The following is a 144,179-nucleotide window of genomic DNA, read 5'->3' on the forward strand; positions in this document are numbered from 1 at the left end:
CTGGGGATCGCCTCTCTTCCGACTTTTATTTAGTGTGGACCTCACAGAATAAATCTTAAAAGAGCAGGGCGGGGAACGGGGAGAATTGCCCATCTGGTTGCAGGATGAGCAAACTAGAGCTTTATCCACCCATTGTCCCAACAGCAGAGAACAGACGAAGGGGCTTTCAAAAGGAAATCTACAGCCACATACTCCAGAGAGCTTGCTGCATGAGTCTGCTCAGCAAAAGCAGCCGTCAGTCCAAATCCTACATAGGCTTAGTTGGGAGCAAAGCTCACCAAATTCAGCATTCGTGAGCCTGAGTCCATTTATCCAGATGCACCCAGGGGAATTTAATTTAATTATCTCCAGTGCAAGGCAGCTTGATCCGAACTCAGTCTGGGTTCACAACAACCTGCCATGGAAGTAAGTGAGCTAGTAAGAAGACATGGGCAGAAATACACTTTCCTTTGCCAATGGAAGTCCAGGCTCCAAAATATCCCCCTTATTTCCAGGCAGGATGCAGCAGTTTCGGCAGGTGTGGCTCACCGCTACGGTGCTGCTTGGAGATAGGAAAAGCTGCAACTGCCAAAATTCTCTCTTTCTACGTGCCTATTTTCTTTAAAAAGCACATGAGCCTTGACCTCTATTGGGTTGGGTCCCAAGAATCTGTAGAAAATGAATCACTCTCAGTTTTTGCCTTGAAAGGTAAGCCAACTCATTCCTTGTACTCTCTTGCTGATAGCTGATGCCAGATGAGCAACCTCAGCAACAGCAGCACCCCCCCCCGACACCCCCCCCCGAAAAAGGAGGACCTGCATCTGTTATCTGGGTGTAAGATGAAGCTTCTCTGTTCCCTAGTGACCATCCTAAACAGTCACTAGGCACATTTATTTCTCAAAAATCTTGTATGTGTGGGTAGCTGTCGTAGAACAAGGGAGGCTGGGGTTGCAATCCTACACACCCAAATGACCTAGGAGTAAGTCCTGTTGAGCTCAAGGCGGCTTGCTTCCGAGAAGACTAGTGAGGATTGCAAAGCCAGGCAGATTTCCCTCTTCTGCTTAGTTTGCACACCTGTATAATGTGGCTCCGTTTCCCCTTGCATCTACTATTCCCCCTCCCTCAATTTTCTCTGTCCTTTCGTTGATGTCCGATTTCGCCGGCGTCAGCCGTAAAAAAAAAAGGGGGGGGGGAGCGGCGAGTGAAGTGTGCCCGCTCCAACACTGCAGTAACAAGAAAGACCAACCAAAGCACACTAACGTGGAAACCGATCCACCCGCCCCGTCCCAACTCCACCCCGCGTTTACTGTTCCAGGACCTTAACGATATAGCAAAGAATTTTTGCACAAGGTGGCAAACTGAGCAGGAAGCGAGAAGGCGAGATGCCAGCCTGGAACAAACACACGCACAGCTCCCTCCCCCCCCCCCCGGCGCTGCGTGGCTTGCCTTGCAGCAAACGGCTCCGCCGCCAAAGGGCTCGTCGAAGTTCGCAAGGGCGGGTCTCCGCCTGGCCGCGTCGGAAGGAAACGGGAGTTCCGACGGGGCTCTGCGCAGCCAAGCAAAGAGGTTGCAATGCGAGCTTGCGCGGCGGCCAGGGGAGATCTTTGCAAACTCGAGTGTGTCTGTGCGCGTAACAGGAATTAAACCGCGAGGCTGCAAAAGCTATAGCCGGGGATCCAAATCCCACTTGCTCTCGTTTTAAAATAAAGAATCGGGACCCACAGTGCAACCTCAGCTCTCCCAGCCCCGCTTTTTGCTCGACAGCCGCCGTGCAAAGAATCGGGTGCAGGTTCCCACCTACCCGCCCAGCTTTCCCGCTCCAAATGCACCAGCCACTGGGAGCCCCCCCCCCCCGAGCCTTTGCAACGGTTGCTCCGCGCACTGCTACTGCTGCTGCAACCGGCGATTGCTCTTGGCGGCTCCCGGCGCGCCACCTGCACGCGGGCTGGCGCTGCAAGAGGAGCCGCCTCAACCGGCCACCGCCTCCTCCACGCCACGCCTGCACCTACATCCTCGACAGCAGCAGCAGCAATTGTTGCAGGCTGCCAATCGCTCCGTTGTCCATGCACCCCCGCGGGTGCAACGCGTTGCAACAGCCTCTATCCACCGTTCCCTCCCTTCCCCACTCCCGGGTTGCCCTGGATGCTAGCGGGGCGGAGGAATTTGCATGCTACGAGGTAAAAAATTAAATAAAAAATCATGCATGGGCTACTCCATCCGGACTCACGTCTCGGAAGCGGTTCCAGTGCTTGATCTTGCCGCTGTACTGGGAGATGGAAGACAGCCATTGCTCGTCCTCCATGAAATTGCCGGGATTGTCGCCTTCTTTGGCCGCCTTGCCGTCCCCTTCCGCCAAGGCGAGGGCCAGCAGCAGCGGCAGCAGCGGCACCAGACAACAGCCTGGGGCTCTCATCTTGCCTGAGAGGCGGTGGCTCCCTCGCTGGCCGCAAAGCGATTATAAAGTCTTCTTCTTTCTCTTCCTCCTCCTCTGATCTCTCTCCCGGCTCGGAGGGAGAGAAGGGCGGCTGGATCCCCGCTGAAATGTGACCTGATTAGGAGATGCACTACTTCTGCGAAGCCCGGCGCTGCCTGGGAGCCACCGGGAGGATTACGGAGTCTGCGCCAAAAGAGGCAGGCTTAAGTCACTGGAGCATCAGCATCACATTTGACATCATCATACCTGTTAAAAGAAGCCCACCCCCGACGGAAGGGGGTTGGAGGGGACCGGGAAAGGGCCGGGGGGGGGGTAAGGACTCGGAATGCACCGGTCTCTTCGACTTCTGCCTAATTTGCAAATGGCAACTCAGTGTTGCTATTGACTAATACAGTAATGACAGTGCATAGCCCAAGAAAGACCTTGGGAGTGGGGTCCTAGATTATTTTTTTATGAGCAGGAACCCTACATCTTTTTAGTTCAGTAGCTGTGGACAATTTGGACGTAGCCAGGATTTATGTTGACCAGGGTGGGCACCCGTCCTCATCATCCTCTGTCTGGCTCTGTCATGGGGAATGAAATGTCTCCACAACCGTTGTTTTAAATTGCTTTCTTTTAACACCAAGTGCTCAGAAAAATATTTCCACAATTTCTACTTTTAGTTAAGCATATTTATTTATTTACTTGATTGGGGGGGCACTGCCCTCCCCCCCCCAAGCTACGCCCATGTCCCAGAAGATAAGAAATATACATGAAAGAGGAGCTTATTGTGATCGAAGGCATCCAAGCATTCAGGGTTATACAGAACTCAGAGCAGGTTGGGCAGACAGCAGTTTCTTTTAAAGCTACAGGACAGGTAAGAACATCAGAAGATGCTGGTGGATCAGGCCAATGGCCCCTCTAGGCCAGCATCCTATTCTCACAGCGGCCCACCAGAACCCAAGCACAAGAACACTCTTCCCTCCTGTGGCCTCCAGCAACTGGTATTCCAAAACACCATACTGCTTCCAGCTGTGGAGACAGAGCTTTGCATCACAGCTAGCAGCCATCGATTGCTCTCTCCTTCGTGAATTTGTCCAATCTTCTTTGAAAGCCATCTAGGTTGTTGGTTACCACTACTTCCTGCAGAACTGAGTTCCATAGATTAACTATGTGCTGCATTAGGAAGCACTTTCCTTTATCTGCCCTGCATCTTCCATCATTCAGCTTCACTGAATGCCCACCACCAGGGCTAGCACTGAGAGAGGGAGGGTGCTTTCTTCCTGCCATGAATAGTTTTATAAACTTGCGTCCTGTTGTCTCTTACTTGCCTAAAAAGTTCCCAGTGCTGCAGCCTTTCTTCATAGGGGCGTCTCTCCATCCCTTAAGGGGTTGTGTCACACAAGATGTATGGGCCTGCCGTAGGCTTGGCACTCAACAGGGAGCTGTAGCGAGCCCAAGTGTACCCAAAGGATACACACAGTGATGCCCTTAGGTAATATTAGCTTCTGGACTTCATGGTCATATGGGACCATTGTGTAATAATATGTGTATTATTTCCACTTCCTGCAATATGTACTAAGCCAACCCCACTGTGTTTGGGGGCGCTGCCAAGATGGCATCACTCGATATAGCTGTTTGTTCTATTCACACTTTACATCTTAATTTTACTCCCCAAGAAAGGCCCCCTGCAGCTAGAGTGGCTTTACAGGAAAGGCTTTTAACCCCTCAGGCCACATCAGATAATGTTTCTCCCACACCCATGTTTCCCCCCACTTCCTAGCTATATGATACCGCAGGAACTCTCTGGGGGGTTACAGCTGTTTGTAACGACTTTGCCAAATGTGATAACTAAACATTTCAAGCCCAACTGCTTCTACTCAAACCCCTGCTCCCCAACTGAAAACTGCTGGATTCCGTACAATCTGGTGTCTCGAGGGATCCTAACCTATTTTCACCCAAGCACCAATGCGGCAACAGCAAGATCATACAAAGGACCAGGCCTATACCAAACACAAACACCTTATCAGAATATCTGGATACATTTTAAAAGTGGGGAAGGGGCACCCATTTGGTAGGTGCAATTATTAATAATTGTGAGGCCATTGTTCTCCACAGGAGAGAGTTATGCATGTCCTGGACTTTCCTTCTGAAATAATAAGTGGGAACTGAAAGTGCTTAACTGTGGCAGGATCATGTCCACAACGCTGACTCCCCTCACTCCCAAAATGCATACTGTACTCAGATTATTCAGTGCAGCTACTCTTGCTGACCTGAATAGTTGTAGAACCTGTCAATTGAAACAACAGCGATAAAAACTAACCTCTACCTCACCAGATGTCCACCCTCCCTGTTCTATGCTGCTACTATACTGGGCAATTAAGTGCACTGCCTAGCACATCACCTACGGGTTCAACCACCTAGCAGAATTTGATGTTGCAAGTCTCCAGTGAGACTTCCTTACTTTTGCAGCAATGAAGCCAATCAGTCCTGGTTCTTCCTGTGCAGGGATTTTACAGTCTTGCCAGACTCATGCTACAACCCTGTGCACACCTATCTGGAAATAAACACCATTGAACATGCATAGAAGTAAGGGGGGGGGAGCCAACACTTTGATCTTCTAATGTTGTGCATGCTTAAGACAGTATCTTTCCAGCTCTTCAACCCAAACTCACCCCCTCAAGAACCTCCAAGCCCATAGTCAAGGATTCATCCACTCTAAATTGGGAAAGCAGACAAAGAGCTATGGTTTCTCTTCTCAGAAAATCCTCCAAGAACAGGATACAAATGAGCTCTCTCGTACCTTTTCCTGGCCAATCATTTTTGATAGAAAGCTTCGAGGAATCCCAGTAGGGCATTTAATCATTGGACTATGCAGGGATGTTGAAACCCGTTTCAAGAGTTGACACATATGCTTTTCACTGTCTTGACCTGCTGATAACCAACTGCTAGAAACTATAAGCCACAGTGGGCCACCCTATCTATCTATCTATCTATCTATCATCTATGTATCATCAGTGAACATTGCACATGAAGAGTACAGATGGGTATATTGAACAGACATTAAACAAAAACTAAAGAGTGAGTTTTTAACATCACGTGAGTTGACCAAAGAAGAAGAAGCCAGGACATAGTAATACGATATGTGATTATTTCCATGGATCAGATGAAGAGTCATTCCAAAATGTGATAGGGGAAGCTGAAATTTAGAAATCCCGTTATTGAAATATGGAAATAATCAGAGACCATTAAAAAGTTATTGTTTGGCTGTCTCCTAGCCAGGGTGGGGGTGGGGGGAGTATTCCTATGAGGCCCAGGCAACGTGACAAATAGCATGGGATGTTGTTGTGTCCATATTGTCCCTGTTACTCAGATAATTTAAAAAATAAAGAAAAAAATCCCAGCCCAATACTGTAAATATATAGCAGGACAAAGTTTCCAAATGTCTATTATTATTATTATTATTATTTTGATGGAATTTATATACCGCCCTATACCTGGAGGTCTCAGCTATTTCCTTCCTGCCTGTCACTAGTATAAGATATTTAAGAAGAAACTGTCATTGCAGGTTAGAGGGGAGCTTTCAAAATAACAGAGAAAATGATGGTTCTAGTTGCACCAATTGTGCTAAGTCAGAGATAGTGTTAAATGCTCATTCCCCAAAGATATCTACATTATAGCTAATCTATCACACATGAGTAAAAGATCCTTATTTCTTGAACCCAGTTTCTTGAACCCTTTTCAGTATCATATGCTAAATGTAAAGTAGCTTTTAAGTGGACCAGTCTTATTCCCCACCCCACAGTCTCCATCCCTATTTTATTTATATATATATATATAGAGAGAGAGAGAGAGTGTTAAATGGAAAGCACTCTGTCCTAAGAGTCCCTATCTGGAGTAGTGCCGCCCAGACAGAGGTTTAGCACCTCACTGAGTACTAGACCCATGCAATTAGTAAATGAAGTGCAGAATTAGTACCTTGGCGGATTCAACCTTGGTTGCCTGATTTATGAATAAGCCACATGTGGCTATAAGTTTGCAGACAATGCCTTTGCGGCACTACGTTCATTACAGAAATGCATCAGCCATCTGTTCTGCTGGCAAGAGAGGCACGATTAAGTATCATGTGACACATTGCTAGCCGTGCAACTTAACATGGTTTAAGATGCTGCTATTTACACAGAGAGTGGACTGCTGAGGGTCTTAAATGGAGCCAAAGCTTGTTGGCTCCAAAGTCATAATCTATAAACCGGGCACCACTCTCTGACGCGGTTTTGCAAATATGCAGGATTATGAACTAGAAAAGAACGGTTTTCTGTCGAAGCCAACAAATGCAGTGATGTGATCTGAACTATTTCACAACATCCGTTCATTATTGCCATAGCTTGCAGTTGTTTGCATACAAAACTTCAATTATGCAGGGGAGGAGGCAAAAAATGTCTCTGGGTGTGTGTGTGTGTGTGTGTGTGTGTGTGAGAGAGAGAGAGAGAGAGAGAGAGAGAGAGAGAGAGAGAAACAGACAGACAGACAGACAGACAGACAGACAGACAGACAGGAGGGTGCTTTCTGGGGGAAATAGAGCTAAAACCCTATGCAGACTAACTTGGAAGGAAGACCCATATACCGGTAACTCACCCAAAATAAGGAATCATACATAAGATCAGGCTACACATATAAAGGGCCAGGGTGCCTTAAAACATACAAAAGATTCAGCACCATATAGTGACCATGAGTGTTAGACTGAAGAACTAAGTTCAAATCGCCATTTAGCCAAGAAGCTCACTGGGTGACCTTGGGCCAATCACTCTCGCTCAACCTAGCCTACCTCACAGGGTTGTTGTAAAGGTAGAATGGCATGGGAGGTGTGTGTGTGCTACCTTGAGCTCTTTGGAGGAAAGGCAGAATATAAACGTAATAAAGAAATCCAGGTTTCTTGCAATCCTAGGTATTTGTGCCACGATTACAGTCAGAAAGCATTTTGTTGATGAATGCAAAAAGGCACTCCTAAAATCCTGAGAGCTGCCTTTGTATTAGGAAACTCAGCCACCGCTGGTCACATGTTTTTTCCACTTGCCAGTCATATTTGTTCTGTGAGGCATACAGAGGCTTGATCTACTAAAAGCCACACATAATCTGATCAAACACAGCCCATCCTAAACTGCTCCATCTATCTTATTTATTGTCTGCATGCAGATGGCACATCATGTAACCTTCTTTTAAGCAACGTGTATTACAGACAGGAACTCAGATGGCAACAGGATTCAGAAGGGTCCAGGTCTATGCAGCAAGGGTTTCTACCCCCCTCCCAACCCTGTCTCCAGTAACAAATCATAGGAAGAGCCATCTAGACACAGTTCATGCACATAGCTTTTGTGTGTGTTTTGAGATTTAGCAAAAGCAAAGATAAAATAAAACCAGAAAATTCAAGCAGTAGTTATCTCCAGCTCAGACACCATTGTTGGCAAAGCTTCCTTCTATTCCAGATAGGGAGAAAGAGATAGAAAAAGTACGCAGCAGGCATTTTTCACGAGCTGGTCCTGAATGTTTGGGGCCTGAGATGCAAAAAATATGCAATCTTGGGCACACACAGTATCATTTTCAAGTCAGGGATGCAATTTCAAAGTGGCTATCAAGATGAAAGGCTTTACGGTAAGAATAACCCTGTAATTTCCAGCTAGAATCACAAGGGATGGATAAAGCAGGGCAACATGAGCAGCAGAATCAATTCAGCTGTATTGCTCTGCAAAAGATGGTGCTTTGTCAAAGCGCAGTGCCAAGCTGTCTGTCAGGGGGGGAAGAAGTCAAAATGCTGTGCTCAGAAATTTCAGCCGGAGCCAGTTGCAAGCAGAGACAGAGGTGTGCTTAGATTGCCTGCATCTAACACACTTGTCAGATGTCAAGTGGCTGTGCGACTACAACCTGATGAGCCCAGTTCTTAATGTTTCTAAAGTGTTGACCCTGTCAGCTGGGCTTGTCTTTTGTGCAGGGCACAAATCAATTGCTACAGTCAGCTAATGCTACAGTGCTCAACACAATGACTCAGAAATAAGGACTGCTTAGAACACAATGCAGTGATTTTGAAACTGCCTTGGGCAGCAGATCCAGTGGTTACAGAGCAATGTTGTGATCTGCTTGCTCCTTGTAGATTTTTGTGCAGTGTCTCACAAAACCCTGTGGCTGCCAGAAAGGTTTGTTAATTAAGGCTCGTATACTTCTGTACCCTGATACATCTGTACGGTGTGCTCCGACTAAAATATATATTAATGTAGCATCTTCAATGTATACTTTGCATAAGAGGACATGCCCCTGCCCAACTGGAGACAGGAGAGATGACAGAGGAAACAGAGGCAAATGGAGGTGCATGTTCCATGTCGCTGTCTTGATCCTGTTATTCAGGGCTTTTGATGGTATACCTTGTGAGGTCACCTTGCTTAGACATCTTTGACACAGGGTTCTCTTCTCTCTCCACCCCTTTGGGATGTCTTGCACCCCTTGTCAGCACCTGTTTGAGGTGTGCTAATGTCCAGAACCTCACATTTTTAGATAATTTTAATTTTAAAAGGCCCTTAAAGTGTCCATTGTGCACCAGCTCCATTAAGCTCAAATAAGACTGGACTTTGTGCTTGTGTTTCTTTCAGTGCTGTTACATGTTACAACAGTCAAGACAGATCCTCATTTTTGCACCTCACAATTTTTAAAGGATGCTTACGTCTGTAAACATATGACGGACAATTTCCCAGCTACCACAATTGGCCAAAGTTCCCAGGGGTATATTCATTCCTTGCTTTGAAATATGTGAATGTCCTTCAAATATTTAACAAAAGCATAGTCAATCCAGTAGAAATGCAAGGATTTGTTTTCGTTGCAAAATGTAAGCCACTTCTCTCTCACTGCAATAATATGCATCTTAAAAAGCAGAGACATCACCTTGCCGACAAAGGTCTATATAGTTAAAGCTATGGTTTTCCCAGTAGTGATGTATGGAAGTGAGAGCTGGACCATAAAGAAGGCTGATCGCCGAAGAATTGATGCTTTTGAATTATGGTGCTGGAGGAGACTCTTGAGAGTCCCATGGACTGCAAGAAGATCAAACCTATCCATTCTTAAGGAAATCAGCCCTGAGTGCTCACTGGAAGGACAGATCCTGAAGCTGAGGCTCCAATACCTTGGCCACCTCATAAGAGAAGACTCTCTGGAAAAGACCCTGATGTTGGGAAAGATGGAGGGCACAAGGAGAAGGGGACGGCAGAGGACAAGATGGTTGGATAGTGCTCTTGAAGCTACCAGCATGAGTCTGACCAAACTGTGGGAGGCAGTGGAAGACAGGAGTGCCTGGCGTGCTCTGGTCCATGGGGTCACGAAGAGTCGGACATGACTAAACGACTAAACAACAATGTGTAAGTTTGCATACTGTACTAACCAGCAGATTTTTGGGGGGCGCTGGGGGGGGGGACATTTCCCAAATCTTAAGACTTAAGACAGCATCAAGAAACACAAGCTTCTGTAGTCACTGAACACTGACAATGCTCTGCCACCAGCTCGTGTGATCACAATTTGCCTTCACCAACAGCATAGACCAGGTTTGCTCAACTTGGTGCCCCAGATGTATTGGACTGCCACATTGCTGCACCAATTATCTCCAGCTAACACAGCTGGAAGGAAGGCTGGAATAGATTGAATGTCCATTTATTTGAGGTGGGTTAGAGTTATGGCTATTTGGATAGACTTCCCAGTCGTCTTCAGAAAGAGGTATCCAGCGATGCTGGTACGTAGTCATTATCTTTGTGATGTGCTGAGTCCAAACGTTTGTATTAGAACACCTACCTGCAATGTAAGAATTTTGATAGGACTTGTGATGAGGCACCTGAGGTATCGCCAGTGCTAAGCATTTATAAGCTGTGTGTATTGTATTAGCTAACTGCCAAGGTTCTGCTGAGGACAGCTTTCAAAACAGATGTATCTAAAATAACTCGCTATAAAACAAAAATATATTTATTAATCAGCTTGCCCTTAAACATGTCCATATGAGGTATTGGACTACTACTCAGCTTCACAGAAATTAATTCCAGATCTGCTTCTCTCTGCTGTGAATTTTATGTACCAACTTAATCCAGCGTTGCTGAATTAATTATACTTCATACATTATAAAGGAACAAACTTATTAAATATATATATATTCAAAAAAGAAAAAGAAAGTACATACAATTAAAAGAAACCCTTTCCAATCTCATTTAAAATAAATTGTGTTCTCCGAGTTTAGACCTTGACCTACTAAGTAATTAACTATATTATAGTGGGTTTGCACCGAAATTCAGTGCTATACTACTTAATCTGTAGCACTGAAAAAGATTTGTCAAGCTTCAGGTTGGCCCATTTGGTATAGTTGGTAGTACCCAGAAAGAACTACTCTCATGAACAATGAGAATGGCAGAATCTGGCCCTGCATAATCAAACCCAGCCATATTAATGTCAACCTCAATAACCAACAAGCAGCTAGGGGAAAAATCAATGCTAGACGATAAAGGACAAAACTGGTCAGGAAAGAAAAATTATTGGAAAAGCTTCTACGAGGGAACTGCAGACAAAGAAGAATAAAAATAGTCCTCGTCTCCTTTTCGGGCTCTAATATGCAGCATGAAGTGCATTGCTAAGTGCATAAACAGCTTCTTGGTTACTGCTGTTAAAAATAAAAATATGTCAAGAAGCTTTCTGATGTACTTCTTTTCTTTCTGCTGCAGAAGAGATGCCTGGCTTTTGTGAGCAAGTGGAACAACAAAAAAAAACCACCTGCCTCTGCCTTTGCTCTGGGTAAAGGAAGAACCAAAGGGGCCTGTATTTGGGCAAGCAGAGTACCTCTCAAAAGGTGCTGAAAATTGCTGTGTGGAGGAGAAGAGCACTCAGGATCAGACCTCCAATGAACTATCTGTGCTCTTCGAGTTGACTGGCAAAGTCAAGCCTTAAGAGCCTCAGAAGAGACTCTTGATAGCTGAAGAACGAAAGTGATGACATCAGCCAGCTAAGGAGTGAATAGGGAACGCAGAGGTTGCATATTTTAAGAGTAATCATTAAAATGGTTTGTAGTTATTCATATGCCACAAAGAGAGTTTCACTCTGCCTGCCTTTGGGAGAAAGGCCATAATGCATGCAAAAGATCCTGTAAGTCTGCTTTACCTGTGAAAGGTCCCAGCTCCAGGCAGGGCTGGAAGAGAGTCCTGTCTGAAATCATGGAAAGCCACCGCCAGCCGGTGTCGATGGACCAATGGTAGGACTCTAGGGCAGCTTCCTATGTTGCTATATACCGAAGATCCACTGGCAGTGAGAGAAGATAATACTTAGATAGACTGACATAGTATAAGGCAGGCTACTGTGTTCCCATATGCCACTGGGTTTTTTTGTTTTTTTTTAAAGCCACGGCAGGACATCCTGAGATGCTAATGCAAGGAAACAGGTGTTGGTTGAGTTGGTAAACAACAAAGCCCAGCCCACCCTCAGAAAACAATTGTGCTGCTAGTATAACTGGATGTGGACAGTGAGGATGATCCCCCAAGTGACAAACAGGAAAATGTATGCCATAGCTCCTGCATTCTAAAAACTGGCAGGTGTACATTTATTCTCTTTAGCAGAATTTCTAGAAAACTGTTTTGTAACATTCAAGGGACAGGGATATGGATGCGAATTGGACATTTCTTGCCAGTACTAAAATAAGCAGCATGATTCAGTCCCATATCAAATACTGTCAACCAAATAAACAATAGAATTGTAGAGTTGGAAGGGACCACGAGGGGCATCTATCTAGTCCAACCCGCTTCAATGCAGGCATCCTTTGCCCAGTGTATGGCTATCAGTCATTAAGAAAGACTGGGTTAGATCTTCCAGAATTTACTCCAAGCATTCAGTAATATGGGGAATAATATTTCAGATGTTACCAGAATTCTTGTATTTGCTTTTGCCTTACCTTCCATCTACCGTTTCACTTCTCACTGTTTCTCCTTATATACTCTTGTTCCCTTCTTTTTCTTATGAGATGAAATAATTCTAGAACTCATATACAATAGCTTGTAGATGTTTTTTAAGATACAGGTCACAACACTGTGAGCCATAGTAAATGCTCAGAGCTGCACACAAGCGAACACATCATGCCTACTGCCTTTGGGGCTACACAAGGAAATAGGCAAGCATTATCACACTGCTGGGTGTGATTTTTCACTACCATGTAAGCAGAATCATCCAGGGTGTTGTCCACGTGGCAAAACCTGGCCCCTCGTACGGAAAAATGTTGCTTTGCATGGATTGTGCTCCATGGACAGTGCTCCATGGACAGTGACCATTTCAGAGATGAAAAGAGTTACTTGCAGCCCACCTGGACATGCAGTAAGAAGCCCTTCTAGGCAACTGAAGATGGGAGCTTTTGTAAACTGAAAGCATCGATTCTTAGGGCAATCCATGAGTAATAACTAGCATTAGATATGTGTTCAAAGGTAAGCTAGTAAAAAAAATATGGATTGGTAACCTTGATTAATTTATTTGCAACTAACTGAAAGCCTGTTACACACAGAAAGTATCATTTCATCTGTAACCAGCACCTATTCTTCAATAAAAGAACCAACAAACTAAAATATCTTATTTGAACAAGCAATTGTTTTCACTGTGTTCAGACCAAGGTGAATTTGCAAATTTAGAAGGAGGACAGAATGACGCTGGCCCATCAACAGGATCCATTTAAATCTTCTTCTTCTTCTTCTTCTTCTTCTTCTTCTTCTTCTTCTTCTTCTTCTTCTTCTTCGTGCAGTTCTGATGTCATTCTGTTGGGGCATTGGTCTCTACTTCAGGAGAAATTTAACTGCCCAGATGTCGCATAGTAACCAGAGCTATCTGAGGAGAATCTCTGAGAGAGGTAGACTGAATTCAGCTGCACTTCTCCGAAGCAGAAGTTCTCAAAGAGCTGAAAGAAACGAGATGGAAATAATGAAAGATCCCTAAAAGCGTGTGCTCATATTTCTTATGAGTGAAACTACAAACAATATTTTTGAAACACTTTGATTTTGTAGGACAGTAAGAAGCCAGATATAATAGCATCACAGATATATCACAGATATATCTGGCCTCTGGCCCAACCGTTGGCCATCTCTGTTCCTGACATTTCACAATCCTTGTTTACACTTGCCTCAGTAAAACACAAAGGGAAACATAAAAGTGGAATCAGCCCTTCAGACAAACTTTTGCTTGCTTCCCTGGGCTCCCCACAGATTGGAATGTGAGTGCTGCTCCTTCATCAGCCAAAATGAGCTCAGTGACCAAGTTCCCAGTAGATTTCATAAAAGATGTTACTGCCTCTCTTTGTTGGTATGTAGTGGTATCACAGAAGATATGGATTGTGGCTCAAGGAAGAGTTAAAATTATAGTTTAACCCTGAGTCTTCATTCTTCTGTTAGGCCTGAATATAATATAGGCGACGACCATTTTAGGTGCATCTGACTGACATGTGATCGCCGGTGCCACAGGTCCTTTTGGACCTGGAAGAATGGCAGAACAGGGGTGGGCTGGGGTGTAATGGAGCGGGGTGGGGGGTGGGGTAGGGGGACCAGGAACAACAGCCCCACACAAAATGGTCATCGCCAGTAGTTCATGAACTAGGTTAAACGAGGCTTTCTTTGGTGAGAGCTAGTTTGTAACGTCCATGATAAATAAACCGAGTCCATTTAATTAATGCAGGTTATCAAACTGCATACTGAAAGGAGACACCCTCGGGTGCTTTTGTTCAAGATAAGAAGAGTGAACCGGAACAAAAGGCTCTTTGACCCAATTCCTTCAATGAAGTCTTTCAAGGGCACTTAAACCACACACACACCACGCCTGAAACCTAGTTCAGGAGAAAGCTGCTCCAGTGATTAACACTGTACAGGAGACAGATGAAACGATTACATCAGAATATATTACAAAGGGAAGCCAGTAATATTGCTTTGAAGAAACATCACATTCAAGTGCTTTTCTCCATTCCATTAAGAAGCAGGAAATTGCTCTGCCTTTAAAATGCCTTTGGAAAACCTTTCAACAAATACACTAATTTCAAACTCGGTTTAATGCTGCTGTGCCAAGGGTCAACAAGGGCTGAGTAGCTTAGCTTCCCCATCATGGAGGCCTTAAAAACCCACACTCCATCTGACTTCTTCTGCATTTTATATCTGTCCCTACAGACCTCAGCTCAACATGGGCACATACAACTCTTCTGGCCATTAAAGACTCCCAGTGGCTTTGAAAAAATCTACAGCTTCATTAAGCCCTGCTCATCCAGAGCTGACAATGCATTGATTCTTCTGTGTGAAACCAATAAAATTCAAAAATTTACTTGGCAGGCATAATATAATATATTTCACTTCTTTCCAGAAATGTACTGAACTCTCCCTGGTACGGTTTATCTTAAACCACTTCTTCACTGATGTTGGCCATTTATTTTATGTTCCATGACCCTCTTATGTAAATCAGGATTTGCCCAAGTGGGTGGGGCATCTGACACCGTAAGAGTTTGCTAGGGGAGCCTGAGGGAGAGACATATACTGTACTGCTCAAAGATGAAGACACTTCAAGGCAAGCTGCAGCTGACTGGGCTGTACTGTCAATCTCACTGCAAATATATGGATGGGGAAGAGCAGAAGCAAAGACAGGGACTTAAAATGATCTGGTTGGCTGGGCAGAATACATTACGGGATCTAATAGGGTGGTAGGCAAAAGGAATTTCAAAATCTTGAGTCTCTAAGTATGGAGCCTTGGAAACAAACAAAAGGTTCTTAAACTATAAATCTAGCTTTTATTTTCAGATCCTTCTTCCACCCAAGAGCTTCAGAGAACAAAGTAGCAAAGGAGAATTGCAATAAACCTCACTGTCCCTACTTTGGCCCCTCCTTGACTATTTTTCTGGTTGCCTGGATGCAGGACAGAGTGGAGTGTCAGTGTAGAAAGTCACCTACTGTGTAAAGAGTAGAATTTACATTTGTTGCTCCACCCCTTTTTGGTTCTGGCCCCGCCCACCATTGGCATGTGGCCCCTTGAAGCATGCCAAGAAGGGAATGTGGCACTCACTGTCCTCCGCACTTGGTTTGGAAGCTGGTCCTGAAAACCTGACTTACTAAAAGATTGCCCCAACAACTGCTGGAAGTGCAGTTACATTTTGAAAAGGACATGAAACTACACAGGAGGAGGCCAAAAATTACTTTGAAATAATCAAGATTCTAGGAAAATCAATATTTGGATAATAAGACATATCCTTTTATTGCTTCTTGTTAAGCCTAGCGAGAATACAGTTTATCGAAAACTTTTAAAAATAAGTTTTGATTTCATATTTAAAGCACAGGGTAAAAAAAGGAGAATTGAAAAGCCCTATGCAATTATAAACATGAATCCATAATGAGGCTCCAAAATCTTATGTTCCTGCAATCAAGATATACATTTCTCATATATTAGAACTAATAATGGTGTGTGTAGGGGGTTGTTTTTAAATTAAAATCCAGTTTGACTAAGCACAGTATTTAGAGAATATTTTTTGAAGACTGCAGCAATTTTGACAGGGCATAGGCTTTGAGCTTCGTGGCCAGAAGTGGGATTTTAAGACTACACCTGTTTTTTATTTTCCATATATTTTAAATAAGTAGCTCTCACAGGTCCTCATAATCCTACCTTTTTGCTTACTCAGCAAACGGGATGCTCCCTGCACTGCCTACACAACAGGAAATTGTTACTGTCATATTGTTTGTGAGCCTGAAGATGTTTTTAAAGCGAGGAATATTGAAGTATTTATTTGCAGTGGCGGGGGCGGAATGTTGAAGTTTTAACTTCTAAGGGGATTATTTGCCTCAAGACAAGCTAGCACAGGAAGCAAAATGCATTTACAGGATATTGCAAATATCTGTTTGAGATAACTAAAGCAAGCTCTCTCTTACCATATAGGCAGTTCTTATTTGAAAATAAGCTCATGCACACACACACACACACACACACACAAACACTTTTCAGGGGGGTACTCAAGAATACGCAGTACCGGCACCTCTTTTTGTTGTTGTTAAAAAGTGTAGCACTTACTGTAACAATTTATGGTGTGTACCAGCACCTATTTTTCTAGAAAAAAAGCACTATATACCGGTATATGTATACACACACACAAACACACTTTGTGTACACAGACACAAACACAGATATAGTAACTAAGTGCAAGAGCATTCTCCCCTCCTGCGGTTTACAGCAACTGGTATTCAGAAGCATATTGCCTTTGACAATGGAGACAGGAAATAGCCAATAGTAACCACTGAAAGTCCCATCGTCCATGAATTTGTCGAACCCTCTTTCAAAGTCATCCAAGTTGGTAGCCATCACTGCCTCATGTGGGACTGAATTCCATAGTTTCACTAAGCATCGCTGGGTGTCTGCAAGTTTTAATGTTATGATCCACTTTCTCCATGCCATGCTATGATTTTACAAATTTCTATAAAGTCACCTTTTGTCTAAACTAAAAAGCCCCACAGCAGCCCTATCGCTCAAGAAAGGGTAAGGGGAAACATGAAGCAGCTTAGTCATGCTGGCAACATGACCCAGAAGCTGTCTGCAGACAAATGCTGGCTCCCTCAGCTTATAGAGCAAGATGAGCGCCACAACCTCAGAGTCGTTCACGAATGGACCTAACGGTCAGGGGTACCTTTACACTTATTTAAAATACCTTTTACACTTATTTAAAAAGGATACACTTATTTAAAATAGCCACCTGTTCCCAGAGTGGGGTGTGACCTCAACATGTAAAAAAAAGAAGACAGAAAATAGCACTTTCCCACAGTGAACTTTACTAGAACAATTGATTTTTCTGGAAAGGTACCAGCCGTACATTAATCATGAGCATAGCGCAAGATTTGAAGAACAGCACCAGCCTTTTCTCTTCCCGCTTTCACATCAAGCCTCCTACTTTTATTACCTCACTTTATTCCCTCAGGCCTCAGGTGACTGAAGCTGCTGGATACCAAGAGTAGGCAGATGAGGGCAATAGCGTAGTTCAAAGGGCATAAGCTCCCTCTCAAAGCACAGCTAGGAAAGAGGCTCTTGGGAGCACAGATGGTAGCAAAAGGTCTCTGATATTGCAATGTTAATTTCTTGCTTTGAAAAAGGGGTCCCGTGACCCTTCCTCCTGAGCTTAGGTTTAATAGAGCTGCCTTCTACTTCACATCTGATGAAGTTGACTCTGGGCCACGGAAACCTATGACATAATCAGTTACAGTGGTACCTTGGGTTAAGTACTTAATTCGTTCCGGAGGTCTGTTCTTAACCTGAAACTGTTCTTAACCTGAAGCACCACTTTAGCTAATGGGGCATCCCATTGCCGCTGCACCGCCAGAGCACGATGTCTGTTCTCATCCTCAAGCAAAGTTCTTAACCTGAGGTACTATTTCTGGGTTAGTGGAGTCTGTAACCTGAAGCGTATATAACCTGAAGCGTATGTAACCCGAGGTACCACAGTAGTTTTCAAAAGGTGCCACACCTGTCCTGATTTTGCTTACATTATTTCAGATTAAGGGGAGTTAACAGCAAGTAACAAAACGTTAGCAAGTTGGATGATCTTTTGTTTGCCCTCCTTTGTTTTCTCAAGCCACTCAAACTTTACTTAGGATTGTAGGTCTTTTGAAGACAGAGATGAAACTGCTGTAGGCCACCCTGAACCCATGGTCTTGAGTGGGTTAAACATAGGATTAATAAAATTATAATTTTCAAAAACATTTTAACTATAGTTTTAAGAATACTTTAAAGTGAGGCTTCCATAAATGTGCACAATATATTTTGCTTTGGGCAGAATGAGTGGAACACCCCCTTTCTTGTCTGCTCGGTTCCTGCAGTTTCCTTTCGGCTACCTTCCCCCAAAATGTGATGCACCACTTCTGTTTTCAAACCTGGGAATAGCTACAATCAATCACAGGGCTAATATACACCAGGCTACCAGCAGAGCAGCACTGCAGCTCCATTTATGATTTTTCTGGAAAGGTACCAGACATGCCAGCACAAACTACTGCTTTTAAATCACCTGTCATGAACACAGCAAGCATGAGAAACATTAATAGATTTGGCTGAAAAGGTGCTGGGCAGCAGGACGACAAATATAACCAGAAGAGAGGAAGGGGAAGCAGAGGTATTTAAAACTTCCTCCACGTAATCTCTCTGCTCTGCGCTTTGGGCAGCCTGGCCTGGATTTCACTGTTACTGTCACAGGTATTGATCAGTTCCAAAAGCTTTGCTCTTGCCTAAAGTGGCAAGGCCAAAAGGACCATTTGGAATTAATTAAAAAAAAGAAAAGAAAAAGAAAACCTAGCAGTTCTGCAGAGAATTTCAATACTTCAATACCATGGGAACAACTCACTGCAATGCTCTGCAGTTAAAAATCTACCAACAAAGAGAAGCAGTATCAGAGGATAAGATGCACACATTCACCCGGAAATGAATACACACATGCAGTCAGTCTGTAGGGAATCCATTCACTGAAAAGTATCAACCATATAAAGCACTGGCTAAGGATAAGGAGATTAATGGTGCAAAACTGTCCTTTGTGAAGCCGCACAAGAAGGCTGGCAAGAGAAATAACATGTCCTTAGCCGCCCGTATAGTTTATTCACAAAACCAGATACTCCCAGCCACGGTTGTGGGAGGCTAAGGACTCAGCCTGAAGGTAAGAATGTTTTAAGCATCAGAAGATGGAGGGGGGCCTTTCTCAACCTTGGGTCCCCAGATATTGTTGAACTACAACTCCCATCATCCCTCGCTAGCAAGGCCAGAGATCAGGGATGATGGGAGTTGTAGTCCAACAACATCTGGGGACCCAAGGTTAAGAAACACTGTGTTAAGGAATCAGATGCCTTGTTGGTGATACAAAGCAGCTACGCTGTGTGGTATCACCCCCAAATCTAAATATACCCCTAAGGGTGATAGTTCTTAGACTTGGATACAAGATCAGATAGGATATACAGTAAGAGCAACCAGGGACATAGTCAGACTTCTTGTGCTGGTGGAGCAGAGAGAGACAACACACCCATACCCACCCCTCAGTTTCCTCCTCAGGCAAGCTAAGCTGCCTAAACTGGTCCCATCATGACCCGCCCACAGAAAAGGACCTAAAAATATGATTACCTCAGCTTAACTCCAAGGATGGATGTTTCTAAGGGCACTCCATCAACAGAAAATGTTTGTGGTGACTGCCCTTTCCTTTATCGCATCTGCAGCACCCAGTTTTCCCAAGAGGAGATAAAAAAATCCCCACCAAAAGATTCCATTGGGATTGTTTTCATGTCCACTCTTTTCTGAAGGCAAAATTCACACTTATTTCGAAGCAGCGAGGTTCACTACATCATTTTTAGCAGGGAAAGTGGTCGCCTACCATCTCACTCTCCCACAAATGAAAAGCACCAAAGTGTACACTTAAAATAAGGGGGCAAATTCACCATACACATATTAATTAGCTCTCAGCCACACTGATGAAGAAGTGGGAGGACTTGACTTCAGCTACATTCAAATAGGTACAGACTGGTAGAGAGTTTGGGATTACACTCAAGATTACATTATTTGACTACAGTCTTAAAGAGCAATACATGCTCTGCATCTATCATGCAGATAATATTAGAAAGTAACTTTGCTCAGTTCTTGACTTACATATCTTAACTCTCCCTAGTTTTCTACCTAGAGACTTTGAAATTTTCAGTGACTACAACTTAATAGTTCCAGTTACAGATAGGTAGCCGTGTTGGTCTGCCATAGTCAAAACAAAACAAATTCCTTCCAGTAGCACCTTAAAGACCAACTAAGTCAGTTCTTGGTATGAGCTTTCGTGTGCATGCACACTTCTTCAGATACACTTCTTCAGATTCTGTGTATCTGAAGAAGTGTGCATGCACACGAAAGCTCATACCAAGAACTGACTTAGTTGGTCTTTAAGGTGCTACTGGAAGGAATTTGTTTTGTTACAACTTAATATACACTTTAAAACAGGCATTCCAGAGCCCTTGGCTTCACAAACTTTTATCTACTCAAGTGCTTAGTCTATATTGCAAAATACAGGAGAGTACCAAGCCCTCAGCCAGCTTCTCTTGAAATTATCCATGAAAAATTTAATAATCCTACCCTAAACAAGTATAAATTAACCTAAATTGAAAATATATTGGTCCCGTGGCTTAGAAGAACTAGCTAGTTAAACCCATGCTCTTTATAGCCTGTCTTTGTGGAAAATATTACTTAAAGTGCAAATTATTATAATCTTTCAGACTTTGACTAAATCAGAACCTTAATACCAGCACAAGCTAGAGGGAAATAAGCTGTAAGTAGCTCAGCCATCAAGCATACAATAATTTATCAAAGAAGACAATGTTTGTTGTATTGGCCTGCAGCTCTTGTTCAGTCTTTTTTGGCAGAAATGAGTATCTACTACAAGGTCTCTGACAAGGAGAAGATTGGTTTAAAACCAAAGAGGGGTCTGCAAGTATAAATAAAGAACCTCTACTGCAGTCCTCTGGGAACCACATGGATTTAGAAACACATGCTATCCTGAGATGGCAGATATGGATACTGTGGGAGAGAGAAAGGGGGAGGAGGAATGCTTGTAGGGATAAGAAATAAATCAAAGTGATTGATAGGACAAAGGAGACTGATTGATACAAATGGGGTGAATTTCACAGTTCATGAATATGTGGAATGGATCTCAGTTGGCTAGCAGGCAGATGGGAACTATGGACGCAGTATGCTTTGGCCATCTGTCCCACACAACTCTCGTTAATGAACCTCCATTGCGACATGGAATGAATCTGATATTTTAGTTCCTAGAAGGCATGAAGCTGGAAGGAATCTAAAAATCACCTAAATCCAGCCTCTACACATCATCATGCTTTCTCTTTCTCTCTCACACACTGATTTACACAGGTGATCCAGATTGCAATGCCTCACCAAACAGGAAACAGGAAGGAATAAGAACATGCAGTCAATGAACATGCAGTAAAACAATGAGTTAAGAGCCTGTCCATCCCCTCCCCGGCACATCAGTACAGTGGTACCTTGGGTTACAAACACTTCAGGTTACAAACTCTGCTAACCCGGAAGTAGTACCTCGGGTTGCGAACTTTGCCTCAGGATGAGAACGGAAATCGTGTGCCAGCAGCGTGGCAGCAGCCGGGGGGCCCCATTAGCGAAAGAGCACCTCAGGTCAAGAACCGTTTCGGGTTAAGAACAGACCTCCGGAAAGAATTAAGTCCGTAACCCGAGGTACCACTGTATTATAAAAATACTAATGATAAAAAGGGTTCTGGCCAGAAAATGTCTAAAAGTGCATGTTGTTATAGTTCTGAAATGATCAGATATGAATCTAATCAATAGCATTCCATACACACATCAGAAAAGAGCCTAACCATTCCCACATTACATAGATGAAAAATAACATGAAAAATGTATTTCAGTCTCTATTACGTAACAAGAACCACAAACTTACAGCACTTCAGTGATTTATGTTCCAAGATCGTTCAACTGTTTCTAACAAAAGGGCCTCTTTGCTACATTTCCAAAGCAAAGCCTACTTCAGGTCACGGGCGTCAATAAAATCAATAAAAATACTTAACTAATTGAGGTTCTGCCCTCCCCCAACATAAAGCCTGACCCCCCCCCCAAATGAATCTTGGCTACGCCCATGCTTCAGGAGGCAAGTTGTTGTTCAGATGAGTAGCAGTGAACAGGCATTCAGTGGAATTCATAGATACAGTGGTGCCCCGCAAGACGAACGCCTCGCAAGACGGAAAACCCGCTAGACGAAAGGGTTTTCCGTTTTGGAGGCGCTTCGCAAGACGAATTTCCCTATGGGCTTGCTTCGCAAGACGACAGCCCATAGGGAAATCTCCGGGACAGTGGGGAAGCGCAGCTCGTCTTCCCCGCTGTCCTCGGACCTCCTCCGAAGCCTGGCGGCGGGGCAGGGACACCTCCTCCCGCCGCCGGGCTTCGGAAGGATGCCCCGATGCCGGGCGGCGAGGCGGGAACGCCTCCCCCCGCCGCCCGGCATCAGAACGATGTCCCGAAGCCGAGCGTCGGGGCGGGAAAGTCTCCCCCCGCCGCCCGGCATCGGAACGATGTCCCGAAGCCGAGCGGCGGGGCGGGAAAGCCTCCCCCCGCCGCCCGGCTTCGGGGCGGGAAAGCCTCCCCCCGCCGCCCGGCTTCGGGGCATCGTCCCGATGCCGGGCGGCGGGGCAGGAACGCCTCCCCCCGCCGCCCGGCTTCGGGGCATCGTCCCGATGCTGGGCGGCGGGGCGAGAAAGCCTCCCCCCGCCGCCTGGCATCGGAACGATGTCCCGAAGCCGGGCGGCGGGGCCGCGAAGCCTGGGCGCGCTGGCAACTCTCCGCAAGGAGCGCTCCCGCTGCTTGCGGAGAGGTCCGCGAAGCCTGTCCTGGACCTCTTCTGAAGGCAGGCAGGGGGCAAAAGTCTTTGTCCCCCCTGCTTGCCTTCCCAGGGGCTTTTAAATCGCCCGGACAGCGGAGAAGTCCTCCGCTGTCCCGGGCGATTTTAAAATGCCGCCCGCCAGAAGAGGTCGGGGGAAGGCGGTTTCCATAGGAACGCATTAATTGATTTTCAATGCATTCCTATGGAAAACCGTGCATCGCAAGACGAAAAACTCGCAAGACGAAGAGACTTGCGGAACGAATTAATTTCGTCTTGCGAGGCACCACTGTATGTTTCTTGAGTCAGATCTTTTACTGGATCAGGAGACAGAAGTTTGCATACAACTAACCATCACAACGAAGGAACAAATATGGAGGGTTAATTAGTTGATTCAGATCTTTTCATTCCACATTTGAAATATGTTTTCAATAACATTTTGGTCACGTACAAAAAGCATATATCCAACTGTGTGCGACTCCAGACTCTGCAAGCCTAGTAATTACCTTGCACCATTTAATGGCACCTAGAAGCTTTCCAGCACTACAACCATTAAAAGAGCAGGTAGGCTGGTGCTGTTCCAGAGCAAAAGACCCTACCTTCTGCTCCAGAGTGAAATGAATGCTACCTTCTGTCAAAATGAGCCTGCTGCTCCTTTCTAATGGCTTTTTAAAGGCATGCTAGCCAGATGAAGAACAAAAACTTCTGTTATGGCACAGGTGCTTTGTGATTAAGATGTGCTGCAGAGTTTCACAAAAAGCACCGGGGGGGGGGGGGGATGAAAAGAAGAAAATGACAGCCTGGCATTCTTTCCTTACTCCCCATAGCAGGGCTTCCAAAACAACCCACAGGTTATCAAGGCCTTCCACCTTGAAAATACAGCTTGACAGATTTCTGGAACAGTCTCCCTAGAATAGCAAAGGGAGCAAATAATGTCATCAAGTCCCAAAGGAATAATTTGTAAGAGTATTTTATTCTTTTTCTTTAAAATCTGGTGTACTACTCAGAATCTGTTGCATTCAGCTTTTCTCTCCCCCCACCCCTCAATCTTGTATGTTTTTTTCTGGGTCCAATTGCATCTCCAGTCACTACAAAACTTTGGAAGACAGCACATGCCAAAATTCTCCCTTATAGGAAACAAAAGGCACAGAAGCCTTCTCAGGGCCAGGCTGGGAAATCCTAGCTTTTTCCTGCACTTCTGGAGCAAGATAGATTGTCACACTGAGAATGCTGACTGGGATGATGCTGTGGTAAGAATGCCTTTTATTTGAATAGCTTGTGCTTCATCCTCAAGAGGCTACCAGTTTTTTTCTCCTGATCCAACAGGCTAGCTATCCAGCGACCTTTTTTCCCTCCTACTGCAGCATTTGGCTTGGCTCAGACAGATTGTTCCACTAAATAATAAGACAGTGGTTCTTCCATAAGTGAGTGTGCATGAAAAGTGTTCCATGAACATTGGAGGAGACTATTGATCCGGATAAGGTTTTACGAAGGACTTTGCCTTCAAGAATGAAGTGGTCTATCCAGTCCACTTCCCTTCCCATTCTTTTTTTAAAAAATGTATTCTGCATTGTATTAATATTTTAAAGAGCTATGATCTGGAGATGTAGGATTATAAAGGATTAATGGGGTCTCCTTAGTATTCCATAAAAACACCTTCAAAGCTCCCCAAATGTTGTGTCTTATTCTGCAAAACTAACATGTCAAGCAATTTATAGAAACCTCTGTTTTATCAGCAAGCACAATATTCTTTTTGTTCAGTTCTCATTTTGATTAACTGTTTCCACAAGAACTTTAATATAATGAAGCTTATTAAAAAGTCTCATGCTAGGGTTAAAAAAACCCCAAGATTTGAGAACAAAATTAGATAGTGTTTGAATTATGAAGGCAATTCATAGAATCATAGAATTGTAGAGTTGGAAGGGACCCCAAGGGTCATCTAGTCCAACCCTCTGCAATGCAGGAGTTTCAACTAAAGCATCCATGATAGATGGCCATCCAACCGCTGCTTAAAAACCTCCGATGAAGGAGAGTCCCTCACCTCCCAAGGGAGACCGTTGTTCTTCCCTTCATCCGAGCATCACAGAGTGGTTTACAATATAAAAACACAAAAATACATACCTCAGTAACAAATAAAAACAATATCTCCCTAAAACAGTTTAAAAGGCCATAGATTGTTTAATTAGCCAAAGGCCTGTTATACTTAAATGATAATGCAACAGAGTCACTCTTGGTACAAGACCTAATTACAATACCTGGAAATACCCACATTTGCTGCATTTTATGCTCCATTATTTTCAATACCCACTGCTAACAAACTACTAGCCCACCCACAGGACCGCACTCAAATTAGTAACAGATCATACTCTTGAGTAACTAGCTGCACACAGAGACAAGCACATACAGAGTTCCCTCTCCTTTAATCGGTGTTACAAGAGAGTTAAGCAAGCAGTAATGGCACCTGCTGAAAAATAATGAATTAAAGATACATCTGCACAGAGCAATCCGGCACATTTTAGTGATGCTCCATTAACTTTAATGCACTTTGAATGAAGCCATGTAGGCCTCTGAGAGTCTAATGTGTTAATGAGGTATTGATGGCTTTAGAAGTAGTTAGGCTGCAAAATGGGCCTTATTGGTTGCTTCCCAAGTAGCCTCGCAGCTAAACAAAGACTACTTGAAACAGAAGCAAGCATTCCGCTATGTCTCTCCATATTGCAAAACTTGGGCACGTTACAATATTCCATTCACACCTTCAGCAGACCCTGTTGTCTTGGTACCAGTGCTACTTCCATGAAGCAGTATCTTGCTGTTATGTGACCTCTTTCTACTACCTTAAGCGGATCTATCACATTCTTTGGCAACCAATTTGTGTGCCCCATCTCTCAGTTTGTGTTTTGCTGAGGGAAGGCTTGAACACTGAGATGTTCACAAGAGTGTAAGGAATCTAGACATTCATCTTCAGATCAAAAGCTATTTCCTCCTTAGGGCGATACCAAAGATTCATATATGTTAATATGCCACAAGTAGGTCCCCCAAGAGTCTGTTCTCAGGCAAAAACATCTGAATTACTCTTACAATAAACCTAAAGATTGAGACTGGAACATCTCTTTCTATACATATGCTTGCCTCTGGGCATTTTCTCCATGCTTTTTGGAAAGGTTACTCAAGGTCAGTAGCAGAGAATAATCAAGTAAGTTAGTACTTACAGATGACAACAATACCCGACTCCCAGTATATTGTGAAGTGCAAACTGGAGTGCTTTGTTTTAAGGGAGAGAATAGATTTAGCGGGCAGTCATGGGATAAGAGGATAGGTCCTCTTATGGATCAGGCACTGGTTAAAGAACAGGAAGCAGGAGCTGTAATAAATGGATAGCTCTCCCAATGGAAGGATGTACTTTTAAGGGGATACAGAATTTCCAAAATCAATCACATACTTTCTCCCATAAAGTTTCTGTCTCGTAAGATACATAATGCATTGGGTCAGTGTGGTCTACTGGCCACTGTAAATCAAGTGTAGGACTTTCAACTCACCTACTAGAAAAGAGGCAGAGCTAATTGCTGCTATACTGATCGAAGAGAACCTAAGATTGAAAGGAATGCCCATTGAAAGGAGTATGAGGGAAAGGGAAAGATACAAAAATATCACAAATTCCCTATACTGTATTACATTTCTCATTCACTTCTTCCTAGAATTGTTTCTCCAGTGGATTGCCTTTCTTTCTTTTTCTTTTTTGTTGTATTCGAGTTACTCCAACAAAATAAATTTTCTTCCCAGTCTCTCTTCTGAATGTTCTCATATTCTCTCTTAGATCACTAGCTTAAGGATTGCCCATATTCAGAGGATGTAAAAAAGCTTTTCCCCCTCAAATATTAGATTTCTATTAATGTATTTATACACTCATCCAGCCCCTTTAATCTTCCTTTCTCCAGACAATGCAAAAGTTGATTTTGAATCTCTCTTTAGCCCTGCGGTCTCCCTACCACAGCATCATTCTAATTGTGTGTTCTTGAATTTTCTCTAGTATATCAGAATCCTTTAATAATGCAGGGATCAGAAATAGATGCAATGTTCTGCAGTGTGCAAAGTGGCATTATGTGTTTCCAATTCTCCTTTCAATTTTTCTACCTAGCCACTCCAATATTAAAACACCACTCTTCACCAAATATTCTATCCAAAAATGCTACAAAACATATATTTGTTTTCTTTCATCAACTTCTTAGCTTTATCTTCTGGTGTTTACGAAGCATGCCAGTAGTGTGTTATAGTCATCTTGCTTTTATTAATTTACTTGTGAAATGCCTGTCATTATGAAGGGTAGAAGGAGAGCACATATATTACAGGGACTCACAAGTGTGAGTATAATATAATTTATTTGGAAACTTTATAAACAACTTGACTAAAAAAGTATCTCCAACTGGTGTACATTTAGCATGCAACATTGTCAGTGGAGACTGGATCTCCTAATTTCAGAAGAAAGAAGCAAGGCTTCAGAACAGTGTACCCAAGTACAGTACTTTTACCTATAAGACCAGACAGCAGCTACTCGTTTTAAAATAAAAAGATGCATGTGGGAACACTGCTGGGATGAGAGCTGAACCCACTCCTGCACCAAGTGACCCAAGTAGTTGCAATACAAGACATGTTCCACTCCCATCCCTACTGACACACCATCTTTCAATTCATTTATTTGTCACAGGAAGCAACTGACTCATAGCCAATGAGCTGCACCAGGATACACTCATGAGCCCCATGTCCAGAGCACAGGTAGATTTTCCTAGTCCCCTGCAATCCAGTCCCAGTTTGCATCTTAGCTTACTTTACCCAATAGGACTCTATGGAAGCCTTTAAGAACTAAGTCCATTCCTATATGCATATCCCCACCCTTGGCTTTATAGACTAGTCTCTCATTTTGTGTGACAAAACAAGAGAATCCAGGAGCTAGCTTTTATAAGAATATGATTGTGGGTTCATCCAAGTCATGCAGATTGCAACCAGACCCCCTCAATATGGCCTGTACAAACTCAACAATGCCTTAGCACTTCTTTCTCGTATTGTAATTAAATAAAATAACCAAACTGATTTTCAGTGTTCAGCACTAGTGGAGATGGGGCTGTAGCCTGGGAGGGTCATTATTAAGAAAGTTAAGCTCTGTCAGTTTCTCAATAATGGCTGTTGTGGAATGCCATAAAACCCTTCTCTATCAGGATGTAATTAACTCTGCTCAGCATTATGTAGGCAGCTGTTACTCTAGGCTATTTTTTAAAAAAAATCCAGGCAGTTCCCCCTCTATTTCACTTTAAATATATGACATTACAAAGTTAAGGGTCATACTAAAAATCTGTGTCCTGCATCTAAGTTATATCTATTTACCGACATGAGGATTACAAGCGTACTCACAGATCATACCTCATTATCACTTTATTATCTTTTGCTAAATCTCCCTTACTTTTCCTAAACACAGAGAGATGCAAAGACACCAAATGATCTTCGCTTCATTACAGGAGCAGAGTACCTCAAGGCCCGGGCATTCTAATGGATTGGAAGTGAAGTAAGTGTGAGGTTTACGCCATAGGATGAAAGGGAAACCTTAGTGGGCCAGTGCAGTGCAAAGAATTGTTAAGGAAATGTGTGATAAGACCTTGCTTGCTGTGTCATGCATTCAACTGGCAAGAGAACCTTCAGCATGAGTTTACCAGTTGTAAGGAACTCTGTTTCCTTGATGATTGGACAAACCTACTACTCTGTCCTTTTTACTCAGGCCTTCTCCAGCATTGCTTTTCAGTTGATATGATCTACGATGAAGGCTTTTTTTATTATGGAAAAGGGGCTTATAGCTCAGTGGCACAGCATCTGCTTTGCATGCAGAAGGTCCCACCTCATTCTCTGGCAGGTAGGGCTGGGAACGTCTGAAACCCTGAAACCCTGTCAGTATAGACAATACAGTGGTACCTCGTTTTTCAAACGTCTCGGAAGTCGAACGTTTTTGTTTTCGAACACCAAAAACCCAGAAGTATCTGCTTCGGTTTTCGAATGCTTTTCGGAAGTCGAACATTCCACGCGGCTTCCGTATTGAGTTTTCCGTAAGTAAATGCTTCAGTTTTTGAACGTTTCAGAAGTCAAACGGTCTTCCGGAATGGATTATGTTGGAAAACCGAGGTACCACTGTACTGTGTTAGATGGATCAATGATCTAACTCAATATAAGGTACATTCCTACATTCCAACTATACTTTATAGTTTTGTTTTATGATGGATTTTTATACACTCTTGTTCACCACTTAGAGGTTTTATGTTAAGATCTTTATACATCCTTAAAATAAACAAGAGTTAAGTGTATGCAGGAATCTTATGAAGGGATAGATTATTGCCGAGCACTGTCAGTTAAAGCCTCTGGAAATCTGCAAACCTGGGGATATACACTGCAATAGCCCCCATATTTTGTCAGTCTACAACTCCCACCAGCTTTAGCCTGCACAGAGAATTGTGAGAGATTATGGAAATTGGGAGTCCAACATCCGTAATATGTTGACTACTCCTGCTTTAAACAAAAGGGGACTCTATGTCACTGGGATCCCATTATACTGGACTTTGCATATGAAGGAAGAGATGACATCTTCTTTCATAACATACAGTCAATAATGGCTTAGACTCATTAGAGCAGAGTTTCCCAAACTGGGGTCTCCAGTTGTTTTTGGACTACAACTCCCACCATTCCTAGCTAGCAGCATGAGGGATGATGGGAATTGTAGTTCAAAAGCAGCTGGAGACCCAAGTTTGGGAAACCCTTCCTTAAAGCCTTCCTCTCACATGTTTCTTCATGATTTCTAAGATCAGCTAGGAGTGCCCTCTTCAGGATCACACTCCTGGGTTGTTCTGGTGACAACGGCACATAGAAAAGAACTATCAGCAGCTGTCCAAACATAGAATCCACAAGCCTGCCCCAAATTTTCCAAAATTTAAACATTGTTGGAAGCAAGAAAACATTTCTGTTTACGTTGGCATTTGGTAGCAGTTATAAGCAGGCAAAAAGTTATTTTATGTTCCTATCCATTTGAAAACATGCGACACCTGCTGAGCCCTTTCTATCAGATTACTTTCTACTATATATTTATTACAGTCAGTATGGTGTTGTCTACAGGAAGGTACCAGCTGACTTTAATCTCAAAATTCTCCCAGCCTCATGTATTCTGGCTTCTTACAGACTTATTACCTCTTGAGCCCCTACTGTTGCATCCTAATGCCTAACTTCTGGCTTCTTCAGTAGTAGGAGGAGTAATTATTCTCAATGCATTTATATTCTGCCTTCCTGCCTTAATATGAGGCACTCAAGGTAACTCACAGCGTGGTAAATACACACATACACCACAAATCACTTTTAAAAAACTCACCTAAAAGGGGGGGGGGGGCGGATAGTAGAAAATACAAATCAAATACATGCAAAAGAGAAGCCAATAAGGAGAAACAAACTGCTGGAACAAAATAATAAATAAATCTGCCAGGAAGAGTAATCCAAAGCCTAGACACAATAGGGGAGAATGCTCTATTGAACATTCCCACCAGCCCACTCTCAGATATCAGTGGGATACACAAACAGGCTTCTCCAAATGACCTCACAGAACAGGCAGGCTCATAAGGTAGGAGGAGCCAGCGCATTTGATATACTGATCCTAAGGTGTTTACGAATTTAAAGGTAATGGCCAGTACTCAAGTCCCAAACAAACCAGAATGAATACTGTAAATAGAGTAAGGGGGAGAGTTGACTAAATCCAAGAGGAGGAGGTGGGAGGTTTGGCTACTCAAGGTTTCCAAATGCCCCCACCCCACGTTTCTCATTCAAACCTCCACAGGGGGTGGCATGGGGGGCTACACTGGAAGGCATGAATCCACCTGCCTATCAGCTTCTCCAGCACCCACCCCCCAGAAACTTCTCCCTTCAAAACTCAGTTCATTTTGATGTCCCAGCACAGCTTCAAAAAAATCACTTTGGCCCACTAGGGGTAAGGGAGATAAAGATTGAGCCTGATCTAATGGGGAGGAGTTTGGCAAGCTGTAAGGGGGGAGGTGGCTTTGGCAAGGAAGGGGATAGGGTGGTTTTGGCGGGGTGGGGGTAAATGAGGTTGGTGAGTTAAGCCAGCAGGGGTGGATGCCCCTAGTACAGGGTTCCCCAAAATTGGGTCTCCAGCTGTTGTTGGACTACAACTCACATCATTCCTAGCTAGTGGGACCAATGGTCAGGGATGATAGGAACTGTAGTCCAAAAACAGTTTGAGAAACCCTGCCCTAGTACATTGACAAGAGCAAAATGACTGATCAAAGTGTGGCAGTAATCCTAAACATACTTGGCATAACACACTTAAAGCTGCAATCCAACTCCCCAATCTGTCTCAGCCTCTCCTCAGAATTCTGCTAGCATCACTCCTCCAGCCTGGAGCTTCTTGTTCTGCCCACTGAAAGTGTAGGTTGGAAGTATCGCTAGCAGGAACTCGCAGAAAGCCCCTAAATGGGGAATGCTGGGGGGAGAGGTTGCACTGGCCCTAGATTCACTGAATCCCAAACTAACCCCACTGCAGTCACTTGATGGTATCGGGCCTGATCCAGGAACAGTCACCACATCAGTTCCACATCAGCATGGAACAGGGTTTTATCTGCCCCAGGCAATGTTGAGTAGCAAGGCTGTGGATGTAGCAGTGGCCACCCCATCCATTCATGCCCCTCGGCTGCCCAGCCAGTGTCATGTTTGCTCTGTGATTCAGTGGGTTTAATTCTGAGTAAATATGCACAGGACTGTGCTGTAACAGATCTTCTGTTTGTCTAACAGGGCTGTTGCTGGAAAACGTCTGGATGCACAGAAGTCTAAGGTTTGTTTTTAATATGCATATTGCTTAGTAAGGTAAAGGTAAAGGTAAAGGTAAAGGTAAAGGTAAAGGTAAAGGTAAAGGTAAAGGTAAAGGTAAAGGTACCCCTGCCCGTACGGGCCAGTCGTGTCCGACTCTAGGGTTGCGCGCTCATCTCGCTCAAGAGGCCGTGAGCCATCACCGTCCGAAGACACTTCCGGGTCACGTGGCCATCGTGACGAAGCTGCAGCTGGCGAGCCAGCACCAGCGCAGCACACGGAAACGCCGTTTACCTTCCAGCTATAAAGCGGTCCCTATTTATCTACTTGCACTTAGGGGTGCTTTCGAACTGCTAGGTGGGCAGGAGCTGGGACCGAATGATGGGAGCTTACCCCGCCGCGGGGATTTGAACCGCCAACCTTACGATCAGCAAATCCTAGGCACTGAGGTTTTACCCACAGCGCCACCCGCGTCCCTGCATATTGCTTATTGTGAAGCATTAAATAATTGTTGGAAGATACTGGCAGATGTGCTGATGTGAATGAAATTAATTCAAGGTGAGTTAATAGATCTCAAAGATCTACACTGGCATGTAATGACTGCAAAATAAAAAAAAATCTACATTTATAACAGAAAAGGTTATTGGAAAGGCTATCTGCAGTGGCATATTTTGGAAGAAAATGCCACTGGAGGTGTATCGGTGGCTGAAACGGTGCCAGTCCAGTATCACAGCAGAACAAAAATGAAAAAGAGTTTTAAAAAATAGGCCTGTGCCTAAGTTGCTGCAGGAAGTTCATCAGCTTGTGCCTGAGCTGTGCACTTTCTTTTGGCTGTTCCCACTTGAAGTTTGCAAATATACTTTAATTACTACTTCCAAATGAGATTTCTTTATACTACTGCTCGACCTCTTTTGGTTATGCTCTATAAAAGGGGGCTTGTTCTTACCTGGCATGCTCTCATTTTCAGTTATCAAACCAATTTGAAAGTTATCCGACTGGGAGAATTAACCCCAATCACTGAGCTGGTTGCATAAGCATCCACAAAGCAAATAACAAGTCAACAATACGTAATTTGGACTGGAAGTAAAAAAAAATGAAAGACTACGATTTAAGGAGTAAGGGAGAATGGGTGAGTTTGTAAAGCACATTGCATTTAGATGGCAGGATGCAGCTGGTATGCTGTGACAGTCGCTGCAGCTGCATTCGTAACCAATCTGACATTTGGGCTTCTGTCTCTAAACCTAAGGAAACTACTTTGCAAGGAGAATTAGCAGAAGAATGTAACTAATATAAAATGGCAGGGGTAAGAGTGCCTATCAGAGCAAAATTCAAAAGAATGCATCACTGATCAATGGTCGGGCTGTCAGGGCTCTACTGCCAGTTATGAGTCATGCTTAATTAGTGCCAGTGGGTGTTCCTCTGGGCAGTTGGCAACGAGGAGGGAAATGCCAAATGAGTGGCGAAAGAATGTGGGGGTGTTGGAGAAAGATGGTGTTTCTTAAAAGAAGGCGTGCTTGGGGGAAATTAGCAGCATTCTTTCATGCATCAAACAGCCAATGGTTCTGTTGGCTGGAACAGTAAAAAAAAATAAAAAAAATTAACCCCACAATTAATGCTTCTAAAAAACAACTGGTCTGCAAATGACACAATCTTTAACTTGTTGCCAAGCAGGAAGATGGGACAGGTGGGAGATGAATGAACTACTTGAATGTATGCTTCTTTTAAAAATCTAAGTATTTGGGAAATGTTCAAGGAATGAAGGACTCAAAAGTAGCTTAAGGTAGACCTAATGACAGCTTATATTCTTTTCTGCTGTGTTGCAATTAAGTATTTATTATTGTATGTCTTTGTCTGTCTTTCTCTCTCTCTCTCTCTCTCTCTCTCACACACACACACACACACACACACTCACACACACACACACACACACACACAAACACACACAAACACACACAATAACTATGCTTGGATAATACTACCTGGGTTTGACATGCCAAGATATGAACAACTCTTTTGGCTGCATAGACAGCAAAGTATTGCCACCTTTCTCATTACATGCTTGAATGAAATGCAGGCATTTCTAACTAAACAGAGTTTCCCATTTTGTTCCCACTGGTAAACTATGGCTACCTGCTTTGGACTACAGTTTCAATATCTGTATATGTGTGCCCCACCCCATTCTGCCCCCATTCCACCTTCTTCTGGGTCCAAAAGGACCCATGCATCGGCAATCACATATCTAATAGCTATATTAGGATCTCACTTAGTTCAGTCAATGTGCCTCCACATGTCAGTGTCATTTATACATTTTGCACATGTAAGACATGCCAACAGCATTTCAGACTGAATTCCTTTCCTTTTAGTACATACATTCTTTTTAAGTACATACATACATAGTACATACAATAGTCCATCCTCTCTCCCGCCAATTAGGATATCATAGATACAATATACAGCTGCAAGTTTGCAATTTATTTTTAATTTCACCTGGGATGTCATTTAACATAAGCTAAACAAGCCTACTTCACACTGACCTTCAATATATTTCGTCCATCAAATGACTCCCTTTCCTTGAAAAATTTGCCTGCAGATCTATTACTTTGCTCTTCAGCTGCAAAATAAATATATCAAATTACAGCTCATCCTAAAATGGTTTTTTCACACATGGAATACAACTCTGCACTCACCTTTTATACAAGAAAGAAAACCTGCAAATTATTTCCCAAAGTATCATGTCAAAATTCCTACAGTCATCAATATTGTTGCAAGGATTATGCAGGGCTGACAGCTCAGTGTAATAGAATCATCCAAGGGGAAACTAGAGTGTAATACTCAGTGCTCTGTCAAAGCACATTTCAGCAATAAAGCATTCTCTCATCTCTTGAATTACCAAGTCCAGCATCAAATATCTGATCACTCTGCATAGTATATATTTAAAACCAATGAGGAAAAGTAAGCACTTGGGCAATGCATCCTTGTTCACAAGGTGTCTCTAATCTCTCAATGCCAGTATCTTGAGAACAAACTCAAGAAGATGAATTACCCCTTAGCTAGGGTTCTGTTACTCTGCAATCTACATATTCTCCTCACAAGCCACCAATATGATTTCTGAGATGTTCATGTTTCATTAAAAACCCCTCAAAATTCTAGCCCTTATGATAGCAAGGAACAAGCTGTTGCATTGCACTGAGCTAAGCCAATGTGTAGCTAGCCTTAGCATATCATAAGAACTGGAAACAGTGGTTCTCTCCTCACTAACCACAAGCTACAATCAATAAAAAACTTCAATGCTATCTCACTAAGCCATAGTTTGGCTTACTATGTTGTGCAAACCAGCTATCTGAAAATACGACTTTTGGAAGTTGTCTATTTGTTAAAAATAAACATGAGCAGTAGTTTGTAATTCAGGCTTGTAAGCAGCAAGCTACCTGTTCACCTGTGAGAACTGCTTCCAGGAAAGATAGTAAAAACCGTGGTGGACTAAGAATTTTTATAATTTTTAATTTGCAGCTCAGGCACAAGATTTGAGATTGTGTGGACTCTTTGATAGAAAGTCTGAATTTTCAGATGCAGACATCACACAAACACATCTATTAAGTGTCCTATTTGTTCCATCAGCTAAAATCAAAGACAAAATCTTGATATACAGTTAGTTGGATGAACTTAGCATGGTAGTTCTTATGGCCTTAAAATATGCAATGCACAGAGTGACTTAAGGAAATGTCCTTGTCATAGTTTGCTGTAAGCAGTATGTTAGAATTAGTGCAAGGCATGTTCAGGGTTCAGTTCAATTATTCAGTTACTATTCTATTTACTGATATAGTCATTCTCACTAAAACAAAACAAAACAAAACAAAACAAAACAATACAGGAGCCTGGAAGTACCTAGCATTAACCAAATCCATTTTTTAGATACAGGAAATACGAATGAAGACAGTAACAGTCTTGTCTAAAAAGCAATACAATACCCTAACTTTCATCAGACATAAGGAGAAGAAAGAGCCAATTTCTGCCAGATATAAACAGTGTGTTTAATGTTTTAACAAAAGATTTCTTCTCTGCTCTGTACTGTGTAACCTTAATGAAGGAACCCTACTCCTTTTGAGAGTCATGAACCAATTATCTTATGCCTAAAGGTCACAAAACAATAACAAATGAGCAACACCAAACACAGGAATCATATAACAATTTCAGAGATCAAAGTGGTAGCTATATAACCTTAACAAATGCTCACCACTAGGATCTTTCCGGAAGATTGTGTTCATGACTGTAGCATGGAGTTTCACCCGATCCCACTCTTTCATCATTAGTCCAGAGGTCACAAACCGATCTGTCAGTCTATCTGCTATGAGTTGGAGCCTATGGAAAGGGAAAGGAAGTAAGGAAAGCCACAATTTTTTCATTACTGTAATGGGATACATAATTGTATGTTCATAACCCTGCGAGGAAAAATACATAAAATTGTTGTTACTAAAACAACAGATGTTGCATTTACAGCCTGTCATTGCTTCAAGGTAGGGAGATATTAGTGGTGAAAGTTGGAATTGGCAGGTCTGGAATACAGAAAAAAATGTTTCAGTCACATTTGTCACTGGGTTTAGAATACAAGGCAAGCCTAGATAAGGGATCAATCATGGGATGAGATGACAAAACTATGTTCTTAAGACCAAAAATATACTGACCCCACCTGAAGATGGCTTGATATCATGCTAAAAACAATTTATCTTGTTGCATGTACAACTTTGTAGTGTGGAAATCAGAAACTTGGCCAAGGATGCTTGTCTGAGATAAAGAAATCACCTCTGAATCACAAGCACTTCTTCAAGTCATGCTGGTACCTGTCACTAATCGTCTCTAGTGACAGAGGTGATAAAACAATGTAGCTGGGAACTGACGATACCTTGCTTAACCCTAGCAATACTACACCTTCCCCTACCCTACAATGCAGACATTTCTAGGACAATGTAGTGCACAGGCAGGTCATCATACAGGATTGTTTTATTTGGGTGTGCACATCACATTCATTTTGGAATTAACCTGCAGCACACAGCCACAGGGTGGAGCTTTATTTGGGCATGTTTGTTTTCTGAACATTGCCAGAATAACCCGAAACATTTACAGTCAAGTGTTAAGATGTATTTAGAGACAAGTCAGATGGATCGTTTTTTGTTTATTCACTGCCAAGCATAATTGAACCCATTTGGTTTAATCTGCTGCGGTACAACTCAGATGCATGGTTTATCTGGGAATGCTTTCCAAGGCTGGTGCTTATGAATGAATTATTCTGCCTTACGCAATTTAAAGCACAGTGATGGAATTCAGACAGAAGTAAAACATGAGGTCACCATATACAGCAGCTTTCCTCACCATTTCAGCTCCGGCTTGAGATCATGGTTCTCCACAGGAAAAGTGGAAGGACAGAAAGTGATAGAAAAGAGGCAAAGCAATGCTCTCAGCTTAGAGCGCCTTCCCAAAAATGAGCAGTTGACCAAAGCAGCTAGAACTGTATAGAGTTGCCGTGAGATTTTAGCTGTCTCTGATGACATCGATCATAATGAACTATATTGCTTCTATAAGTGGATATATATATATATACACATACATACATACACACACACATATATATGGCAGGGGGACTGGAGCAGATATATAACCAATGCCTGAGCCAAAAATCCACCTATATCTGTAAGCAATAAAGTTGTGTCCATTTCTAATCCAGATCATTGTCTGCTTGAGTTTATTAAATACATCTTACATTTAGCCACTGCCCATGGGGGCGGTGGCACTATGACTGGACCCGCAATAAACAAACAAACAAACAAACTTCGTGGCGAGTTCCCCCACTTTTTTTCCAAAAAGAAAAGCACTGGTTCTACATCATCTTAAAGGCATCAGTTTAATTCCAGTTTACAACTGAATGTTTCTGAAAGGTCAAATACGGGAATCAGGAAGTTCAATAAGTGTACAGGAACTTGTCCCTGTTAGAACATACAAGTAATCTCCCCACACAAAAGTGTGATGATTCATATTTGTGCTAACTGCAAGCTAAATGTGTGCACTAGGGGATGAACACATTTCTAAAGCCCCGTAGCTCTTCAATATGTTTTCTTCCTTGCAAGGACTGAGCAAGATTCATAGCACCATGGACAGAGAACATTCATTAAAACCAAACATTCCTGCTCATTAAAATGGGAAATCATCACACAAATGGGAAGTCTTATACAATCTTGTCACTAAGTCCATTAGCAACATAATTTGCCAGATAGCTCATCCCTTTCCAGCTATAAGTTGCCACCTTGGCCCTTTAGGTCTTACTCAGAGATGGAACAGTAATAAGGTTATTCCCTCTCCCTCTCTGGTCACCATTTGCTTGACAATCCTTGATGAGCTAACGCTACAGCCTGCTAGCTTTGAGCTGTCCCTTTGAAGCAGTTACTGGCCAATTTCTAGTCTTACTGATTGAATCTTATGTTTTGCCCCTCATCATTTTATTTCTGGTGATACATCAGTGACTTTTAAAATTAGCGATGACAAATGAAAGAAGTATCATCACAGATGATACTAAAACAAATTAACAAAATAGCTCAAGTGAAAATGGTGCTTTATTATGTTATAAAATTAATCAAAGAAATGAGACAAATTAAAATGAATTACAAAGTCTTTGCTACTTGCGAACCATCAGAGCATAACCTTATTTCACTGTCTCCCCCCACCCCACCCCACACAGTCTAAACACAGTCTCCAGCATCACCAAGGCAAAGGAGGGAAATGGGAACTCTTATGCTTTGGGAAATCAACTATTCAGAAGCAAACAAAAATCAGAAAGGATATTTGCTTCTCACATTGCCATATAAAGGATGGATCAAGAACTTATTTTATAATCCTAAGTGTTGAAAGAGTCAGTCACTTTTCTTAAGGTATCAGAGTAACTAATACTGTATGTTACTATTAGTTATTAAACTCATGGAATCTACTGAGTATATCTATTAAATCCAAGTGCCTTAGCTTTTATATCATCCCAAGTATGTATGTCCTGGTAGCACAGAATCCAGTTAATGGGTAGTGAGAAAGCTATGAAGCAATGGACACTTGGTCTTTGAAACTGTAAAATCCCAAAGTAATTAGGATCTGTCTCTACCACTGATCCTACAGATCAGATTCCTTGCAAGGCAGAAAGCTAAAGCAAATAAAAACATGGTAGTCCTTATTTTAACAAAAGCTGAGGATTAATTTGAAATGATACATTTAAATCTTGTTTATTTAATTTTGCTGTAACTATTTACTCTGATGCTTCTTTTCAGGAAACCACAGATACATTTCAAAGGGAAGAAAGAAAGAAATTGAAACATTCAATATACATTTGAAAAGAAAACAAAAGGAATGGCCTGGTCTATATTTAAACTGGTTTCTTAGGGAAGGTAGTGACAACACTGAATACAAAATAAATGAACATTCATACTTTGCAAGTAGGCAAAGTAAAGAGCATTACAAAATTGTGATAACAATGTGACTTAGCAGTCAGTTGAAAAGACAGGGGCCACATTCTCGCAGGTTAGCCATCTAGACAAGTCTGAACGGGTCCAAGCAAAGTTTTCAGCTTCCATGCTCCCCCTTCCTCTCTCTGCCTTCCATGGGGCCAGGACTTCAGCAGCATTTAGTTTCATTTTTAAAGAATTCTGGCTCAGCACCACCATGTGCATCAGAGATCCTGGTTTTAAATCAGAATCTGTGGTTCAAACCTAACACTTTAAAAGTGAAACAAAACTCTGCTGAAGTCGTCTTGCTCCTGACTGCATGGAAAGAGAAGATGGGAGGGGGGAGTGCACAAGCCTGATGCACTGTTTGGGCCCTTTCAGGTTCACCCACATATGTGTGAATGCAGCCACTAGCTAGCAGTGGTAAGAATTTCAACCACATATGTACCGTATTTTTCGCCCTATAGGACGCACTTTTTCTCCTCCAAAAATGAAGGGGAAATGTGTGTGTGTCCTATGGGGTGAATGCAGGCTTCAGGAAGCTATCCGCAAGCCTTGCAAGCCTGGCGGGAGGTCCCGCGGGCTCGCAGGGCTTGCGGGCAGCAGCCTGCAGCCCACAAGCTCGGGGGATAGCAGGGAGGCATAGCACCGCCACCCCGCTATTCCCCGACCTGATCTGGAGGCTGGCGGGGGGGGGAGGGAGAAGCAAGCTTGCTTCTCCCCATCGCCAGCCCCACAAGCTCGGGGGATAGCGGGGAGGCGGGGCGCCGCCACCCCACTATTCCCAGACCTGGTCTGGAGGCTGGCGGGGGGGGGGGGGGAGAAGCAAGCTCCACAAGCTCAGGGCAAGCCGCTGCCCCACAGAGGCTGTCCCTGAAGGCAGAAGAGGGAGACGGAGCGCTCCGTCTCCCTCTTCTAGCTTGGGGATAGCTGCACAAACCTGGGGGGGGGGATTAAAAAATTTTCCTTGATTTCCCCCCCAAAAAACTAGGTGCGTCCTATGGGCCGGTGCATCCTATAGGGCGAAAAATACGGTAAATTAGAACTAACGAGAGTGGAAACAGTTTCTAGTTTTCAGGAGTATCAACATTAAGCAGAAACTGCACAGGTGGATACTCCATAATTATCTCTCTCAGTAATACTACTTGTTATCAGCCCAAGGGCAAACTCATTACAGACCCTTCTTTACCTACAAAGAGGTTGCAATAACCTTTATCTCCTGGATATCTTGCGGTATATTTTCTGGCAGAAACAATCAAACTCAGAGGTTGAGAGCCTTCTCAAGAGTCATTATATTACTTTTGCAAATTCATATATAATCACTTTGTGGAATGAAAATGATTTTTTTAAATTAAAAAAGCAGGGGGAAACTTACTTGTTAGAGCCATCCTTCATATGAACTTTTGCATAGAGAACATCCATCATGGCTGGATCATCATTCATGTACTCTACACCTGCTACTTCTACAGTTAGTGGTTTGCCTCCAGCAATTGAGCTGTTTGAAAGAGGGGGAAAACACCAAACACAGTTCATATTTAAGATTTGGCAAATGCATAATTCACTTGGTCAGCTGCACTAGGCTACACCAATTCACCAACACAGTTTCTCCCCCACTTTTTAATGGAGGTTTATGGATTACTTCAATTAAATTTATATATTTTAGTGCGGCTGTTATTTCAGTAGTTTGATGCATATTTAATTTTTTATTTTCATTATTTTCTTTTAAGCCTTTGTATGCTGCTTGAGAATACTTTTTTGAACAGAAAATCATACAAAATAAAATGATCATCGGCAGAATTCACAACTATATCCTGTCCCCAGCAAATTCCCCAGAATACCTACCCTTTCGTCCCTAGAAGACAGAATGGATTGTTCATCACTATTGACTTTTGCCCTTGTTTCTGCTGTTTCTAGAATCATATAAACCTAACTTAGTTCAATTAATTTCAGTGCATCTGCTCTGAGCACGTTAGCCAACTATAACCCAATGGATTCAGCTCACAACAATCTTACACTATAGAACATTGAATCATACAGAGCAATGCCTCCAGGCCTCCTAAGCCCCAACAGATTTATGTCTCATTGTGAAACTTATAATGAAGACATTCAGATTATTTTGCCACATAGAGTGTCACAGGCTGTATTAATGGTCCCATCAAATGGAATGTTGTATGATCATATGAGGGTCAGTTCATATGAGGTCATCACAGGGATTCACTGAGATAGAGGAAAATTAAATCCTGTCATTATTAATGTAGATTGCAAGCTTTACATGCAGCAACTTCTAGATACTATACAGCACAGTGCTAGTAATATTTAACTGTTAAAGAGTACAAACAACTGTAGCATCTTTTCCATACATAATAAACTGCCAAATACTGTCAAATATTAAAGCAAAGGATGAGAATTTTATCTATTTCTGTGGATAGTATCAGAATCCATGCAGCTAGCTGCTCCCTGAATAACGCAGACAAAGGCCTTTTCTCTGACAATTTAAACAAACAATCTAGAAAAGCATGTTGCTCATTGTGCTGCCAAGTCCTCATCACACACTAATGTCAACTTGGTGACACACACACAAGCGTCCTGCGATGCAAAACTGGGTCCAGAAGTCCTCAACTTTGAGCTGGCCTCAATAAACCAGGTCAATTTTGTGACTGCCACCAATCCTCCTGCTATGGATAAAATCTTTGTCGTTGCACTTGGAGGCACTGAGCAGTGAGAAATTTTGCTGCATTAGAGTGACTCTGAAGCTCAGCAAAGCAGGGCCAAGCCCTCTCCATCAGCCCCCTTTTCCTTAGGAGAGAGTGGTGGGAGGCTCAAGCCTGCAGTCACAAAAGGAATGTAAAGTAAGAGATGGGCAGGGGCTCATCTCTGACCTTGCTTTGGGCTTCAGGGGCACAGTAAGGCTTCTTGCCACTTCTGAGCACCTCACTGATTTCAAGTGCCTCTGAAGCCCAAAGCAAGGTCAGAGACAAGCCCCTGGCCATAACTCACTTTGCATTTGCCACCAATGTGCTTACCTGCTAAAAAAATATGCTCATCATTTGCAAGCTCATCTGCGGGTCTCACCCTGCAAGCTAGGAATCATTCTGCTAAAAAGTCCTTGCAAAAAGATTGGAAGTGAAAAAAATATTGGGGGGGGGGAGATTCATAGTTTCACAGCTTGCTAATTCTACAGCTCAAAGACTATGGTTTTGTGTAGTAGATTATGACAACTCCTACACCGTAGAATCACTGATCTACTGTATTAGAGCTTATTTTTAAAATACAGTTCAATACTCTCTACCTTCGACTTGTTTCGGAAATTAATCTCAGGGATATACGACCATTGAGTGGGGGGAGCTATTTGCCAAAGGCTCTGCTAGTGAAAAAGTGCCAAGGCAATCACATTTTTCATGCACTTCCAGGAGGGGAGAATCAATCTTTGTTCATGTACAAATAAAACCAGCTACTGTAAGAGAGAGAGAAACGCTAGGTTATAATAAGATTGCAAGCAAAGAGATGCTTCTAAATGGTTTATATCAAGAACAAAGTGCAATTAGGTCCTTGTATTGTGTAGGCTTTTCATTTACTCCTAATAATGGTTTGCTGAACTGCTGCAAGCTGGGATACCCCACACCCCTCTAAGTTACCCTGGCCCTAGAACCAGTACTTCTTTTTGAGTGCTGCAGCTGGATTATGGCATCCCAAGTGCTTTCAATTTACTCACTCAACAAAGTCTTCTTTACACCTCTGTAGGAGTTCTTGGGCCTTCTGGATTTCCTGCTCATTCAGGAGTACCAGTGTCCCAATAGTCAGATGGAGCTTGGCAGGGTTCTGGAACAGGCTACTACTGACACCATAGTCCTGTAGAAACATTGAGAAATTCATTGAGTGACATCAGAAATTCATGTTTCTCTTTACTTTTGCATATCTAGGAATCTGTGTCGCTTTTAAGGTATAGAGCAGATCTCTATTACTGTGGAGCTGTGGAGCTCCAATAGCTGTGGAGCAGCTATTGGTTCTTTATTCCAATCTCACAGATTTGTAACCAGGTACCTGTAGCATCTCAGGGAGACTTATTCAACTGCTATCTCCATCTTGTAGCTGAGTCTTCAAGGTAACCTCATAGCTAAACATCCAGCCCAATTTTACTTTATTTCTTTTTCCTTCTCTCCCAATCCCCTATTTTGTGTAACATCTTGCCTAATTGAAGAATTCTCGAAAACTCAATAACTTTTTGTAATGTTTTGCTTGCTTCCGAGAAAGGTATTAACGAACTCCAGATTTTTGAAGTAGAACGTCTGATGATCAGAATTCAAAATGGGTGACATGCAAAATTAAAGTCATATAATAACATGGCAATAGCAACAAATAGGAAATATTGTTTTTTTTTTAAAAAGCAAACTAAAAAATGCCCAGATAAATGTATTCAAATTACATTACATAATTTCCTACATTTTGCTGGCTGCTGCATTTTAAAATCAGTTAGCTCTTATCTTCATAGCTGCTTTAGAAAAGGTAATTTCCCTACAGGTAATTGTCTTGTCTCCATTCAACCACATTGTTAATTTTTACATTTCAGAAACCCAAGTGATGCTGCACAGCAGGGGGCCAGCTAATGACTCCCTTTCTTATATGCAAGTCTTATTTGAAGGAGCAAAGTGGCAGATCATTTGCTACTCCCCAGCCACATATACAGTGATGCAGGCTGTAGAATCAACACACCCTTACTCTCATCTTGTTTGACGCCTGCCTATGCGCTGCACACATGGGAGCTGCTAGCAATATGTATCACACTGGAATAGCTATATGCCGTGGCTAGGCGTGGCACCAGCAAGGCTGGGGCGCATGTGTGTCAGATGACAGTGCATGGCAGGAGACACCGGGTGATGCAGGAAGCGTTGGAGTAGCAGGGGGCTCTGCCACACAAGGACCCTGGAATTATGATGACTAAATGTATTACCAACCCTTCATCAGCAGGTCCCACAACAGTAACAACAATTTAAAATTTGGTATTAAAAATGTTAAAAAGAAATAATAGTCACAGAATAGGGTGGAAACACACATTTCAGGTGCCAAAGGCCGGGGTGAATTGGTGTGTCATCAGCATTCACTGAAAGCTGTATAGTGAAGTCACCAGATGTATCTCTGTGAAGAGGGAATTCCATACCTTAGGGGTTGCCACGGAGAGAATGCCCTTTCCCCAGGCCACTACCCCCTGAATTTCTGAGGGTGGCAGAACTACCAGAGAGGGTCTGTAGAGAAGGAGGCAGTCTTTCAGCTATTTGGGGCCTAAGTCGTTTAGGGCTTTAAACACTATCTACACAGGGAAATTAATTTTCAACAGTGAATGAACTGTACCAACTGGAAGAAATATACCAACTGGAAGAAAGACCAAGAACATTGATTTAGGGCCCTACATCCTCCAAGAGTCAGGGATCACTATAGTATATCTATTCAGTGTAAAAATAGATCCAAGTATGAGGAATGCAGAGGTCTTGATCCCTGAATAGTAGATGTTTGACAAAGGCTTTTTCTTGTTTCTAAGCTTTTAGAAAGACTGCTCCAATTTGAGTTTTGTCAGCCACCTTTATACACAGAAACTTTTAAATCATTCGCTGAAATCTTCCAGAAACAGAAAGTTCCACAGCAGTCTATGCCAACCTGGTGTCCCCAAGATGTTTTGGACTATAATTCCCATCAACCTCAGACAGCAAGGCGATGATGGACAGGCCTGAAGGGAGTTACAGTCCAAAACATCTGAACAGAACCAGGTTGGCAAAGACTGCTTTAAACAAACCATTGTATTGTTCCATATCTTATGACTCCAGTTATGATCCTGCAGACTCCAAGATTCACTGAATATGGGCAATAATCTGCAGACAGAGCTAGGAATCCGTTATCAATGCTGCCCATGTTATTGGGAAAGCGTTACTACCGTCACTGCTACCTTCCAGGCCCTCACAGACAAAGGAGGCCAAATTGATAATATTCAATTCAATTCAGTTAATGTCAATTCCACCTTTCAACGGGAATGCTCAAAGCAGCTGAGAACAAAAGCTCTCTCTCTCTCCCATTCTTTCCATTCTGCCAACTGGTACAAAAACAAAGCTGAAAAAGGTCCTCATTCTCTTCTGCATGAAAGCTTATTTAGGATATACTGCAAAGACAAAGTGGTTGTTCTTATGAGCTTTCTCTTCAAATATGGGACAAGCCCCAGAAGCCATTTAGTCCATAATGAACACAGGGAGCCGCAGAAGCTGGGGAGGCAGCAGGGGGCAGGTTTGTTATGTTCCAACTGTTGACAGCAGTTCATTTTAATTTCTGTAATGCTCACAGATATGATGTGCACAAAATATATTAACACAATAAATAAGCAGCTTTTAGGAAAAGAGGCATATTCAATCTAATCCCTTGGGGGAGGGGAAAGGAGATTTCATGTTATAATTACCAGCAACCTAATCAGCTGAATTTCTTCTCTACAGGTTTCCAGGAATCAGTGGTATCTTACATGCTCTGACAGCTTCCTATTCTGATGCTGCACATCACTAGGAAACACCTGAACTAGCTTCGCAGGAGGAAGCCCCATTAATAGCAGAGAAGATCCACAACTCCTTCCTATAAATTATCTGCAAATATCAAACCAACTGCTTCTCATCTTTTACTACATTTTCAGAGCCCTAGTGATTGTGGTCTAAATTGGGCATAGGCAAACTCGGCCCTCCAGATGTTTTGGGACTACAACTCCCATCAACCCTGACCACTGGTCCTGTTAGCTAGGGATGATGGGAGTTGTAGTCCCAAAGCATCTAGAGGACTGAGTTTGGGGATGCCTGGTATAAACAGAACAATCCTAAGTAGGTTTACCCAGAAGTAAGACCTACTGAGTTCAATGGATCTTACTTTTTACCTGAAGGCGCAAGCTTAATTCTTAGCAAGGGAACAGCAGGCTGAACGGAGAAGGAGAGCTGCCACCACATCTGAAGCTCTGCTGTTCACACTGGCCATGGAGGAAAGGGAAGGAGTATTTCACCTAATTTATGCTGTGCCAGCTTCATGTGACAACAGCAGAGAGACCTGGATCAAGTCCCTCCCTAGCTGCAGGACCAGTTCAGGGTCCAGCAAATTCATGGCTGGTCCAACTTCTCTCCACTGCCATTCCACCCCATATTGAGCCCTTAAAGTGACTATTACCAACGGGAACACCACTAGCCATAGCATGTCAACAACTCACATTGTTGATGGTCAGAGACAAACAGAAGGGAAATCCTCCCCATACCCTAAATGCATCCCAGCAGTGGAGGTTGGGGGTTAGGATTGTTCTGCAAATGTGTTTTAATCTTAACAATTTAGCCCCATGATGCTTCTGAGTGGACTTTTCCCAAGAAAAGCCTGCAGCAAAGTTGCAACAGGCTGCTCTAGCTTGCTGAGCCCTTGCTGTTTTGCTTAGATGCTTGCCTGCTTTAAGACAAAGAGCCTTTAAATTACTTGTTCAAACTCCCAGTTCATAATTTACTATTTAGTAATCAATGCAGTGCCATTGAATTGCATTGATTTTTCCTTTACATCTGCACCCAGCAATATCTTCAAACAACCCCTGTTGTACTTGAGCATCCTAACAGCAGCAGAAACAACAATATTAATAAAAAAGCAAGTCAGAAGCATATCTAGAACAACTCTTAAGTAAAGCAAAGCTAGAGAAGAAAGTTCGCTCACAAAAATCTGGACTAAACCAGACTTACAAGCTGTATACAGTGGTACCTCGGGTTAAGTACTTAATTCGTTCCGGAGGTCTGTTCTTAACCTGAAACTGTTCTTAACCTGAAGCACCACTTTAGCTAATGGGGTCTCCCGCTGCCACCGTGCCGTCAGAGCCCGATTTCTGTTCTTATCCTGAAGCACTATTTCTGGGTTAGCGGAGTGTGTAACCTGAAGCATATGTAACCTGAAGCGTATGTAACCGAGGTACCACTGTATCTAAATTCTATTTTCTTTCACCATTTAACTTGACACAAACTAATTTGGAGCCTCCACATTAGAATAATGGAAAGCTACCATTAACACTAGATTACTTCTCAGATACTTGTCACCATTTTTTTCTAAGCTTTCTTAGATGTAAGTTTCTAGCAGTAAATGCATCAGTTATATTGTGATAAAGCAACAAAGGGATATAAAGTGATTGGAATGGTTCAGAGCCACATGTGTACAATGACTTTCTATTACTATCTATGGGATTGTGCCTTGTGTGTGCATAAACCCAATGAAATCTTTGATGGCCACCAAACAGTTAAAGCAGTCCTCTTGTATTCCATAAAATACAATAATGTTGGTACCATACTATCACTGTTATTATTAATGCCTCAGAGAAGGCGAACATTCAATTCAGCTGGACACATTGGTGCAAACTCAGCTTGCTTCATGTAACAGAAGGACAAAGTAATTAGATATTATTATCTATGCAAATAGTGGTTAGATTTCATTTAAAAAGCAATTGTCTGTAATAGGTCTGCACATATGGTAGAAACAGAACACAATGTATCCATAAGTACAATCAAATTACTAAAATATGAAGTAACCAGTAGTCCAGTGCATTCTGCCTCTTCTCAATGTGTGTACTTAGGGTCACAGTTTTTATATTGTTGTAGGATGAGTTGTACGCTGGGGCTCACTCTTAAAATGCTAAATTGAATTTAGAACTCCACTAGAAGCTAAAAAGATGCTCTAGCTTTTACAGCCCTTATAATTCGGCTTAGATACTTGCCTGCTCTGAAAAAGAAACCTCTTAACTATAATAATAATAATAATAATAATAATAATAATAATAATAATAATATATTTATACCCTGCTCATCTGGCTGGGTTTCCCCAGCCACTCTGGGCAGCTCCCAACAGAATATTATTGATAATAATAAAGTGATAAAACAGCAAACATTAAAAACTTCCCTAACAGGGCTGCCTTCAGATGTCTTCTTAAAGTCAGATACAGTGGTACCTCGGGATGCGAGCAGAGCGTAAGATGCGACAGCGCATCTGTGTGTCGCGTTTCGCCGCTTCCGCGCATGCGTGTGATGTCATTTTGACCATCTGTGCATGTGTGAGCGGCGAAACCCGGAAGTAACGCGCTCTGTTACTTCCGGGTCACCGTGGAGCACAACCCGAAAGCGCTCAACCTGAAGCGTATTTATCCCAAGATATGACTGTAGTTGTTTATTTCCTGCCCGCCCACAAGCCATTTCCAATTCAATTTTAAGTTCAATTATTTATTTTTGATGTGGGATAACTACTCATGTTTGCCAAGGAATAATTTGCCCAGAATCATGAGAAATGTCCCAGAATCAAAGTCAGCCTAAAAGTTCATCAGAACTATGGAGCTAAGTAAATGCACTGAGAAGAGACAGCGTGTGCTGACGGGTTGCATCCAACAATGGCAGAAAGCATTTTTGCTCATGCAAGTCTGGGTAGCCAATTCTTGTCGAGCCACTTAAGTCTCACATTTTCCCTCCCCAAAGCTGTTGAGGAACTCCCTGGAGAGGCTGGTAAGGGCAGTATATTCAAAACTGAACCTACTTTCCAACATCTAAGAAACTTTTTTTTTTTAATGGAAGCACATTCCATTTAAACCAATATCATTTGTTTCACATTTATGTTTAGGAGTCGCGCATCAGACTCTTAAAATATTGAGTTTCAGATATCCACTACTGCTGCCTTCCTAGCACTGCCCTCTGCTGGACACAAAGTAATAGCAAGCCTTTATAACCCTATAAATAACCATAATTGTTCCATATAGTGGGAAATACTAAAGGTTGGAAGGCTTAGAAACAGATGAAGGAAATTAAAATTTGAAAGAAAGAGAAAATTGAGAATAAGGCTCCTGAGGCTTTCCCCGACAATGTTTTCTTCATAGTCCATAGCTTCATAGACCATAGCTCATGGTCAGGGATGGTGATAGTTGTAGTCCAACCAAATCTGGAGAACCACCAATTCCTCACTCATGATTTAAAAGAACTCAGGAGACCATAGTAACTTTATCATCATAGTAGCTTATATAATCTATGGCATGGAAGGTACCACTGCTGATTTTGGGATTCCCCTTCCACTCTCAGCCCTCCATTCCACACCCTCCTCCACTGAGCAAGGCCCATAAGCCCTTAAAAGAGGTTTAGGGAGAGATGCCAGGAAGACCACCTTTTCCATCCAACAAGCGACCAAGAACTTCCACCCAGCCAGCCAGTTGGAAGTACCATTTTTACAACCTGTTAAAAATCTATAACAGGACCTACTTTCACTTATGGCAGTCTCATGCAATTTAGTAACTGTCAGATGCCATCTACCAGAAACTGTACTTAGTACAGTGATACCTCGGGTTACAAACGCTTCGGGTTACAAAGGCTTCAGGTTACAGACTCCGCTAACCCAGAGTTAGTACCTCGGGTTAAGAACTTTACCTCAGGATGAGAACAGAAATTGTGCGGCAGCAGCGGGAGGCCCCATTAGCTAAAGTGGTACCTCAGGTTAAGAACAGTTTCAGGTTAAGAACGGACCTCCAGAACAAATTAAGTTCTTAACCAGAGGTACCACTGTATTTCAAACCTAACCCCATGTGCACAGTAAGCTCATCTATTGTATATAAAGGAAACCCTGTCTCAGTAAACGCATTTTAAAAGGTGATTTCTCCAAAGGGAGCAAGAAGATTGGAAACATCTGATTGCTAATTTAAAATAACCACAGTTTGTTGTTATGGCCCAAAATTACTAACTGCTGTGAGTTTAAACTATGGTTTATTAATTGCAGCAAGACACTTTCAAACCAGTTTGTGATGATGGCTCATTTCATCGAACCACAGTTTAAACTAATTTATGTTCCCATTTCAGATAAAATGAAAGACTCTTATTACTTTAAACCAGTAAGTAGATACCACTAAGCTCTTCCTCACAACTGCACCAACGAAAGAGGTGTGGAGTAGGTGGGTGAGCCCAACATTCACTTCTGACCATTCACATAAAAAGGTAAAGATAAAGATAAAGGTTCCCCTGACCATCAGGTCCAGTCGTGACCGACTCTGGGGTTGCGCGCTCATCTCGCTCAAGAGGCCGGGAGCCGGCGCTTGTCCGCAGACAGCTTCTGGGTCATGTGCCCAGCGTGACTAAGCCGCTCCTGGCGAACCAGTGCAGCACACGGGAAACGCCGTTTACCTTCCCGCCAGAGAGCGGTCCCTATTTATCTACTTGCACTGTGAGGTGCTTTCGAACCGCTAGGTTGACAGGAGCTTGGACCGAACAACGGGAGCTCACCCCGTCGCGGGGCTTCGAACCGCTGACCTTCCGATCAGCAAGTCCTAGGCACTGTGGTTTAACCCACAGAGCCACCCGCGTCCCTTGACCATTCACATAATGCTAAATAAACCATGGGGCAGTGTTACATAGAATCTATGGAATCTATGGCTTGATTAGATAAATAATCCTTCTGCCTATTTATTTATTTTTATTTTATTTGCCCTGGTCTGGGCTCCATTTGCTTAGATTCTGGGAACCAATATTTAATATCTGCATTTTAGGTTTGTACTTGGATCTACAGCTATTTCCAGATTTATCCCCCCCCCCCCGGAAATATTTTCTTGGTAATGCGTTTTTATCCATTTCGAAATTTACAGCAATACATTAAAAAATGGCATTACAAAAACTTCAGGCATAAATCCTGTCTCTATCCAATGCATACTGTCAATGTATCAGGAGAGTACTAAGTATAGAACTTCTGAAAATGGTGGCCAAGATTATTTCCAGTTCTTCTATCACCATCAAACCCCAGATCTTAGCTTCCTCATATATACTTCAACAGATGACATTTTCTTTTACTTTTAACAAAAGAAAGGATAACGTGTGAAGATATCAAGGCATTTTTAACACTCTTAAAGGTGAGTACTTGATAGAACACTTAAACAGGCAAGCAATTCCACCACTCCCCTTCAGAAGCAGACTTTGGGTTCTCAGATTTCAGCAGTGCCTTGTGTGACACTAAAATTTGGTGCCCCCTGCCTCTGGCTTCTACAGCATTGTTGGGGCGCTCCCTGCATTGTGGTGCCCAGTGCAACTACATGGGTCACACTACCATAAACTGTCTCTGCTCCTCTTTACCTGTTACCCTTGCCTAAAAGCAGAAAGGGGAGGATGGAGATCTTGGCTGCAGATAACGGAGGCAGAATGTGAGTTGTAATATGAGACGAGGGAGATTTCACTGAGGAACTGAGAGTGTCTTATTTAGAAGGCACTCCCTACTGAATACACACCCCATACTTAATTGTAGGTACCTCTTTCTGAAAATTCAACCTCCAAATAATTAAAGCTGTGACCTAATTTGATGACACCCATCAAATAACCATTTGTGATATGTATCCCCAAATCTGATTATATGGCATATGCAGTATCTGTATGATTTTTGTAATGAAGGCCAACAACCTCCGTGTTTCTGCTCCATAATTTCAGCAACAGTTTATTTCAGTTGATCCTGACAAGCGGCGGAGGCACATCATGAAAAGCTACAAATGATTGTGTTTTTTTGTATATTTAGTATATCTGCTAATTGGGTGATTTAGTACAAAACACTGATCATTCTCTTTCCTGAACACCACCGGCTCTTTTGAAATTATGTTGTTTAAATTGGCCCAATCTTGCAACTTACTGGTAAAGAAACTGGTGGAGTCTTGAGCTGTTGTCTGTCTAACAGGCTGATTGGACAGCAATTGTTCCAATCAGATTTACTGCCTTCTTTGAGACCAGAACTTCAATATTCATTCCCCAACCATTAAGCAGTCTTTTCATAGAAGTTTACATATGATAATTTGTTATGGTATGTCCACCTGGTGGTCATTATTCAGAAACATTTCAGAAGGCAATAATCAATTGTTGCAATACAATCAATGGAATAGTCATGGCTTTGTTTGTTCTAATTTGGAAATTTAATTTGAGGATATAATACAAGTACAGTGGTACCTCGGGTTAAGAAGTTAATTTGTTCTGGAGGTCCATTCTTAACCTGAAACTGTTCTTAACTTGAGATAACAGTTTAGCTAATGGGGCCTCCTGCTGCCGCCACCGTGCAATTTCTGTTCTCATCCTGAAGCAAAGTTCTTAACCCAAGGTACTATTTCTGGGTTTGCGGAGTCTGTAACCTGAAGCGTCTGTAACCTGAGGTACCACTGTACTGTACTTGATTTACTCAATAATTAAAGACTTGATCAAATTGCGCTTTCCATCTTTCTGACTTTATTTGGGCATATATCATTACATTCACTGCTTTTGATTTATATGCTACTAGAATTATATGCTCCTTTGTTCACAGCAACTTCCGTTAGTTTTTAGTTGTCTTAAACATGCTTCGTCCTTCCTGCTTTAACAGTTTGAGGACCCTAATGGAAATCAGCCTGCAACTTAACCTAAATATGTGAAACCAACACAATCACACATTGCCTCCTTGCTCACCCCTATTTCTCCTGCCCATGTCTTCCACTGAACTTTATATTGTAAGCTCGTCAGAGAAGGAACCTGCCTCATCTGTTCTGTAAAGTGTTAGGCACTCTGATTGTGCTATATAAAAATACTGACACTAACGAAGGGACAAACCCACAAGCTGCAAGTAGCAGAAGCTACTTGAGAAATAAAATCAGTAAGGGCAGGGTCCTTTTTTGCTGTGATGCTTTGATGAGAAAACTTAGTCCCCTGAGACATCTGCCAGGGCAAATTAAACTTGTACACTTGTATTCAAACTTTTATTCTTTCAGAAGGCAAGCTATATATTTTCTGTTCAAGCAGGCATCTTGATTTCAACTTATTTGTGTTAGATTTATTTTCCATGTTATCTGGCATGATATTTTTATGAATTTTGATTATAATTGCTGTTATTCTGATGTTGTTAAGGCAACCATAGCTTTCCTCTGAGAAAGAAATCTGTGGTTTGTATAAAAATAACTTATAATAAATATAAATGTTCCTTGACCTTCAGTACAAGTTGTCTGCTCAGTGTAAAAGCTTAGATGGACAATGCTTATTAATTTTCACATTTTAATACACCCTTAATTTTCTAATGAAGCAAAAAAGAGGAAGAGTTATCTGCAGCATATACAGACGCATGAGACTACAGCAATATAAATGATGGATGTTCGGTTGCCATGGTAACTATTATCGTGAGAGGGAAAGATTCCGTACCATTGCTCAACAACCAGCAGAAATGTTAATCTCAACACCTGATATTATTCCATTTTTTAAATGACATGGCTGTTAATCAGCCTCATTTGAATAGAGACATCATTAACTGACTGCTCTATTTTGAAGCTGAAAAAAGCAGCAAGAACAAACACATACAGCTTCCATAACTAGCACCATATTCAGGTTCTAAGCATCCTAAAAGCTCACCCGCTGCTTTGCACAGCTGTATATACTTTCATATCGTGCTACAAAGCATAGGTTTGCAAATATTGCTTTCTGGCACATCCCACTGTGAGATAAAGTGACATAAGGGTGGGATAACTGACCATGAAATGAATGAGAGACATATGCGAAAGCAGTATGTTTTTTTCCTACTAACTAGCAGCTGTGTATTTTATACAACAGAGTTTAGAGAAAAGTGTGGAAAAAATAATGTACCTCACAGACTCCAGTCTCTCTTGCAGTGACTTAATTCTAGGTTTTAAAAATGTGAAGACTATGAATTTTGACAAAGGGGATTATGTTGTCAGATTTCAAGGAATCCAATTAAACCCTCATAAAATACTGGAGTCACACATTCTGATGCACTATCAAATTATTTTCTCAGAATAGAGTATCAGTAGTTTGAAGCTGTTTTTTATCTGGCTGCACACAGAATTTCACCAGAAAGGTGCCAATACTATTCAACATGAAATGAAAATAGTGTGCCATAAATATATTGTGAGACTTACTGATCTCCAGATATATAGATAAATAATAGATAATAGATAATAGATAATAAAAGGACTGGTTTGTCTGTAACTTTTAGGGATTTTCTTAAAATTTAGTTATATATAGAGTATAAGTCTGTTTTTCCAGGAATACCAACATTTGAGGAACACTACACAGTTTCTGAAAGTGACTCCGTGTAAACTGGACGCACTTCTGACCCCTTCTGCACAGACAGGCCACAGAACTTAGCTTAGAGGTCCTGGAAGTAGCAAGGCGCCAGTGCTGGGGAAATACTTGCTTTAGTAAGGGAAACATCTTGCAGGGCAGCAACTGAAGAAGGAGCAAAAAGGGTTTTCTGGTGTGTGTGTTTCTTTGTGGCTGATTAGCTGCTCTCCCTGTGCAAAGGTCAGAGGGGGCAGGGTTTCTGTTGAGGCAGGTGATTACCTGTGGGAGGAGCTTATCAGAGCTTGCAGGGCAGCGGCGCGCACCTAGTGGCATGCGCAGTTTGATCCATCTTTTAGATTTAGGGGAGCTAGTCTCAAACGTTTGTTGGGGGAGACCTAGGTTTTTTTGGGGGGGAGTTATCTGTCCTGTCTTCACGCTTTTTATGATGGAGGACCGCTGTAGCCACCCTCAACGAAACGTTCTCAAGATGGAGGGTGAGGGAACAGCTGCAGTCGCCTGCGGTTCCGGCGCAATGTTTGCCATCTTGCCAAAGGTTGCAGGCAGCTTTACCTGCAGCAATTGCATGTTGATTGCCCTCTTAGAAGACAAAGTCCAGCAACTGGAGGAACGTGTAGCTACGCTCCACAGAATTAAGAGAGCTGGAGCTCTTCTTGGAAGCAACAGAGCACACTGTCTCCACCAAGGAGGAGACAGGGGACTCCCCTGAGAAGGAGGCTAGTTCACCAACACAGGAGCCAGATATATGGAGAAACGTGACTCAAAGAAGTAGGAGGCCCAGGGTTCGCTCTGATTGTTTAGAAATACACAATCGCTTTGAGGTCCTCTCCCCTAGCATGGAAGACGAAGAGCAGACTCCATTTGAGGATCTCTCCCTCATTACAGTCGATCAGGTATATGAAGACGAGCAGCAAAGTCAGTCCTCAGGGAATGTGCAGGCAACCTTGGAACGGACAGCTCACGGAGTAACCCCAACCAAACCTAAGAGGAGGCGTGTAGTGGTGATAGGGGATTCCCTACTGAGGGGAACAGAAGCAGTGATCTGTGGGTCTGACAAGATGTCTCGGGAAGTGTGCTGTCTCCCCGGGGCTAAGATCCAAGATGTAACTGAACGACTGCAAGGAATCATAAAACCCACTGACAAATACCCCTTCCTCTTGGTTCGTGTGGGAACCAATGACACTGCAAGCAATAGCCTCCAGAAGATCAAAAGAGACTACGAGGCTCTGGGCAGGAAATTGAAGCAATTAAATGCACAAATTGTCATCTCATCTGTCCTCCCAGTTGAACGACGTGGCCCAGGGGGAGAGGGAAAAATAGTGGAAGTGAACAGCTGGCTTTGCAAATGGTGTAAACAGGAACGGTTTGGATTCTTAGATCACGGACTGCAGTTTCTTGAAGATGGACTTCTGGCAAGCGATGGGCTGCACCTCACAACGGTTGGAAGGAATGTTTTTGCCAAAAATCTCAGAAACCTCATCAGGAGGGCTTTAAACTGACTAACGTGGGGGAGGGAGACAGTGCTCCTGAAGGTAGGAGTCTATCAATTGATGAAGATGATCATCCAAATGTCATAGACCAAATGGAGCAAACAGCACGCAGACCTAGTGGTGGGAGGAAAAAAATCTTTAAATAAGAGACACGGGGGAATGATTAATGGACTTCAATGTCTGTACACTAATGCGCAAAGCATGGAAAATAAACAAGATGAGCTTGAGCTCTTGGTACAGCAAACTAAATATGACATAATAGGCATCACTGAAACCTGGTGGGATAAGTCCCACAATTGGAATGTAATAATGGAGGGATACAATCTATTTCAGAGAAACAGACCAGACAAGAAAGGAGGAGGAGTGGCGTTATATGTCAGGGATGTGTATACCTGTGAAGAGATCCAAGATTTAGAACCTCAAAGCCAAAGTGAGAGCATTTGGGTCAAAATTAAGGGAGAGAAGAATAACAGGGACCTCATTGTGGGAGTTTACTATAGATCCCCAAGCCAAACGGAGGACATAGATGATGCCTTCCTGGAACAGATGGCCAAACATGCAAAAGGAAGGGAGATAGTAGTAATGGGGGACTTCAATTACCCGGATATTTGTTGGATGTCAAACTCAGCCAAGAGCATAAGGTCAAACAGATTCCTCACTGGCCTTGCAGACAACTTCATTGTCCAGAAAGTGGGAGAAGCAACAAGAGGAACAGCCATTTTAGATCTGGTCCTAACCAATGTTGATGACCTGGTTAGTGGGGTAGAAGTGGAAGGATCATTAGGCGCGAGTGATCATGCTCTTCTGAAGTTTACTATACAGCGGAAAGGAGCAGCCAAGCATACTAGGACTCAATTTCTTGACTTTAAGAAAGCCGACTTCATAAAACTTAGGGAAGTGCTGGGTGAGATCCCATGGACAGTAATACTAAAAGGAAAGGGAGTTCATGATGGCTGGGAGTTTGTTAAGAGGGAGATAGTAAAAGCACAACTTCAGGCAATACCAATGAGACGGAAACATGGAGGTGCCTAAAGAAGCCAGGGTGGCTATCTAAAGAACTTTTAACTGAGTTAAGATGAAAAAAGGATGTGTACAAAAAATGGAAAAGGGGGGAAACCACCAAAGAGGAATTCAAACAAATAGCCAGCACGTGTAGACACAATGTCAGAATAACTAAAGCACAGAATGAACTCAGGCTTGCTAGAGAGGTTAAAAGCAACAAAAAAGGCTTTTATGGGTATGCTCGTAGCAAAAGGAGGAACAAAGAAACAGTGGGGTCACTCAGAGGAGAAGACGGTGAAATGCAAACAGGGGACACAGAAAGGGCTGAACTCCTCAATGCCTTCTTTGCCTCAGTCTTCTCCGATAAAGAAAACAATGCCCGACCTGAAGAATTTGGAGCAAATGTTCAGCAGAGGAAACACAGCCCAGAATAACTAAGGAGATAGTACAAGAATACTTGGCTAGTTTAGATGTATTCAAGTCTCCAGGGCCAGATGAACTGCATCCAAGAGTATTAAAAGAACTGGCAGATGTGATCTCAGAACCACTGGCAGTCATCTTTGAGAATTCCTGGAGAACAGGCGAAGTCCCGGCAGACTGGAGGAGGGCAAATGTTGTCCCTATTTTCAAAAAGGGGAAAAGAGAGGACCCAAATAATTACTGCTCAGTCAGTCTGACATCAATACCAGGGAAGATTCTGGAGCAGATCATTAAGCAAACAGTCTGTGAGCACCTAGAAAGGAATGCTGTGATCACCAATAGTCAGCATGGATTTCTGAAAAATATGTCATGTCAGACGAACCTGATCTCGTTTTTTGACAGAATTACAAGCCTGGTAGATGAAGGGGTAGATGCAGTGGATGTAGCCTACCTTGATTTCAGCAAGGCATTTGACAAGGTGCCCCATGATATTCTTGTAAAGAAGCTGGTAAAATGCGGTCTTGACTATGCTACCACTCAGTGGATTTGTAACTGGCTGACTGACCGAACCCAAAGGGTGCTCATCAATGGTTCCTCTTCATCCTGGAGAAGAGTGACTAGTGGGGTGCCACAGGGTTCTGTCTTGGGCCCGGTCTTATTCAACATCTTTATCAACAACTTGGATGATGGACTCAAGGGCATCCTGATCAAATTTGCAGGTGACACCAAACTGGGAGGGGTGGCTAACACCCCAGAGGACAGGATCACACTTCAAAACGACCTTGACAGATTAGAGAACTGGGCCAAAACAAACAAGATGAATTTTAACAGGGAGAAATGTAAAGTATTGCACTTGGGCAAAAAAAATGAGAGGCACAAATACAAGATGGGTGACACCTGGCTTGAGAGCAGTACATGTGAAAAAGATCTAGGAGTCTTGGTTGACCACAAACTTGACATGAGCCAACAGTGTGACGCAGCAGCTAAAAAAGCCAATGCAATTCTGGGCTGCATCAATAGGAGTATAGCATCTAGATCAAGGGAAGTAATAGTGCCACTGTATTCTGCTCTGGTCAGACCTCACCTGGAGTACTGTGTCCAGTTCTGGGCACCACAGTTCAAGAAGGACACTGACAAACTGGAACGTGTCCAGAGGAGGGCAACCAAAATGGTCAAAGGCCTGGAAACGATGCCTTATGAGGAACGGCTAAGGGAGCTGGGCATGTTTAGCCTGGAGAAGAGGAGGTTAAGGGGTGATATGAAAGCCATGTTCAAATATATAAAAGGATGTCACATAGAGGAGGGAGAAAGGTTGTTTTCTGCTGCTCCAGAGAAGCGGACACGGAGCAATGGTTCCAAACTACAAGAAAGAAGATTCCACCTAAACATTAGGAAGAACTTCCTGACAGTAAGAGCTGTTCGACAGTGGAATTAGCTGCCAAGGAGTGTGGTGGAGTCTCCTTCTTTGGAGGTCTTTAAGCAGAAGCTTGACAACCATATGTCAGGAGTGCTCTGATGGTGTTTCCTGCTTGGCAGGGGGTTGGACTCGATGGCCCTTGTGGTCTCTTCCAACTCTATGATTCTATGATCTTTCACTTCTTCATCACTAAAGGATGTGGGCAGCTTCAATGGGGAAATCCTGGATTTTATCTTTATAATGTGTGAATTCCAGGGACAAAATACAAATTGTATTTCTATGATCTCTCATGGCTTATCATCATACTTATTATCCCACCATATTGCTAACGTTGAGTATATCATCTCAGGTAATAGTGTTGTTACATATTTTTAATGTGTCTCCCGATCTAGACAAGCTCATGTAGCATTTTGCAACATTCTCTACTTATTTTTTAAATTCAGATTATTTATGAGTATTATCATGGCAACTTACGTTTGAGCACTTCTCCAACACCTCCTCTTTGAACTGTAGAAACTTTTCCTGGATTGCAAGTTGGTTGAGTGCAAATGACAGAAAGTGTGTGAAGGGTTGCTTCTTGCGGAAGCTCTCCACAAGAACATCAATTCGCGTTCGAGCTGAAATAATACCATTCCGGTGTTGTCCTGTGATCACTGGAAACAAGCAAAACAGAAGACAGGATTTATGACAGCTTGCTACATGTGCTCACAAAAGTTTAGAATTAATAACAAGATTTTCCACTGTACCAGAAAGCCACTTCCTAACAAGGTGAGAGCTATCTCAGATGAATACACAGGTCAGTGTTACTATCAAACTAGTGTTTTTAAAGTGTGAGATGAAGCTCCCTGGTTTTAATATATTAATATTTATGTATTACTAGAATCTAACCATTAAAATGTTTCTGTCCTTTAGTTCATACAATTTTTATTTCTCCTGATACAGGTTTGTATTTATTTATGTATACCTATTGATATTGCCAGGACTTTCTCTCTTATCAAAGTAGACTATTTTTGAGTCTCTTTGTTATAATAACTGATTCTACTTCCTCTGGAAACATTTGAGGTTTTCAGTTCACATTATGGGTGCACTGCAGAGTTTTGTCACTCGTTTTAGCCAAAGAGATTTTCGTGTGTGTTACTGTTATTACTGTGCAATGATTTGTGTAAAAGCAGTCCATACACTTTATGAATAAAGTGTATTGTGTGAAAAATAAATATCTAATGTTACATGCAGAAAGTATACCGGTAATTAAGGGGAGGGAAATAAATAAATGGATAGCAAGCATTCAATCATGTCTGGTTCTTAAAAAAAATGTCATGCTAACCATGGTACCTGACTCTGCACAATTATGCAAAGCATAAATATGAAGAGAAAAATGTAGTTCCCTCTTTTTGAATAGCAGGATGCAACCAACAATGATAGCCTTAACATGAGATCCATAAGATTACTTTTTGGCAATACCATAAGTGGAATTAAAGAATTTGACCCTCTTCAGTCTGTTTAAAATGTGTTCACACTGTGCTTCTACATTCCTTATTTTCAGCCAAAATGACAATAGGTGGGCCAACTGCAGTGAAGATTCAGTTACTAAAAGTCTTCAAATCAACACCAAAACAGTAATACAAACAAACCCAATACAAACATGCTCAAAACCCGTTTTTGTGCATCCTTTTCTGGGTGTGCATGAAAGAGCTTGGAATGCGGAAAGAAAGCAATTGTCTGGAGGTGTAGCAAAGGAGAAGGCAAGTACAGAAAGACTATTCCCAGAAGCCTCAGGAGAGAGATAAACAGACAGATAATATATGGAGGAGGCAGCAAATGCCAGGAAGGCAGTAAGTCAAACAAGGACTAGAATAAAAGAGTAAAGAGCCCATAGTTCTAAAAGGTGGCTTAATTTTTCCTATGCCCAGAAAAGGTGTAGGAGATAGTGAGGGGATAAGCAGCTATTTGGACACAAAAAAGAATACATGAGTGGCCTCAACCAAGTCTTAAAGAGACAAAATCACCTGGGGGAGAGCAAAAATGAGTTGCGATAGGCAATAATTGGTGTAATACAGTAGGCATTTATTAGGGAATTTCACAGCATGGAAGGACATGCTCACTACTAGATACTTTCAGTGGCTTGGACCTAGCCTTTCCTATGTGCAGGAGGGTCTTTAATTAGGCAGGGGTTTCTGATGGCAGAAGAGAGGGAGGCAATTTTTGTCTATATCCACTTCAACTCCCGTGCTACTTCCTACACTCTTCTAGTGGATTCGTCAACACCACAGAACAGATTTTCAAGGGTTGTAGGTAGAATCAGCCAAAATCACCTCCTTCCTCTTCCATCAGGGCAGAATCCACTGAGCATGGACCTGCCCACGGGATCTCGGGATCCAAGCCAAGATCCCATGGACATCTCGGGATTGTAATAATTGCCACCCTTCAGTCATAGTCACACAAATTACTTTGACATTCTGCACTGAAGACATCATATTACCTTTTCTATACTGAATTCAGTATTATAGAGGCAGCTAATTTCATTCTTCATGACAGTTTTTACATTTATTTTCCAAGTAGTACCAGGATGCCTTTATCATCTCTAAGTTTCACACCATGTCAGACCTGTGCATAAAAATTAAAGGCCTTTAAATTTTTCCAAAACCCAGAGCTCACCAATTTCTCCTTCAACTCCAGGCTTAGGAATAATGATAGAGGTTCGGGTTTCTGTTTCTATTTTCTTCTTTGTTTCTCCTTTTTTGCCTATTATATATCTATATAAGCATACAGTGGGAAAACAGAAAAGGGAATCAGTGATATTTTTTAAAAAAAGAAATGATTAAGTAGTTCCAAACTTTAACAGCTTAAACATCCTACCCATTTTGGAATCCTAAATGCTAATACAAGCACCAGTTTCCTGGTGATCGAGGCATAGGACAATCCCCACAATGTGAGGCTATGGCAACTAATTTATCCCAAATTTCCCATTAGTAGTTGTCAAATGCTAATTGTTAAATCAATCATAAAGACTGAGAACACCTGACTTTCCCCTCTGTTGTTCTAGCTGCATGCTTAGCAATTCTGAATATGCACACACAGACTTACTTGTATAGTGGGCTGGGAATGTCCACGGCACATTGGTAGCCTCTTTCTGTCTCTTCCACTACAAAGGCATCACAGGGTTCATCTACACAATCCTCAGGACCTGCAAGGTATGGAGCGATTAGAAACTATTCATCTAAAGCAGGCATCCCCAAACTCGGCCCTCCAGATGTTTTGGAACTACAATTCCCATCATCCCTGACCACTGATCATGTTAGCTAGGGATGATGGGAGTTGTAGTCCCACAAACATATGGAGGGCCGAGTTTGGGGGTGCCTAATCTAAAGGGTAAATAACAAACAGACTTCTGTTTGCAAAATGTGACTTGACCACCACCCTTTAGCGCCTCACAAACCAAAGGTTTTGGGATCCTCTAGATCTGAAAGCCTATGAGGGGGCTGGCAGGAGGAGGAAAGGAAGTTAAATCCAATTACATAAGCAGAAGTCCACTCACACTACAATGGCTTCCACCCATTATGCTAACTTTTAAGTCTTCCTGACATTGTCAGGAAGCAGTTGCTGCTGTCAACTGGAGGCCTTTCTTTCTTCTTTTATATTCTCATTGAAAATAATCTACAGAATAGCCCTGTGGAAATCTATTTTTCTCCGAGATGTAGGAGAAAATTTTCTCCTAGATGTTGAATTTTTGGCCTCATACAAATGCTTATTTAAGAAAACACTGAACAGCAGTGGATACAGATGCAGGACCCAAAAGCTGAAAATTGAGGCAAAGTGATATTGACTTCTATTCTCAACAGCAGTGACTGTAATATGTTGGGAAATCGGATATTTTTAGCTCAGTAAGAAAACACTGCAACTATTTTTCAGCTAACCAGAAATATAATTTCAAAAGATGTCACAAACCTCTGTGTTATCCCACTCTCACCATCATCGGATTTGTTAAGGTGGAATAAAATTTCATTGTATGAAGCAGCATTTTAAAGCGCCTTAAATTTAATTTACAGTATGTTACTGATTTGATAAACACTGTGGTTTGTCAAAGAAAGAACTATAGCTAAGGCTAATAACTGCGAGTAATTTGCTGAAAGGGTGTTCAAGATGCAGGCCACTAGAAAAAATGAGGCAAATATATTATAAACTGATTGTTTATAGCAAACCAAAATATACAGCCTGAAATGTGTGTCTGTACATGTGCAGTGTTGCACAGTGACATTTGCATACTCATAGTGCAATACACACATAGACATTTCAGATAGTTGTGCATGCAGATGTACACTCTGCTTCCTGCTGCTTATCCAATTCCTTGTCTATAAGAGGACCTGATAAACTTACTCAGGAATCTTTTGTGAAGTACCTTGTTGGAAGCTTTTTGAAAGTCCAACGACACTATGTCAAATGGATCACACCAATCTATATGCTTGTTGACACTCTCAAAGAACTCTAAAAGGTGAGATTTCTGTCTCTGTTCAGCAAGGCTTATTATTCTATATGCCAAGTTATTTTTTCTTTGTCAATACTTGCCACCAGTGGCTTGTAATTTTTGGATCCCCCTCCCCCACCAAATTCCTTTTAAAAAATTGGTATTACATTGGCAGCTTTCCAGATTTGGAGGCTGGTCTAAGGGATAGAAGATCTACAACTTCACAGCATAGCTGTAAACTTTTCCCTTTTCTTGCGAGGAATCCTATTCGGAATAAGGGAATTTCCCTTTAAAAAAGGGAAAAGTTCACATCTATGCTTCACAGTGTTAGAAGATCTACAACTTCACATTTGAGTTCCTTGAGAACTCTCAGGTGAATGCTGTCCAGACACAGCAATTTGTCACTTTTTATTTTTTTCTATTAGGTCTGGAATTTAATCTCGTTACCACTACCTGCCTCAGATACTCCTTGTCCTAAGGGTTATCCTCTAAAGAACACAACATGAAACACAAGGAAAAGGGATTGGGAAGCAAGATGCAAAAAGTATGATAGCAGCTGGTTCAGTTGCCTAGGTGCATGGGAATATATCCATTCTGGATCCAAGTGTACACATTATAAAGATCAGGTGTGCACTGCATCAATTCATCTGACCTGGCATGATATTTACCACCCTGTTCCCCTTTTCTTTTTCTGCTGTTTCTCTTCTCCTTGTGCTTTCTGCTCATGAATTCATGCCTAAGCTTTTTATTCTGCCCACCCAAACCTTCAGGGCAGGATGGCTCCTCAGAAGCCCATCTGGTGCTTCCGTTAAAGTGACTACAACAGTAGTTTCGAATGCAAGCAAACTTCGGCACAAAAACAAGTGTTGCCTCTTGACAATAGAGCTTTAACTCCCACTCCATAACAGAATGTGAAATATTTAGCAATTCAACACAACTTACTAATGTTGGCATTTTTCAGCAGTGTGCTGAATTCCACTCCAAACTGTGAGTTAAGACTGTGATATCAATGGTGACAATTGCCTTTTGGTAAAAGTCTGACTAATTGCATACACTTCCAGAAAAGCAGAGGCAAGCTCTTGCTTTCAAAGTTAAAGGAACAAATAATCACAGGCATAGAGAGCTCTGTGTTTCCTATGAATAAAACAGAGTAGCAAGAGATGAAGTCCCCTTGTATGAAGACATATCATCACCATAAACTTTGTTGCACTAGCCAAAGGCCATGGCATCATTCACAAAGGGGGGGGGGAAGCAACAATAACCATAAAACAAGACATATCAATAGTCCCCCAGGCCTAGTATGGCCAGCTCCACAAATGGGGAATCTGTGGCCCTCAAAACTGTTGGATTACAACTCCAATCATTCCATGGTGGCTGGAGCTGATGGGAGTCCAACAACATCTGGAGCCCCATAGATTCCCCATCCCTAGTCTGCATTGACTTGTGCAGCAAGTCACGGGCAGCCCTGCTATCCAGCTCTGTTAACTGGAGAGACCATGATCTGAAAATATAACCATAAATATGCAAAGCCCATATATTATTCCTGAGCTACAGCCCTCATATAATTGTATTCCTGATGCTTACCCTCACATCTCTACATTACTCTAAGTATAATATTGTCCTTTAATCCATATATTTCATACATTCTCTCACCTGTATTAAACAAACAGGTTAAGAATTTTGAGACCCACTCTCTATCATCTTGAGTGTCTGTTTCTTTATTATACTGAGTCCATACAGACAGCATGGGTGTTGGCATTTTCTTGAGAATCATGGTCCGTATTCAGTACTTCTGTCCAAGTCCTAATGCCAAGATCAGTTTCATATCATAGTCTCATGAAATGGAACTCTGTGGATTCTTATCATACCTGCATAGAAATCCTCTTCCTCTTCATGCTGGTGGGGCTGTTCTCGAATATGTTTTTTCCTGTAAACACGTCCTCCAATTCTTATCAGCGGTGGCCGCAGAACTTCCATAGTGTTTCCCCTTTGCTGAAAGACTAAATGGAATTCAACAGGACTTACTTCCGAGTAGATGTTGTTAGAACTGTACACTAGTTGTTGTTTTGTTGTTGTTTAGTCGTGTCCGACTCTTCGTGACCCCATGGACCAGAGCACACCCGGAACTCCTGTCCTCCACTGCCTCCCACATGTACACTAGTACAACAGCACAATTCTATACATGTTTACTTGAGAGTAAATCCAACTGTGTCCAATGGGACTTACTCCCGTGTTAACATGGTTAGGACTGCAGCCTTCACTATGATATCTAAACAGAACCTCCCATTAAACAAGGCAAGGCAAACTTGCAAATATTGTGTGCTGGAAAGGAAAAAACAGAGGCATACTCTACTTTTAAGATTCCACAAACATTTGACTGGCAATTGTGCTGGAAACAGAATGTTTGAATAGAATGCTGGAATAGTAAATAGTAAATTTATGGAGAGAAGGAAGTCTTACACTATATATATGAACTGGTTCTTCATGCAAATATGTTCTCTGTCCCATCCATTTTGACAGGGGAAAAACCTCCAGATGTTGTTAGACTACAACTCCCATTATGCCTGACGACTGGCCATGGTGGCTGGGGTTGATGGGATTTAGAACTCCAACAACATTTGGAGGACCACAGGTTCCACATTCCTTTTTTGTTAGGGTACATCCATTCTGGGTGCTCCATTTACTTGTGTATGTGGATTTCAGGTATGTTCATACAAAGATCGGGCACTTATACATAACCCTGCACAGATCTTTGGTGGTCCTTTTCATGGGTGAGATGCAAAAACTTGCAGTGCTCTAAGGACGTCCTGTCTACACAGAGGGAAGGAGCAGAGCTGCCATGTAAAGCAGCTCCTAATGCTATACAATGCTGTCACTCCTAATAGTTCCTGTACTTCCCAGGGCTTGTTTAAACTTAGGGTCTGCGGAGGTTCAGTGGACTAAGGCATGTGCAGGTTTGTGTGCATATTATTAGCATCTATTCAGAGCAGCCTTGATCAAAATGTGGGATAAAGAACTTCTAAACCCATAGTTCCCAACGTGGGGCACACGCCCCACAGGAGGGCAATTCAAGAATGAGTTATTAACAGTGAATGGCTTTTTAGGCTTCCTTCATGCGAACAGCTTACTTTTTGAATAATAATATGTCATGGGGGTTAGGGATCAGGATTTTAGAGATGCTTAGGTGGGGCATGGTCAAAAAAAGGTTGGGAACCACTGTTCTAAATGAATCAACTGGACAGTGTTTCCTGATCTTGCTTTCCTCACTTCTGTGCCAAGTGACGGTGCAATTTGCCACCATTCTGTCATACCATGTGCAAATGTCTTGGGGATATTTGTTTAAAATATTTTTAAGGCACCCACCACCATGTGATATAGGTGCAAGGAACATTGATATAAATCAAATACAATTATAAACCCATATATACATAAATTCACAAGGGCAGCAGTACCAAGAATCAAAATCTGGCCAGATGATCCATCCCCCGTATTTAGTGAGGCGTTGTAGTACTCTGTCTCTCTCTCTCTATATATGTCTCTCTCTCTATATATATGTCTCTCTCTATATATATTAGTAGGTCGGAAAACGTTATCACTTTTGCTAGGCAGTGTTGCCTTTTTTTTTTCCTTGCAAAGCTCTTGCTGTGACGTGACAGACCCAAATGCAACTGGTCGAGCTTTTTCCCCATCAAGGAATCCTGACAAAGTAGGACGCTTTACTGGTTGAGTTTCAGCCTCTTGGGCATAAGTGGCAGATGCTGATATGGGTTAATGTCTCGAATACTAGTTTGTTTTTTTAACCTGCATCTCAATGCTAAACAACGAACTTTTTTTTTAAATGTTGGCATCAAATAATAATCTCCGTATTTCCCTCCCCTTAAATTTCATAAACTTCTGGGGGGCTGCGGCCTGCCTTCGAGGCTTCAGCGCACTCCCTGGTCCTTCTCCCGTTGCCATGGCACCCAATGGCCTGAGGGAGAAGGAGGAGGCCCCCGCCTCCGCAAGCGGCGTTGTACGTATTCAGGGCGTGCTCGCGCCCGCCAGCCTCCTAGGCGCGCGCACGTCTTCCTCGCCGACGTCATCCCGGTACGGCTCTCGTAAGTGAAGTTGCGAGGGGCTGAGGGTAAGCGAGGTAAGGACGAGATAAGGACGGGAGACTCTGCCGCGTTACTTACCGGGGGTGCCGTGGGGCGCACTAAAGCGGCCGCGTCTGGTCACCGGGAGGCCAATGGGCGAGTAACAAAAGGCCGCGGTTGTTCGGCCTGGTCTCTACCTCACATTGGCGGGGTGGCTGCGCGCATGCGTGTTTCGATTCGGTTGCCCGCCACGGCGCAAGCGCACTGGGCATTTGAAAGTCAAGTCGGCGGGGTGTAACGTCGCGGTGAGTTCCGCCGTTCCCATATTGCTTTCTGGACGTGCTGCCACCCCTGTTTTCCGTTCAAGTTTACTTGGGGAAACGGTCCTCCGAGCTTAGTGGGCCTTAGTCGCGTCGCACTTAAGAACACAGCGAGGGTTTACTTCTGAGCAGGCACGCATAGGATCCTGCTGCTCGAATTGTTAGGTTGCCAAATCTGCGGAGCAGGCAGACGTTAAAAAGGCGTGTATAAAAAGTTGGGCTAATTTTACGTTCTTGAAGTCAATGCACAGGACCAAGTTTGTAGATCTTTGGAAAATAAAGGGGAAAAGGCTGCTTAAAGCATAGCAGAAACACTTGCTACACAGCTGGCCGTGGTTCCATCACCTCCCTCTCCTCACCTTCCAGCATTTTGTATTCAAATAGAAAATATATTAGTGGCTTACAGTTGACACTTGCAGTGACCCAGAATATAGTAAATATAGTATCCTGCTTTATTGCCCTCATGATAGGAGGTAATTATCATCACAAACAACAGCGACAAGGCAACTGGGAACCTAGCCCAACTGAGAGTAAAAAGAATTCACTGGGACTGGGATCAGCCAGGCAAACCAAAGGATGTACATAGACATTGATTTATTCTTGCAATAATGTGAAGGTCACATTCTATACAGAACAGAACAAAACAGATATACAGAACAGATAGTTAAACAAAATAGCTAAACAGAATGTCTGTGCTTGTATCTGTCATGTCAAGAAGTGAACCCCTGTTTGTCCATATGTAATAAGTGCTTGTGCAAGTGGGTGGCTTTTTTCTTGCAAACCAGCAGAGATACCACTGCAGCCTAAAGGTAGCTGCATGACTGTCTTTTGGTAGCTTATCATGTCTACGGGGGCACCTGGAAACTGTTTCAGTGCAAGTGTGTCAGGGCATGGTTGAAAAGAAAACCCTCAAGATGGTACTCAAAAATGTAGAGAGCTTTTAATAAGATGTTGAATTCCCCAATGTGTTTCAATGGAAGTCATTCTTGAAGGCACAAGAATTCAGTTGGTTGGGTCACTCCAATAGTACAGCACCTCTTCCACTTGCTGACCTTGTGGTCTCAGTATGGCATGTGTCATCATGGGCATAGCCAGCCCAGGATTTATGTTGGGGGGCAGGCTTTATATTAGAGGGCAGAGCCTCAGTTAGTTAAGTATTTTTATTGGTTTGCTTGATTTCAGGGGGGGCAGCTGCTCTCCCCCTTAGCAACACCCATGCGTGTAATCAGGTGACAAGGAAAGTGTGTTCAGAAAAGTTCTATTCAGCTGAATGCATGGGGGCGCAAACTCAGCCCATCCACCCGTCTGCATTAGCACCCACCCCTGCCACTAAATGCAGGTTGAGTTGAATGCAGCCTCCTTGTGATCATAACCTGTGTTATCAGAATTCCTGATTGTGAAGAGGTTTTTAAGTATGTTAAGTTGAATATGTTTAGGATCTGCCTTCAGACTTTTGTGCTGAATGTGGCATGGTTGGGAGTGGAGAGTGTGGGGCTGGTGCATGCAGGTGTGTTGGGGGTGGCCTAGTGACCTCTACATAGTTTGTACAGCTGGACACCTAAACAGAGCTAAAGTGATTCTTATTTCACTATCTGAAAACTTCTTTCCCCATGGTAGCCACTAACGTTGAATTAAAAGTTCTCTGCAAAATGTCCTGCAGTTCCATGTCAGGACACAATTTAAAGATACTGATTTCGGTTCTGCGTAACTTTCACCCTTCTTGCCTCTTTTAGATGGTACCCTCCCTCCTTATTTCATTACACTGACCTGATTTGCACATCATTTTGTGCCAAACTATGGCTTAGAGGAAACAGGTGTATGGGCTCTTGGAAAGCCATTTTGCTCACATCCAGACTGGGGCTCATGTTTAAGGTCTCTTGTCATGAACCACAAGCTGTAACCGAAGACCAGGGATGAGCAGAGTGGCTGTAGGGTCCTCCCCCTGAGCCCACAAACCTGTGTGGTCCCACTGGGCCATAGTTTGATAAAATGTAAGCCAAGCCATAGTTGATCTCTTCCAGGGGTTTTGAGCTCTTGGCTGCAAAGTAAGGGGAAAGTGTGCTGTGAGGCTGGGGCGGGAGAAGCAATCTCTTTTTTAACAATAGGATGCAGAAATTGGTTAGGTTTGTGTCTTTAAATCTGTTCTTTAAACCTGCCGACACCTATCTCAAAATTTGTGAGGCTATTTGCTACCTACATCCACTAAGAGAAAGTAGTTACTATACATGGAATGAATCAACCTAGTAATAGGGCTTGCTCACTGGCCTACAACTACGTAGCATGATGAGTGGTCCTCTCCCAATTGTGACCCCACAAAGGTGCCCGTATATCTATGCCTGGCTCAGTGATATGGGGAAACACTGCTGGCCGGCCCTGCTAGCTTCAGACATGTTGTGCTATCTCTGGTAGACACTGAAGCCCCCGTTGAGGCTATGAGGAGGTTTGCTCAAAGACTAAAGAGGTACAGTATGAAGGTAGCTGGCAGTCTGAGAACTTTAGCAAGATATTTGTGGGGACACACCCCTCCAACTATTCCAGTGTTGGTTCTGTTTCTGGGAAATGCCTCGTGTTACAGCCATTTATTTCATATCTCATATAAGCAATGGGCTATCACTCAAAGGGCCAAACTAGATGCAACATTTTTTAGCCCTTACATGACTGGTTGGTTTTTTTAAAAATAGTCAATATGAGGAAAAGCTAGATGGTGGTGTGGCCGCTGTCGCATGCTGGCAGCTTCTAGGAGCCACAGGTGAGAGCTGAGTGCAGGGTGGGGACCAAAGGAGGACATACTGCCCCAGCAGGAGCACATTGTGTCCCCCACCAGAGGTATTACCCCTCCCCTAACACCCCATACACCCCCACACAAGGCTAAAGGTATGTACAATGTCAAATCTATTTTTAACTTATGGATTCTTTTGCATTTGTTCGAGTTCTAATGTCTCTCTGCTGTAGATTATTTGATTTCCTTCTGACCATGTTTGCTTGAAGGGCAGAGAGCAACAGAAGCGTCTTCTAGTGGCTTAGGTGAGACAGCAAGTCTGACTGGGGCATTTTTATAGGTTGTGAAGTGACGCATGATTCACTTGGGTGCACTTGTGGCTTCCTGGTTGGTTTCCCTGCAGTTCCTTCGTTTGCTCAGAGTGTGGCAGTGGCACCCGTGAACTGAGTTTCCACCCCAAGTTCAGGACTTGCTGTGAATGCCTTCATTACATTATTATATTACATATCCTCTTGTATTTTGTGGGATTTCTCTGGCTACAATTTGCAGGAAGCCACTTGTTGCCTTACAGAGGTAAGGAGATTAACAGTACAATTCTGTGCATCATTAATTGGAAGTACGTCCTGCTGATTTAAATTGGAATTGCTTTCTAGCAGATGTGCATAGGTTTGCATGGTTTGTGTCACAATACATTCATTAGTCTTTAAGGTGTTGCAAAACATCTTGAGGTGTGTGGTTTTTCTTTTGTCACAACAGACTAACACTACATCACTACTCTTTTTGAACTTGCTTTCATAGAGACCCCCAAAAGTGTCTATTATGAATCTTCAGTAGCTGTGATTCTAACCGGAACTTAATTGATGCAAGCATATTTCAGGTTATTAACCTGTGTCTGTGACCATATGGGATAGAAAGAGGTTTGGGGTATGTGGTTGGGTTTGCATAGCAGCAGAGGAATACTTGAAATGCCCAGGACCTTTTAGAGAGAGAGAGAGAGAGAGAGTCCAAAGGACAGCTACTTGAATCTTCATGCTTACTACTTAGAGAGATTCTAGTTTTACTAGATTTCTTTCCTTTGTTTATTTCAAAATCAGTGAACCGGTTTTCCCAATATTCTCTATCCTGTTGCAGAGAAGACACTGAAGTCTTTTTAAAAGGAGGCTATAATACCCGTCTGGCTTATAGGCCATCGTGACTCTAGTGTACCTCAGAATTGATAGCTTTGTTGGCTTATACTAGCTAGTACAACACAAGGAAATACAAGCTCACAAAAAGCCATCCTTGATTGGATTAATTTACTGCTCCCACTGTGGCCAGCTTTTGGAAGATGTATTTCCTCCAGCAAATGCTTGGGTACCATGCTGAGCCATTGATCAGGTAGTCATTGGAGTATGGCGATTTACAAATGTGAAGTGGGCTGCATGGCTCATAAAAGAGGAAGGAAGATGCTGTACATAATTGTGGTAGATCTGGAATGGATAATAAAAACAGTAGGTATTCAGTGACTAAACAGACAGCAATTGCTTTAACTATGTTGTGTGTTGTAAGGTTTTTTTTTAAAAAAAATTATCTACATTAACAGCTTAAAAGAGCATTTTCTTTAGGTTGTGGGAGTAGTTAATACTGTAAGATAGCCGGCTCCACAAAACAACCTAAAGGTTTTGTATCTTACTTTTAAAAGATTTTATATAACAATAAGGACTTCAACTGGGGAAGGTAATTGAAACAGCTTTAAGGCCTCTCCAGCCCATGTTAATGCAGGAAATGTGAGGAGGTGGCATTGTAGATCTAAGGGTGTTTTTGTTAGGGGGAGGGGGCTGAAAAAATGTTTCATTTATTCACAAGCAATGCTTAGATTGGGTTTTACACTTGCTGTATTCCTAAGCTGTATGAAGAGTTTGTGTTGACTAGGCTTTCCCCATTATAAGTAAAAATGGCTCTTTTCTGGTTTTCCTTTTGCATATTCTAATAATATTCATTCTGGCGGTGAAATGGTGTCCTTATCATTGCTTCTGTCCTTGAATAGGTGGATGACCCAAAAGGAAAGAAGCAGTGGGAGAAGTCCACTGCATGGCATTTAACTTGTCATATCCAGTTCCTCTTCCTGCTATCTGATTCCACAAGGTGTTTGGTAACCAATTCAGAACATTACCCATCTTTGTTAGCCTCTGATAGTGAAAAGAATCCTGTGGCATCTTAGGGCCAATTCTTTTGTTACTTTCTGCACTTGAGAACTGGTATCTGGAATGTGAAATAAATGTGCATGGCATCTCTAAAAAATGGCACACGCCTATATAATGCACAGCTTTTTGCCTGCAAAACGCACCCAAGTGGCTGGAGAAGCTGTGAGCACTTGGCTCAGGAGTGTTTTGCACGTTAAAGCTCATTATTTGTGACCTTTTATAATGATTTCAATCTGATCGTGATCACAATACCAAGTTCCTGTCTAGGAGCACCTAATCTTCTAACAGTGAAGTTAAGAGCATGTGAACCTAATGCGTCCTGGACCCCGGGAGATTCATGGAAACTTCTCTGGGCTTTGTAAACTGCTTTGAGGTTTTTTCCTACATTTGAGCAGTGTATGCATTTTATTCAATAAATAAATGCAAATAATATAATGAAATGCATGACATTGACCTTGGCCTTTGAGGTGCCACAGAACTCCAAAGTTTGGGTTTCTGCATTCTGGCTGCCACCCAGTGGTGAAAGTTTGTATTGCATTTTGTTTCTAAGAGCAAACATGTTGGGAGCAAATGGAGTAGTAGGGTACAGATACATATTGTGGCAAAAGGTGAAGAAGAGTCAAGACTTGAAAGTTGGGGGTGGTGCTGTGGCTGCTTGTGGTCCAAATATTCTTATGCATTCCTGAGAACAAGAGCACCTGTAGCTTTTGTTTGTTTGTCCTACAGATGCAGATTCAAGTTTTATATACTCATCTTCTACCTCTTAATTCCTAATGGGTTTAAAGAAACCTGGGTCCCAAGGTTAAACTGTTTGATTTCTGCAGACTCTCTCTTTTTTTTTTTAGAAAAAGAAAAGCAGAATACCCCACTGCATATTTTTCTACTTGACAGTGTAAGACAAATCTATTTTAATTTTTAAAATTCTGCAGCAATCCCATTTTCTCTCTCTCTCTCTCTCTCTCTCTCTCTCTCTCTCTCACACACACACACACACACACACACACCCCACATACAATTGAGCCATTTTCTCCTTGCCAGCCTTTGGTTAAGTGTACATAGTGCCAAGCACACTACAACATGTCCAGCATTTTCTTTGATGGCAGGCTTGCCCACATCTTCTATCGAGAGGTCCAGCAGTTGCACTTCTCCCCGGAGCCACAGTATGTGGGTCACTCAGAGTTGCTGGGTGGAGGTGGATGGTGTGGAACATGCAGTCATGTTTTGCTCTGAGTACCTGACTTGATGAGAACTGTCTGGGTTTTAAAGCCCTGCAGCACTTCAATAAAACTACTATTTATTTGAATGAATGATGCTTTAACCTGTTCTCAGTGTCTCATCCTTGGGATGTTAGGCCACAGCCTGCACTGCGGAGAATAATCATTTCTGTCGGCATGGTGTCCCATCAGATTGGAAGGAATTTGCATCACTACGTAAGCTACATGTAATCTGGCTGTCAGGGACATAACTTTAGTTAAAACCTTTCCTGGTACAAAGGTCTCTGTGGTGTCTGAAATAGTGTGAATTCATGCAGCTGATATGTAAGCTGCCATGCCTCTCTGTTATCATTTATATTTAACAATCGGCATTAACTATGTTGAGTATAATTAGTATAAATTAAGCTTTCAGCAAGTTAATCCTTTTCAAATCATATTGCTGTCTTAGCTCAGACTTTGTGCTGGGTCACAGAAGATGTGTAGCACAGCCTCCAGCTTTGATCTATTGAGTTATGTAAACTAGCTAAATTGGGGGAGGCGGATTTACACTGCGCTCCCTTTGAATCTTGATGTGTTTCAATAGTATGGTCTGGTGGGGGAATTAAAAAGTTGCCAATTCTAGCTCAAAGGCACACAGCTATATTGTGATTGTGTGATCTGTTTTCTCAGCTTGCAATCCTAAATACACAGACTTAGAAGCAGGCCCCATCGATAATGGTAGAGATTACTGTGTTTAAGAAGAAATAAAATAATAATAAATAGTCCAGTAGCACCTTAGAGACCAACTAAGTTTGTTCTGGGTAAAAGCTTTCATGTGCATACACACTTCTTCAGATACCAATGGATTTCCATTTCCTGTAGCTCAGTGTGGTGCCTTCCATGATTCTAGATTCAAGTAGATAGCCCTGTTGGTCTGACGCAGTTGAAATAAAAAAATTAAAAAATAGTCCAGTAGCACCATAGAGACCAACTAAGTTTGTTCTGGGTATAAGCTTTCATGTGCATGCACACTTCTTCAGATATGTTTAAGAAGATTTGTTTTAGGTTGGAATGGCAGTCTCTGAAATTGGTTTTTCTGTCACTGTTCTCATAATAACAGGCACCTAGATTTTGTGGGTTTGCAATTTAATTTGAGACATGGGTCTGGAATAAATATGTTCTAGCCTAGGAAGCAGGGCTAAACCTTTTGACCAGAAGCTGGTACTAGACTGGCCACTTGAGCTACACTGTTCCCTTGCTAAGACAAACAGAACATTAGCTCAAGCCAAGTCCCCCATTAATTTGAATATATTCCCTAATTACCTTATGCGTGAACAAAATGCTGTTTCCCCCCAGTTAACTCAGCAGTGTGCTGCTACACTCCCTCCACTGATAGCCTCACATAATGTAAACAACAGCACAAGAAGAAAGCAATCAAGATGGTACATACACTTGAAGCACTTGGTTTTCATGTCTTCCTTTCTCTTGCCTTTAGGTTCAGATTGAGCAAAATGGCTGCCTCTTCGTCATCGTCTTCGGCTGGTGGAGTTAGCGGAAGTTCCGTAACTGGGTCTGGGTTCAGCGTCTCAGACCTTGCTACACCAAGAAAAGCTCTCTTTACGTACCCCAAAGGAGCTGGCGAAATGTTAGAAGGTAACTGCTCTGCATATCTCCTCCTTTTGCGTCAAGGCAATAAAAAGGGCACTGCTAAACATCACATAAACTTTCACCCTTGTGCCTATGCAGCAGGGGCTTCTGTAGGTCTTTACAGTAAAGTGGTTTTCTCTTGGTGCAGGCGAGAGTGGTTAAGAGCCAGGAGATAGTAGTGGTAAAACAGTTTTGTGTGTGGCATACGGGCTCTCAACTTAAGCTGCTTTCTAGGGAATGAGCCCCAATAAACCTGGGGGGACTTTACTTCTGAGTAAACCTGCTCAGGATTGCCCTGTGCCGTGTGCATTCTAGTGGAGCTTGTGCTACTTCGTTATCCCTTTGCATCTGTTCAATGTGCATAGTTGGATGGAGTCGTTCGCCTAGTAAGCTGCATTGATTCCAGGCACCACTCTGCTGATGTTGTATTGCTGATCTGATCTATTGGGCTTTGGAATGTCCGCGATGTATGATTTGCACCCTTGTTTCAGGATTCGCTGCAGATAATTATAGAGCCCGTTTGGATACTTAGGAGCTGCCCGGTATTAGCCAGGAGACTGCCTGTCTCAGAGCCTCTGGGCACATAAAGGAGAGTATGCAACCACAGCACCTTCTACTCAGTTAATGCTTGACCCATCTTTCTGTCCTGCCTTCTGCATCAAACAGGACTGGTTGTGCTCTGCAGCAGGCAAGATAAAGAGGTAAGGTCAGAGGCTGCAGCATCTCCAAGCACTTAAACAGACAAGCAAAGTTTTTAGGTTAGCATCTGGCAATCCTATCAGTAATAGATCTCCAGACACACTTAAGGACATCGTAAGAGCACAGCTGAATCTGGTCAAAGGCCCATTTAGTCCAGCTTCCTATTCTTACAGTGGCCAACCAGATACCTTAGAGGAAGCCTACAAGCTGGACTGGAGTGCATCGGCACTCTCCCCATATGTTCCTATTTTGCCTTGGCAGTTCTTGGATTTTTCTCCTCCTCTTGCTTACACTTACCCATCCTCTCCCTGCTTAAACCTTGAGTTCAAGCAGGAAGACGCAAAAGCATTTCATTCCCCCGCCTTTACAGAGTCCCAAGTAGTCTTTAGACTCTTGTAAGGGCACTTTGCCTTTTGACTGAAACTCAGACTTTATTTCAGTGGCTTAGATTTTTTGGCCAGTATGCTATGCTGTCAGTACAATTGCTCAGGCTTGATGGATGGTGGCCTGTTCATTAAGATCTGAGGCAGTAGCTACTGCTTAGCAATGCAAATACGTATCAGTCAGAATAAAGCTGCCCTGGGTTCTGCTGCTGGAGCAAGATATTGAATTCTAGGTAGCTTACCTGTATATCTCTTAATCCTTGAAAGCAATAGATTGCTAGTATATGTAAAGTTTCAGTATAGATTATATTTATTAGGATAGAGTTGGCCATTTCCCCCAACAGCTCAGGACAGTTAACAGTATGACAGCAAGAAAGGTTGGATCCTCCTTACATTTACGTTTTAGGAGTAGGAATGGAACTGAATTGTACAATTACTCTCACGCATAGCAAGAACAAATTATATGCTTATTTATCCAATTGCCACATCTGGGTATGGCATGGTCTGCTTTTACAAGCTGTCTTCCCTATAACAGGTGGCTCACAAGTCTTACCAATATCAGGAATAGGATGCACCGTTCAGCTGTGGGACTTGAATCTGATGTGTCCTTAAGGTTTGCAATTGGCGGCAGTTTCCAGACTCACTCATCCTAGGTCTTTTTGCTGAAAGAATGAATCTTTTCCCCATAGGCATTTCAAGACTAAAAACTAACATATTGAAACAACACAAGGCATAAGCATGGGGACTTGCTCGTCGCCAAAAAAAATAGCTTTGGAAGCACTTGCCATCACATAGTGTAGCTTCTCCATCCAAGAATGATAGGCATTTATTTTTTTAAAAAACAGACAGTTGGGATGGAACTCTTCCTTTATAAAACATGGCAGGATGGGTGGGTATAGTTGCTGTTTCCTTTCTTGAGAGGTAGTTGCTTTTCATTAGAGTTTTATATGCAGAGTTCGGTGTGGGGAGGGAAGAGCATTGTACTCTGTAGATCATGCCATCACTTTGCATGAATACTTGCCATGTTGCACTAATTATATACTGTGTCACAACCCTAATTAATATGTATACATATTAGCATCTGTATGCCAAACTGTTGGATTAATTAAGATTAAATGCTTGTCCTCAAACTTAATGAGCCTCTAGAACCAATTAAAATATTGAAGTATTTTTGTGTTACTGCCCAGGAGAGAATGTCTGGTGAGGCTTTTTGTTCCCAAAAGAAGAAATAAGACTCCTCAGCTGCCACATATATTTAAGAGAAGTTAAAAAAAAAACAAAAAAAAACTTCCTACACTGAAAATCACCCATTATCCTTCCCCCACTTTGTTGCAAATAGTACTGGAAAAGTGTGGGGAGGGGGTGATAGTTGGTGAGACTTATACTAAATGGATTGCTCATATGAGGAGGGGGAATGTGTGGCTCCACCACAGTTAGGAACGCTTAATATCTCCAAAGCAATCGCCTTCACCCCCACCCCCCCGCCTTGTCTCATGACTACAGCAGTAAAGATTATCCTAGCTGGAGGAGAGATTTCTGATAATTTAATAATATTTTTCTGATAGCATAACGATAAATCAGCCTTGCCTAGAATTGCTTACAGGGCTTTCTTATTCGAGTGGGCCAGTTCTTGCCATTTGTCAAGTCTGGCAGCCTGTTGAGCAAAGACGTGGAGCTTCTGGCCCTCCAGATGTTGATGGACTACAACTCTCCTCACCCCTGACCATTGACCATGCTGGCTGAGGCTGATGGGAGTCCAACAGCATTCGAAGGGCCACAGGTTTCTTACCACGGCCTCATCATGCCCTAAAGCAATGATCTCAGATTGTAATATACCTTTCTGAGGGGATACTAGACCAGAAACTGAATTTTGATTCTTCAAAGAGCATACAGTAAGATTGGCTGCAAGTTGGTGAAATGCCAAAAGAACCGTAGTGTTATGCATCATCTTTCATGAATTTTAATAGAGTGGTGCCTCGCAAGACGAAATTAATCCGTTCCGCGAGTCTCTTCGTCTAGCAGTTTTTTCGTCTTGCGAAGCAAGACCATTGACGGCTTAGCGGATTAGTGCTATTAGCAGCTTTTAGCGGCTTAGCGGATAAGCAGATAAGCGGCTTAGAAAAAGGGGGGGGAGGAAAAAAAACCCGCAGGAACTCGCAAGACATTTTCGTCTTGCAAAGCAAGCCCATAGGAAATTCATTTTGTGAAGCACCTCCAAAACGGAAAACCCTTTCGTCTCGCGGGTTTTCCGTCTTGCGAGGCATTCGTCTTGCGGGGCACTACTGTATGCATTTCTAGCCTTGTGATCATTCACATGGATCAGAGTATCTTATCATCCCCCCCCCCATCAAAGATTCAATGTTTGTCTCTCAGTAGTGTTTTCTACCTTTCCATCAGGCATTTGGTTGAAATAATCAACTATTTGCAGACCTACACCCCACACACAGTTTAAAAGGCCATTTATTGTTTCATTAGCCAAAGGGCTGGGACGAAAGGCATGCTTTTGCCTGGTGCCTAAGGATATGTAACAAAGGTGCCAGGTGAGCCTCCCAGGGAGAGAACATTCACAAACAGGGAGCCACCACAGAAAAGGACCATTCTTGTGTTGCCACCTTCCGGACCTCTCGTGGAAGAGGCAGACAAAGAAGGACCTTAGATGATGATCAGATGGATGGTATCACAGGGTCTGGGTCAGTTCATATGGGGAGAGGCAGTCCTTGAGGCATTGCAGTCCTGAGCCATTTAAGGCTTTATAGGTCAAAACCAGCACTTTGAATTGGGCCCAGAAACTTAATTGGCAGCCAGTGCAGTTGGGCCAGGATTGGTGTAATATGCTCAAAGCATCTCGCCCTGGCGAGCAACCTGGGCTCTGAATTCTGCACCAGCTGAAGTTTCCGAACCATCTTCAGAGGCAGCCCCATGTATAACGCATTGCAGTCATCTAACCTGGCAGCGTTAGCACGCTTATACCATGGAACATAGTAGACGCCCCCACCCACTCTGCACAAACAAGCTGCTTGAAAGAGCCTGCAGTGCCTTCCTTGTACACGGAGGACTCCATGGTTCACAGGTTAGGGAGACAGCAATTGACACCTTCAGTCACAAGTTCCAGGGCTCCTCCATGCACCCAAACAGAAGTTATAATCCCCTGGGAATCCAGATATAGCCACCTGCAGCCCACAAAAGATCCAATTTTGTGAGGGAAATGGACAGAGAAGGAAGACGCCTTGCTTGAATTGCAACAGCAAGCCCATACAAGGGATCGCATGTGGAATCCCTGCTTATGGATTCTTAGGAGAATTGAAGTCACTGTTCCACTAATCAGAGTGACGGGCACAGACAGTAGGGTCCTAAGACAATGATCCGCATGTTAACTTGGATCATTGCCGGCATCTGCTGGTTATTTCTCCAGCAGGCCTCCTGACTGATTTTCTCTGCTCCTTCTCCTTCTTTGGTGATCACTCTTGGCCGAGTAAGATTGTCTTCAATTAACACAGTCTTAACGGTGAGTCCGTAAGTGGCTGTAGAGGCCAATTCTGGATTCACAAATCCTTCCACAGTGGGGATGTAGGTTTCTGGGTGGGAGTTGATCATGGTGAGGGTTTGCCAAATGTACTTTCTTCTTAGCACATTTCTCCCTTTCGTATTAGACACCGTGAGACCTTTGGTGAAGGCTGCTCATAGACCAGTGTTTCCCAGTTGTCAGTATTTATACTACATTTTTCTTAGATTTGCCTTGAGAGAATTTTTAAACCTCTTTTGTTGACCATCAGCATTACGCTTTCCATTTTTAAGTTTGGAATAGAGTAGTTGCTTTGGAAGTTGATAATCAGGCATCCGAACAACATCACCAGTCCAACAAAGTTGATGTTGAGGAATCATTGCTTCGACACTGGTGATCTTCGCTTCTTCCAAAACACTGGCATTAGTTCGCCTGTCTTCCCAGGTGATGTGTAAAAATTTTCTGAGACACCATTGATGGAATCTTTCAAGGAGTTGGAGATGACGTTTATAAGTGGTCCATGTTTCACAAGCATACAGTAAGGTTGGTAGTACAGTAGCTTTGTAAACAAGTATTCCCTGCGAATGTCCCGGTCCTCAAACACTCTGCACTTCAATCAGGAGAAAGTTGCACTTGCAGAGCTCAGGCAATGCTGGATTTCGGCGTCAGTGTCGGCCCTTGTGGAAAGATAACTGCTCAGGTAGGAGAAGTGATCAACATTTTCCGACATTGCACCATTGAGTTGGATTTGTGGCGCTGCAGAGGGGTTGTTTTGAGCTTGTTGGTGCAGCACTTTGGTTTTTTGGATGTTGAGCAATAGGCCAAGCATTTTGTAAACTTCTGTGAAGCTATTTAGGATGGTTTGGAGGTCACCCTCTGAGTGTGCACACACCACATTGTCATCAGCATATTGAAGCTCTGTGATGGAAGTTATAGTAACTGTACTCTTTGCTTTCAGCCGACTCAAGTTAAAGAGCTTTCCATCAGCAGCAGCGTAGTTTTGGGGGGGGGGGAGAGGGCAGGGCTCCTGCACCTTTAGTAATTGCACAAAGGAGGACATTTTCAGCTTGGCTACACCAGCTGCAATTCTCTCTTCTATGCAGTATTAAATATTAAAGATGCAGGGCCCCGGTTATCTTTTTTCACCAGGCCACCCTACTCCCCTTTGCTTCTGGAAACCACTGGGAGAACTGCTGTTCAATATATGATTTTTACCCCAGTGAGGAGTTTGCCTTTGACAATGTATAGGATCATGGCAATGAAAATAATAAATAGAGTTGGGGCGATAATACAATCCTGTTTAATACCTGATCCCACTGTGAATGGTTCACTTTGAGAACCACTGTTACCTGTGATTGTTGCTGTCATATTATCATGGAGGAGCTGAAGGATGTTCAGAAATTTATCTGGGCAGCCAATTTTCAGAAGGACAGTCCACAGGCCATTACAATTTAGTGTTGAAGGCTTTAGTCAGGTCAATAAATGCCATATACAGCGGTTGATTTTGCTCTCTGCATTTTTCTTGAAGCTGTCGAGGAGTGAAAATTATGTCCACTGTCCCCCTATAAGGTCGAAACCCATTTTGAGACTGAGGAAGGGTAGCCTCAGATATAGTTAGGAGACGGTTTACTAAGATCCTTGCAGGAATTTTGCTGGCCGCAGCTAATAAAGAGATGCCTTGATAGTTTCCACAGTCTGTTCTATCACCTTTTTTTTAAAAGGTTGATCATTTTGGCTCCACCACGTAGCAACAGCATTGCTTGGTTTATTATCACACCGTTGTTATCTAGGGGTGGGAGAGACAGGAGAGCACTGAGTTTTGGGGGCTCCACCTCCTTGATCAGTGGTCCAGTGGAATATTTAAGGAAGCTTGCCTGGCCTCTAGTGCAGTATCATTTTGGTACCAGGAAAACATCTTTCAGATCTTCCAAATGAGCCATCTGCTCATTTCGATTTTATTGCTGTTGCTTTTATTGCATATATTTTCATTGCTTTTGTTATATATAATTTCTCTCTCTCTCTTTTGTTTTGCTCTTTTATAGCTGCCCTGGGAAAGTTTCTTTGAAGGGTGGGGCATAAATAGCTTTAAATAATGGGTAGAAGCTGCAGCTAGGTGCTCATTAGGAGTTGTTGAGTGAGTAGTTTAAAGAGGGTGTTGGCCACAGAGGTACTGTTCGATTTTTTGCAGGCACCATCTTTCCCATTTGTAGGCTTGCTGCTGATAGCACTGTTTTGAGGTTCACCAGTTTCGGGAGAACATGCACTTATGGAGATAATATTCACCCCATGCAGGAAGTTGCATCGGAATTATCTCTCTGGTTACTGTGTGTTCTGCTTGATGTGCCCTGGAACTGATCCTGTGAGGAAGAATGCATTGTATTGGCTAGCAGCACCAATGAGCGAAGTACTTGCTGTTTATCAGTGACCGTGTCTGTGCTCCTCAGTGTGTTGGGGGGGCTCATTTAACTTTATTGTACACAGGTTGTACAATGACAATAAATGTATTGTGATCATTATTATTATTATGTGTGGTGTAAGCTTATGGGAGGCAGAACCTGCAGCAGGGTAGTCAGGGGAAAAAGAGGCTCCTGCACCTTTAGTAATTGCACAAAGGAGGACATTTTCAGCTTGGCTACACCAGCTGCAATTCTCTCTTCTATGCAATATTAAATATTAAAGATGCAGGGCCCCAATTATCTTTTTTCACCTGGCCACCCTACTCCCCTTCGTTTCTGGAAACCACTGGGAGAACTGCTGTTTGGGATGCACAAGTTGAGAGCACTCCTTTAGAAAAGCAGAACTAGCTACCCAGTTCTTTGGACTCTGACTCTAAACCACTTCAGAAGTTTATAGGCTCCAACACATAAACATCATTTGTCTGCCTTTGTCAGTGACGTACCTCTGAGCCATGGCGGCTGCATATTGCATCAAACATCTCATGTCTCCTTTAAGTTAGTATATATGTCCAGCTTTAAAATAATAAATTTTACTTCTTTGAAAAGTATAATTTTCTGTTCAGTTCTGGCTGAAGGATTACAGATTGCGGCTGCTAGACATTATGTGGAAAATTCCACGTTGTTTCCTATCTGGAGAAATCTAGCTTTTAAGAGAGTTTCATTACGGATCATTCTGCACGAACATAAATGCCATAGGTTGCAAAATGGTTTGTAGTGTTCAGGAAGCAATATGTTCAAAGAAGAAAAGGAATCTTAGAAGATCGACTAAAACTGATTTATTTTTTCCCAGCCAAGTGGTTCTCTTGGCTTAACAAGTTAAAATGCTTTTTTTGGCCTGGTAACATGTACTGCCTTTGCCAGTTGCACTTAACTGACACCTTTCAACTTCTATACAGTGGTACCTCAGTCTACGAACAGCCTAGTTCACGAACTATTTGGAACACAAACACTTCAAAACCAGAAGAAGGTGTTCTGGTTAGCGAACTTTTTTTGGAATCCGAACGTACTCCGTTCGGGGGTGCACTTCCATTTTGAGTGCCACACTTGCATAGGAAAAGCACACCTTGGTTTAAGAGCACTTTGGTTTAAGAATGGACTTCCGGAACGGATTGAGTTTGGAAACCAAGGTACCATTGTATTAGAAATGACAGGACAAATAAAAGATAGTGGGTGTGATCCAGCAGAACTTAAGCACGTTCTGGTCCCACAAAAACAATTAGACTTAAAGGTGCCTAACTGTGCTTGGACTGTGGTCAGCAATGACCTAGGTGGCTAATAATACATCACTAAACTTTAATGCCTGTGCAGCTTTACTCAGATGAGTTATAGAAGTACAGTCTGGCAGAAGCAAGATGTTTGTCCTTCAAAGGGCTTTTTGTCCTTATGGCTGGACTGTGCATTTTGCAGCCTTAAGTGCATCATCTATCTCATCTCAGACACCGACCATAATATGGTGCTGCTGAGTTCCTTTGGGCTGTGTGCTGGAGGTCAGCTGTATGTGAGAGCATGTCATCTCTTAGAACAATCATTTGGATATTTCACTTTCACTTACAATTCTCACACTACAGTGGTACCTCAGGTTAAGAACTTAATTTGTTCTGGAGGTCCATTCTTAACCTGAAACCTGAGGTTCTTAACCTGAGGTACCACTTTAGCTAAGGGGAGCTCCCGCCGCCGCCGCGCAATTTCTGTTCTCATCCTGAAGCAAAGTTTTTAACCCGAGGTATTATTTCTGGGTTAGCGGAGTCTGTAACCTGAAGTGTCTGAAACCCAAGGTACCAGTGTATGGGGAAGGATGTAACCCACAAAAATACATCTGCAAAATCAAATGTGGGAGGTGTAGCTTGGCTCTGCCTCTCCAAGGTATAGAGCCAGTGGCGTAGCGTGGGGGGTGCAGGGGGGGCCGGCCGCACCGGGCGCAACATCTGGGGGTTAGGGAAATCCACGGGTTAGGGGGCGCAAATCCATGGGTTAGGGGGCGCAAATCCATGGGTTAGGGGGCGCAAATTACTTGCCTTGCCCCGGGTGCTGATAACACACGCTACGCCACTGTATAGAGCATAATAGAAGGCTGCCCCACGGAACAACCTTCCTTTCCTCCACCAGACAACTGTTGTGCATGCTAGGTTGTGACCAGGCCCTTTATTCCAAGGCCCTCCCGGACCTCTCCAGGTACCTCTTGCAATTGGTTGCTTCCTCAGGCCCTCTGCTTGTAGTCTTCTTTGAGAAAAGCAAATACCTTCACACATCCTATTCAGACACATCAGAGGGGGCTATGTTGGTAGCATGTTAAATATAAAGCCTCAGAAACTCCTTTGCATGCTTTGCAAGTATTCATGAAACTACAAGGCAAACTCTTCGGGTAATCGTCAGCAGAATAAAGAGATGTATAGGATTCAAAGCAGACCTGAAGTTCCTCCAGTTAAAACAACCAGCCCTTGCATGAGTTAGACTAAGGTAATTAATCCCTGTACTAAATTATTTCTCAGATCCCGCAATTGCAGGGCGGGGGTGAGCCAGGTGTATAAGGCCAGTGAGTGCCCACAGAACCAAGAGTGCAGAGGTGGCTCCTTTGGAAGCAGTCTACACACAGTCACTGATCAGTGTTGTCTAAGTGTAAATTTCCTCCAAGCCTTGACTGCTTTGTTTCAGCCGGTCACCAGTATGAAGCAAAAACCCTTCCAGTAGCTGTACCCCCATCAGTAAATTATTTAGGGCAAAGTACCACACATCCCTGCTTTGTTCTAGTTGTGGGTGCCTCCAAGGAAGAGGGGAGAAAACACAAATGTCTATGGTGAGGCAAAATATTCCGAACTGTAGTTGGGCACAACCGAAGCACAATACTGTTCTATTTATGTCCAAAGTCCCTGTAAATTCAGATTGCAGATGCATGTTAATTTCAAAATGTACACTAAAAGTGTACAGTGTGCAGTAACTGATTTCAGTTTTAGTTTTCAAAATCGTCCAACTTCATCTGGAACCCTTGCCTAATAGCATGATACTCTTAATCTCAGGGTTGTGAATTTGAGCCTCATGTGGGGCAAAAGATTCCTGCATTGCAGGGATTGGACTGGTCGACCCTCGCAGTGCCTTCCAACTCTAATCTATGATTCTTTGTAGCTACCACTATTTAAGATGGGCTCCTATGTCTGGCAAACCTAATCTCACTTGCTCTACCCCTTCCCAAACACCTTTCCCTTTCCACAGGGAAGAAGTCTCTTCCTGAGGAAACTGTGTGCAAAACTTCACACTTCTGGTAGCTGAAATCTTTCTTCTTCTCTCCAACCATAATTTTTAGTGATATGCATTATAGCCATTTGCTCTGCTAGCTCCATCCTGTCATAACTCTATACTGCCTTCAGTGTATATAGAGTGCAGTCATTTCCCCTCCTGCCCCCACCAAACAATCAAAGGCATGTTTAATACATTTTCCTCCCTTGAAACTCTATAGTAGAATCTCTGAAGTCTACATCATGGTCATGGGGAGTCAAAATGGTGTCTCCTCTCCTCTCTTCTGTATGACTGACAACCCATTCCTAACCCTGTGTGCTGGGATGAGTGGATTTTCTTTCTGAGCAGGGCAGCTGGCGGTCTTGTGCAATTCCAAGTTAGATGAATCCAGTGCTAACTACTCTCTGAAGATTGTTCCCATAAGGTGGGAGGTGCTAATGCACTCTCTTCAATGAGTGATGTGGCCATGGTACATCTTAGAGGTTTTGTCCCAGGGATTTGCACAGTGGCCTATTTTCGATGTTGGATTGCCTCTACTTGACAAGTACCCGTGCTCATATTGATTAACATTCTGCAATGTGAGCATGAGTTGCCAGCTCCATCCAATGCTAAGATTGCACCTTAAGATGCTAAAACATGTATTGTCCTATTCTTTTCCATTGTTTCCATTGCTCTCAGGTAGGCAAGGTGTGTGTTGCCATTATGGATGAGTCACCTATAGTCTCCTGAGATTAGCAATTCCTGGGGAGAATAGGCTCTCCCCCCCCCCACCTCCCTAAAGCCTTGTGTTGAGAATCACCTACAGTTGCTTTTGGGCACTAACATGGTGCTCCGTCTTGTAGCTGCTTTGAAGAGCTATTGAATCTTAATTGAATTCCCACTATCTTTGTGACACTTCTAGAAAATCGAAGAATTGTTTTCTTTGAAGGGTGAAAGTCGTCGTTTTTGTATTTTAAGGCAATTGAATTGGAGTTCATTTGCCTTTTTGAAAGAAAGAAAGAAAGAAAGAAAGAAAGAAAGAAAGAAAGAAAGAAAGAACAATAGTAACACAGGCTAGTCAAGAACAGGTTTTCTGCACTTCAATTCCATAGATGTTAGGAGGAGGTGTCTGCTTCCGTTGATCTGTTTTTCAGTCCAGATACCACTTGAGGAGCTAATTCTTTTTTTTCACATGGGTAGCCTTGCTACTGGGAGCATCGCCGCAGGGTTCTGTGATAGTGAAAGGAACAAATTATGTGCTAGGGATAATTGGGAAGGGGGTTGAAAATAGACTGGCCAAGGTCATAATTCCTTCATATAAAGTTTGGTGTGGCTGCATTAGGAACCCTGATTGTGCCCCATCTCAGAAAGGATATGGTAGAGCTGAGAAAAGGGCAGAAAAACAACAACCAAATTGATCAAGGTATTGGGAGCATCGTTCTAATATAAAAAAGCTGAAGCATCTGCAAAACACTCTTTAGTCATTTTTCTCCATAAAGAACTAAAGAGGGGTGTGATAGAGTTTTACAAAACCAATGAACAGAGAGCAGTCTCTGCCTCCCCCCTCATAGCTCTAGGTCACCCAAGGAGGTGATTGGCGTTATTATGCTTGGGGCAGACAAAAGCATACTCCTTCACACAACACAAAAACTTAACTTGCAGGATTTGCTTACCTGAGATGTTGTGATGGTTTGGAAAGGCAAATCTGTGGAGGGTAGATCCATCAGCAGCTATTTAACCATGATGTATCATAGAATCCTAGAGCTGGAAGGGACCTCGAGGGCCATCTAGTCCAACCCCCTGCAATGCAGGAATCTTGCCCAATGTGGGGCTCGAACTCATAATCCTGAGATTAAGGTTTTCATGCTGTACTGACTGAGCTAAATCTATGTGATGGTTAATGGAATGTCCAAGTTTCTAGGCAATATTTATTTGCTAGAATGCCTTTTGTCCCTAACAGCTAAGGCCATTTACGAGAAAAACAAAGGCGAGGGGCTTGATCAATTTGTACGACACACCCTGATTCAAATTTTGCATTCCAGTGTCTCTGTTTAACGTGGCTGCAGTAGCACAGGAAAGTGCCTTATAAAGAATTAGGCCTGTGGTCAATTTTGCTCAGTATTGTCCGGGAAAAGTGGTCATCCAGTTGCTGCTGGACTCCCAACTCCCAACATCCCTGACCCAGCTGTGGTGGCTGGCACTAATGGAATCCAGAGCCCAACAACATCTGAAGGGCCATAGATTCCTTATCTCTGGTGTAATTGCCTGGCAGTGGCTTTCCACGGTTTCAGGCAGGAGATTTCCCCAGTGTTCCCTGGAGATGGTATCAGGCAGGGTTTTTGTGAAGTCTTGCAGGTGGTTGTTTAATTGTCACTCCCCGCCCCCTTTTTTCTATTAATGATAACAAAACCAAAAACCATTTTCTATCTCAGTACTCCATGAGTCCAAACCCAGGTTGGCTTGAATCCTTGGTCCAAAAAGAAATGGTTGTTGTTTCCAGTGGCACCGTTAGATGGACATCGGGAGGCATAAAAAACGTAAAGGGACCCCTGACCGTTAAGTCCAGTTGCAGACGACTCTGGGGTTGCGGCGCTCATCTCATCTCGCTTTCCAGGCCGAGGGAACTGGTGTTTTGTCTGCAGACAGTTTTTCCAGGTCATGTGGCCAGCATGATTAAGCCGCTTCTGGTGAACCAGAGCAGCGCACAGAAACAAGAGTTTACCTTTCTGCTGGAGCAGTACCTATTCATCTACTTGCACTTTGACGTGCTTTCGAACTGCTAGGTTGGCAGGAGCTCACCCCGTTGCGGGGATTCAAACCGCCGACCTTCCGATCATCAAGCCCAAGAGACTCAATGGTTCAGAACACAGTGCCACCCACATAGACTAAATTATCTTCGCCTTCTATTTACAGATGGCTCAGAGAGATTCCTATGTGAATCCGTTTTCAGCTACCAGGTTGCATCCACATTAAAGCAAGTGAAACATGGTAAGTACTCTCCAACTTATATAAGAATCGTCAATGGATATATCTGTAGTAAAAGTTCCAAAATCATAGAATCATAGAATTGTAAAGTTAGAAGGGACCCTATTTATTTGCAAGTGGTTTTTTTTAAAAAAAATCTTAATCTAGTTGATCTCTTGTGAACCTGTTGACACAATGTTATCTCAGATAATAGAATTGCAAAAGCAATATTTATTTATGCAGTCTAGTTATTGAAACCTCTATTACTTAGTCCTGCGTTGTATGCATAAGAGGAGCAGTATGAATGCTGCATTCAGACTAGGTAGTCTTGTGAGATGCAATTCTGCTGTTAAAAAAAACACTCTCTGCCCCACGGGTCAGTTGGTTTCAATATGACCTCCTCTCCTCCTTCCTGGCTCACATGGTATATTGGAGATCAGTTGGTATTTCTGAAGTGCCATCAAGATGCAAGAGATCTCTATCAGATACATATATATTTTTTGTACTGCAGTTCTGTGCAAAATGTTCAAAGTGTTATCTGGTTAGATTAACTTTTTGTGTACGAAACTAGATAATGTACTGTTCCAGCCATATTCTGAGGCCCAGCAGATTGGACAAGAATCCTTCAGTTGCAATAATCAATCCAAGTGGACTAAAAGTTAGATGACTGTTCTGAAGTCAAATTCCCTTTCAGATCTTCATGTTTACTGTGCAAAAGCAGTTCTACTGGTGTCTTTTTCCTGGGAGTAGATTCTGGTTATATAAACAACCTTTCTTTACATTTATTGAAAGCTATTGTAATTGTAATCTGTAGCTCAGTAGTGTAAAAGGGTTTTCCTCTTTGAAGACATTAAGAGTTTTCCTGCACCCCCTGGGGAATTGAGTCTCCCACAGCTAAAGGAAGGGGGGCTTATTCACACTTACCTTTCATCCTGCTTTTTCCAGGCACAGGCGAATGTACATCTAGAATACATATATAAATAAAATCAAAACTTAAATTTTGTTGCAGATTGAAACCAACTTGCTGAAGTGGGGGGGGGGAGAACTTTTCTGTAACCAATGAAAGAATTTTCTGCGGCAAGAGACTATTCATGGCTGTTAATGTGTTTCATTTGAAAAGCTTAATTGAAAGTTTATTGCTAACCACAGTCAAATTTTCTGTTGCAGATCAGCAAGTTGCTCGGATGGAAAAACTTGCTGGTTTAGTTGAAGAGCTGGAGGCAGACGAATGGCGGTACAAACCCATAGAACAGTTGCTGGGGTTCACTCCTTCATCGGGTTGAAAGTTTGTTGATGTGGAAAGATAAATCACTTGCACAGTTCCCTTTTAAAACACTTGGCTGTTTTCCATTGCTTGGACTGCAGTGTAGTAAAGAACGGTCCATAACTGGGCTGCCTCTTACCAGAGCCAGTAAACTGCAGACACACAAGGTTTTATTAAAGAAAAAAATTTATTCGGTTTTCCAGCAGCCTCACTCAAGAGCTTGTTTCAGGAGGGTGTGATTGCTGTAACTAAGGAGATACAATCAGTTTTTGAAGAAGAACCTGTTTGCTCAAAAGGGAAGGGGTGGCTATTTAAACTTACAACCCTTTATGCTGACCTTGGAGCATGTGTGCTGAAAGTTGGCTGGGTAATTGGACCCTTGTTACTGTTCAAGTTAAACTCCTGGAGGGCAGAGTCAAAAGGCAACAGGCTTTGGCCTTAAGCTGTCCCTTTGAAGATGGATGTGATAAAACAATAGGATAGGATCACTTGAAGGACAGAAGAACATTAACTGTTTCCTGTATTTAGATTCCTTGGTTTTTGCTGAGTCTGCATTTTGTCAGCTGTTTCTCTCTCTTAACTGACTGTGGAAATATTGGCAGAAGATGACTGCTGTTTAATGCAGAGCAAGCCTCTGAAAAGCAGCGTTGGCTGTCCTCTCCTTTGTTCCAATTCACTTGAACCGTCTGTTTGGCAATTAAATTATTTCTACTGCTATGGTGTCTGCTCCTGTATTCTTTTCAAGGGCTCTGGAGTCGGGAAAACGGGAATCAACTGGTGCCAACACAAGCTTCTATAAAGCAGCTGTCCATATTTAAATCTTTTTTAAAAATCTACTCCATAAGGATGATTATGAGTCAAGTGGATGAGTTCTCCTGCTGTATCTGCCAAAGCACAATAGCGGCATCTCATCTTAAGCACTTATTTGCTTGTAGAAGACGTTTTACGGTTGGGTTTTGTGTATCCTGTTTTCTATCAAATTTTAAGGACAGAGTCATATATTACATTCAGGAATGTTTTTGTGTATTTTAGCAGTGCTCCACCTACACGGGCAGTGTAGTGTGGGAGGCAAGAACTGCTGTAATACTGCAGCCACAACTTTGCAAGCAGTGGGTGCTCAAAACCAAAAAGTTGCTGCTGCAATTTTGCACCAGATTTTATCACAAGTCTGCTGTGGCTTTAATACAATCAGTATAAGATTGGTAAGAAAAACATAGCTCCTGTACAACTTCTGTGCAGCCTTAAAGGGTACTAAAACATTTCCGTTTATCTTCTTTGTTTTTAGCTCTCATGAAGAGTTGGAATGTTTTGAAAGGTATATAGAAGTTCAAGTCCATCGAATTTATCAGCTCTCAACCTAAGCCTAAGCTAAGTTACCTAGATTTCTGTGGAGCTTCCTTTTAAGTAAATTATGCTGAGGCTCAGCGAACGGCGCTTTCTCGCCTTTTGTGCTCTGTATGGACAGTTGCTATATACCAGGGCTTACATGGAGTTGCAAGGAATCCAGGACCTCGCAGCATCTTCTGATACTGGGATAGCTGCAGGAGCGAAGAGGTCCCTAAGGTCTCTGGAAGACAGTCCTGCACTCCTTTTTTATAGTAACATCCCAGCATTATGCAAGTTTATGCATGCCCTGTTGCTTTCAGGTTGAGGAGAAATTCCAGATCTTCAGTGACAAAGAAAAGCAGCCTTGCTGCTGGGACAGGCCAAAGGCCAATCTAGTCCACCATCTTGTTCTCATGATAGCCAACCAGATGTCCCTAGAAGCCTGCAAGCAGGACCTCAGCTCAACAAACAGACAATGGGACACACAGGCATGATCTTTAACCAACTTGAAATGCTGAAGAGCATCTCTTTAGCTACAACTGCAGGCTGACCATTAGGACTGGACTTCCAGTTTGTGTGTTTAATTTTTGTTACAGATTATTCAAATTCGTCATAGTTTGAGGGTCATGATTTTACATTACAAATACTATGGAGTTGGTGTAGCATGCTAGCATACTGCTGCTCCACATCTGAATTCATTAAAAAAAGGTAAACGAAGGGTATTAAATTGCAAACAGCTGAAATATCTAACAAGTTGACAACTAGTGAATCATTTCCATCTTCTCATGACTGATCAAGCTGCCCTTTTCTCTCTCCATTGTCAACTGTCCATAAATGTGTCACATGCAATGGCTATACGGAAAAGTCTCCTATCCTTTACACAAAGCCACATCTCAAAATTATTTCATAGAAAGTAGGTGATCATTTGAGGCAAAGCATTCTCAATCCAAGGTATAGTCCGACTAGAACTTTTCAGACTGCACAATACATCATTCTTTTAAGCATGCACACACTGAAATTTGTTAGCAATCTGCTTTCCACAATTTTTTATCGCAGAGCAGATTATATAGCAAACTTGTTATTAAGCAGGGGGAAAGTTTTGTGAAATTATCTATCCCATTAAAACTCTTTGATCTCGGGGTCCAGGTCAGTTCATATGGAGGGAGGTGGTCCTTGAGGTATTACGGTCCTGAGGTGTTTAAGGCTTTGTAGGTCAAAAACAGCACTTTCAATTGGGCCTGGAAACTAATTGCCAGTGCAGTCAGGCCAGAATGCAATATGCTCAAAGCATCTTGCTCCAGGGAGCGATCTGGCTGCCACATTCTGCATCGGCTGAAGTTTCTGAACTGTTTTCAGAGGCAGCCCTATGTATAATGTGTTGCAGCAGCAATCTAACCTGGAGGTTACCAGAGCACAGACAGCAGTAGTTAGGCTGTCCTTATCCAAATAGGGGCACAGTTTGGCCATAAAATAATTTTTTTACCCATGTTGGTTTTCTAAAAAGAAACCTGCAACATCTTCATTAACATTTTGACCCTTTTAAAAAAAGAAAAAAGAGGTGGTGGTGGTTCTTGACTTGTTTTCATTCTGAGAAACGGAGGGAAGGGGAAGATTATTGCGAAGTAATTTTGATCAATGCTTTCCATTTAACGTTTGGATCTTTGACCCATCCCAATCCTCGTGGTGGAGGTCACCATGTCAAGTGCATCGTCCTTTCTTAGAAGTGGGAGGATTGTGGAACGCCAAACATGCCGTAAAAATAGTTTACAAGCAGAGAGAATACAACAAAAGGCCTTGTGCAGTGATGTTCTCAGGGTTTCCAGGAGATGCCAGAGGAACATTTTGTACTGACTCAAGCCTTTTCTGCAGTTCTTCCCTCCCAAAGTGCTACAATCTGTACATGAACTCTAATTATGTACAAACAAATCTCCAGCCAACATCTCCAGATTCAGACAGCAGAAGGGAGGCTTCTTAAATAACTTGGAGCAAACGGCACAGCAAATATTACCGATCCGAGCCAAAAGGAAGCCGTACAGCAAGCCAGTACTTCTGACCTGGCTTGCTGTGCTGTTGTGTGTGCTTGCAGAGCTGAAACTAGCACATTTTCTGACATGTTCCCCATCATGTGGCTTCAGTCACGCATCTATGTCTTCTTGTGCTGGACTCCTGCATCCTGGAATGGGGCCACTTGCTCCATTGTCCGTGCTAAAGGAGCAGCACAACCTTCTGAACAGCTTTGTTTTGTTTCTCCTTGAAGGGCACCGGTAACCCATGAGCAGATCAACTGATGAAGTGATGGGGATAGCTTCACCTGCTGAATTTGTGCTTGCCGTGTGGTAGTTAACAGCAACATTAATGGAAGGGGGATAATAGACAAGATGCTTCCACCAATATTTCTGAATAGCAGTTGGTGGAAGCCACTGGAGTGGAGAGTACTCTTGTTTGCCGGTTTCCCCATAGGCTGGCCACTCTTGAGAACAGGATGCTGGCCTGGATGGGCCTGATCCAGCAGGCTTTTCTTATATAGGCAGCCTTGGCTCCTACAATAGGTCCTTGCATTATAAGGGACAGGGTGGGGACACCCTCCACATCACGAAATGGTTCGATCATGAAGCTGCAATAGAAGACCCCAATTTGATGTTCTATGTCTTTACCAACTGTCTATTGTGCAGGAATTGGAGAGATGAAACATGAAGGGTGCGATGAGAGGAAAGCCTTCAGCTGCTTAATTTCTGCATGTCACACATGTTCACAAACAGGGGCGCCGACTTATAAAAAATATTGGGGGGGGCGGGGGCCCATACCGACTTATAAAAAATATTGGGGGGGCCAAGACCTCCAAACCGCTGCTGCTGGGGGAACGAAAGGGGCGAGCCCCGGGCTGCCCCGACCTTAAGTGAACCTGTGAGGGCCTGCCCTTTGCGGCAGCCGATTGGCTGCCGCCGTGGGCGGTAAATATTAATGAGCTAGGGGGAATCCCCGCTTCTCGCGGGGCTGACGCCAGCCCCGCGAGATTGTTGATGGGTCGAGAGCCCGCAACCCCACCCCCTCTCTAGATCGGGAGTGGCTTTGTTTTAACTCATTACTGAATGTATTTTAAAAGGTAACTATCGTCAAACAAGGAAAATAAAAAATACCAACATAATTTTGTGATTTTACAAAGCATAATATAACTAATAATTTTCTTAAATTATTGGGGGGGGCTCTGCCCCCCCAAATGAATTTTTGAGGGGGCTCGGGCCCCCTCAGGCCCCATGGAGTCGGCGTCTATGTTCACAAATGCATACCAATGGGACTGGTGGGGGGCGGAGTTGGTTATTGTTGCCTATATAGGTTATCAATTAGTAAACAGACCTAAGGAAGATTACACCAGGTGATCGCATATTCCCTTTCAGCCCTAGGTGTCTCTGTTTCGTTTTTTAAAATTTCTCAGTACTCTGTGTCCTAGAACGATTCCTGGAGTTTGTTTAAGGAGTATTCAGACAATTCTCTTATTTTGAAAACGCATTTATAGGAGGCAGCATGGAACAAAGCACTTGTTAGAACATTTTTGTAATGACAGCAAACATCAGTCAGAGAGTGAAACGATTTCCTATGCCAGTGTCAACAGAGAGTTGCACTCCGCATATGGTTTATTCTCATCTGCTATTAAGCATCATCAGACTCTGCAACTGCCTGAGGATATGGGTAGCATCTCGTTGGGAATGGCCATCCCCAATGAATGCAGTGGTATCTTGGGTTAAGAACTTAATTTGTTCTGGAGGTCTGTTCTTAACCTGAAACTGTTCTTAACCTGAAGCACCACTTTAGCTAATGGGCCCTCCCGCTGCCGCTGCACCGCTACTGCGCGCTTTCTGTTCTCATCCTGAAGCAAAGTTCTTAACCCAAGGTACTATTTCTGGGTTAGTGGAGTCTGTAACCTGAAGCGTATATAACCTGAAGCGTATGTAACCCGAGATACCACTGTATAGGACAACAATGCAACTTGCAATCTGACATCCTCTGAGAAGATAAGGAGAAATAACTTGGCTTTGATCCATCTGTGAAGACATAGCTATCATTTCAAAGTCTGTTCGCAGGCTATCTGATCAGTCTGTGAGGATATATCATGTCAAAGTCCATTCCCAAGCTATCTGATCATCTTCTCTTGAATGCATTGTTGTTGACATCCATCTGTCTCTTAGTCCTTATAGTAGGCCGTGCCATTGGTCCACCTAGTCTGCTATTGTATGGTATATTCTGATTGCCAAAGGCTCTTTAAAATCTGCCTCTATCTGGAGGTGCCTGAGGTTGAACCTTGAGTGTTATGTAAGCACAGAACATGCCACTCGCTGGGCTGTGGAGATTTCCATTGCACTGCCCTGGAATAAGGAAATCGGATGTTTGCTTAACTTCATAACTGAAGCCCATAATGCTTTCTGAATCTTCAGCACAGTTGTTAATTTCCAGGAAGTGACATGCCCTGGACATTAAATATAACCTATCATTAACGCTCTCTGGTCCAAGCAGAAAATTTCCACCGGGGGTGTTGGGGAGAGAGAGAGAATTCCACACTCACTCTAATGTTTCTTTTTACTGTTTCTGCATCAACACAGTAAGAGAACTGAACACAGAAATGATACTGTCAGGGGTTCAGGAGCAGAGTCATAGGAAAATAACTGATCCTGTTGCTTCATGAGTTTCTCCGGCAGCTGGCATTGCTCATACTCTAAACACAAGGCCCTGATTTAGCTAAATCTATTGTGAAGTAACCTGAAGTCTTAACATCCATTAGGAAATCCAGGGGAATGTCTGTGCTGTGACACATTGTGATGTATGCATTGCCTTGCTTGTGGAATTTTTATGCCTTTAGCTGTTTATCCTTCCCTATTTTCTCCTTACTTGCCTTATTAGTAACTGATACTTGATATGCCAGAGTTGGTCCTCTTTTCGCCCCCTGATTTCTCCGAGGGAAGATGGACAGGTGTAAGTCTCACTGGCTGCATTTAAACATCAAACTGAACCAGCATTTAGCCTTCCCTGAATCTTGCGCTTCTGGATCAAGGATGATGCTGAGTCTCCTTGGGAGGAAGAGCGGGTTATAAAATTAATAATAAGTAAATACCAAACACTGGTTGGTTTAACAAATCAGCTTCAGCAACCATGGTTTGACTGGAGCTTGTTATAAATGCCGATCCTTGGTGTGGATGACACAGCGAGCCAAGATTCAGGGAAGGCAAAACTAAATGCTTCCATTTGCATACCCTCCAACATTTCTCCGATGAAAATAGGGACGTCCCTTTCCATAATGATAATTGTGCTATTTATACCCCCACACATCTTTTTGGGTTGCCTTAACACTGGGCAGCTTCCAACACATATATAAAACACAAGAAAACATTTAAAAAATTTAAAAAACCACTTCCTTATACAGTGATACCTTGGGTTACATACACTTCAGGTTACATACGCTTCAGCTTACAGACTCTGCTAACCCAGAAATAGTGCTTCAGGTTAAGAACTTTGCTTCAGGATGAGAACAGAAATCGTGCTCAAGCGGTGCGGCGGCAGCAGGAGGCCCCAATAGCTAAAGTGCTTCAGGTTAAGAACAGTTTCAGGTAAGAACGGACCTCCAGAACGAATTAAGTACTTAACCCGAGGTATCACTGTACAGGATTGCCTTCAGTCTGCTGTGGAGTTGGCTAACTCCATACCCTCCAGCGTTTCTCAAATGAATCTAGGGACATCCTAAGGAAAAGCGGGACATTCTGGGATCAAAACAGAAACCAGGATGGCTTCTCAAAATCAGGAACATCCCTGGAAAATAGGGATACTTGAAGGGTCTGCATTTTGATGTGCAGGAGAGGGGAGGTGGACCACATGTGGATAGCGTGTTTGGACTTATTCTAGCGCATGCATGCCACACTGATTAAACCAAAAATAGGGAATTGACGAGAACCTGCTCGTCATGCGACCCTCCTTTTCAGCTTCAATTTCTCCTCTTCAATTGCTGTGATGGCTACAGAGAGACTTTTCTTCCTCCCAACCTCTCTCTCTGTGTGTGTGTGTGTGTGTGTGTGTGTGTGTGTGTATACACACAAACACAAATACAGTACTAGGGTCTACCTACTCTTGCCAATTGCCCTTCCCCCACATCTGACCACCCCCTTTTACACCTCACCCATCCCCTCATTTATCCCCCCCCCCACAGCTTGCCCCAAGCCCCACTACCTTCCCCTTGCACCCTCTCCTTTAAAGGACAGGCAGGCATTTCAAAGAACAGTTTGTTAAACCGCTGTGTGAAGCACCTCCATTAAACCTCAGTGCAGCTATGTTTAATGGAGGGGGGAGGCACCTGACACAATAGCTTTCTAAATTGTCCCCTTCCATTAAACAGCGGCTCTGGGATGCCTGCCACCTGCACTGCTTCCCCACTCACCTGGCTGCCATTTGTGACATTGCAGTTGGAATGGCCGACTATCAGCAGCCAAGCCAACCACAGCGTGATGACAGCCTTACATTTTTATGTCTATAGAAAGATAAGATAGATAAGGTGCTTATCTGTCTTAGCAGGCACTTTATATTGTTGATTATGTAATACATGTACATCTTGAAATAAACCACACAGAAAAAAGAACACGTGTTTTTTAAGTGCTTGTCTCGCCCACTCTTTATATTTTTAAATATGCACCTTAAAAAAACCCAACCTCTTAGGTATACAAACAGACAAAAAAAAAAAAACCCTGCTTATCTGGTGCTGAACAGTAGCTCTAAAATCTGCCAAAAGCAGGTCTGAAAGGGAAACAGCCTCAGCAGCTTTGTGGGTTTCCTTTCAGCTGCTCTCTTAAGTTGTGAAAAAGGTTCTTAAGGAGTTCTTAGCCTCCCACATAAGCCACCAGTGGGAGGGTTTTGATTGCCTTGGAACAAGAGCAAAACCAGAGGCCCCTTGTTTGTTGCTGCTACTTTGGAACTGGTTGTACTAGAAGCAAAGGAAGTGAAAGAGCAGCTCCCTGAAATGGGCTCTTAAGTAACAGGGTCTTAAGGTTGTCACTTGCCACTGGTCACCACAGCACAGGAAACTTCCACGGTTTTAGAGCATCTGGGCAGACTGGCTGAGATTCTGCAGAGAGAGAGACTGAGCCAACCAGCTTGATGGACTTCATACCAGAATAAATGAAAAACACGCATTGGCGTGTATTGGGGCGGGGGCAGAGTTGGCCCAAAACGCATCACTTTGTACTTGCTTACATTGAACTGCATTTCTCATTTTATTGTCCATTCATCCCATTTGGAAATTCTTTTGGGGCTTGTTTTTTCCTTTTTTTCCTACCTTGGTGTTTGTCAGCAAACCTGGCCATTTCAGTGCTCCCCTCTAACTCCAGATCACTTGTGGGCAAGTAAAAAACCAATACAGTAGTCCCAATGAGCAGTGTGGATGAGCAGGAGTTTGAGCCTACCTGCTCACTATCCCACCGATCTTCTGGCAAATAGCCCCATGACAGAAAACCTAATAACAAAATCCTGCAACAGCCTATTTTAGTACCTGGTAAACTAGTAAGTCTATGTACACAATTAGCAACTTAAAATGCTGCAAGATCGTTCCCCCCCCCATTACGTTTCAAGTCGCATTTTAACGTTGCTGTACAAACCAGAGGGGGGTGGGATAGGAATGTATTCCCTCATTACCTGATTTCTTTCCCCATGCCTGCAACCCCCTCCAACTTCTGTTCAAAGATGATGTCATCTATGCACATGCTGTCATCTGGGCATGTGCAAAAGAGGCTGTCAGAACTGTCCACACTTCAGCTTAACTGGCTTGCGTTTTCATATTGGATGGAAGCTGGTTTGAGGGTATATTAGGAGTATCTCTTGAGAGCCTACTTTGCACTTCAGTTACAACAGGATGCAGATGGATTGTGGCTAACATCACATGTGCCCGGCTTCAAAAACCAGCGATGAGAGTCTGATGGATCCAGAGTAGACGCTATTGTGTACGTACTGTAGCATTCAGCTCTTAAACTCTTGTTATGCCAAGGTGAGGATCGCTAATCTGGTTTTCTTGTTCTTCATAGGTGATCACAGCACCGAAAGTAAAATATTACAGCCACGCTGTGGGAGGTGTCATTGAAACATTTCCAAATTGCAATGCATCCTCTGTGCCCGTCCTGAAGCACAGAGGAGGCGTTCTTCAAAGTATACTTCCACTGCTCTGCTGAAAAGACAAGGCACTTTTCAGTTTTAAAAGCAAGTTGCCTTTGCAGCAACCTTTCCTCCCTCTTATGGCTTTTCAGGATCCTCTTTATTATTTTCACTTGGGGTCCCCAACCAGGATCAGAATCACGGATCCACTCTGAAGCAAGAGGAGACAGCCAATCCCTGTCCAACCTAATCGGAGCACAATCCTGTGCAAAATGCGCCCCACAGAGCCAGAGGCAGCCCATCGCTCATGCGGTCTGCCAGAGGCTGCACGGCCCCTTTGTTTGTACAGTTCCAGGCAGGAGATTTATCAAGCCCCCTCCTGGTGTGCCGGCCTTGCAGAGTCGTGGGCTGTGTTGGGTGTGATGGATTGCAGGTTGTACAGGCCTGATCTAATCTGATGGCATCTCTCATCCCGGCTTTGCAAGTGCACAGAGGGAGCTGACAGGGCAAAGCAGCTCTTTCCCAACCCGGTGACCTCAAGATGTGCCGGACCACAATTCCCAGCCCAGCCCTGCCGGTTGGGAAAGGCGGCTGCTGCAGAGGATGTTTAGAGCTCCTTCCCCGTCTCTAATCTCCTCCATTTCCCAGTTTGTCCTCCGTTCTCTGGGAGGCGATACATGATCCAGCACCCTCACGCTCCAGCAATGTGGCCGCCCAGACGATGAGATGGCACGCATAAGTGCAGCTACGCACCACCAACAACAAAAAAGGCCCCCAATTTAGACAACACCGGGAATAGCGTAGAAACGACTCCGGCAGAGAAATGCCCTTTGCCCTTCGTGCTTGGCTGTCTGGATGCTGCTTTATGAAGCTAGCCGACCGGGTGCATGAAGAATTAGCATTCATGGAGAGCGGTTTGGCACCTAGGAGGGGAGGCGAGGGCGGGGGAATGGAGACCATCTCTGTCTAGACCAGCTACTTCTGGCAAGAAGCCCAGCTTTATATTTTCTCTCAATCCCTTGAGCTATTGAGGATTGCTCTGGATTCAGGAAGCAAAATCCAAACACGAGAAGAATCTCCCTGGGACCTCCTTATTTTGGCATGCACAGAAGGTACAGCCATCTCTATGCCCCCTAAAAACTGGTTGTGGCCCTTGGGTGCCCAAAGAAGTGATGAAACAATTTCTTCCTCCCATGTGGCCCTGCTATGCATGGACTCTGACCTAAGATACAGGCTCAGTTTGGAGCTTACTGGTCTTATGCACAGCATCCTCATTATAGATGGCAATGTGCATTACTTTGCATTCCTTCAAAGTGTGGCAGACCAGCCCTGCCGCATTGGGGAGCTCTCCAACTCATTCTGCTGAGTGGGGCCTCAGACGTCGGCTCCAGTGTCCTTTACTGATGGTGCCAGTCAGACAAGACATATTCTCCCAGGCATATGGGCATATTTAATTCTATTAATGCTGCAGGAACGCAATCTGGGCTTTAGGGTGTGTTTGTATAATGGTTTATTGTATTGATTTTGTTCATTATCATGCTTTTATTATGCTGTATTAGAATCGTTACACTATATATGGTTGTGGGGGTTGATTTGGACGATTTCTTTGGGTCACCTGCAGGGAGGTTTTGTATCTGTAAGGTTAGAGTCTGTAACAGAAGGAACTGCTCTTGTTAAGCATCCTCTTTACATGTCTAAAGAGTTGGTCAACTACAAGGGCGTTGCCATAGAAGCAACAAGCTTGTGAAGCCTTTGGAATGTACCATTTGTACAGGAGGCTAGTTTCTACACACACTCGCACATCCCTCTCTAGCATCCACCCAGACCAGCAAAAGACATAATCAGAGTTCAAGAACGTATTCCAGCCAGGCAAGAATATTTGAGGGTGCAAAGAAGGGAGGGACAGAGGGACGTGAAAGGCTAAAATCAGCCCCTGGGTCTGAGGTCCAACTCCCCCCACCCCCGGCCATAGGTGACATGTCTGCACTACCAAGCTCAGCTGCTGAGAGGATAGCTGAAGAAGCAGCCCAAGCCTAGCACCCCCAAGCCTGGCATTTAGGGGTTGTCTGCCCCTAAACCTAACCCTGGGAGCCATCTGCAACCCATGTGTATTTTCTCATCAGTGAACCCTACACAAATCTGGAGTCCCTGAGATGGTTGGATGACACCTTGTAGGCCTCCTTCTGGCGACTCCTGCAGCCAAGCTGGTGACAAACTTGCTCTGCTTTCCTTTGGACCACCTCAGCGAGGCCAAGAGGGGATATTGTCATCTGGGCAGCCCTGAACCTCCATACACACTGTCCAGGCTTGTTCCCCAGAGAGGTCACTTTGGTGCTGCTAACACAGCAAAAGCAATGCAGGGGAGGTAGCAGTTATGAGCTACCCGTCTCTGCAGCCACAGCAGGAGCTGTTAACATTCAGCAGTTTGACTTCACCCTGGGTGGTTCACTCCATTGTCTCTCAAGGCAGACAACAACAAACTCCCTTCCCTCTTGTCCCTCCTCCTATTGATCTGTAGTTCCTTGGGGCGGAGACTTGCCTTTTTATTCACATTACTCCCCAGTGCAACATGAATACTTAGGAGGAGGAGAACACTGTTGTCTCCTTGCCATCTGTTCCCCCCCCCCCCCAAAAAAAAACCCACCTCAGTGGCTCTTTCTGAAAAATATGAGAATGCTACATGGAGGCATAAAACAAGCTTGGCCCTCCTGTTGCTGTTGGACTTCGGCTCCCAGCCTCCCTGTCCGTTAGCAATGATGCCTGGGATTTATGGGTACCAGAGTTTAACAACATCTGGACTCTGGAGGGCCACAGGTTCCCTTCCCAGCACACAGGAAGAACTCGATAAACGCAGGCAGGAAGGCTTTTTCGGTCATCCTTTAAGTGCATCCTTTTAGCCCTCAGGGAGTTCCCAGGACTGTCCCATCTCCGTCACTTCTGAATAGCTGCTCCTGCTTCCTTCTTTTGCTGTGCAATTTCAGCAGACCCCCCCCCCCATCTCCTCCTTCAGATGAGCAAAAATCACTGAGCTCAGCACATGCCTGCCTTGGAGCTGGGTGGGAGGGTTGGGGGTTTTTTTTGGGGGGGGGAGGTGCCTCTTCTGCCTCGCAAGGCACGTCCCTGGCAGCCCAAGAATTTTTGTTTCTGTTTTTAACCATTTCCAGGGATGGTAGTACCACAGTGTGTGCTGCTTTGCTGTGGAGTTTGATCTCCTTCCAAATTGAATCCCGGCTACTGCAGACACATCAGAAAAAACAGACGGGGAGGCGGGAGAAATGAGCCAATTGCACAAGGGCAAAAATAGTGTCACTAGGTTCATTCTGACTGCCAGGATCGCTGCCATAATTCGCCTAGGCTTTTCTTCCACCATGTGATCTGCCTGGTTTTAATTCCAGTGGCTTTTGCTGCTTTCTGCTGGGTTAAGCATTTGCATTTGAGGACTCTGCTGAATTCATTTGTGCCGTTCTTATTTACATGCTTATCTTGGCAGCCATCAGTGGTTTTAGGATCGTGAAAGTTAAGACTGAAAAGAGCGGCATATAAATCTTTTAATCAATCTTTATTTACTCATTTAAAAGATTGATAACCCATCCTTCACTAATACTGATATCAGGGCAAAGTTCAACAAAAGGTCAAATAGCCAACCAATTTAGCGGATAAACAACCAAGGCTGCAATTCTAAGAGGGAGACCAGATCCAAAGGTGGCTTATCCACAGGAAAAATAACTAAAAACCCCAAAATTTGGGATCCTCTCCAAACCTGTGTCACACGTTTTGCAGGTTGTTTTGCAGCGAAAACCCCACATTTTGCAGCACCCCACAAACTGAGCCACTGATACATCAGAAATGGGGTTCGTACTTAACATTAACAAACCCCAAAATTTGGGACCCCCTCCAAACTGATGCCAAACTGTTGCAGTTGTTTTGTAGTATTTTTTTAGTGAAACCCCCGGGTTTTGCTGTGCCCCACAAACTGAGCAATTGCTACTCAAACCTAGGGTCATAGCTATCCCCCAAACCCAACGTTGTCCAATTCGCTTCAAAACAGTGCCATCACCAACAAGGAAGGACATCTCTCCTTGCCATCTTCCATGGGCCAGAGTCCGCTCTGTCGGATAGAATTGACTGCCGCTGTGTTTGAAGAACAACCTCCCTGAAGGTTACAATCTGCTGCTTTTCCTCTGTAGAAAAGGAGAGGAAATAATGATGATAACACCGAGGACACAATTTGTGGGAGAACTTCACATCCTCCAGTCCGGGCAACTGGCCAGAAGGATAAAACTGGGCTATACGAAAACTCTGGCCTGTTCATGGGCATACTTTGCTAAAGTACCATGTTGGGGGACATGAAACAGAACTTGTGGATGCACTTACCAAGGTCAGATCCAGGTGGTTGGGGTCCCTGGGGTAATGCAACACATGAAAGAAGGTACCACAAAGAAAAGTCTTGTGGTATCTTAAAGACTGGGAAGGAACCTACCAGCTCTCTAGTTTGCTTTCACCTACCTCAAAATCACTCTCGCCCACAGGAAGTATGCAAACCAACACATAAAAGTGAGTCGTGACGACCAGTGCTATTTTTCTAGAAAAAGAGGTTCTAGAATTTGCCGTGAATGCCTCCCTTGTTCTCTTATAACATACTGTCCAACATTTCTCCTATGAAAACAAGGAAGTCTCATTCCATAATGATAATTTTACTATTTATACCCCACACATCTTGCTGGGTTGTCCCAGTCACTCTGGGCAGCTTCCAACATATATAAAAACAGAATATATATAAAACATATATAAACATATATAAAAACAGAACATTAAACTTTTTTAAAAAAACCAAAACCTTCCCTATACAGCATTGCCTTCAGATGGCTCAGGGGACGTCCTGAGGAAAAGTGGGACATTCCGGGATCAAATCAGAAACAGGGACAGCTTCTCTAAATCAGGGATGTCACTGGAAAATAGGGGCACTTGGACGGCAATGGCGCCCACCTGAGAAGTGCCAGAACTGAGTTTCAGTGATTTCCAGCTGAAAACAAAAAAAGCCTTGGTGATGGAGGAAGCGACCTCTGGCATCATTTTCCTCCTAGGCAACAGAATATGCTCCTTTGCCACCTTTTGCCTCCAAAAGGCAATGAGAGTGGGAGATGATGACTTCAGGGCCAATCAGGGTGGGAGGTCCTTCAGACTTCTGGAAGTGTTCTGCATGAAACCTGTGTCACCAACTTCTGGAAAACCTGCTCCCCTGTCAGGTTACACATTTTAATTCATACCTTGCCTCCAGGAAGGGACACACAAATATATATAATGTAAGTTCAGACGGCAAGGACCCCTTGCAGGCATTGACCCTGCTGCAATTACTCCAATTACACCCGTGCTCGCAGGGGATCTCTGCATGCCTAATGATCCAAAAGACCAAATGAAGCCACAGGTAAGAGCAGGTTGAAACCACAGCAGACACATGCCCCAACTTGCCCCAAAGGGAAACAGGCATCAATCAGCTTGGATGAGTCACCTTCAGTGCTTCAGACTGCTTTTTTTCTATTTGCCCATTTCTTGGAGTTAAAGTCGCTGGGTGCCTTTTCTTTCTATATAGCCCCCCCCCTTTTTTTTGGAAATGCCCCCGCTCCCTTCTTCCAGAAAGTTATATCAATAAGGAAGAACTTAATGGCAGTTCAAAAAAAGAAGATGTCAAATTGCTGTTGTTTTTCTTAAGGAGCAGTAGATGTAGGTATGCTAGATCTGACTGGGCATGCAAACATTGGGGTTTTTTTTTTCTTCCTTTAAAGCTGCATGAAGATTGGCTTGCCAGTTTTTCTGTAGCTGTGCCTTTAAAAACAGTTTGATCTGTAGGCACTGACAAGCGATTCTGTTGACCTCCATGCTGAGAAAAGCTTCACTTGCTGGTTTGCGCAGTGTTTTTTACTCTGCACAAGATCAAGCACCAGAACTGAATTCCTAATTGTACTTTCCTCAAAGTAAAGTGAGGTACGATCTGATCCTAAGCATGTCTCCTCAGACTGGAGACAAACAATAATTCCTGAGAGGTGAAAGTAACACAAGACGGGCATTCTTCCCCATGCGATGCTTAGGATAGAATTTAACAATGTTTTACTCAATGTAGACCCCTGGAAACGAATATACATAACTAAGTTAGGTCCATCAATTTCAATGGATCTACTATGAGAAAAAGTTAGTTAAATGCCACCCTCATCTCTGGTCAAACCAGTTTTGTAGGATTTTAAAGAATCACTAAAATCTGAGGGATAATAGTGTATGGTTACCAGATTTTGTTTCAATGAATCTGGGGATACTTTATTATTATTATTTTTTTGAAGCTGAGTGGCAACAGGGAGTCAGTAGTGAGGATGGTGAGGCAAAAGACCCCGGGCCCAAGCACACATGCATATTGTATAAAGGTGCAAAGCCCTTCTTTTGCACCCTGTGAAACATAAATGTGCAGAGTTTTTAAAAAACTGGGCAACGGCCGCTGCCCGCCTGTGACTCCTGAGCCTCCAATCTCCTCCCCCTTCCCCCTTTGTTTTGACTGATCGGGAGAGGCTCAGGAGTCGCAGGCAGCTGGCCATTGCCCAGTTTTTTAAAAACTCTGTGCATTTATGTTTCACAGGGTGCGAAAGAAGGGCTTTGCACCTAGCCTGGCAGAGAAACCGCGTGCCTCACGCCCCTCCTGGGCAACAGCCACCCACCCGCGACTCCCGAGCCTCCATTGATCTGCCAAAACAAAGGGGGAAGGGGGCAGGAGATCTGTACCACTGAACATCCCCGATTCTCCTTTGGCAGTGGTGGCAGCGAGCAGCTCCTGAAACCAGCCAGAGCCAACTGCGCTACCAGGCTGGCTCCAGGCTGCTGAGGCTGCCGTTTCCCAGGGACAGATTTGCAAATCTGGGGACATTCCAGGGACGGAACTTGTCTGGAGACAGATTTGCAAATCCAGGGACTGTCCCCGGGAACCAGGGACGTCTGGTAACCCTATAATAGTGTGATGCATCTATGTTGTACACATTATATATATTAAAAAATGCTTCTGTCTTCCTGTCTTCAATTCTCTGGCTACTTTTGAGCATCACAATAACCATGGTTTATCATTATAGAAACAAAACCTGGGGTCAAATGCTCTCCTTCTCTAGGCAGCCACAAGGAGGAGATTGGAAGCTTTCACTTCCATTGTCTTATTAACTACAGCGTGTTGTCTTCTTCAGATCTAACAAACTGCAATTAATCTAAATGTGGATAGTTTGAAACAAGTCAACTTCAAACCATGGGTTATGAAGCTGGCCTGTTTCAACAAATATTATCAAGTGGCGACCTGAAAAATGGCATTTTCTGCCATTACCCCTGTATTATGGAATGCCCTTCCCTCTGCCATATGTGAAGTAGCAACCATCAGGTGCTGAAGACATTTATTCAATTATTTTTGAATAAATGACAATTACCTTGACAATTACCAATAATCGACAAAACTCCGCTCCCCCACAAAATGTTGCTTTGTCTCCTAATATGGTGCAAGTAAATGTGAATCAACATAAAGACACCATCTCCCCCCTCCCCGCCTCCTCGCAAAGAATGAAAACCTACATAAATTTGCTTTCGTGTGAGGAAATTATTTCGCTGACAATATATAATGGGCAGCCAGTTTATTCATGTGTTTATTTATTTCATTTATGGATAGCTTTTCATAAAAAAAATCCCAAGGCAATTTGACAATTAAAAAAACAACCCAATAATGGAAAAGCCTTGATTAAAAAACAACAACATTGTTGTTGTGTCTGGTATGGATACCGACTGGGATACAAATCTCCACTTGAAAGATTTCGGCCACTTAAAAGATTCAGCAAGGCTGAAACCTGAGAGCAGTGTGGGAGACTGTACTGGAAAAGGAGGGTAAACTTTTGACTGCTTTGAAGTCCTTGTTGCCAGAACCATGGGCAAGAGACTGTTGTGGTTGTGTGTGTCTCCTTCCTCTTCCCCAGGATTAAGCAGGGCTAGGGTGGGGTCTTCTTATACTTCTTTCTTTCTTTGTGCCTTTGGTCCTAATGAATACTGCTTTCCCACCCACCCACAACTGCTATTTGAACAAGGAGAAAGAAGCTGTTGGGTGGGTGCTGGGGGGGGGGGTTAAAGGGTTAGCCTCTTCCCTGCTAACAGCACCCTCCCCAGGCAGCAAAGAGAGCCATCCTGTGTATTACACTGGGCAACAATTTTTTACTTTTTGAATGTTGTCTAGATTTCTACAACTGATTTAGGGTATTTTTGCACTGCTGAATCAGGAAATGGCATCCGTTTCTCTCCATCAGGTCAGGTTTACTGTAAACTGAATGGTGGGGATTGATAAAGGTAAGTACACGTAAATTGCATGTTGCTTCACCATTTTTCAAACTTCAGGGCTTGAACTTCCGTTTCTTGGAACTCCTGGAATGCTCAGCGGCAGGGAGGTCTCTCTTCAGAGTCCAACAGTAGTCAGCCATCATGACTGTGTCCCAGCGACCCTGATACCTGGTCTCCATCTCTTTCATGTCCTGATGGAATCTCTCCCCCTGCTCGTCACTCATTGAACCCAGGTTCTCAGGAAACCGGTCAATATGTGAAAATAGGTAGTGCATCTTGACGCTCATGTTGCAGCCCAGGTTTCTGAAAGCAGTCAGCATGTTGTTGACAAGTTCTGCGTAGTTTCTGGCCTTATTGTTGCCAAGAAAGTTCTCCACCACCAGAACAAAGGCCTTCCACGCTTCCAGTTCCACTTCGTTCATTGAGTTTCCGAACTCTGGATCTCTGATGAGCTGACGGATCTGAGGACTGTCAAAGATGCCAGCTTTCAACTTCTCCATGGTCAATCCTGGAAAAGCCTGGCACAAGTACGTGAAGCAGTCACCATCCTTGTCCAGAGCCTTGGTGAACTGCTTGATTAAGCCGAGCTTGATGTGCAGCGGTGGGAAGAGTATTCTGTCTCTGTCCACCAGACGGTCGTTGATGACGTTCCTTTCTTTGCAAGGCACCAATTCCTCCCACACAGGCCAGTCCTTCTTCGTGTAATGCTGAGCATGGTCCCTACTATCCCACATGCACAGAAAACATGGGTACTTGGTGAAGCCAGACTGTTGTCCCAACAAAAAGTTCACCATCTTCAGGTCAACACAAATAAACCACTTATGCTGATCATAACCAATTTTCTCCAGCACATACTTCACCACTTCATAGTTCTCCTTCAGTGTACTCGAGTGAGCCAGGGGTATAGAGGCAAACTGGTTGCCATTGTGTAGCAGAACACATTTCAGTGATTGCTTGCTGCTGTCAATGAACAGTCTCCAATCTTTGGGTTCGTACTGTGGCACTCCAAGCTTGAGCAGAAGCTGCGCAATATCTGCACAGTACACCAAGTCCTTCTCTTCCGAGAAAAAACAGAGGTACTCTTGATGCCTGTTGTGGAAGAAGCTGGTGCGAGCACTGTCAGAGAGGAGGTTTTTTTCCTTCAATCTGGATGCCAACAGTTCGGCAGAGTCCTTTGACAAGCTGAGGTTGTGAACTAGATCATTCAACTCCTTTTGGGAAAATGGATGTGGAGCATCATCTTCAAGAACCACTTCTTCTTCTTCATGTCCTTCAACACTGGAGGCATCTTCGTCACTAATGTCAGGAAGTTCTCCGAAGATAGGCACTGGAATTTCATCACAATGAGCTGCAGGACGACGTGCTGATTGAAGATCAGGATACTTCGTGGGTTGGCTGCCCCATTAACTTAGTTTTGATCCCCCAACTTTATGCTTTGCCGCACCAATTTATGGAAGATTTCGAGGTTTTATGACTTCAAACTGATTCCTTTTCGACATAATCACCCAGAACTATCGGACCTGAATACTTCTTGTCATTAAAATAATCATTTCCAATCAGAACAATTATTCGACATGGCATTTTACCCCCACCAACTTCTTCTAAAATGCTCCACACAAGCGTACATGTGAACAAAAACGTAAAAAAAGACATGTGGCCATAACTCAAAAACTTGACCTGATTGAGCAAAACCAATGTGATTTTTGGATTCAGCGCATCAGATTCATCCTAAATCAACTGAAAAAACGCAGACAACAAATTTGTTGTTGATCAGTGTTATCAACACATTCGGTAATCACAGGTAGTCCTGTGTAGACTGCAACCGTCCTTCCTGTTCTCAGCACCTTTCCCTTCACAACGTGCCTCTCGCCATTTGCTTCCCAGGTCACTTATGCTGTCGGCGATGATGAACGCGAATCAAGCCCGCCCTGAATTGTCGCCAGCTTGTCTGTAGTCAACACAAATGACTTCAGTGGATGGAATTGAGGTCAGCTGCAGTGGACCGATTGTCCTGAGAAAATTGAGGTCAAATGATGTACGAGTCCCCCCACAAATAATCTGCGGCCGGCACAAGAATCATGGGCAAAATAATAGGTTGAGCTTAAATCTGTGCCCCTCAGGCACTTGGAAGCCTTTGCCTAGCAGTATGTATCTTCCGCTCCATCATTCCTAAACTAATCCCTTAGGAAGGGATAGTGCTCAAAAATATATACTGACTTCCACAATGATCAAAGTTATCCTTAGTAATGCAGTAAAATAAACATTGAGGGTGTGCTACCAATGAATTAATACAGATGCTTACATTTCCATGGGAAATGCTCCCCAGCCTTTAACAAATTCTGATCTTTGGCTGTTTGATAATAAATTGCAGATTTGGACATACAGGAGCACCATTCAGGTATAAACCTGTCTGAGAGCACCACGCAAGCATCAGACACAGTTTTAAAATCTTTTATAGATTGATTCACTGGAGCAAAAACCCGGTTCCTCCTTGTTGCCACCAAGGTGACATGCTGAGTCATTGGTGGGATCTACAAATAGAACTAGCTGGCCTAATTCCTTCCCTCCTTCTCTAACCAGTGCTTACATTCAAACAGGAGAGGTGTGCCCGGGGTCAAGGATGCCATCTGTCCTAGAAGCCCCCGTTCCATAGCCCTAGGTGTGTGAAGAAAGGCTGTGGTTATTTGTTGGCCGTGGGGAGCAGAGGACACTCTGCACATGCTCAAAGGCATGTTTCGTTAGGATTATTTCACATTTTCCAGGACTCAGAGCCCTGGCATTAAAAACAGATCCCGAGGCTGAGCCCAGGGCACAGATGGTGCGCCATATGTAGCATATAAAACTCATTTGCATCCTAGGGTCCAGTGGCGTCAAATGCTTAACTTGTCCAGTTCCTTTTCTTTGACTTTGCAAAACGTAAATCGGCTAATACAGCATGCTTCCTAGGAAAACGCAATGCTAGAGCATTTGCCAGACTTTTCAGGGGACACTTGAAGAAACCATTTTCAGAAAATGCCACATTTTTATTTTTTATTAAAGTTAGATGTAGAGAAATGGTCAGGTTGTAGCTGAATCACTGGCTTCAAGAACAGTGCAGGTACAGCTTAGGAGGAAACAGTTCTGGTGCTAGTTCTTAGTTTTAAGCGCCTAAGTGGTTCGGGGACCTGGGCAACTTAAAGACCACCATCTCCCATATGTCTTCCCATCTCCCCCCACCCCACGCCTGCATTCCACTCAACACTTGAGTTTCTGTTGCATATTCTCTCGCCAACCAGGGATGATGCCCAGGACCAGCATGAATGAGGCATCTGTCAAGGTGTGCTCTGATACAGGGGCCCTGCCGTTCATGCCCTTCGCTGCTGTTGCTTCCTCATTCACCTGCTGGGGCTGCCAGCTGAAGATAAAAGGAGCACCATATGAGACCAAAAGAAAATGTTGTATTCCCTGCATCTAAACATTAACGACACTTTATTTGAATATACCGCCTTTATAATGCCTTTGCAGTGATGGTGTATCGCATGAGCACACATGATTTACAAAACCGTCCCTGGCAGTCTACCCATAAGAAGCAGGGCCTTTTCAGTTGTGGCACCAACACTGAGGATCATACCCAGTGTTAATCATAAACCAGCGGATTTAAGCAACATAACTCCATTGATTTAAATGGATCTAATCTGAGTATAACTAATGTTGTATACTACCCTGAATATTTCCAGCTGCCTAAATAAAACCTGCCTTTTTCAGAGGCCTTTTACTATCAGTCTCAGTCCCTTCTGTTTGCTGCCTTGCTGCCTTGCTGGGGCTAGGCTCTTCTTTTCAATGTTCTGCTTCTGATTTTACTACTTTTTATGACATTTATGAGCTTGCTTAGCTTTGGCTATCTGTTTGGCTGCTTATGCTGTCTGCTGCTGTTTGGGGCTACTTTCTGGACATGATTTGCAGTGTTGTGTTACTGGTCTTCATGTGGCTAGCTGCTTTGATTTCTTAGGAAGATATACCAGGGTGCACGTTTTAAAAATAAAATCTTCACAGGATCTACTGGATATGACCCGAGGCAACCTGTGGACCCTCGGAAGAGAAAGAAAGCGAGCAAGCCCCCCACCAGCCAGAAAACAGGGTGGCATTCAACTGAAAACATATGAAGGATTGCACTGCTTTTCAGAGACTGGGACGTTTATGGTCCTCCATACTCACAGCCATGCAAGAGTCTGTGCTTTTTTAAGAGGGGGGATTTGAAATGCTTTCCTTTCTAAGATTGAATTTTACCATCTTTTTTTTCTTCTAAAAGCAATGGGTGGGGTTAGCCTAATGAACCCGTCTCCTCCTTCTGTTTGCTCCTTGAACCCCACAAAATTAACTACGGAAGAACCCCCACAACAGCACACAGGTTGAGGGGGGATTGTTCTGTCTGGCAAGCTAATAGGTTTGTAGAGGTGGAACATTCAACATAGCATGACTTTGAATTCCAGCCAAGGGATGTGCTCATTTTTACTCATCTGCTGAAGTTAATGAATAGGACTTAAGTTAGCTTTATTCATTTCAACAGGTAAAACTTATTTTGAGTACCACACACTATTTTGCAAGCTTCCACATATCAAGACAATAATAAGGATTTTTAAACAAGGGCTAAATGTATTTTAACAGATGCAATGTAAATAGCTATAATGTATTGCCTACATCGCGCACACACACACACACACACACACACACACACACACACACACAAACACACCTTTCTCTGCAGTGTATATGTTTTTTTGGAGTGACTTTACAATCTATGAGCCACTATATATGGGGTTTGTAATGCATATCCTGCAGGTCCCATGAGACAGTCCGCAAAGTAGTTTTGTGCATCTCACAGAACATTGTGAGAATGTATAAAACCTTTAATTTACTTTCTTAGAAAAACAGATTTTGAGTCCTCATTATTGCAGGGATAATTTTGAAATCATAGTAGTAAAAAAGCACTACAGGAGCGGTGAGTGGAAGGGCTTATAAAAGTTTGCCAGATTCATTATTTTTCAAGTCTCATCATCATTGAAGGCTGGGCCGGGATGCAGGGGGTCTTTTTCCTCAGTAGAAGCCACCATTTGAACATCCATCAGTCTAGTTTATGACAGTGAACGGCTAAGGAAGTGAATTCCCTGCTACTGAAAATACATGCTACTGAACAAATGAATCTGTGGGTTGAACTATTTTGTGTGTCCGTGTGATCAGCAATGATGCTACACATTGTCCATGCAGCCTTGGTTATACACCCATGCCGGTCAGTTTCACAACCCGGGGTGCCACGATATTCCCACACAAGGTCACATGACCACATAGAGAGAACCACATGGTTCTAAGTGTGGTCCGAGGGCTGCTACCTTTTGTTTTATAGCAGCTAATAAAAATACCTGTAAATTTCCATTGGAAGAGGCTTTCAATCATTTCCTTCAGAGTTGTCCAGGAAAGAAAGGCTGATTCACGAATCCACCTCCTCTCTCATTTGCTGTCCTAGGAACCCACCCCCCTCCATTGACATCAAGCCTCTGTAGCAATGCCAGTGTCTGCTTGCATAGAGAAAAAAACCGGGGGAATATCTTAATAGAAGGCAATTGCTTGCAGTCACAACCAGGATGTCAGGTTCAAATGAGAAAGGAAACAGTGCTGGGCAGATGAAGGGGATAATCTTCTATATTCAGTGGTGCACTTTGTTGGTTTACAATGCCTGATAAACATTGGCTTTATGAAGATGAAAGGAATCTGATCATTAAGTCATTGCCTACTTAATCCCTCCATCTTTCTGCTTTTAAATAATAATTTTTTTACATCAGTTTTTGGTTGAAGAGCTCCTTAGTGTCCAGCACTGAACCATATCATGCTGCAAAGGATTCTGGGATATTTTATGGAGGAACATATTCAAGGCTAAACAGACACAACACAGGAGATCTGTAATCAAATTTCCTGACTTTCAACAACAACTGTTTTAAAGCAGACATGGGGCTCCAGTTTTGTTCAGGGGCAGTGGCACAGGGAGAAGCAGATGTTTAGCTCTTCCTTCCTGCCATTCTTCAGCTCAGAATTGCCCTGCAGAACTGTGGGAAAATACAGCCATGAAACAGCTACCTATATGATGCGCCCCTGCCCAAAATGCTTTGGACTACAACTCCCATCATCCCAAGACAGCCTGACCGGTGGTAAGGGATGGTGAGAATGGTTAGGCCAACAACATCTAGAAGGCACCAATGTGGGGAAGGATGAGCGAAGGTGAATGTCCTGAGACAAGGCCATGAAAGCTGGAATCTGAAGTCGCACACACTCTGGAAAGCCACAGGTTCTCCACTTCAGACATATACAGCCGCTGACATGGCAACAGTGGGAAGATCCTCCATCTCTGTACAGTTCTAGCCTGCTGAATTTTGCTGGAGGGTTTTAAGCACCTACCAGAGCTTTGGGTGTGTGTTTATAAAGCTTAATGTGGATTAAAGTGCTCTGTCACCCTACATGTCCCCTTCTGAAACTCAACCTTTTGAGGTCTAGAAAGTGCATCCATGTGAATGCTGGATGAACGCTCCATCGCTCATGGTCCTACAAACGACATTCTCATTGTCCTATTGTGGTGCCTATATCACTTGCACCTCTATTCTATGGCTTGATTTGGGTTAGACCACCAGACTTTTGACTTTTGCTTTAGCTGCACTCACTTAATTTTTTCTTGGCCAAAATGGCATAGCAGTCCGGAAACCGGAATGGATGGGGGTGGGGGGGGTGGAGGAGGAGAATTCTGGTCCCACTAGCATAAAACCATGCAAGGACTACCGCTAGCACAGTAGGGCTTCCTCTCTCTCCACCCTATGCACCACTAAATTGGCTGGCGAAGCAGGATCAGGAGAAGCTGCAGAACATGTGTGTATGTGTCTGTGTGTGATTATTCCATTGGGCATGCAGAAATGCTAGTACTGATGCAACTTGAATTATTCTGTGACTGCAATCCGCAAACCACAGAATCTGGATTATCTTGGAATAGACGTGTATGTGAAGGGGGTGGGGCTTATCCACAAGAAGAAAACCCCCGCTCTTTAGCTCTGAATTGGAACAAATAAATTTGTGGAAAACAAAAATTGACTTTTCCTCTGATTGAGCGCTAAAGAGTGGGTTTTCATGGGGGGGGGGGGAACTCTGGGTCAAAACAAACAAACAAAACCACTGGACACAGAGCTTTCAAGTACAGTGGTACCTCAGGTTAAGTACTTAATTTGTTCCGGAGGTCTGTTCTTAACCTGAAACTGTTCTTAACCTGAAGCACCACTTTAGCTAATAGGGCCTCCTCCTCCTGCTGCTGCTGCTGCGCCGCCAGAGCCCGATTTCTGTTCTTATCCTGAAGCAAAGTTCTTAACCTGAAGCACTATTTCTGGGTTAGCAGAGTGTGTAACCTGAAGCGTATGTAACCTGAAGCGTATGTAACCTGAGGTACCACTGTACAGTCCTGTGCCTGGAAAGAGCGAGGCAAAAGGTAAGCATGAATAAACCCAGAGAGTTTTATATGTTTGGGCTGTGTATTATGGCTGCTTTTGTTACGTATACTGTTCCTGAGCATTGTGTGATTGAGCAATCTAGAAAACTTCCTAAATAAATACATAAGGGCAAAACGAGATGCTGCCAGGAAAATAATTGAATGATGAGCAATTTGGGGTACCTTGCAAGGCAACAATGGGACCTGGCTAGTTTAAATCACGGGGGCCATTCTGGAGAAGAAAGGAAAAAACAGTACATTGTTGAAATAAGGAAAACACACTGCTTCTTTTTGTATTTTTTAGAAATAAAAATCTTAAATTACAGGTGGAAATCAGTTTGAATGTTGGAAAAGCAACATGTGAACATTTAAATAAATGTGCCTGCCTTTGATGGGAAATCTGGTCACCTTGGGATAGGACGGACAACCGTCAAGAGCAGCTGAATGACTCAGGATGTGAGCTGGGAATTCCCCAGGTTCAAATCTCACCTCATCCCTGAACTCAGAAGATGCCCTTAGGCCAGCTGGGATCTTGAAGCCTGCCCCTCCTCCATTCTTCCCATTGGCATTATGAACGTAATAACACTGGCATGCCTACAGGGTTCTTTTAAGAACGATTGAGATAATAATATAGATTGAGTGCTCTGAGCAGTCTTCAAGCACTCTATAAAATGCTGAGTAGCATTACTACTATCAGGTTGAGAGACATTTTAATTAGGATTCTCTAGATTTCTTCTCCATCTCAGTCTCACTGTTTATGTGCATGTGGGGAACATAAGCAGAAATGCAAAGGCTATGGCAGCCTCGTGCCTTGCAAATGCTTTGGACTACAACTACTATCACCCCAAAGCAGAATGACCAATGGTCAGGAATGATGGGAGTTGTAGTAACAAAAAAATAAATAAAATCTAGAGGGCACCAAGATGGGGGAGACAAAACTAAGGCAAATCTCCTGACACATGGATTTGGACTGGCCCACTTTCCTAAAACTTGCCAGGGCATGGTGGATTTTTGCCTGGGCATGTACCACAACACAGCCACTGATGTGCGTGAGTAGAATGGAAATAAACCTAAGTCAGCTTCACACACATTTTAAATGGATTGCGGGGACCAGTTCTCAGGGGCGTCTTACCCATAGAAGCTAGTGGAGCGGGGCGCCAGGGTGTTAAGTTCTGGAGGGCGCCGGGGAAGAGGCGGAGGCCTCTTTTGGATTTCTCCCTGCTCTGTTGTTTTTCAATTTATGCAGCGCTGTGAACTGAAACCCAGGATAGGGCACACAGGTAGATTAAAAAAAAGGGGGTAAGGTAAGGTAAAGGACACCTGGATGGTTAAGTCCAGTCAAAGGTGACTATGGGGTACGACACTCATCTTGATTTTCAGGCTGAGGGAGCCAGCGTTTGTCCACAGACAGCTTTCCGGGTCATGCGGCCAGCATGACTAAACCGCTTCTGGTGCACAGAGGACTGTGACGAGTGCCAGAGCGCATGGAAACGCTGTTTACCTTCTCGCCACAGCTGTACCTATTTATCTACTTGCACTGGTATGCTTTCGAACTGCTGAGCTGGGACCGAGCAACGGGAGCTCACTCCCGTTGTGCGGATTCGAACCACCAATCTTCCGACCGGCAAGCCCAAGAGGCTCAGTGGTTTAGACCACAGCACCACCCGCGTCCCATGGGGCACAGAACTCCCATACCTGCTCAAATTTCCTCTCCGTTTTGGCAAGCTTAATTTCACCCTCGGTTACTTTCATTTAAAAACGTATCTGCTCTCACTGAATATTTTTATTTTGCCTATTTGAAAGCATTTATGATATAAAAGCAAATAAAAACAGGAGCCGAACTTATGGACCAGAGAAAGCGTAGCAAGGGCGGGGGGAGGGGGAGAAAACAAAAATATATGCAACTTGGCTAGCCATCTGCTAAGGCCTGCTGCCACCATCAGCAGATGGGAGAAAAAGTTTGGTGTGCCGGACAGAGAAGTTACCGTTTCCCAAGTTACCATTTCCCAGGGCTGCCAGCTGTTTTAGTTTTAGTTTTGGTTTTGCTTGACTCAAGAACTTAAGAAGAAAAGTTTTGGAGAATTCCGAACGCTGGCTCATTGCTCTTTCAACCTAACCAATAATTTATTGTGACACCAGGTCGATGCTCTTAGTATGTTCAGAACTCATTTATTCCCCCCCCCCCTCTCTAATTAATGTGTGAAGCCTGCATTGGACTGGACCCATCTTTATCTAAACCAGGGGTCAGCAAACTTTTTCAGCAAGGGGCTGGTCCACTGTCCCTCAGACCTTGTGGTGGGCTGGGCTATATTTTGCAGAAAAAAATAATGAACGAATTCTTACGCCCCACAAATAACCCAGAGATGCATTTTAAATAAAAGCACACATTCTACTCATGTAAAAACACACTGATTCCCGGACCGTCCATGGGCCAGATTTATAAGGCGATTGGGCCGGATCCGGCCCCCGGGGCGTTAGTTTGCCTACCCATGATCTAAACTCAGTGCCCTCTCTTCCAGAAACCTCGGGTGAGTCAGTCCGGCCTTAAGCCCTCGAAAAGGTCCTGCAGTTTATTATATGGAGTTTCCTCCTTTCTGATGAAACGATATGCTTTTTTGCAGCAGCTCCGGGTGCTTCCTCTCCCCCCTCGCTCATGATGCAATTCCCGCAGCAATTTACACGGCTGGGAACCCGGGAGGCGCTAGGACCCAGCCGAGCTCGCCGTGTGAGTTCTGGCTGCGGCTGGACTGCTCGGCTCGAGTTACGGAGCTCACCAACGTGCCGAGCTCGCCGTCGCACCGACCGGCCTCCTCCTCCTCTGCCCGAGGAATTGCAACAAAACCCGCCCTTATCAGCTCCGCGGCGGTCAGTCGATAGCGCGGCCCTGCGCGCACCAGCGCCCAGACATGAGCTGACGTCAATGCAGGCGCAATAATAATAATAATAATAAAACCCCTGTTATTTTTTGGCGATCCAAAGTGTTGGCAGGATAGCCAACACTTAACGTGTGAACCCGAATCCGACACGGGTTTTACATCACTCCTCTTGTTGTGCATTGCAAGGAAAAGCCCGATGAAAATGCGCATAATACCAAGTACTTTTGCGGGGGGGGGGTGTCCTGATCTTTGCAGCAACAAAACAGCACACATCCCTCTACAGGCCGCTTTGTGGAAGATTCACTTCTTCGGCTGCTTGTCAAAATAATGTAACCTGACTGCTAATGCAACTGTTACTTTCGTGGCCATATATCTACATGGTTATGGTCTTTGGGAGAGAACACTGTAAATAGGAAACGGATCCTTTAAGCTTTGGAAGTGTCCGGAGGTATATTATAATTAAAGTTGGCAGACAGATGCCAAACCGTTTCTACGTGCGCATCATGTAGATATTCCCTTGAAATCCAAGGGGTTTCTCTGGCCTAGGATCGCGGTTAGGATCGGGGGGTGTGAGATATACTGTACCGGTGTCCTTCCTTTTAACTACAAATCTGTTGTGTGTCTGGGGAAAACAAAATGCAAAAGGAGCCACAGCTTCATGAGAGAGAAAGAGAAATCCCGTGCGTAACACTGGGATTGAGAACAAAGCAGGTAGCTCAATCCGTAGAACTCAAGAGACTCTTAATCTCAGGGTCTCGGGTTCGAGTTCCACGGTGGGGGGGGGAGAGTCCAACATTGGGGGGGTTGAACTGGATGATCCTTGGGGTCCCTTGCAGTTCTTTGATTCTATGAAAACTACCTCGCCACTGACTCTGTAAGGCTGCGGTCCTAACCCCACACTTACCTGGGTGTAAACCGCACTTGAATACAATAGGACGGGCTTTTCAGTAGACTTGCGCCGATCCTTTCCTTGTCCATCCTAGTGCGCGTTATAAGGAGGACAGGCCCTACTGGTTTGTAGCGGAGCCTGCTCGCTACGTGATATGGGCGCTCAGCGACGGATCCATCGCTTGCCTTCCCCACTCTTAGAATCCCATGCACGTTGAAGGGAATTTACTCAGAAGCAACCCCCTCCCCCCAGTTTGGAAGCTGCCTTATACTGAGACACACTATTGCTCCATCGAGCTTAGTGCTGCCTACACTGACTGGCAGCCGTAAGCCTTTCCCATCCCTAGCGGGAGTTATTTACATGGCTTTCTCTTTCAGTCACACACAATTGGGGGCTTGATTTCCAGGTAAACGCGTCCGTGGGACCTTCTGCTTGCACGCAGTGCTAAGATGCATGCATGCATGCACCTCGGGCTTACTTGGGAGCGATGCCCCGTTGAACTCCGCAGGCTTTTGCACCCGGGTGCAATTGCAAACGCGCAATTTTGCAATCGGGCATCGAGGGGTGCGAAGTTTAGGGGTGGGTGCCACACACATTGTTATGCGCCCCTTTCCCCCCCCCCTTCCCCCCACTTCCAACAGCAGCCTATTGTTCTGCAGCCTGCGCCACCCCCTCGCCGCAGCCACAAGCCTCCCCCCGCCCCCATCCCCGTGCAGCCGCAGAACAAGAACAGCGCGGAGGAGGAGGAGGTGGAGGGGGCGTGTCCCAGGCTGCTGTAACCGGGCAGGAGAGAACGTTGCGAACGTGCGCTCCCTCTCCATTGGAGCGGCCCAGCTCCCGCTCCCGGCCAATGAGCTGCGGCGGAGCAGGAGACCAGAAGCGGCGAAGGCGGCGGAGGGAATGGGGCGGGGCTTCCTGCGCGCACACCCCCTGACCCGACTATTTAAAGGCGGAGCGACGGGGGGTGGAACCGCAGTGCCAACGAAAGGGCAGAGGAGGGAGGTTGGGTGGCAGCGGGGTCGCTCGGGCAGCTGCGCGCCTCTTACGGGTCCCTACGGCTCAGCGCTGCTGCTGCTGCTGCTTCCACTAGCTTCCTCGACGGGCGCCCTGAAGCCGGTAAGTAGATGAGTTTTCCATTAGATGCCCGTTTTGCACGGGTCCCGTGGTCGAGTCTGCTGTCCTTTATCTTTTGGAGCTGGTCTTAAGACATAGGGATCCGATCCGCTCCGATCCTCACCTGCGCCCTCCTCTTTCCCTTTGCTACAGAGCCGTCGATCCCAGTAGCGGACACCCGTCTTCCGACCCCCGGTGTGGAAAAGCGGCCGTGGGAAGAAGGGCAGCGATGCCAGTCTCGTGGGACAGCTTCTCCTCCCCGCTGCCTCCCATCCCGGAGCAGAGGGAGAACCCGCCCGCCTTCGCTTGGGAGAAGGAGAGCGCCTACCAAGGGGCCGCCGGCCGCAGCGCCCGGCTGGAGAGCTCCGACTGCGAGTCCCTGGATAGCAGCTTGAGCTCCGAAGCGGGTAAGCGGGGTTTCTCCATCTCACCGGGGGTGTCTGTCTTAATGTCTGCAAAAGGGGCTCCTAGGCCTCCATATGCGGGTCTGGGCTGGGAGAATTGGGGCCGGGGATCTGCTTGTAATAGGTACCACGTCTAAGTAGATTGGGGGGAGGTGACTAGGGATGCTAATATAGGGGGAGCTTTGGGGACCTGCATACATAGACGGGGTGGGGGTGGAGTTCTATCATGTTTACTTAATTCCGTTTAAAAACTCCTTCCCACCCCTTTAAAGCAGAAAAGGAGCTCTTCAGTGATTCCCATTTAAGTGCATGCAGAATTGGCCTACTTTAATGAAGCCTTGGAGGAGGATGGGGGGTGGGGGAGATAGTGAGCATTATGGGCAACTACAGGTCAAAATAGGAATTTAAAGTGCTATGTATGTTTAATGGGCAAACCAGCAAGCAGCCACTGCCTTTGTTGCCTGCCTTCTCTAGCAGAGGGGTTGCTGAGAAGTGGCTGCCGTAAGCTTATAATGTGATCTTTTTGTTGCCCAGAATGGCTTCTACCAATTAAAAACAACGAAATGCACAAAGCTGTTTTTGATTTCTTGGCGGGGGGGGTGGGGCGGCAATAAAGGTATCGCAGCAGCATTAGCAGCAGAGTAGTCACGGGGCTGTTGTCTCTCCTTCATTTGCAGATGCCCAGGAATATCTGGATGAAGTGTCCTTGCCAGACTTTGACTTGTTAAATGATCCGGAGGATGAGCTCCTGTGTGCCAATCTCATGAAGCTAATCCAAGTCAGTCTGAATAAAGCGAAGATCAACTCCAACCGCTCCTCCAGGCTCCTCATGCCAAGCCAGCTGATCGCCCAAGTTGGCAAGGAGCTCCTCCACTTGGCCTATAGGGAGCCCTGTGGCTTGAGGGGGGCCCTCATCGACTTGTGTGTGGAACAAGGGAAGGGTTGCCATAGTGTGGGGCAGATTGCTGTGGACCCCGGCCTGGTGCCTACCTTCCAGCTGACTCTCGTTCTAAGACTGGATTCCCGCCTCTGGCCTAAAATCCAGGGACTCTTTAGCTCCGGCTCTGCTTTTTCTCCAGGCTTCAGCCAATCGCTGAAGCTCAGCACTGGCTTCAGGGTCATTAAAAAGAAACTGTATAGCTCTGAGCAGTTGCTCATAGAAGAGTGCTGAGAAGTGTCTCCTGGTTGGAATTAAAACTGAACATTTACTCTCTTAAAGATAATGGCCAGCACCGGTCCAAAGTGGGGAGGAGGCATGTTTAAAGGGCTGTGGAACACAAGCCGTTTCCAAGACGCAGCTGTCCTCTTGAGCCACTGTAGGTTAGATTTAGATGGAAGATTGACTTAACAAGTGATACTAGGCAGGTAGTCCAAAGAGGAGGAGGAGGAGGAGGAAGGCAAGGTTTGAAAATTAAAAACAACAACAACAGCACTCTGCTTTTTAGTAACTGACAAAAAAAAAGCCCCCTGGAAACAATGTGCTAGCTTTAAAAAAATCCTTGTCTGACACGTGGGACAACTTTAGCAGTATTTTTTTTCCTGACAGCTGATGACATAACAGCAGGGCTGCCACTAAGGATAGATGAAGGTTGCCTGCTTTTTTGTGATAAACTTTTCTTTTTTTAGAAATCTGAAAGGAAAAAAACTTAGATAGTAATCAATGGATATCTGGTGAGTGGTGAGGTGCATGGACAATTGTTTATACAGTATGTGTTTTAAGGTCTAAAGGGACCCAAGAATGTGTTGCATTGCTTTGAACAGAAGGGCATGAAGAAGCTCCACTACTGACACACTAGGGCAGCTAAATATAAGGACTTCTGAATGAATGGGGATGTTAAATCCACCATGCATCATTTACGCAGCTCTGTTCGTGTTTATTTTTTCCCTGAATGAGACCAGTGTGGGAGGCACAGGGCACACAAGGTGGAGTGTGCTCTGTCATGGTTGGGTATCCTGGTGATGTATGTTTGAGGGAGGTGAGAGGTGATGCTGGGCTGGGGTTGGGGGGGGGCAGGAACCCTCGCAGTCGGTCTGTAGTGCTTCCATTGGTTACAGTTCACATGGAATACACTTGATGTTCAAGTTTTTGAAGACTCCTATGCAACTGTTGGTTTTTTTACTTTTCTAATAAAAACATTTCTAATAATCTGCTTCTCTCCTTCCTTTTCCTTGCCAGTGTTTTAACTGGGGCTGCAAAAAGGTGATGGTAGTTGGATGATTGACTTCTGAAATTGGATGATTGATTTCTGAAATGGGCTTTGGGACACTGGAGGTTTCCTAGAATCAAATTTGGCCTGCGGCCTCCATTTTCAAATACGGTTGAGTGAGGGGAAAACAATGCATTCTGTTGTTCCCACTGTGCCTCTCTCCACCCGAATCCCAATTTTCAAACATCTTCTGGACATACCTCCTTCCTTCAGATTGTACTGTCTTAGGAACCTGGATGCTGGGAGCGAGCTGGAGAGAAAAGGCCCTTGCTTTGATGTAAGATTGGAATGGACACCTTGGTCAGCAATTCTGTGGTTGCCTCTTCAAATTTGTCAAATGGGGTTTAAACCAACTAGCATATAGGGCTCAAAAGGATATGGGCATGTCTACCAGTACAATGGAGATCATTCCATCAAGGGCAGAAGGCCTTGTGTGTTGTACCTATCTGAATTATCTTCCCTCCCCACAGCTGCTCCCAAAGCCACCACAGAAGGAGCCTTGCATCAGATGCTTTGCTGGGGCCTGCTCCATTGTTAGCCATTCTCCTTGCAGGGCCTGGTGAATAGAACTCTTAAGTATTGTTATCAGCCCTTAGGGACACTCCCTCTGCTGAAAGCAAAGGGATTGGCTTTAAGTTGCCAATGTCTCATCTGCTGTAGGAAGGCAGCTATTGGTATTCCTCCAGTGGTGAATGTGCATGAGAATTCTTCCCTAATGGCTGAAATCAGTGGTACAATAGAGGTTGTGTTTGCTCTAAGAAGGTGACTTGGGGAAACAAATCAAAAACCTTAACAAAAGTAACCAGTCCTGTGTGTAAGTCAGCTGTAGGTTTTTTGTTTTAAGTGGCAAGTTAAAGGCTAATAAAATGTAAAAGGTAAATAAATATTGAGCCATTGAGTGTGGCATAAGCTGCTGTAATGCAGAGCCCATCTTGTCAGGTTCATGAGTTGTACTTTTGGCAGATAACACCTAGTACATACAGAATTTGGGGAAGTGCACTAAAGTCCCGCCTGGAGCCCCTGCAACATAAGAGTAAAAAGAAAAAGCTGAGAGCGTAATCCAGCTGAAGGGCCATCAATTTTGGTGGAAATGTTAGGCATAGGCAAACATAAGATCCCGGCCAGATGAGGCTAAAAGCCCACAATGTCCAATATGTTTCAAGAGTGGCCCGTAGGACAAAAAAGTCCACAGCAGAACATGAGCGCAATAGCCCTCTTCCCTCTTGTGATTCCCACCAACTGGTATTTTAAGACTTGGCTGAGTAATCCTTTACCTGACTTTAAGTAGAATCTGGGACTGAAGGGGGGGAACCACAAAAGGCAATTATACCAACATGGTATGGGAAAGAGAGACACCTGCAACATCCATGGAAACATGGATACAGCCCACCAAGTAGGGACTGTGCTGCCAATAATGGCCCCATGCTACCCAAACGTGGAAAGAGACCGTGAACTCCTGCAAATGGGGATATGCTTGCTGCATTGTGACACCTGTGGATGAGGGCAGCCCAGCAGCCTCACTAGCTCTAGCGCCACAGGCAGCAATGGCCATAACTGTCTGCAGACAAGTGTCTTCCTGATCATATGTGTGTTGTGAAGATGACAGTGGCACACACTACCTCTCTGTTTTTGCTATAGAGTTCTATTTGATAGGTATAAATACACGGAATATGTGATGTGCAGAGCTGAATTCTACAAGTGGCCTCTCGACAAAAGTTTGTAGAATCGCCTAACAAGCCTAGCAGTGCATTCCGTTTCACAGTGCTGACCACGAATGTTTGACTTCAGCTCGATGTCAGCACATTGCGGAATGGGCAACAGGCTTCCGTTTCTCCATTATGCATTGCAGAAGCAGCATATGGTTGCTGCTAGACAAGCATATTTTCCCCAGGATGAATCTATCTGCTCATGGACGATGTGAGGCCCTGACAGCTATCGTTTTACATATTTATGAGATTCGTAAGACCCCTATCATGACATAACCAGAAAAGGCACCTTGCTATTAGTAAAAGCACATGCACAAACTCATTCCTTCTAGTGAGTGGGGGAAGAATAGCTTAAGACTTACTTCAGTGTTACTTATTCCAGGTAAGTGAATTGGATTGCATGGGGCTCAGTTACATTTTAAAGGAAGTACAACACAGGTACAATCCACATTCTTTCCTAGGGCCTGAAATACTTTCTTTCCCAGGTCCCTGAAATATGACAAACTTCAGCTGTGGTGGACCTGTGCCACCATCCTAAGCCATCTCTCTCTCTTAACTTAGAACATTGCCACTTTATTCAAGGAAAACTGCTGGAGATGGAACAGAAACAAATGTTTAAAGAATCCCTCAAAAGCATTCTAGTACAGTCAAATGTTTAAAAACAACAATTGCTGTTTGAGACAATGCATTTTGGAATGTTTGGGCAAATCAGGATTTAGGTGTTCCATTAAAGCTTAGATTTTTAAGCAGAACCTCGAGTGAAATTGTTTTAGAGCTTGCTGCAATCCAGCAGAGGATCCTTTCTGTTGATCCTCTGCCTCGGGAGTATTGCATTTTCCATAGGAACCTAGGAAGCTGCCATTGGCCCACCTAGTTAAGTGATACCTGCACTGACTGGCAGCAGCTCTCTAGGCTTTTGGACTGGGAACCTTCTTGACCTGACCTGGAGATGCTGGTGATTCAACCAGGGGGCTGCATGCAGGTGCTATGCCAGAGAGCTATGGCCCTTCATTGGTGCTGGAAAGTAGGGAAATATTGAACCATAGCATTATAGAGTACTGGTCTATGCACCTTTAAGCAGGACATACCTGCTCCTGTCCAGACTTCCCTCTACCTTCATGACACATTCAGCACATGTATTTACCAGCCATTAAAAAGCTTGATTCCAATCACCTGTCTTGCTTACATCTCTTCCAGTGTTTAGATGCATAAATTAAGTGACATTTATTCATTTCAAATTTAATTTGTAGCTTTCTTTTTTGAGGAAAACAGATAAAAAGCACCCACTTAGAAACAGCTCTCTAGAGATTTGTGAGCGGGGGGGGGGGGGGAGAGAGAGAGATAGGTTTGTCACAACACAAATCCCAAGAGTTGATGCAGAAAACTGGCCAAACTGGTACCCCTAAGTTCAATCCTTGACAAAGAATTGTACATTGGTATTCAAGGTGATGTGTGTCCTATCACAGCAGCTGGGCCATTCGAACAAAGTCTGCCTGCATACTTCCTTGAAACAAGTCTCCGGGACGTGATTTTGGGTGCATCCACTGGAAAATGCCTATGATGACATAATTGTAGGCAGAATAATCCCTCTTCCCACATTATGATGCTAAACCTCAATGTTGATCCTGCAAAGTGTGTGGGGGGGGAGTCTTCTGTGGTCACACTGTGAATTTGCTGACCAGTACTTCTGCACCCAACTCTGGGATGCGACACAAATTGTTCAAGAAGAAGTTCAGCCAAAAGACTTGAAGCACATAAAAACAACACCTGGGTAAAATGTACAAGCTTCATTCAGAGGCTTATAGAAAGGAGCTGAATGTAAAGCAAAGAATCCAAGGAGAGGCCAGTCAGGTCTCCTGAACCTTGTGCTTCGATCGTGAAGAATAAAGCTCAGGAATGGGTAATTCTCTAAATGTGCAATTATATCATAGATTTGTAGAGTTGGAAGGGACCCCGAGGATCATCTAGTCCAACCCCCTGAAATGCAGAACTATGAAGCTCTCCTATACAGGGATTGAACCTGCAACCCTGACACTATCAGCACCAGACTCTAACCAACTGAGCTGTTTCACCAAAAACATCATGAAGCTGTTTGCAAATTAAAACACAGTAAGGTCAGCCAAGTAAGGGGCTGAAAAGACAGCTCTCCTGTCTTCCCGTTTTAGCATGCAAGGACATGGAAGCATGTTGCATGATCAGCTGTTGTGCACATATAACCATGGGATTCCTCCATCTATGGAAAAGGAAGTCCATATTCACTGCCATTCCTTTTGCACACAGAAACCTGCCCAGAATCGAAGCAATTCCGTGCAAATGAGCCTGCAAAAAACTGTTTCTATATTTGGAAGGCGTTGCAGAGCTGGGCACAATGTGTAGACAGCCAACTAATGTTCCTGTTGGACTATGAGCATCTTCATGAGGGGCTGGTGCCTGGATCAAACCCCACCCATGGCAAAGTGTGTGAATATGGCCCATATTAGGCGGTAACAGTATCCCTGTGTAGGGGCAACTGCACACCAGCATCAAGGAAACATGCTCAACCTTAGTCCTATTCAGTACCCTATTGTGAGCTGATACCTCTGGCATTGTGGGTTAAACAACAAAACCTAGGGCTTGCAGATCAGAAGGTCGGTGGTTTGAATCCCCACGACGGGGTGAGCTCCCGTTGCTCAGTCCCATCTCCTGCCCACCTAGCAGTTTGAAAGCACGTCAAAGTGCAAGTAGATAAATAGGTACCGCTCCGGCGGGAAGGTAAACGGCATTTCCGTGCGCTGCTCTGGTTTGCCAGAAGCGGCTTAGTCATGCTGGCCACATAACCCGGAAGCTGCATGCCGGCTCCCTTGGCCAATAAAGTGAGATGAGCGCTGCAACCCCAGAGTCATCCACGACTGGACCTAATGGTCAGGGGTCCCTTTACCTTTACCTCTGAATCAAGCTTGCAGATTGCACTCAGAGAATTTAGCTTTCCATGCAGTTGACTGGCGCACATATTACCACCAGTCATTTCTAAACGAATTAATTCCTCACTGGGCTGCAGTTCAGTGTGAGGTGTGACAAAAAAAGAACCCAAATTACTTCAGTGGACAATCACAGCTGTTCAGGAAGACACAGAAATCCCATACATAGATGAAAACAAAGCTCTTTCTCCCTTGCTATCCTGCTCTTCTTTTGGAGTCTCTGAAATGTCAAGAAACACATTCCGGTGTGTTTCTGAGAAAGAAGGAATCTGCTCTGCAGAATTCCAAGAACGCTGGCTTTGGAATGGGACTGGTAGGAGAGCAGATGAGATGGCGGTTGGCTGCAGGAGGCAAGTCAGGCTAACTGAGCACAAGGCAAGCATCACACGATCCTCACAGGCTGATGGGAGTCTGCTGCACAGTGTAATTCAAAACCCACAGTTATTGCTCTGGAGAAGAAGGTAGGTACAGGTAGTACCAGCCAAACATCCTTCGTCCCTCTGCCAGATACCAGCTGTTCCTTTTGGACCAGCCAGATCAGAAGAACTCAACTCTGTAGGGTAACTCTGGAAATAAATCCATGGTGGTGTTTTCCAAGTTTTGTAACGTCAACGTAAACCCTGTCCAAAACAAAATTGTCCATTGAGGAACTCTCATGTCAGGGGTAGCAACTGTCCACCCTCTGGTTGTTGTACTACAACTTCCATCAGCTCCAAGCTGGTATGACTAATGCTCAGAGATGATGGGGAGTTGTAGCTGGCAACATCAGGAGGGTACCACAACGGCTCCACCTGTCTTGTCTAGTTGTCATGGAATCCATGCATGTTGCAAAGGATTCTGGGGACCGTTCTAAAGACACACTAAGTTCACACAGCCAAGCCTCTTAGGCTTCACCATTGACCGTCATGAACGGAGAGCATTCTCAGCCGTAATGATACACACCCTCTGTCAATTTCAGTGCAACAACATTCCTAATTCTCCAGAACATGGTTCAGAAACCATGGCACAGTAATGCCTATATAAATAAATACAAAATAGACAAGGATTGAGAGCATGTTGTCCTGATCTTCCTCATTTCCTTTGGTTTTCCCTTAGACTTGGAATGAGTGTCATGGGCATGCCTGAATGCTGAAATTGTCTTCTATGGGTGTTCCTGCTTTTGGAGGCAAGACTGGTGCTGAAAAGGCAAAGGACCTTCTTAGTGGTGGCTCCCTGTTTGTGGAATTCTCTCGCCAGACAGATTCACCTATCATGTACCGTATTTTTCGCCCTATAGGACGCACCGGCCCATAGGACGCACCTAGTTTTTTTTTGGGGGGGGGAATATAGGGGGGGGAATTATTCCCCCCCCCAGCCGCAGATATCTGCCTGAAGCACAGGGCGCTCTGCTTCAGCGTGCCCCGCGCTCCGGGCAGCAGGCTGCTATCCGCAGCCTAGGGAGCCCTGCGGGAACTCCCGCGGGCTCCCCAGGCTTGCTGATAGCTTCCTGAAGCATGGAGAGCGAGAGGGGTTGGTGCGCACCGACCCCTCTCGCTCTCCACGCTTCAGCGAAAGCCTGCATTCGCCCCATAGGACGCACACAGATTTCCCCTTCATTTTTGGAGGGGAAAAAGTGTGTCCTATAGGGCGAAAAATACGATATTTCTTGTGCCAGGTAAACAAATTTTGTTGTTGTTTAGTCGTTTAGTCGTGTCTGACTCTTCGTGACCCCATGGACCAGAGCACGCCAGGCACTCCTGTCTTCCACTGCCTCCTGCAGTTTGGTCAAACTCATGCTGGTAGCTTCGAGAACACTGTCCAGCCATCTCGTCCTCTGTCGTCCCCTTCTCCTTGTGCCCTCCATCTTTCCCAACATCCGGGTCTTTTCCAGGGAGTCTTCTCTTCTCATGAGGTGGCCAAAGTACTGGAGCCTCAGCTTCACGATCTGTCCTTCCAGTGAGCACTCAGGGCTGATTTCCTTCAGAATGGAGAGGTTTGATCTTCTTGCAGCCCATGGGACTCTCAAACAAATATCCTATACCAACTTACCTGGAAGTATCATTCCTTCAATGGGGCTTACTTCTAAATAGATATGCATAGGAATATACAGTTGATCAATTTTTTTCAATCTGTTTCATGCTATTGATCCTTTCAGTCTGTACTGCTGCCTTGGCCATTGTTTTATAACTTTATTTTGATTGTTTTAACTATCTGTTTAATTCCATTGTAGGCCGTCCTGGAAGTTTCTGTTGGACAGAAGGGTGCTATATTAAAATAGGGGAAGATGAACCAAACAATGGATTGGCATGAGGAAGTTTCCCTATTTTGGAGTGGTCCATCATGCTAGCAACATAGTGGCCGATAATACGAAATATGAACAAATGCTTTGACTAATGAGTCAAGGTCCATAATAACCAGATCATGCGGAGGATTACTAATAGTGACATGTTGAAATCAGCTTGTTCAACTGAAAATACAGGTTTAGGTACAAGGGGAGATGAGATGTAAAAAACAAAAACAAAACCTCTTTAAAATTCGACAGGTAGGGGACTTAGCTTGCTAAGGGCTGCAGCCTGGGGTGAAGGGGTGTATAATCTGGGGAAGAGTTTCAAGATTAAAAGACAGAGGCCAGATCTAAGATTCCCTATCCCTACTATATAAATTTACCTGGGAGAAAGTCTCACTGAATTCAGAGGGACTTACTTCTGAGCAGACATGCACTAGATTCCAGTGTATGACACTGTCACTGACTATTAAGACTACCAAATGACAAGGGTTGGGGGGAGAGGGCTGCTCCCAATGTCAAAAGATAGCAGTTTGATGGTTAGAAATCATAGCATGAGGACAAACAAATTATTTACTTGCTCTGGCTCCTGCCATTTTAAAATCCCCCAATGCCCTGTAGCCCTGTTAGGTCGGGTGCTGTGGGGCATTGTGGGAAATTTTAAATGGCGGCAGGGTGATTAGCATAGGAAGAGACTATGTTGCTGAGGCTCCTTCACACCGAGAGCTGACTTGCCACCACAGATTCCCTGGCTGGATACACGCCAAACATTTAAAGCACACCCCTCCTGGATCCTGGGAACTGTAGTTTACCCTTCACGGAGCTATAATTCCCAGCTCTCTTTAACAAATCTCAGTTCCCAGGGTCCTGGGGTGTGTGGTGTATTGCAGCCGCCACTTTCTTTCGAATGTTGTTTTACGTTCTGCCATTAATTTTACCTCAAATATATACAGAAAAGAGGGCCTGTAAACCTTTGTGAGAATCTTGCTTCTCTTCCCACACCCCAACATGTCTCCCCTTCCTCTGTGAAATGCTAAATGACACCCTTTGCTGAGGCTCTTGGTTTAAAGAGCCTGAATATTGCTGCTTTTTTCCAGCCTCTCATTATGAAGAGCGTTTGAGAAAGCCACCCCCAAGGAACAGCGATGGCATTCTCACTCCTCTTGAGTCACGGCTTTAATTATACAGATGGGGCAAGTGTTCACTAGGCTCCTATTGATCACAGAAATAACTTGCCTTTTCCTTCTCCACCCGCCTCCTGCAACAAGGCTGGAGCAGTGGAGCAATCCTAATTGCTCACCAGAGAGGCGTTGCTAGAATGACACCAGCCATCACCTGAGGTGCTGTAATTACAGCTTGCAAACAGGAGTTGGAGACCGGTGAGCTGTCATCCTGGTCTTTGGTGACTGCCTTTTTCGGTTTCTCTGGCTGTAAAAGTGAGCCATCAACAGCTCTCTATTGCCCGGCCTGCTGCAGAGAAAAAGACACACAAAAAATACCAAAAAAGATAGACAAAACACCATGTTCTGTGTTTTAGTGAGGCGGCACTCAGCCTTTGGAACTCCTTGCCTCATTACCTTAGGCAGATGCCTTGGCTGTATTCTTTCCAGCAGCTGATAAACATTTTTGTCTAGGCAAGCCTATCCAGATCCACATATGTTGACACATGTTTTAATCTGGTTTTAATTATTATGATTTGAATGTTTTAAATAGTTGTTTCAACTGGGTTTTTTTGCTGGTAATTTTATTGTTTCGTTCTTTTTGGAGCCCACTTTTTGTTGTTGTTGTTTTTAAACACACTCAAGCATTTTGAGAAATAATAATTGATTAATTTTGAGAAAGAATAATAGAAACTCTGATGCCACAAATCTTTCCCTATTCCATGACCCTTTCATCTGGGTACTTCTTAATCCTTTCTTTATAATATGGAACACATACACTTTTACGAATAACGCCGCCCGCGTCTTGTATCTGGAGAGCCTTCTCTGAATAGAGTGTGAGTTAAGTATCAATTCGTTCATGCTCATTGGAATCCCAGCTCTAGGGCAGGGGTAGCCCTCCATATGCGGACTACGACTTTCATAATCCCTGAGCATTGGCCATATTGGCTGAGGGCAGCTGAGGGCACCACATTGGCTACTCCTACTCTAGGGACAGATAGAGCTTGCAGGCTCAAAGACCTCCAATAGCCTCCCTAATCTTACATAGAGATGGTGCTGTGGTACTTGACATTGAGGGCTTTTAGAATTATGTTTACTTCATCTCTTGCAGACCTGCACCTCGGTATCGAAACAGAAGCAGGAGGCTGTTGTTGTTTTTGGTTTTTTTGAATAGCCAGGTTCAATCCCCGGAATCTCCATCGAAAGCCACGTTCAGAGCCAGTGTGGCATAATTGTTAGAGTATCGGATGGGGACCTGGGAGAGCAGGGTTCGAATCCCCACTCAGCCATGAAGCTCACTGGGTGATCTTGGGCCAGTCACCATCTCTTAGCCTAACCCTACCTCACAGGGTTGGTGTGAAGATGAAATGGGGAGGAGGAGAACCATGCACATCATCTTGGGCTCCTTGGAAGATAAAGGTGGTATAGAAATGTAATAAAGGAAGAAATGAAACACTGAGGAACCTAGATGCCCTTCAGATGTTGTTGGATTCCAGCTCAGCCTCAGCCAACATAGGTAATGGGCAGGGATGATGGGAAATGCAGTTCGGCAACATCTGGAGGAACACATGTTCCGGACCCCTGATTTAAAGGCTCAGGTAGCAAGAGATGGGAAAGATATATTTTTGAGACCCCAAGTGCCACTCCCCAGTCAGAGTAGGCAATACTAAACTAGATCTACTCAATCTGTCTTGGTTGGCCTCCAAATACCCCACAATCCTAGTTTATCCTTTGCAGAGCTGCAATCGCCAGCAGCCTTAACAAACTACAGTTCCCAGGATTCTTTGGGAAGGGGGGTGAAGCCATGTTCTCCAAATGCATGGTGCATGAGCAGCCATGGTGTGCGAGAACCTCTGTCATTTTATGTGCAGCCACCTGTGAACAAGACTGCCTACTTTGCATGCTCATCGACATCCTGTGCTGTGCTATATCTGGTGCAGAATGTGGCTTCCTGAGACACTCAGTGTTCTCTCCTTTAACAAAAATAATAATCTCAAAATAGTACATTACTAGCACTCACGGTTGTGGGGGAAAAGTTTGAAAACGTGTGACTGGCACATCGATAGACCTTGGAAAAAGAAAAGCTGGGGCAATGAAAAATAATAATAGAGATGTTCATTTTATTGCATGCAGAAGTGAAGAAACATTATTAAATAAAAAATCCTGCTGAAGGATTCTCACCAGGGAGGTGTTTTAGAGTGGACAGGTCTTCTGAGCTCAGGTTCCAGGCAAGGGTTGGCAACCTGTGGCCCCCAGCCTCATTTCAAGTGGCCCTCTGCAAGCATTCAGTACAGACCTCTGACAAATGTGATCGGTGCTGCACCTGGCACAGCAATGAACAGAGCAGGGGGGAAGAGGAGGAGGGAAGAGAGTAAATTGGTGGCAGAAAAAGACAACGGAGGGAAGGAAGCAAAGAGCAAGAGAGAGACCCTTTTGACTCTGGGGCTGCTGAATTAGGCCGCTCATCAACATGAGGCCCCCAGCTGATCACCCCAGAGGGACTATGGCCCTTGACACAAGTCTACCCCTTCTTGTAGGTTGAAGGGAATCAAATGGTAAGCTGATGCTCATTCCTAAATACCCACACACAGAAGCTTCCAGTTTTGTCCAGTGTGGATCTTGTGTTTCCATCTTGTGCTCTGCTGTCCATGTTCCCTGGCAGAAGGTAGGCACCATTCAGTTTTGTCAGGTAGGAGACGCATAGGGTCATTTCGACCCCCCTGTGGCAGAGACCACCACCTCCCAATTGGGTCTCTCAGAGCACATGACCACAACCACGTTGCTAATAGACAAAGCCATGAAAAACAGAAAGGCTACATTCTGCACCGTCACTCACGCCTAGTAAACTGGCAGAGTTCAAACGCTTTGCTGCAGCTGGGAAAAGTCAACCATCTCAGTTTAAGGCAGCCTTAGCAACTCGGTGCTTTGGGAACACAAAATCCAGCCAGATTACCTATGCGTGGGCTGAGCTCAGAATCGCATTGGGAAAGTTTCATGGACACCATGAAATTCACTCAGTTTCTACATGGCACATTTCAAATGTTTGTTATATAGCCCAGTTCAGGTGTTCAAAAACACTTCACCAGTTGCAGTTCCAGGGTAGGTTTTTAGAGGGAAGGGGAGGAACCGCTTGGCTAAGAAATCTTTGCAGGCTCTTCTTCCTCTCAATAGTCCCACACCACCATTTCCTCGTGATGGTGCTGGTGTTTTGTTTGTCCTGTCCCTGTAGGCCAAAGTGACACCAGTGCCCAGGAGGAAAGGGCAAGATCTGGGCAGAGGCTGCAACTCTTCCTCCTTGTCCCTGTTAGCACTCACCTACCTGGAGAGGACAGGTGAACAGGCAAGGAAGTAGCCCAGTCACAAGCCTCTGGGGTTTTGCCCTGTGTCACCTGCTGAGCTGTGGGCCTCAGCAGATACCTGATCCTGCCAATATGTCCCTGTATGTATGTATTTCTGTACTGCTTGATCAGCAAAAAACCTCTAAGCCGCATAAAACAATACAATGGATAAGAAAATACAAATAAAGGCAAACTTTGCAAAACAAATAAAAACAATCAAAATAGAGATACTGAGCAGTTTTGAAATAAATATACATCATAAATGTATATTTATAATGTGTAAATTATAAATAATAATGTAAAATGTATATTTATAAATATACATTATATGGACTGAAGCTCAACATCAAAAAAATGAAGATCATGGCCACTGGGCCCATTACCTCCTGGCAAATAGAAGGGGAAGAAATGGAGGCAGTGAGAGATTTTACTTTCTTGGGCTCCATGATCACTGCAGATGGTGACAGCAGTCACAAAATTAAAAGACGCCTGCTTCTTGGGAGAAAAGCAATGACAAACCTAGACAGCATCTTAAAAAGCAGAGACATCACCTTACCAACAAAGGTCCGTATAGTAAAAGCTATGGTTTTCCCAGTAGTGATGTATGGAAGTGAGAGCTGGACCATAAAGAAGGCTGATCGCCGAAGAATTGATGCTTTTGAATTATGGTGCTGGAGGAGACTCTTGAGAGTCCCATGGGCTGCAAGAAGATCAAACCTATCCATTCTGAAGGAAATCAGCCCTGAGTGCTCACTGGAAGGACAGATCTGAAGCTGAGGCTCCAATACTTTGGCCACCTCATGAGAAGAGAAGACTCCCTGGAAAAGACCCTGATGTTGGGAAAGATGGAGGGCACAAGGAGAAGGGGACAGCAGAGGACGAGATGGCTAGATAGTGTTCTCGAAGCTACCAGCATGAGTTTGACCAATCTGCGGGAGGCAGCGGAAGACAGGAGTGCCTGGCATGCTCTGGTCCATGGGGTCACGAAGAGTCGGACACGACTAAACAACTAAACAACAACATACATTATAAAAATTAGATATCTAGACAGGCTTGCTCCAACTAGAACATTTTTAGCAGGCACCAAAAACCACACAGCGAAGGTTCCTCTATCTATCTATCTATCTATCTATCTATCTATCTATCTATCTATCTATCATCTATCTATCTATCTATCTATCTATCTATCTATCTATCTCTCATCTATATCTATTCAGTAACCTGATCACCTGACATGCCCTGCCAGGTAGGGAAGAAAGTCTCAGCAATCAGGTTGGATTCTTCTCACTGCTTGCCAGGGCTGCACAGACTATTGGCTCACCGAGTGGCGAGATGCAGCATGTGATAATTTATCACTTAAGAAATGTCTCTGTGCATTCACCCTGCATATTCATGTCACTGAGACTGTGTGGGTGCCTGAGGAGCTAAGGAAATGGTGACTTAGCTAAAGGCCACCCACTGCGTTTGCAGCTCAGGCAAGATTCGAAGCACAGCACTTGCCAGCTTACAGTTCACACTCGGGTTACTTATATTGCTACAGCTTTTGTTTCTTGATAAACACAGGAGGTCCCTGGTTAAAATCTTGCTATTTTTGCTATTGGCTGCTGCTTGTTGTTTAAGTAATCTTGTTTAAGTAATTATTAGAATTGCTATTGTTTTGCAAAGTCATTAGGAAATTGTTATGCTATTGTTTTGCTATGTTTTTAGAAAAGTGTTTGTGTAGTGTTTGTTTGAGTATGATATTTTTGTGTGGGAAAGTAGCACACAAATAAAATGAATGAACGAATGAATGAAAATCTCTCCAGTTCTTATATTTACTCAGCTCCCCAGCTGCAATATAGGAACGTAATTTTGGCCTCTTTGAGGTAGTTATGAGAAGCCCTTCTTTAAAATGTTGTATAAATACAACGATTCAATGTTGAATTACTCTGCACCAGTCATTCTCCATTAATCAAGTTACCTGGATGTAAAAATCAATTGTATGGTATACAGAAATAAATAAACATAAATAAATAAATAAATAAATAAATAAACAAAATAAACAGAGGCACTGTCTCCTCTGAATCTTTTCTGCAAATTCCATTAAAGCTGGAGGCAGAGGTTACTCTGCTGAGAAAAGCCATTAGTAGTTCACCAGCATCAGATTGTTGCTTGGAAATCCAGAAGTTTATTGCTGCAAGATAAACCCCAGGCAGTTTTTAAACAAACCAATATTGCTTGTTTAAAAGGTCAGAGGGCGATGTGTGTACTCGCTCAGGAAAATTATTTTTGTTATCAATGGATAGCCTGTTAGTTCTCAAGGTGAACCACACCATCCATTGCCCTGAACATCTTGGAAGATTGACAGGTGTGTTCATGTCTTTAATTATTTATGTCAAAAGCTCTCTCTAATACAGTGGTACCTCCGGTTACATAAGATTCAGGTTACATACACTTCAGATTACAGACTCCGCTAACCCAGAAATAGTACCTCGGGTTAAGAACTTTGCTTCAGGATGAGAACAAAAATTGTGCTCCGGCGGTGCAGCGGCAGCAGGAGGCCCCATTAGCTAAAGTGGTGCTTCAGGTTAAGGACAGTTTCAGGTTAAGAACGGACCTCCAGAACGAAGTGCCATATTTTTTGCTCTATAAGACACACCTAGTTTTTGGAGAAGGAAAACAAGAAATAAAATATTCTGAATCCCAGAAGAATGGACCTCCGGAACGAATTAAGTACCTAACCCAAGGTACCACTGTAATAATAATAATAATAGTAATAATAATAGTAATAATAATAGTAATAATAATAATAATAATAATAATAATAATAGTAGTAGTAGTAGTAGTAGTAATAATAATAATAATAATAATAATAATAATAATAATAATGCCTGAACCAAGGAAACATAAATTCTACTCCCTCAAAGCCAGGTTTTGCAGCCTGAATACAAGTTTGCACTGAGAACTTCCTTGCTTCCTCCCACCTGATTCTCACCTTTCCCTCTCAACCACCTAACTTGCTTAACTGGCAGAAATGGTACTGGGATGAAGGAGGCAAAGAATCTCTCTCTTTCTCTCTCTCTCTCTCTCTCTCTCTCTCTCTCTCTCTCTCTCTCTGTGTGTGTGTGTGTGCGCTTTCCCCTTCCTTCTTTGGTGCCTAACATGAGGGGTGTTGGGAAATGTAGTTCACCCTGTGTTCCTAAAAGACACTTCTCCCTTACTCTATTTGGGTTGCCATTGGGGAAGCAAGGAAGGTTCCTGGCTCAGGATGAGTGAGGTAGACAAATGGGTGGAAGGAAGGAATAACTCATTCTTTTTTTGGTTTGGATTAAAATCCAAACTGGGGAATGACTTTTGAGGTGATCATTAAGAGCTGACGAGATTTGGATTTCTGAGCTGGAAAATACTAGGCATGGCACCATCTCTAATGTTCAAGTCTTCTTTCTGCATAGAAGCGTGACACATTATCCTTGATGGTTTTGCCAGCACAGATTCTCTTAAATAACAACTTCCTCTGATCTCCAGTGAACCTGACCAAATCAGGGGCAGACAGTATTAATTTGGCTAGTGCCCATTTCCTTCATTGTCTCAGTTTCTTTGCTGTCTCATGAAAGCATCGTGAGGGCAGGCAACGAAGAAAATGGTTGTGGTGGAATATATCTTCCACAGTTTATTTCGAAATATACCTGTGGAATTTCCTCTGCATTAGTGCATCAGATCAACACCCAGGATAGGTGAAGGAGGGAGTGTCTTCTTCTACATTAGCTGTGGTGACATGCAGTTTAACACGAGAACAGTGGTACTGTGTGATCACTTGAGTGGAGGAAGAGTCCCAAGCGATAAATTTTTTCAGCCTAATTTTGACTGGATCGAGGCCTTAAACTGGTTTAACAGTCTATCCCTGTCCTCAGGGAATCCCTGGAGGAGTTGTCCTAGGCATCTCTAAGAATATCTAACAGAGGATTCACAACATGCCTGGTTAAACTGCGGAAGTCACTGTCACAAGAGGCAGTGACAGCCACCATTTTGAATGGGCTTCAAAAGAGGATTAGACAAATTCATGTAGGATAAGGCAATCAATGGCTACTAGCCATGATGGCTGTGTTTTGCAGTAATTATCCAGGGGTCAGCAAACTTTTCCAGCAGGGGGCCGGTCCACTGTCCCTCAGAACTTGTGTGGGGCCGGACTATATTTTTTTGGGGGAAATGAACGAATTCCTATGCCCCACAAATAACACAGAGATGCATTTTAAATAAAAGGACACATTCTACTCATGTAAAAACACACTGATTCCCGGACTGTCCGCGGGCTGGATTTAGAAGGCGATTGGGCCGGATCTGACCCCCAGGCCTTAGTTTGCCTACCCATGAATTATTTGGTTGCTAGATACCACAGGAAGGAGAGTCTCTTGTGCTCAAGCCCTGCTTGTGGGTTTCCCACAGGCCTCTGGCTGGCCGCTGTGAGAACAGGACTCTGGACTAGATGGGCCATTGGCCTGATCCAGCAGGCTATTCTTATGTTCTTAAAGTGCAGTTTTGCAGGATTTATTTTTTTATTTTTTTGTGAAAGTGATAGCAGTTAAACTGAAATAAAGCTGATATACTGTAGATAAACCTATAGTGACCCGGGCATAGCCTATCAGCATGCTCTTCCTCATCAGGGCATCATTTAAAAATGCTTCACCTCCAATTTTCTGAATTGTTGTGCTGATAGCAGGCGGCTAGCTCCTAGCTCCTTTGTTTTGCCATCCATTTCAAACCCACTGAAACATTAGGGCATATCACTTTAGGGTCCCGAAAGCTATACAGCTTTATCACCTTTAATTGTTTGAAGGAAGATTGCCTGGGGGCCTTGATACCTTGTCAACAGTGTTGCTTACCCAGCTTGTCTTCTGTCAACTATCCTTTTCACAGGCAGATAAAAGACCTTGTATCTGGCTCTTGATAAGAGTCAGTTCAGCCTTTCCCCCTTCCCCCTCTTCTTAAGCACCCCTCTCCTCATGTTGAAGTTTCCCTCCTTAGTCAAACAGTCTCAGAAGCAGAGGTCTATGCACTGCTGAGTTTTAAAAATTGTGCTGACATCTTTTCTAATGTACCGTGTTGAAATGAGACCCTCAGATAAGACTGAGGCACAAAGATCAAATCTTAGTCCAAAAGCAAAAAATAAAAAATAAATAAAAATCCCTAGGTCAGAAGGCCATTTCAGACACAACTTTTTGTTTCATACTCAGAGATAACTTCTATGTTGTAGAGGAAAAACAGATATGCCACCACGAAATGCTGAAACAAGCAATCCTCTCACTTTACTTTCAAAACCCTTACTTTTTTAGTATTCAGTGAATATAAACTTGTGTAAGAGAGTTTTGCTAGGATAAAAACCCAGGAAGTTATAGCATATACCAACTTCCCAATCCAGGAGTTTGTATTTTTTAAAAAAACGTATGTGTCACAATGCAGCAATGACAGCTTGCACTTCACTTTCTGCATGGAGTGCTTATTTATGTATGCATAGACATTATTTGATTTTGCTATCGTTGTTTAATGTACATTTGATGGGCAGTTGCGCATGCAAACAGATTCCACTGAGAAGCACTTGCAGTTGAGGTATATTGGTTCCATCAGAGCCTTGCCAGCATATTCACAGATGCCAATCAAGTCAATGTCTCTGGGCATTGCAGTCATCAAATAATTGTTCAGGCTTATGTGAACTAGACCACAGACAGAATATTCAGGTCAGTCACTTGAACCTGAAATTGGTTCACACACTCACAGGGAACTGTATGAGAAATCAAATTATGTGCACCCAGGTAAGAACCAGGGCTAAGATTGTCTCCAGTGTAGAAGAATAAACTGTTTAAAAAATTTGGAGAATAAGGCAAATGGCTTGCTTATTGCAGCATTTAGAAACGTGGAATTTTATTTAGTTAAATGATGCTTAGAACAGACATGCAATGTAGGTGTTATTGACTAAGAACCTGGCATGTGGCCCCTTTAACAGAAGCAGCTAGCTCAGAGGGCTGCCTACTCTGTGTAGGTTTCGAGGCCTCATCAAGAAGAAAGTTTCTTTAGCCACTAACTCAGCTGATAGGAGTTTCTACCCCAAAAGCTGAAGACAGCGCATCAACCCAAAGCATTTAAGTCAAAAAGCACTGTTGTCAATGGGTACTCATAGGATTACCTCAATAAAGTGGTTTAATTGCTGTTTAAAACCATGTAGTTACACTTTCCCAATGAGTGTCTACAAATGGGCATATCTATAACAGTTCTAAGCTATACTAGCAATTGCAACAAAACTTTAAATGAATTAATTGGGAATTTTAAAAAAATTCACAGATTTCAGCAGGAGATTTGAGCACATACTTTGAGTCAACGGGCCTTAAACATGACTAACTTTTTTTTGTTGGCTTGTAGACTTTTTTTCCCTATGAAAATTTGTCTACTAACAAATTCTCTGGAAAGAAAATGGCGGGGAAATGGTTAGGACCATAGGAAGCTGCCTCATACCCAGTCAGATCACGGGTCTATCTAGCTCACTGTGATCTACATGGACTGGCAGCAATTCCCCGCAGGATTTCAGGCAGAGTTTTCTTTGAGCCCTATTAGGAAATGCTGGGGATTGAACATGTGACCTTCTGCATACAAAGCAGATGCTAAGCTATGGACCTTCTTCGCCAATTGAATGAATTGGTGCAAGTCTCCAAGGTCCAGCACACAGAGCACAATAAGCTGCTATGACAATCCTTGGCCTTCATGCTCCACGACAGCCAGCTGAAATAATAGAATCATAGAATTATAAAGCTGGGAGGGAGCACGGGGGTTCATCTAGTCCAATCCAGTTCCCCTGCAATGCAGGAAATCTTTTGCCCAACATGGGGCTCAAACCCATAACCCTGAGATTAAGAGTCTCACACTCTACCGACTGAATCTGCAGACCTCTGCAAAGCCACACTTCCACCTCTTAATTTCCAAGAATATCCTATACATGAGGTATATCTAACCAGCCAAACCGGTTTTCAGACATTCTTTGTTTCAACGAAATGAACAATCACTTTGAATTTCTCTCATTAATCTCCTTGGACAACTGCTAGCCCGGACCTAATTTTTGTTTGGAATGGGATCGGTTGACTTGAATGAAATTCACTTCCTCAAAGGGAAGGTTAGTCTTCCACACACATCTGGGCAGATCTAGTTTGACGTGTATTTATGCAAGCGTTGTGGTCCAGAGACTGCCCTGGATGTGATTCCACAAGCTTTCAGAACACTGGACATTTACAAGCGAGACAGGGAAAGCCAGAATTAACCTAGCTGCCGCCTCCTCACTCTTCACATGGGAAAGTGAGAGTAAGGGCCTATCATATCTGAAGGAACATCTCCACCCCCCATCGTTCTACCCGGACACTGAGGTCCAGCGCTGAGGGCCTTCTGGCGGTTCCCTCACTGTGAGAAGCCAAGTTACAGGGAACCAGGCAGAGGGCCTTCTCGGTAGTGGCACCCGCCCTGTGGAACGCCCACCCACCAGATGTCAAATAGAACAACAACTACCAGACTTTTAGAAGACATCTGAAGGCAGCCCTGTTTGGGAAGCTTTTAATGTTTGAAGCATTACTGTATTTTAATATTTTGTTGGAATCCACCCAGATGGGCGGGGTATAAATAATAAATTGTTGTTGTTGTTGTTGTTGTTGTTGTTATTTAGGGGTGGACAACCTCTGTTCTAGGACCATGTGTCTCTCTCAGTCTCATTTCATGCTGGTAACAAGGTAGAAAGTGATTGGCAGAGAGGGGAAAGGGAGCCGTCTCTGGTTGTGGCTCCATCCATTGCCGGCTTCTGCCCTGCTCTCCGCTATTATGTGCCCATCTCGTGACCCTTGATAACAATAACAAAATGTTCCTCACTTTTTGCTTTTGCTTCCAAGTTATCTTGCCAGTTTGCCACGGTGTAAAGCATGTCCCCCATATTTGTGGACGGCAAGTATTTTGAATAAAAAAGAACCAAAGTCTTATTACACCAAAACAAGGTTTATGCAAGAAAACACGACACACTCTTGAGCATGCAACCTATGTGCGTGGACGTATGATCTCCGAATAAAAACATTCTTAATAACTAATGCCCTTCTAAGACAATAAACAGGAATTAGGGTCAATATCTTAAAGGTCTCAGGATCACGATGTCAAAAAAGGCGTTGTATCGGCTTTTGGCAGATACTGCTGAGCAGTGCGTGTCTATTCCAAGGAAAGTGATGAGTCAAGATCCTGACAACCTTGAGTCACATAGGATGTTCTCCTTGCGAAGGGAAGGCCACTACAATGTCTTGTTGGAAACAAGGAGCCCGATATTCGTTTGAAGTCCTTATGAACAATAGGTATTTACATATGGCTGAAACAACTGCATATGGCTGCCCCAGGAAAGGGAAATCACATTGGGAAGAATCAGTTAACGTAATTAGGCAGCGATGCCCTAATTATAGATGCAGAAGGTTCTCACAGGAAGCCTCAGACTATGGGGAAGCCAGAATTGCCACCACAGATATTTCAGACCAGAGTTTGTAAGGCTAAGCCTATGTAAGTTTTACAATCCAGAATCTGTTTTGAATAGCATATGGTGTATGTTGTGGTATGCATTAAGACTAGCAATCCCTCTTTAAAAAAAAAAATATTCCTTGCCTGATCCTGGCAAGGAATATTGCTTACTTTTTGAGGAGGGGAGACAAATACTTTGCTAGTCTTCTGGAGGCTTGACACAAGCTAAGCAGTTGGGAGATTACAGAAATATTGCAGCAGAGTGCTTAGGGCAGCAATATATTAGGGTCAGCAAAATATATACTTACAATTTTAAAAGTGTGACATGCGGAGGCTGAGAGGAGCAACTATTTTCAGCTATTTGCTTAACGGGGAAAAGCTCTTGGAGGCAATGCTAGTTATGGGACTAAATACCTGTCATGATTCCTCCTTCCCATGATTTCATGTAAGATGTCTCAAGACCCTTGTGGTGTCAGGCCATTCTCCAGGCAATCTCAGCGAGAGAAGATGATCATCAATCTCCCGTCCAGGACACCTGAAAAGAAATAAATATAAATTTGTTAAATTGAATTTCATGCATTGCCTATAAGGCCATTTTACTTATCTGATGCACCTCCATCTTATGCCACATACCTCCTAGATGTTCACTGCCAACCCCACACATCCTAGAGATCCCCTGCCTCTTTTTCCTCAATGCTTTGTTAATCCTTTTGACTTTTCCATTCTGGTTTTTACCTACAGTGGTATCTTGGGTTACAGACACTTCAGGTTACAGACTCCGCTAACCCAGAAATAGTACCTCGGGTTAAGAACTTAGCTTCAGGATGAGAACAGAAATCGTGTGGCAGCGGCCCAGCCAGTAGCAGCGGGAGGCCCCATTAGCTAAAGTGGTACCTCAGGTTAAGAAGGGACCTCCAGAACAAATTAAGTTCTTAACCCGAGGTACCACTGTATAAGTATTATGTCTGCATCCTGTTTTGTTCTTAATTTATTGTATTTGGAATGCCTTTCTGCATAGTAGGAAAGAAATTATAATGAAAGCTTGTTGAAAACTGAAAGAGAGAGAGGAACAAAATGGCGACCCCACTTTCCCCATACAGAATCAAACTGGAAAGAGGGCAGACAGTGCCCTTTATCATAGCTGCAGGCAGCAGACCAGCTCAGGGAATGCAGGGCAGGCTAGTTTAGGAGATGTGGCAGGAAGCCACCTCCAAGCACCCACTGCCTGAAGCAGCCACTTCACTCTGCTTAATGGTTGGGCCGGCCCTGCATTTCAGCCTGCTTTTTTGCCTCTTCCATGGGAGGCATATCACCCCATGGAGGGTGGAAATGTTCCCCGAAAGCTTCATGTTTAGCTGGAGAGATGTGAATTTGCTGCTGGCAGCTGCTGGCCTGGAACATGCATCATATGCAATCTCTTACAACATTAGCTTCTGAAAAAGCAATGCTGAGGCTTTGCGGGAAGCTTTGGGAAACAAACATTCCCACTAGAAGCAAGCCCAGTTTTAATCCTGCCTTCTTACCACCTTCCCCCATCCCGTTTATTTTCCATGTTGCCAAAGCCACAGGTGGTCAGGTTCGGCCCACGAGCAGAAAAATTGCCAGTGAGTGGGTAGAGGCTGGGGAGAGGCAAAAGAATAAACAACTCACAAACGCTGTCCCATCAACAACACCCACCCCCAACCAACAAAAAAAGGAAGAAGAATCCATGGAGAAGAGAAGCTAAGTGCCACAGAGATGCTTCAGCCACAATATTACATGAGATTTGACAAGTGTCTTCATCTTAATGCTTCGCCTGTCTTATTCATTGTTGTGTGGGGCAGAACGCAACATGAGACTTGCAGCTACTAAAATGGCATGGTGGCAGGATTTAATTT

The 144,179-nt window shown here is 43.7% G+C and overlaps 4 protein-coding genes and 1 pseudogene across 11 annotated transcripts; 2 read left to right on the forward strand and 3 right to left on the reverse strand.

Annotated features, from left to right (window-relative positions):
• Window positions 1-2,023: 2,023 nt before the first annotated feature.
• LOC309341972 (testican-2 pseudogene) lies at window positions 2,024-2,680 on the reverse strand (annotated as a pseudogene). The gene has a single exon. The product of its transcript is annotated as a testican-2 pseudogene (transcript).
• A 10,210-nt stretch (window positions 2,681-12,890) lies between these two features.
• Window positions 12,891-67,321, reverse strand: ASCC1 (activating signal cointegrator 1 complex subunit 1). 2 transcript variants are annotated; one of them, XM_081861962.1, is made up of 10 exons: window positions 67,171-67,321; window positions 64,864-64,995; window positions 61,618-61,717; window positions 61,189-61,286; window positions 59,008-59,186; window positions 42,840-42,976; window positions 40,503-40,622; window positions 35,887-36,011; window positions 34,187-34,263; window positions 12,891-13,334 (listed from the first exon to the last, which is right to left on the reverse strand). In XM_081861962.1, exons 2-10 carry the CDS (start codon window positions 64,970-64,972, stop codon window positions 13,218-13,220), a joined length of 1,062 nt encoding a protein of 353 aa, XP_081718088.1. In that variant the 5' UTR covers window positions 64,973-64,995; window positions 67,171-67,321; the 3' UTR covers window positions 12,891-13,217. The 2 variants fall into 2 exon arrangements, with proteins under 2 accessions (XP_081718088.1, XP_081718089.1); XM_081861963.1 differs by lacking the exon at window positions 67,171-67,321 and adding an exon at window positions 66,448-66,543.
• On the forward strand, window positions 66,981-90,328 carry ANAPC16 (anaphase promoting complex subunit 16). Of its 4 annotated transcripts, none has more exons than XM_081861996.1 (4): window positions 66,981-67,081; window positions 74,982-75,139; window positions 88,297-88,371; window positions 89,515-90,328. In XM_081861996.1, exons 2-4 carry the CDS (start codon window positions 74,998-75,000, stop codon window positions 89,628-89,630), a joined length of 333 nt encoding a protein of 110 aa, XP_081718122.1. In that variant the 5' UTR covers window positions 66,981-67,081; window positions 74,982-74,997; the 3' UTR covers window positions 89,631-90,328. The 4 variants fall into 4 exon arrangements, with proteins under 4 accessions (XP_081718122.1, XP_081718124.1, XP_081718125.1 ...); XM_081861998.1 differs by having other exon boundaries at window positions 67,003-67,127; XM_081861999.1 differs by lacking the exon at window positions 66,981-67,081 and adding an exon at window positions 67,353-67,376.
• A 12,347-nt stretch (window positions 90,329-102,675) lies between these two features.
• LOC309341969 (uncharacterized protein) lies at window positions 102,676-119,510 on the reverse strand. 3 transcript variants are annotated; one of them, XM_081862013.1, is made up of 4 exons: window positions 118,671-119,510; window positions 110,637-110,789; window positions 109,983-110,050; window positions 109,210-109,406 (listed from the first exon to the last, which is right to left on the reverse strand). In XM_081862013.1, coding segments are annotated over exons 1-4 (297 nt in total). In that variant the 5' UTR covers window positions 118,745-119,510; the 3' UTR covers window positions 109,210-109,404. The 3 variants fall into 3 exon arrangements, 2 of the variants coding, with proteins under 2 accessions (XP_081718138.1, XP_081718139.1); XM_081862012.1 differs by having other exon boundaries at window positions 109,209-110,050; XR_014156612.1 differs by lacking the exons at window positions 109,210-109,406; window positions 109,983-110,050; window positions 110,637-110,789 and adding an exon at window positions 102,676-103,236.
• Window positions 119,511-119,610: 100 nt separating this feature from the next.
• Window positions 119,611-122,318, forward strand: DDIT4 (DNA damage inducible transcript 4). The gene is made up of 3 exons (XM_081861988.1): window positions 119,611-119,771; window positions 119,922-120,175; window positions 120,850-122,318. Exons 2-3 carry the CDS (start codon window positions 119,998-120,000, stop codon window positions 121,341-121,343), a joined length of 672 nt encoding a protein of 223 aa, XP_081718114.1. The 5' UTR covers window positions 119,611-119,771; window positions 119,922-119,997; the 3' UTR covers window positions 121,344-122,318.
• The last annotated feature ends 21,861 nt before the right edge of the window (window positions 122,319-144,179 follow it).

This window comes from Podarcis erhardii, assembly GCF_964252035.2.
Source record: "Podarcis erhardii genome assembly, chromosome: 5".
Taxonomy (NCBI): domain Eukaryota; kingdom Metazoa; phylum Chordata; class Lepidosauria; order Squamata; family Lacertidae; genus Podarcis; species Podarcis erhardii.

Coding starts and splice junctions, on each gene's coding strand:
- ASCC1 (XM_081861962.1), bottom strand. CDS start 64,972: ATGGAAGTTCTGCGGCCACCGCTGATAAGAATTGGAGGACGTGTTTAC. Junction 61,718..64,863: donor GGAAGAGGATTTCTATGCAG/GTATGATAAGAA, acceptor CATACCTTGCAG/GTCCTGAGGATTGTGTAGAT. Junction 59,187..61,188: donor TGGAGTTGAAGGAGAAATTG/GTGAGCTCTGGG, acceptor GCTTGTTTCCAG/TGATCACAGGACAACACCGG.
- ANAPC16 (XM_081861997.1), top strand. CDS start 69,824: ATGAGGAGGTTTGCTCAAAGACTAAAGAG. Junction 69,853..74,981: donor TTTGCTCAAAGACTAAAGAG/GTACAGTATGAA, acceptor TCTTGCCTTTAG/GTTCAGATTGAGCAAAATGG. Junction 88,372..89,514: donor ATTAAAGCAAGTGAAACATG/GTAAGTACTCTC, acceptor TTTCTGTTGCAG/ATCAGCAAGTTGCTCGGATG.
- LOC309341969 (XM_081862012.1), bottom strand. CDS start 118,744: ATGGACAAGGAAAGGATCGGCGCAAGTCTACTGAAAAGCCCGTCCTAT. Junction 110,790..118,670: donor CAAGTGCGGTTTACACCCAG/GTAAGTGTGGGG, acceptor TTTTATCTTCAG/CTGGCAGCCCCAGCAGGTGA. Junction 110,051..110,636: donor AATATGCAACAGAAACTCAA/GTGTTGAGTGGA, acceptor TCACACACCTAG/GGCTATGGAACGGGGGCTTC.
- DDIT4 (XM_081861988.1), top strand. CDS start 119,998: ATGCCAGTCTCGTGGGACAGCTTCTCCTCCCCGCTGCCTCCCATCCCG. Junction 120,176..120,849: donor CAGCTTGAGCTCCGAAGCGG/GTAAGCGGGGTT, acceptor CTTCATTTGCAG/ATGCCCAGGAATATCTGGAT.